Here is a 144,179-nt window from a genome sequence, read left to right on the forward strand (position 1 = left end):
ATACCTTTCCTTGGCTACAAACATTCAATGGCTCACCTTGGCCATACGAAGAGTACCATCTCTCACCTGAGCCTTTTCCCGGTCTCCTTCACTATTGCCACTATCCCTGAGCATGGGCCTGGATGATACAATGCTAGTTTTCTTGTCTCCCTCAAGCTTGGTCAGCTTTTCAGCTACAGTTATGGCCTCTAAAAGTCTTTAGGCATCACCTTGCTCTCCCCCGAGCATCGTCCTTGGTCTGATTCCCTCTGAGAAGGTCTTGAGTGTATCTCATTCACTTATTACTCCCTTATATATGAGCAGCTCGTTTTTAAGCTCATCCACCTCATTTCTCAAAGACATCACCCCGGTTTCATGGGCATTACTCTCTTGAACCATCTCTAACTTGTTGAAAACTCGGTGCGTCTCGTCCTTGAACATGTCCTCCATGGACTCCAATCTATCAAGGTGAGACTCCATAGCACCCTGGGTCTCTTTGGCCTGTTCATCGAATTTTTCAAGTCTCAATACCCTATTTTCCTATGAAGTTGAGATATGCTCTAACTTGATAAGCCTCTATGTGTGGAAAGTAAGACCTTCCATCAAATAAGCCCATCTCTCATCTATTGTTAGTTTCTCTTATTATTCCCTATCAAGACTCTCATCGTCTTCATGAGTGAACGTATTGTATCACTCGAACATGACTTGAGCTTCACCTTTGAGCCTCTCTACCTCGAGATCCAGCTCCGACATCCCATGCTTGGACACCGTTGATGCTCTTAAGCCCGTCGGACTCTCTTCTTATTTTCCACCATGGCTCTCATTGACTTTGCGTGCAGAAACTTCTTTTATCTTATTCCTCATCTCTCACTCTTTGTCATAAACTAGCTCAATCACCCTTGACTAGGTCGAACACAAATTCTTGCCAACTTGACTACAAAGCAAATTAACTGAACAATAAATAATCAAACTTACCCGGTTTCCCACTTTCCACCAAACACGGACAAAATGATCGTTGTCTGCCCACAATGACTCACTCTGATACCACTTATCATGCCCTCAGAACCTTTAAGCCCAAACTGTCTTAATATCAAAATTAAGGTCTGACGAGTCATGCAGCCTTAGACGCTTCTTGACACTTATGGGTCTTCTCTGCGACTAAGTAAGCCTTACCCAAGTCTAGTGAGCATGCAAACTCACAAAGGTTGGAACCAAGCCCTCAAGGCTTCTAGGATGAGGAAGCTCTAACACTAACGTGGCTACTCCAAGCCACCAAGGTTTGACTATGGTGTGGAAGTGCAAACACAAGTGTAGCTACTCCTGGCCACCAAGATAGACAACAACACAAAGAAAATTGGGAACAAGGAACACTTAAACTAGAGTAAATGTCTTAGATCTTTATTACTCTTTCCCAAGAGAATAGAGGAGTGAATGAAAGAATGAATGATTACAAATGAGGGGGAGAGACGCTCTATTTATAGTTGAGCTCCCTTTCAATCTATGGCCTAGATTGATTTACATGAACGACTAAAATCTGTCCAATTAATTACAAATCCCTTAAATCAAGAAAACCCAACCCAATTACATCAATTATCAGGATTCTTTCCTTAGATAGGTGTTCACACTGGATATGGTAAGATTCTACCACGATATCTTCCTAATTTGTTGTCTCTTGCCATATTTACATAGCTCATGTGATCATCTTCGGATTTGATGCCATTTTCCTTTCTGCACGACCAATGTGAGCAGGCTCCACATTCTTCTCCAAGTGATGGACTAAGTCTGGTGGCCTTGGCAAGCCCAATATTATATCTTGAACATCCTTGTTGGACGCTTGCACCAATACCCCGGACCCATATATCATGGCCCAAGACAAGACCAACAACTACATTCTCCCTATCTTCTCACATCAGTAGTTGTTCATGCAACTCAGGGTCCCTTTTCATGCGAGAACCACACACTATTTGTTCGAAATTCAGGCCCCAACAGATAGCCACACGGATGGCTAGAGATCTCCACGGCAGCGGTAAAGCCCTCGTTCCTCATTCCACATCAAGATCCCTCAATGGTGGTCCCTTGCTCACGAAAATAGCCTCCCGAAAGCATCACATGCAACCAGATGGTCCCATTCCTCCTTGTTAGATCCATGCAAGCACCAATAAATAAACAAAAGTTCAAAATCAAATGATTTTTTCATTTTTTTTCACTTTGTAACGTGGGTAATATAAAACCCCCCAAAGTATTTTGTAAAAAGGATTTCTCGATCTCCCCCATTAGAAACAGAGTGAGTAGAATAAAAAAACAATAGAAAGATTTCTATCAAGGTATTCTTTCATTTTTCTTTATCAATAGTCTCTTGCGTCCATTTTTCGATCCAATAAATTGCTAAAATTAGTTAGGGCTAATATTAAAGCCTTCATTTTAGATTTAATTTCATTTTAGTCCTTTAATTTAGTTGAATTTTTTATTTGGTCTTTGCCTTTGTGCCCGATGTTCCATTTTAATTATTTGATTTAGTAAACTGATAAAATTGATTAGATTTTAATATTAGAGCCTTTATCTTAGGTCTAATTTCACCTTAGTTCTTTAATTTAGGAGAATTTTTAATTTGTTCTTCGCCTTCCTGCCTGAGATTCCATTTTAAACCTTAATCTAATAATTTGTTAAAAATCTGATTAGGTTAGCATTAGAACCTGCATTTTAGGTGTAATTCTTCAAATTCTCTAAATTCATAATTTAATACATTAGTTTGAGGGGAGCCTTAATTAATTCACCTAGTGTAAATAGGTTAAATAATCGATTGTTTGATTGCATATTTTGATTTCAAAATAAGACAATATTCATTTATAATGGGTTTAGTAGTGTATCTTTCGTGTATGCCTGGGATGATCACTAGTGATTCCCGATGTAAATACATATCCTTTTACAAAATCCTGCATCATGATTTTAAAATTATTAAGGCAATGTTTATTTATTGGGATTAATAATGAAACTTTCGCTTGTGCTTAGGGTATTCGTTATTGGTTCTAATATATTGATATCCTTATATTTTGTTTATGGACAAGGTGAATTTTCTCTCCACTAACTATAGTTTTTTTCTAAATAAATTTTACATAAATAAATTTTATGTAAAACTTATTTTTATGTTTTATTTTACAATCGACAACTCATTGTTGTCCGTAATATTAACATTATCAATAAAATAAAACTCATAATACTTATTTTAGCTACTCCCTCGCTCCAATTTTTATCGTCAATATAATACAACTTTTCACAAATTTTTATTGCTTATATCTACTGTGTACATCAAAGAAAGGGGGGGGGAAACGTGTCCTATCAGGAACAACAGCTATGTGCGACATGGCTATGCAGAATCTTTATCCAAAACTTCTATGGAGCTTGAGTGATTATGGAGAATTATAATCTAATGCCTATTAGAAGGGAGATACCAATACAAATGAGTTCATTAATTGAATTCATTGGTTAAAGAGAGTGTTGTTCTCTTTAAAGATTTTGGGTTTAAGTATTTATGTCTGTAAGTGTGTATATGTTGTTAATGGCTAAGAAAAATTCTAAACAGATACAATTTTTTAATCTCTCTAAACTATTCAAAGAAAAATGAGATACAAATACTTAAAAATAAAAAGAGTTAGAAGTTACAAGAAACAAGAAAGGGATCAATAAAAAACATCACATTAGCAATTATGTTAAGTTTTTAATAGTGGAGTATCAAGTTTGAAACCTAGACTAAATTTAGGTATGATTTTGAGGGGAAAAAAAATAAAGTTTGGATACCAAATTTGATGATTTACTAATAGTGATGTTGCTTTTAACTCAGTGTGCTATGGCCAACCATGTATAAGGCCTAGTGGCATGGTAGAATAAGCTTGTCATCTTTTCAAGCATTTCAATGTTTTAGGTAGGGAGTGGGGGTATGTCTTACTGTCCCCTGTTCGAGCTTTTCAACGTCTATAGGTAGCATTTCTGTTATTTTGTTTTCGCATATATGTAGGGGGTGGACAACCGGCAAAGTTTGGGCTGATCCACAGGTAAAGGTACGTGTCTTGTGAACATCATCGAAAGCCGCCCCTACGGCCTAATCGATGGTGTGGGTGAGTCTTCTGTAACCCGATGTTTCTTTTGTTAATAAAACATTTTTCTCTCGGAGAAGTCTGGGGGTTGAGGTGTGCATCCGCTATGCCCCACGGGCTCAGATTATTGGTCGAGGGACCATGTTGCTACAAAGATCTAACGTGATGTTTATTCTTGTTTGATCAGATATACGAGATAAAGGCTGACTTGACTTGGGAAGAGTCCCTTTTCAGGTGCCGCACGGATTACAAACCTAGTTGGAAAAAGTAAGTCCGTGACACTATGGTCGTGCATCTATGGTGTTTTATTAGTATTTTTTGTGGGATTATTGATTGGTTACAGTTGAAATGGACTCATATATTAGTCAATTTGTTGTTAGATCAGTTTTTAGGTTAGTGTGCTATGGAAAAGGCTGACTTGACTTTATGATGTCAGCACGAGTTATTCCGATGCCTTTTACAAGTTGTTTGATGCTGTTGGGAGAGAACCTGGGTGTAGTACCGACAACCTTGCTGTCGAAGTTGGAAAGGAAGAATTTTACCACGAGAGAAGTCCTCAACACAACGTCAAAAGGAAAAGGTTCGAGAAGCACTCGTCGATGAGGACATCGACTAAATGGGTGGGGTAGAATGTTGTGGCCGTATATGGCCAGAACTGGATAGGTATGTCAAGGCCAACCATGTATAGGGCCTAGTGACAGGGTAGAATAAGCTTGTCCTCTTTTCAAGCATTTCAATGTTTTAGGTAGGGAGTGGGGGTATGTCTTACTGTCCCCTATTCGAGCTTTTCAACGTCTATAGGTAGCATTTCTGTTATTTTGTTTTCGCATATATGTAGGGGGTGGACAGCAGGCAGAGATTGGGCTGATCCATAGGTAAAGGTACGTGTCTTGTGAACATCATCGAGGGCAGGCCCTATGGCCTAATCGATGGTGTGGGTGAGTCTTCTGTAACCCGATGTTTCTTTTGTTAATAAAACATTTTTCTCTCGGAGAAGTCCGGGGGTTGAGGTGTGCATCCGCTATGCCCCACGGGCTCAGATTATTGGTCGAGGGACCATGTTGCTACAAAGATCTAACGTGATGTTTATTCCTGTTTGATCAGATATACGAGATAAAGGCTGACTTGACTTGGAAAGAGTCCCTTTTCAGGTGCCGCACGGATTACAAACCTAGTTGGAAAAGGTAAGTCCGTGACACTATGGTCGTGCATCTATGGTGTTTTATTAGTATTGTTTGTGGGATTATTGATTGGTTACAGTTGAAATGGACTCATATATTAGTCAATTTGTTGTTAGATCAGTTTTTAGGTTAGTGTGCTATGGTATATCGCGGATATCCCATTTCTATGGGATTACCACTACAATAACCCGAGGAAGGACCAACTTAAGGTGTTCATGATTCAAGGGCAAGCTTGAAGAATGACGAAGGAGGGCTTGTCGAGGAGCGAGTAGAGATGTTCGTAATTCAAGGAAAAGATTGAAGAATTGCGATGAAGGGTCTGTCAAGGTAAATGCCTAGTTTTAGACATTCTAACGTGTACTGCTATCATCGCTGATAAGTTTATCTAGCTCTTTAGGGGGAAATAATATGGTGTTGGGTCTCTACCAACCCCCCTCACCCTGAGCTAGCATGCAGAACCTAGGTGTATGGGCATCAGGACCAAGTGGATGGTATGATGTCTCTTTAGGATTGTACGTAAGGACGGTATATGGGCTTGTGGGTCCTATATTGCACTCTTGGTAGAGGAGTAGGGTCGCAACCTAGTATTCACTAGGCCCCATGGGATCTCTCTTCCAAAAGGACCTATGGTTTTGGGAATTATATTGTGGCCTAAGGACTAATAGGAGGCTCATCTATGTGTAGTTTAATATGGGATTGGCTAATGATTTAAGGGAAATACTCTCAACGAGTGCGGTTTGGTTGTAGATGGGTTAAGCTAAGGAAATATTGAGGAAAAGGTTTACTTGTAAGGGATGAGTTCTATATGAGTGTCACACGGTTTAGTGTCATGGGTCAATACTTTATGTCCGTGACACTTGGTATCAGAGCAGAAATGGTTGGAGACAAATAATTGGAATATTTTATTCATTTGATTGTTCTTATTTCACACCAAATGCTTCCACGTATAGAGTAGGCAGGGTGGACGGATTTCATGCCAAGCGCTCCATTGAGTGGAATAGGCAGGATGACTCGATCTTACGTCAAGCGCTCTAGCATGTGTAGTAGGCAGGGTGAATTAAAGTGGTATGATATAGAGGTGTCAGGTTTCAAGATTGACACACGGAGGTGCTCAATCGTTCTTGAACGCACAGAGGTGCCAGCCCAAGATTGATGTACAGAGGTACTCAATCCTTTCTTGAAGGCACAGAGGTGACAGTTTTAGGTTTGATGCACATAGGTGCTCAATCCTTTCTTAAAGGAACATAGGTGCTAGTTCCTAGATTGTTGCACAGAGGTACTCAATCATTGATTAAAGGCTCAACGCTGCTTATGAGTTTTAACACTGTGGTGCTACCCTGTTCTTTTTGTGTAGGGACATAGACGGAGGTGAATGAATACAATGGTTTGATCATAGTGGTGGATAGTTGAATGAGTTGTGGTGGTTTGAAGCCTACTATACTTGATGATGAGGCTAAAGATCGACGAGTGTTGAAAAACTAGAGGTGGCACTACTGAGCCTAAAAGCTCGTTGGTCTCAGGCGATTGGAGGCAAAAAGTTGAAATGGTTCAATGAGTCTTACCTAAATCAGTAAGGGAAAGAAACATAAGGCTTACTTTTTCGGCTAATGTACCTTGAGTATGGGAAGTGCAAGGTGGTGTTAGTTTTGGTTAATCTTGCAAGTGGTTTCTAATTATGACGGTAGTTAAAGTTCCAAGGACGAGGTGTTTTTGTGAAGACTTGAGAAGAGTAAAAAGAAAGTTGTAAACTCATTTCTCTCTTTGAGAGTGCAAACTATAGGACTTAGAATCAGCTAAAGAACTTGTATCATATGGGGTGCTTCAAGGTATTTATGGTGTGGCCTAGGCGTAAGTCAAAGAAATGGAAAGTGTAAGTATGGCAAAGTGTGACATCTATATCGATCTTTTGTCCAGGATCGTCCTTCTGTGTTTATCTTCGTGGTTCTCATTTGGATATTCATTCGGGGGAGCTTATTCTCTGGTGTGAAGGCAATCGTTTATGATATTCGGGGGTGACAGATTTTTGATCTTCGTGCTAGGGCTTGTTCTCGACAGCACAATTGGTCTCTCTTCTATAATATTATCTTGGTACGTGGACACAGGTTATTAGTGGCACTCTGGGACTTCATTATTTTATCTTCAGTAGGGACTCTTATTTATGTCAGTTTTTTGATGTTTCTATTTTATTTGTCAATGATTCTTGGGTTTTGAGACAACCAAGACCTCAGATTTGGTTTTCGATTAGTCTAATTGGATGGATCCTTATCTCATGTGGAAATGATACTCTGTTTTGGCATTCTATTTCTGTGTGGGAACTACCTTGATCACCTCAATGTTGCAGGTTGACCAGACTAATGTGATCTAAGGTACTCCATTAAATTGTGAACATATCAGTTTTGGTTACTCTAATAAGGTGCATGTTCCTGGAGGATTAGATAAAAGACTCTTGGTACCTTGCGAGAGCAATCTTTTCTCGTTAGAATACCTTTTTGGGGATGTAGAGCTGAATTTGGGACGAAACAAGTACTAGAAAGTTAATGTTTTTAATGAATATTCGTTAACACTTTGCTGGTTGTAGGGAAAATATATATTGAATCGTAATGATGTTCATGATAAGGGCATCACGAAATTAAGTGGGGAGAATGATAAGGAATGAACAAGTGGATGAGGTAGATAACATCGCAAAATTAAAGAAGAATGGTGTTCATGACGAGGACGTCATGAGATTGAGTGGTGGAGAATGTAGAGTTGTCGGATGTAGAGCTATAATACACTGTAATAATGACGAGGCCGTCATGAGTTCGAGTAGGGGAGAATGTGGAGTCGATGAATGATGATCCGTAGATGATTGGTTTCTCCAAGTTGTGTGGAAATGTGTCAATAAGTAAGAACCATGAAGGGTGATAAGGCCTAAAAGTGCTTTGGGTATTTCGGTATGAGGTAATTGGGATTCATATTATATTTATTAGGCTAACAAATTTGTTTGTTAGTGGTGCATTTGTGTATAGTAATGAAATAGGTATATCATTATTATTGTGGAATATGTGAATAAGAATAAAGGCAATTGGGCCTTTATTCCTTATGGTAATGCTATGATGGAGTATCGGTGGCCAAATGGGCCAGGTTTAGACAGTTCACCTATGGATGGTCGAGAGTATCGGAGTTGGGATATGTCTAACATGCTTGAATACCCAATGTTAGAACCAGTATGGTTCTATTGGGAGTGATTACCCGAACCTTGTCATGAGTGATACATCTCTAGACATGCCGCTAAGCGGTAGGTATACGAAGGGTAACACACCAAGTGAGGTGACATATGGTTTAAAATGATGGGATGGTGGTTAGAGTGTTAGACATACCAATGAGAGTTCCTCAAGGTTATATCCTTATAAGTAATCCACTCGATGAAAAACAAGAGGGAATCGAAATGTAAGTAGGCTTACTCTTCCAAGAGCTATGAGTTTGTTGTCTCATGAAATGAATCATGGTCTTAGTTGAGTGTAAGTGATGGTCCTCAGGAGGAGGGTCAATTCTATGCAACAAGATAACTAAAATATGATTTTAGTGTCGATGAGGACATCGACTATAGTGAGTGGGGAAGAATATCGTGGACATCCCATTTTCATGTGATTACCACGATAGTAACCCGAGGTAAGACCGACTTGAGGTGTTCATGATTCAAGGGCAAGCTTGAAGAATAATGATAGAGGGCCTGTCGAGGAGCGAGTAGAGATGTTTGTGATTCAAGGAAAAGCTTGAAGAATGGTGATAAAGGGCATATTAAGGTAAATTCCTAATTTCAGATGTTATAATGTGTATTGTTGTCATAACTGGTAAGTTTATTTAGCTCTTTAGGGGAAAGTGATATGGTGTTGGGTCTCCACCATCCCCTTCAACCTGAGCTAGCATACAGAACTACGAAGTTGTAAGTGACCTTTTCCTAGGTTCATGTGAAACTCAAGTGTGTAGGCATCGGAACCAAGTGGATGGTATGATGTCTCCCTAAGACTGTACCTTGGGACGGTATAGGAGCCTGTGGGTCCCATATCGTGCTCTTGGTAGAGGAGTGGGGTTACAACCTAGCATTCGCTACCCCCCGGGATCTCCCTTCCAAGAGGACCTATGGTTTTAGGAATTATACTGTGGCTTAATGACAAATACGAGGCTCGTCTATGGGCAGGTTAATGTTGTTGGGGAAATCGAGTTATTTTCCTCACGAACGTAGTTTCAAAATTGACCTAAAATGTCAAGATCAAAACCACCAAAGGTTGCACAGCGGATAAACCCTTCAAACTATTGAATATTGAAACACAATGGAAAAACTGAATAAAAAACAAAAAAGGAGAGAACACACCAAATTTACGAGGTTTGACGAGAATATCGTTTACTCCTCGGGCACCACACCGGATGATAACTTCACTATCAAAAATATTAAACAAATGGAATTCTTTAGAATTCCCAAAGTGAGAGAATGAAGAAAACAAGAGGAAGAGAGAACTTGTTTTTGGGATGATTTCTAATAGAAATACTTAGGCCTATTTATAGTTGAATTTTAAGGACTAAACTTATAAATAACCTAATATTTTAGGGACCAAAGATGAAATTACCATGTGCAAAGTTGGCCACCTACCTAAGATGAATTTTCCAATAAGTTGACCACCAACCAAGATGAATTTTCCAACTTGCCAAATTTGACAATTTGCAAGCCAAATATAACAAATCTCTACCTTGGCTTGAAATTACCAAGCCTACTCAACTTCTTCAACTCCCCAAATTTGATGTTGTGCCTCTAATTGCGCTCACAAGCTCCATATACCCAAAGGTGCTCAAACTTTCAGGATGTTAATCAAGTTCAAACAATGATTGAACTTGATTACTATTACTACCTTGGTCATCATATCTGCAAGATTTTCTTCTGTTGCAATTTTCTGAAGTAGAATATTTCCTTCTTCAAAGATCTCCCGCATAAATTGATACCTCACGTTGATATGCATAGTCCTTGAATGGTAGACTTGATTTTTCGCTAAGTGAATAGCGCTCTGATTGTCACAATAGAGACTAATGTGACTTTGAACAACTCTCAAGTCTTCCATCAACCCGTTAAGCCAAATTGTTTCCTTCACAGCTTCTGAAATTGCCATATATTCTGCCTCTATAGTAGACAAAGCCACCGTAGATTGCAAAGTAGACTTCCAACTTACTGGGGTTTTAGAAAGAGTAAACAAATACCCAGTAGTTGATCGACACTTCTCCAAATCACCAGCATAGTCGGAATCAACATATCCAACTATACACTATCTAAGTGTTTCATCCTGTTCAAAAACTAAACCAACATCTACAGTTTGTTGGAGATACCGTAGAATCCATTTCATAGCTTGCCAATGTTCTTCTCTAGGATCATGCATGTACCTGCTCACAACTCCAACTACTTGTGAAATGTCAGGACACGTAAACATCATTGCATTTATCAAGCTTCCAACTGAATTAGCATATGGAACTTTTGCCATATACTCACGTTCTTCGTTAGTTTTAGGAGATGATTGAGAACTAAGTTTCAAATGAGAAGCCAGTATGATACTTACATGTTTGGTATTTTCATTCATGCCAAAACATTCATCTCAAACTCTTGATTCAACTGGGCATTTAATTTGACTATCTCTTTTTGACTCTTCGAAGCGGTCAATATATCGTCAACGTACAAGAGAAGATAAATGAAAGATCCATCTTTGAGCTTTTTCAAATACACACAATGGTCATATTTGCTTCTAGTGTACTTTTGCCTCCTCATAAAGCTATTAAATTGCTTGTACCACTGCCTCAGAGATTGCTTCAATCCATATAACGATTTATTCAGCTTACAAACCCATTTCTCACAACCATCATCTTTGTATCCTTCTGGATGAGTCATATAGATCTCCTATTCTAAATCACTGTGTAAGAAAGCCGTCTTTACATCAAGTTGAGCTAGCTCCAAATTCAACTGTGCTACCAAGTCCAATAATATTCTAATGGAGGAATACTTCACAACAGGGGAAAACACTTCATTGTAGTCGATTCCCTCCTATTGAGCGTAGCCTTTAGCTACCAACCGTGCCTTGTAGCGAACATATTTCTTGCTATGAGATCTATCTTTCTTTGCAAATACCCACTTGCATCCAATTGCTCTTTTACTTTTCGGTAATTGTGCCAGTTTTCAAGTGTTGTTCTTTTGGAGAGATTGCATTTCTTCATCCATGACACTTTTCCACTTATCACTTTCCAAGCTTTGTATTGCTTCTTGGTAAGTGATAGGAATATCATCATCAACAACTGAAAGAGCATAGGCCACCATATCAACAAATCGAACAGGTCTACGAATTTCTCTCCTTGGCCTTGTAACTGCAAGTGATTCTGGTATCTCCAATGGTTCTTAGGTTTGAACCTCTTCATCTTCTGATTCTTCTATTAGATTTGAAGAATCAGCTGCATCAACTACTTGTCTGGACAGCTTCATTTGTTACCTTCTTTACTAGGGCAGATTCATCAAATGTAACATCTCTGCTACAAATTATCTTCTTGGTGTCTAAACACCAAAGGTGGAATCCCTTCACTCCATGGGTGATTCCCATAAATAGAGCATTCTTTGCTCTCGGATCAAGCTTGGATTCCTTCACATGATAATAAGTAGTGGATCCAAATACATGTAAGGAATCATAATCAGTAGCAGGTTTTCCAGACCATACCTACAATGGTTTTTTCCTCCTATCGCTGATGAAGGTAGACGATTGATGAGATGGCCAGGATATGTCACAGCCTCAGCCCAAAATGCCTTGCCTAACCTAGCATTAGATAACATACATCGAAGTTTCTCTAATAGTGTTTGATTCATACGCTCTGCCACCCCATTCTGTTGTGGTGTATTTCTAACAGTGAAGTGACGAACAATATCATACTCATGACAAACGTTAAAGAATGTGTCACTTTTATATTCCCCTCCATTGTCTGTCCTAAGACATTTGATCTTTCTACCAGTCTGGTTCTTGATCATATTTTTCTATTTCAGAAAAATTCAAAGCACTTTATCTTTAGACTTTATCGGATACACCCAAACTCTTCTGGAAAAGTCATCTACAAAAGTTATAAAATAATGGTTTCCTCCCAAATGTGATGTCTTTGAAGGACCCCATACATCCGAGTGAATATAATCTACAATACCTTTTGTATTATATATAGTGGTGTCAAACTTCACTCTCTTCTGCTTTCCCAGAACACATGCATATGAAACAGCTTTTCCTTTCTTCTTCACATTCAGACAATCTTTCTTCCAATGGCCTTTCTCATGACAAAAGGCACATTCATCTTTTCCCAGTCTGGACTTCGACTTTTATCTCCCTCTCCACTTTGGCTTTTGACTTTTCGAGCCACCATGGCCTTCGCTGCTTCGTACTTACTCTCCTTTTTGGTTTTCTTCTTGAGCTCATAACTATACAAAGTAGCAGTTACATCTTTAAAGGGAACATTATCCTTACCATAAAGTAACGTTGTCTCAAGGTGCTCATATTCATTTGGAAGAGATGACAACAACATCAAGGCCAAATCTTCATCTTTGAAGGTTTCATCCATGCCCAATAAGTCTGCCTCTAGCTCATTGAACGTAGTGATATGTTCATTCATACTGGTGCCTGGTTGATAATCAAATCTAAACAATCTTTTATTCATGTGGAGATGATTCTGAGAGCTTTTCTTTAGGAATTTTCCCTCCAATGCTTTCCACATCTTACTTGCAGAAGTCTCGTTCTTGTAACCATACTTCTGCTCCCTGAAAAGACAATATCGAATCGTGTTGCACGTCAAACGATTTATTGTTCCCCATTCTTTCTCCTCCATATATTGGGGTTTTCTTCCTCAATGGCAATATCTAGACCTTGTTGGAATAAAGCGTCTATCACCTCGCCTTGCCACATGCCAAAATGATTGGATCCATCGAACAACTCCACCAAGAAATTTGTATTTACATCACCCTCCTCACCGGTCCAGATGAAGAGCTTGATGTCTCAACTGATCCGTATTTGGCATTGTAATTCTAATGAACATATTCAATATCACGAATTGTATCTTTTCAGCAACGAAATCACCAAGATAACCTCAATCGAAGCTCTGATGCCAATTATTGGGGAAACCGGGTTATTTCCCTCACGAACGTAGTTTCAAAATTGACCTAAAATGTCAAGATCAAAACCACCAAAGGTTGCACAGTGGATAAACTCGTCAAACTATTGAATATTGAAACACAATGGAAAATCGAATAAAAACAATAAAAGAGAGAACACACCAAATTTACGAAGTTCGACGAGAATATCGTCTACTCCTCGGGCACTACACCGGATGATAACTTCACTATCAACAAATATTAAAACAAATGGAATTCTTTAGAATTCCCAAAGTGAGAGAATGAAGAAAACAAGAGGAAGAGAGAACTTGTTTTTGGGATGATTTCTAATGGAAATACTTAGGCCTATTTATAGTTGAGTTTTAAGGACTAAACTTATAAATAACCTAATATTTTAGGGACCAAAGATGAAATTCCCATGTGCAAAGTTGGCCACCTACCAAAGATGAATTTTCTAATAAGTTGGCCACCAACCAAGATGAAATTTCCAATAAGTTGGCCACCAACCAAGATGAATTTTCGAACTTGCCAAATTTGACAATTTGCAAGCCAAATATAACAAATGTGAGGTTGGCTAATGATTCGATGGAAAGACTCTCGACGAGTGTTGTTTGGTTACATGATGTGTTAAGATAAGACAAAGATCATTGAGGAAAAAGTTTTGTATGGGATGAGTTCCATATGAGTGTCGCACGGTTTAGTGTCATGGGTCGAGACGTTATGTCCGTGACTATGGTCATGCATCCATGTTGTTTTATTAGTATTTTGTGTGAGGTCATTGATCGGTTACGATTGAATTTGACTCTTCTGTTAGTTGATTTGTTGTTAAATCATATTTTAGGTTAGTGTGTTGAGGCCGTACGTTTATAGGGTTCAGGGGCGTGGCTGAGGGGGTACAAAGTGCGCGCCGCGCAGGGCCCTCAGCCACTAATAAGTTGTTGCATAAAAATAGGGCCCCAAAATCTCTTTGTATATGTTCAGGAATAGTTTTCAGCCTCATGTTTGATTCCACTACATTGCGTCATGGGGTCCATGCACATGCTAATACTTTTCAGGCAAGTGGGTATTATAATACTTTGGAGGAATTAAGTATGACGCATGTGGGTTTTAAAGTGAACTTGCGTGCTGTGTTGGAAGGCAAATTGCATGAGGTTCAGAGTGCGCCTGTTGATGGGTATTCGATCAAGACCTTTTGATGTTAGCATTGGGTGCTCGGTTTCAGATAAAGATGTTGATCTACGGCCGTTAGTTTTCCCTGATAAGAATTTGCAAGCAACCAAACAGATAACATAGCCATTAGAATAGGGCCTAGAAAAATAAGGGCCCGTTTATAAGAATTTGCACAGGGCCCCTTATAGCCTAGCCACGGCCCTGATAGGGTTTAAGTTGTATCTTTTGTCTTCGTTTTAAGATGTAATTGATGTTTGATTTTGTATTAATGCTTTATTGGAGCGCCAATTAGCAATTTTATTTATATTAATAAAATTATATTTATTGTGCGAAAAAAATACTAAACATGTAATTTTACCCTTAAAATTATTGCTTTTCCTTTTTTTGTAAGATACATGTAATCATTTAATTTCTTTAATGTTTCTCCCTTTTTTAATTCACTATTTTTTTTATTAAGAGAATATGATTATAAAATAATATTTTTTCTAAATATTTTAGAACATTTGATAATGAATACTCAATCATCTTGTTGCAGCTGTTGATGCTCGAACTTGTGACCTCTAAAAATAACAATAATTTTTTTAATCACTGAAATAAGTTAGTAACATTTACGTTATTAACACGCCCACATTATATGCATTAAAAATAACTCATTTAAATAATTATTTATTTATACACATAATACAATTTTATAATTATTTCAGATTAAATAAAAAATAATAGTTCATCCAAAAACTGGTTAGTGGGCAGAATTATCGCAAACTTTTAACTTTTAGTTAGAATTATAGAGATTAGCCAAAGGATGAGTTTCACCTTTAATTATATATATATATGGATGATTCTTCTACGCTCAATAAGTAGCGATGAGTATCGTTAACGACAAGCACTATTAATTTAATTTATAAAAATTTAAATTTTAAATGACTCAACGTATAATTATAAATTAATTAAAAATTAAAAGATAAATTATTTAAAATAAAAGGTAAATTATACCAGTGACTGTCTAATTATTGCCCCTTTTCATTTTGACCAATATTTTTAACATTTTGTCATCAGGTCACTGAACTATTTAAATGCATTCAATTAAGCCACTTGCCGTTAATATTTAACGGAGAAGCTGATGTGGCAGTTAAAATATTTGGCATAATTACACATTTGGTCATTGTTACTTATATATTATATCAATTTGGTCCTAATTTTGATAAATTAAAATAAACTTAACTCTCAAATCAAATGGTGTCATGTATAATGACCCAAAATTCAACTTTTTGTTTTAATTTATTTTAATTTTAAAAGTTACGACATATTCTATATTTATAACAAAACAAAATTTATAAGGAAACCTTTTTCTAAAAAATTGAATAACTCGAGCAATAATTTATGATATTAAATTAAAGCAAACTAAATTTATCGTCCTTTTGATATAGGTCAATCTCTTAGTGCAAAATTTTATGGAATGAGATGAATTTTTTAAATTTTAAAGAAAGACTGTATCAAACGTGAAAGAAATATGTCATCTTTTTCTATTAGAAATTTACTGGATAAAAATTTATTAGTTTTACAGGTTAGACTATATCACTTTTTCTAGTAGAATGTCATTTACAAATAGTAGTATGATAAAAATTTTGTCCATCAAAATTTATATGCATGGGCTAATCAACTATATTTTTCTTAAAACCAAAAGAGTTTATGGTACCATTGACAGGATGCTTCTGAGAACTATAAATGGAATTTCTAGTACAAATTTAGTTTTCTTATAAATATAGAATATGTCGTAACTTTTAAAATTAAATATTTGAGGGTTACGTTTATTTTAATTTATTAAAAGTAGGACCAAATTAATAGAATATATAAGTAAAAATGACCAAATGTATAATTATGCCAAATATTTTAACTGCCACATCAGTTTCTCCGTTAAATATTAACGGCAAGTGGCTTAATTGAATGCATTTAAATAGTTGAGTGACCTGATCGACAAAATTTCAAAAATATTGGTCAAAATGAAAAGGAAAAATAGTTAGGTGGTCGCTGATATAATACCATTTATTTTAAATATATTTGCTTTAGATTTTACCTAATTTATAATTATACGTTGAGTCCTTTAGAATTTAAATAAAATAATAGTGCTTGTCGTTAGTGGTGCTCATCGCTACTCGTCGAGCATTATAGAATTTTCTCATATATATAATGAGAAGATATTTATTGGAAAAGCAAAACAAAGAGTAAATTTCAGTCTTTGATTTATCTCAATTCATTTGTTCTAAAAATGTATAAAACTAAAAGAGTTTTATATAATATAAATGTATCCTAACTTTCTCTCTCTCTCTCTTTTGGATGATTTTTCCATGCTCGACGAGCACCGCTGAACACTATTAATGATGAGTTCTGTTGAGCACCATTAATTTAATTTATAAAAATGTAAAATTCTAAAGGATTTAACTTATAATTATAAATTAGTTAAAATTTAAAGGTAAAATTTTTAAAATGTTAATTACATTATTTTTCATAATCTTTTTTAACAATAAAAAATTATAATTTACCTTTAAAAATTATTTAAAAATTATTAAAAATTATGGGAAATGATGTAATTAATATTTTATTTTAAATAATTTACTTTCAATTTTTTAACTAATTTATAATTATACGTCGAATCCTTTAGAATTTTAAAATTTTATAAATTAAATTAATGATGCTCAACGATCTCATCGTTGGTGATGCTCAACGGTGCTCGTCCAGCGTGTAGAAGTTTCAGATATATATGGATTGCCTTCACTTATTCACCAATAAGTGAATGCCGACGGATGAGTAGTTAACCTACCACAAATTAAGAACAATATAACCTTTATTTTTCCAAGTTAATAATTTCTACTAATTTAATTTCTTTTGCTGTCACAATCCACACAATTGAATCACTTTAAATATTTGGATTCCAATTTTATATCACCCTTCTCATCCTTAAATTATAGTGATCATAAAATTTCACCAAAAGGGAACCTAGCAAAAGATAATGTTCTTAAACCATCAATTAGAATGGAGTAGAAAAGACAGTAATATGAAGAAATAACCCATGAACTTAATTGAATTCTGCTCAGAGTTATATTTTTTATAATAGAGAAGTTAGATGTTTTTATTTGGTAAAAATTAATTTAAAAAAGTATTTTTCAGTGTTTGTTTCATGAAAAATAATTTGATCGAGGAAAAATAACTTACAAGTTGGATATTTACTTTTCTTTTAAAATTGTTAAAACATTATTAATAAGAAATAAATAATTTATTACAAATAAAATATTAAAAAATATTAACAATAAAACTGACGGAATTTATTCAAATTCTCTTGAATTTGATTTCATAAACATGTTAAAACACATGGATTATCTTACTTATAAGTTATTCAAGAAATATTATATTTTTATTATAATTGGTACGTGTTGAAAAATTCTACCATTGTCTAAGAGTGAGTTTCTAACTCTAAACTAACTTTTTTAGCAACTTAAACAATTATTTTTAATTACTAAAAAGTTAACCTAAAATCATATTATAATTGGTACGCATCGTTGAAAAAAAAACAATGGAGTTGGTTTAAATAGTAAGCAGATTGAAATCGCTTAAGTAATGTTTTAAGTTCGAATCCTTGTGTATGTAAAAAATCACTACTAGTAGACTCACCAACCAAAACCCGGGCTCACTACTAAAAATAAGTTAATCTTCACCACCAAAAATTGAAATTACTTTTTGCCATAAAAATCAGAGTCGGCTCACTAGTTTAATACTCAACTAACTATTTAAGTTCGTATTAATATTTAATATGCCAACTAAAAAGCTAAAAAATCCCGTGACAATGTTAAAAAAAAAACTTAGATCACCCATAATAATAAATAAGGGTAAACTATGTATTTAATCATTCACATATTCTTGTGGCTCCATTTTGGTCACCTAATTATATTGTTTTTGAAATTTCATATAACGTTATGTTTTGGTTCTATTTTAATCATATGCCGTTAAAAAATAAGCATAATTATTGATGTGATATTTTTTTTAATAATGACATGATAATAACTTATGATATAATGTTAGCATCACCGTTAATTTTTTAACAAATGACTAAAACGGAATTGCAAAAATAAGCAGGTGACTAGATACGTAGTTTATGCTAATAATAAATCATTCACCCAAAGTTCATACAATTCTTAGCTTTCTAATTGGGACCAAAACTATTACTACATACGTAGTTGATAGTACGCAAATCACTAAGTATAACTGGTACGAGTGAAGAGGAGAAGAGAAGAGAATTGTCAACATGATATGATTTATTTATTCTTTGTGGTAGCGAAACCTAGTTTCTGATGAGACTGCGTAGGTGAAAATCTTTATTGCTCATAGTACTCCCTCTCTCCGGTTTCCATTCAATCCGCCGACACTAATAATTTCCATGGCCACTGCTTCTATATTTATGAGCATCTCCTCAACATTTTTTCTCTTAAGGAAAAAAATGGTAAATACAAAGAAATTCAGAGGTGTCCGGCAGCGTCAGTGGGGCTCTTGGGTGTCCGAGATTCGCCATCCTTTACTGTAAGCCAACACAATCGTATTTATATGTATATATATCTTGATTTTGATTGTGTTTGATTATATCTTGTACAGGAAGAGAAGAGTGTGGCTAGGCACGTTCGAGACGGCGGATGCGGCTGCGAGAGCGTATGACCAGGCGGCCGTTTTGATGAACGGACGGAATGCCAAGACCAATTTCCCCTCTGTTGAAGTGGATGAGTCTCAAATGCCGTCCAATACTCTTTCTGAGATTCTCAATGCTAAGCTTAGGAAGTGTTGCAAACACCAATCTCCATCACTCACTTGCCTTAGACTCGACACTGATAATGCTCATATTGGAGTGTGGCAAAAACGTGCAGGGGCTCGTCCGAGTTCCAGTTGGGTCATGAGGGTTGAGCTCGGGAATAGCAAGATGATTACACCGGGGCCGGCGTTATCGCCGGGATCGTCATCAATGCCTAATGTAGCTGATAATACTGAAGGGGAAAGTCATGTGATGGGAGAAGAAGATAGGATAGCATTGCAGATGATTGAAGAATTACTCAATTGGAATAATTGTCCTATGACTTCAAGTGGAGTTAGAGAAATCATTCCCATGGAATATCATGTACATCCTCGTTTTATCTTGCATGGTGCAATAAGCAGGATTTTGCCTGGTACTTGTGGATTTCGCTATCCGGAAACTAGTATTGTAAGCACCAATGCAAACTGTTTAACCTATTAATCCAACCTTTATTGTCAGTTATATGTTGGATTCTATAAGTATGCAAGTAGGGTTGGACTTAGGGGATTGTTGGGGAAAGTCGCTCTCCCGGCTTGAATTTTTAAAAATTTTCTATATATTTTTTATTATTTTCATCTTCTGAAATTTTATAAATTCGTTTCCCTCTAAAATTAAAATCTTACATCCATCTCTATCTGGAAAAAGATTGAGGTTCAGACCCTGGATTACCCATATGTTTGAGTTGTCTATCGCTTCAATTCAAACAAGTTACATGTCAACTTTCAAGTTCTCCTTGTTACGTACATAATATGTACTAGTCATATGTGCATTAAACAACCTGGTCCCGTCTATGAGTCCAACCCAACTTTCTTTTTTTTCCTCAATTATCATGAACACAGTGCAGGTGAATTGAAATTTGTATTTTTATAATCTTTTGAATTAATCAATGGTATCCGATCTATTGATCGGTTAATCCAGATCAGGTACTACATAGGCGAGAGTGACTCTCTCAACCCAGTTTGCTCCATTCGCAAACGTCAGGATTCGAACCTCTGACCTTGCTTAAGAGACCTAGTGCCTCATCTCATTATACCAACTAGTTATTGGTTATAATTGTCACTTCCTAATTTTTTTTTCTTAAGAATATGATATATCTTAGACCTAACTAGAATCTGTAAAAATTTTGTGATGGGTCAATTATCTAAATTCAAAATTATAGAGACTTGTTAATTTTTTCAATTTTAAAAAATCAAAAGAGAAAAGATCTAAATTAACTTAAGTTTAAACTAACGATATTTAAATATTAGTAAAAGTAAAAAATTTGAAATAAACAGCAGTCCTTCCCACCCTCAACGTACCTCAACCTCATTTCATTAAAACAAAATTAACGGACATAAATTTATCTAATAGTTACCAAATACGTTGCCTCAAATTCACACTCTGCAATAATAGGAAGAACTTTAAGCACATTTGTTATCCCCTTCAATTTTTTTATCCTCATAGGTTTATATTATTTTTTTATTAATCTGAGCAAGTACAAGACAATATCTGTTCATAGATAACTATTAACTATTTGACATTGATCGCTCACCCCCTGACGTTTCTGGTGCTCAAATCCGAGACTTCAAGGAATAACAACAATTCTTTTAATATCAAGGTCGTTTAGTTCATGGAGGTTTATATCATTTTAAATCACTGTAATTTAATATTTTTATTTTTTGAAAAATGAAAAATTAATTAATTCGTATTGTTAGTAAAATTTTTATTAAGTTAGGGTGATTATAAAGTAGTATATGTACTAAATACTCTCAATTATTTGACAATAAATGCTCAATCACCCATGCTGCAATCATTGGCGTTCGAACTCGAGACATCTAGGAATAACAATAATTCATTTAACCACTTAGTTCTTAGTCTATTGCTAGTAAATATATGAACTCGAATGGTTGATTATTGGTAAATCGGTGTACATAACTGTTAAACTAATGAATTTTGTAATTTCTTACATGTAAATAAAAAAATGGGTTGTTATTTAAAAATTATTTTAAAATTTGTGACTTCCACCTATTCGAATCACAAATGACGTAGTGAGTCGAGTCCATTAAATAATTTCAAGTAGAAAAGGGGGAAAGATGTACGTTGTGATGTTTTCTTGATAAGAAATGATGAGAGAGATGGAAAGCATTAGCATCGGTGAATGTTGATCGCTTTCTTTTCTACTGCCTTCAAATTAATTGAACTCAAATGATGGAGGACATTGATTTGTGGATAATTGTTAAATCGGTTGTAGTTATCGGATGGACCCCTTGGCTTAGCCTCCATGCATGCATGCATGACGACAATTTTCACTTTTCTTAACACAATCGCTTATCTTGGATAGGGATCGACATATAAATTAGATATTGAGGATTCAAATCTTAAATATGTTTATAGTTTTGTACTAAAATGAACTTATAAATTTTTAATAAATAATAATAGATTAAAAAGATATTTAAATTATATAATAATTTAAAAATTTTTAATGGGTGATCACCCCATCAATCCTTTAGTTTATCTTTGGATGTATATATACATGAATTAACATGTTTCTAGGATAACAATAATATTTATTTAGAATTTTTTTTGATTATTAACAAATAATAATATATATTTTATAGATATACTTAATATTTATTAAAAAATAATACAATCTTTATAACCGAAATGATCAATAGTCATATGTATTGACTATACACCACTGATATAGTAATAAAAAGGTAGCTTGGTGTGTCCCATTTTCTATATTATAGGTGGCTTTTTCAGTCAACCTCCAATCCATGGCAGTTGAAGTACTTGTAAAGGACTAGGTCCTAGTCCTAAGTATTCTACGTGGAGCAAAATGGCTGACGATTTTATGTTTATTTCCCCCTTAAAGAAATATTTGTTGACCTTAGCAAAGACTTGAGAAAGAAAGATGGCCCTGCCCATGTCTCCTTGGTTCTAAAAGTCAACTATTTTTATGTTATGTTGAACAAATTTTCTGACTTGGAAACTCTTTCAAAGGAAAAGCAGGTAAGATTATGGTTGGAATGCTAGTCATTGATTAGTTTTTGTTGCCTAGTTTCTCCAATGCAAGACTTGAACCATCTAATTTTTAAGTACTTTAGTTTTAAACATGTTGATTTTGATCATTTTCTTAATAAAAAATTTAGTTGATGTCATGTCATTTAGTTTCTTTATTATGTTACATTATATATTAATTTAACAAATTAATACTTTTTAATGAGACATCAGTACATGTCTTTGTTTTATTGATCAATAAAAATATGTCCAATATTGAGGATTCAAATTAGGACAAGGCTTAACAATTAAATCAAGTTAGATAATCGTTATATAATTGTTAAAAATAATATTTAGATTACAATGTGATTTAAATTAACTATATATATTTTACTGAAAACATATTAAGGGTGCCATTTGGTAAAACTTTCTAAGATCACTTTCAGTTAAAATATCCGTTTTGACTGCAAAATCAACGTCAAACGAGTAAAAAATGGGGGAAAAATATGGTGAAAATAGTAGTTTCAAACCAACCGTAAAAACTATGATTTCTAGCTTTTTCATTTTCAACTTTACGTTTTGGAAGCAAATATAATTTTACCTTTACTAATGTATGTGTTTCACTCAATTATGTATTTATATTTTATTTTAATAATTTAATACTAACATCCTTAAAAATTTATTACTTTTAATAATTTATTTTAATTATTTAAAAGTAAATAAAATTTATGATTTATATATTAAAATATTAGTAGTGAGTTATATAAAATATGTTTTTATTATAATTATATTTTGGGGTAAAATGCAGAGTTGGTCACTTTTGTTTCATTCTTTTAAACCTATAGTCACTCGATCCATAAACGTCAATACTTGGTCACTTTTGTTTCGTTTTAATTAAGATGTGGTCACTGAGACGTTAGCTGTCGTGAGTTGGATGATGTGGCACGTTAGTAAAAAGTTTAAATTTTTATTTGAGCCCTTAAACTTGAGATAAATTACTCATTATGGGTCTTTTTGTAAATCTAAAATAATTCAGGGATAAAAAATCAATTAACCCTCTTTCCCTCATATATTTTATTCCCAAATCAGAAATGGAAAATCCCTAAAATCAAATAGTAGTTTCAAATCAACCGCAAAACCTATGATTTCTAGCTTTTTCATTTTCAACTTTACGTTTTGGAAGCAAATATAATTTTACCTTTACTAATGCATGTGTTTCACTCAATTATGTATTTATATTTTATTTTAATAATTTAATACTAACATCCTTAAAAATTTATTACTTTTAATAATTTATTTTAATTATTTAAAAGTAAATAAATTTATGATTTATATTAAAATATTAGTAGTGAGTTATATAAAATATGTTTTTATTATAATTATATTTTGGGGTAAAATGCAGAGTTGGTCACTTTTGTTTCATTCTTTTAAACCTATAGTCACTCGATCCATAAACGTCAATACTTGGTCACTTTTGTTTCGTTTTAATTAAGATGTGGTCACTGAGACGTTAGCTGTCGTGAGTTGGATGATGTGGCACGTTAGTAAAAAGTTTGAATTTTTATTTGAGCCCTTAAACTTGAGATAAATTACTCATTATGGGTCTTTTTGTAAATCTAAAATAATTCAGGGATAAAAAAATCAATTAACCCTCTTTCCCTCATATATTTTATTCCCAAATCAGAAATGGAAAATCCCTAAGATCAAATAGTAGTTTCAAACCAACCGCAAAAACTATGATTTCTAGCTTTTTCATTTTCAACTTTACGTTTTGGAAGCAAATATAATTTTACCTTTACTAATCCATGTGTTTCACTCAATTATGTATTTATATTTTATTTTAATAATTTAATACTAACATCCTTAAAAAATTATTACTTTTAATAATTTATTTTAATTATTTAAAAGTAAATAAAATTTATGATTTATATATTAAAATATTAGTAGTGAGTTATATAAAATATGTTTTTATTACAATTATATTTTGGGGTAAAATGTAGAGTTGGTCACTTTTGTTTCATTCTTTTAAACCTATAGTCACTTGATCCATAAACGTCAATACTTGGTCACTTTTGTTTCGTTTTAATTAAGATGTGGTCATTGAGACGTTAGCTATCATGAGTTGGATGATGTGGCACGTTAGTAAAAAGTTTGAATTTTTATTTGAGCCCTTAAACTTGAGATAAATTACTCATTATGGGTCTTTTTGTAAATCTAAAATAATTCAGGGATAAAAAAATCAATTAACCCTCTTTCCCTCATATGTTTTATTCCCAAATCATAAATGGAAAAATCCCTAAAATCAAACCCCCAAATTTCATTTTAATCTCGTTACCATTTCATCGATCCCCTGCCATCGTTCGGTCGCTAGTGACCATCACCGTCGATGCCATCGTGAGCGCCTCATCACAGTGATTAAAACCCCGCTGCGAGTGTCCCATGAGCCACTACCGTTCGACGTGGAAAGCTTGTCAAAGTTCTGTCGAAGAACTCAAAACTATCACACTGTTATCAATGAATTCTAGCCGATCTAGTCACCATCCATGTGCTCCCCGACGTCGTGCGAACCAAACCCAATCGATGTGAACATCCCCGTCGTCGTCGTGGAAAGGGGTGAAGCGTGGAGGTTTCGAATTTGTTGATAAACATATGGGAAGAATGGGTAAATTGATATTTTATCCCTAAACTATTTTGGGTTTACAATAAGACCCATAATTAGTAATTTATCTCAAGTTTAAGGATTAAAATAAAAATTAAACCTTTTTACTAGTGTGGCACGTCATCCAACTCACGGCAACTAATGTCTCAGTGACCACGTCTTAATTAAATGAAACAAAAGTGACCACGTATTGACATTTCTAGATCGAGTGACCACATGTTTAAAAAATTAAACAAAAGTTCCCAACTCTGTAGTTTACCCCTATATTTTTTATTTGTATTTTTTTATAATTTAAATTGATATAATTCATATATAATTATAATTTTTTTTATTTTGTTATAGTTTAAATTGATATGATTCATATATAAGTGCAAAATTTTTAATTTACAACATAATGTGTATAATCAACATTTTATCTTTTTAAGCTCACTTTTTAACAACAATCCCAAAAAAAATTAAATTTTAAATTACACTTTTATACAATATTTTTAAAAGTCACTTTCCAAAAGTTATGCACAATTGACCCTAATATTAATATAAATTGTAAAATATTATAAAAATATTTTTTTAATATTAACTAAAATGTAAAGTAAAATATATCAATTTTATTAAAATTTTATTAAAATTTTATATTAAATTCTTTATTTAAAACTATTTATAAATACTATATAACATAAAGTATTATACTTATTTATAACACTCTTCGATCTCATGGTTCTTAAGAAAAATTCGATCTCATGGTTCATAGACCTTCTAGGTGGCAATAAGTTTTGACAATTGATTTGACATTACACCTTCAAAGTCTTTCAAAACTCTTTGAATTTTGGTGGTTTAGTTAATGAAATATAAGATTATCTATGAGAATAAGATTATTGGAATGTTGCATTACTTGATACATTACTGAAAATGTTATATTACTTTATTTGGTTTGTTTGATATGAATGTAAGAATACAGTGTTTGATTGAGGGAATATAAAATTACTAGAATGTATATTTTACCGAATTATTTTTATGATATATTTTGTAATAAATGTAATTCTTAATATTAAAATAAAAATCTTTATAAAAATTATAAAAAATATATTCTTTCATTATTTCAAATTTATAAAAAAATTATGAATTTTTAATTCATAAATTTTATATATTTTTTATAAAATTTTAAAAATATATGAGTAGAATAAAAGAGTTACATCATATATTGATTTTTCTAATATATAATGATAAGAAAATATATTTTTTAAATCATAAATATTAATTATGAGATAATAAAAATAAAATAAACAATTCATTACAAAGTTTAAAACAACAAAACAAACGATAAATGTGAAACTATCCATTCACTAGTAGAAAAACCCCCTTTAATGACGCGCATTGCGCGTCATCTATAGGTGCGGATGACACACATTTGCCTATCGTTGAAGCCACCAACATGAATTTAAGATGACACGCATTTATAACACACATTTATGACGCGCATTTATGACACTCATTGCGCGTCATTGAAGCCCCCGTCATAAATGAAGACGACACACATTTGTGTGTCATAAATTTATGACACGCATTTATGACTTACATTGCGTGTCATTGAAGAAAACATCATTAGAAAATATGACACACATTTGTGTGTCGTGATTGTATGTCGTAAATTATATATATATATATATATATATATATATATATATATATATATATTGTAGATTGACAATAATTAAACTAAATCACATTTAATGCCTCATAATACTAAATATATATCATATATTATATATAAGCAATTCATTTGCATACAATATATTAACATTAAGTTATCAAAAATATTGTAATCATATTTCGATACAAAATATCACGGCATAATAAAGTTTTCCACATAAGATACCCATTCTTTGCGAATATCAAACATGTTGACGTTGCGGGAGATGCAACTCCTCTAGCTTCTTCTGCAATTTTGAAGTTGCTTCTTCAGAGTCGAGAACTCTTGAAACAGGCTATGAATAAGCATTGGCTTCAACTGAACTAGTAGGAACATCAGATGCACCAGCTGTTCCCGAACCCTTCCCAAAATTAGAGTTGATCACCTTTGGTTTCCACTCTTTATTTGAACCAACTGCTGATGACATATAGGAATTAATACTTTGCATATATTAATCAAGCATCAACTATCTTCAGGTGAGAACATAAAGTAGTCCAAACATTTGTAAAGAGCAAACATTTTCATTTATGGTTATCAAGTCATCACTCATCACTAAGTAATATGAAAAGAACGAAAAAATCAAGTAAATAAGGTATCTTAAGCTTTAAAATCTTTACTTTTCATTTCTCACAGTTACACTGTTATTTAAGGGGATACTTTAAAAGCTTCAATATGTCTTATTCGTCATAAAATCTCATTTTTCTCCATTTAGCATCCAACAAGAAAGTGAAAGTAACAATTGCATCATCTAGAACTATTGAATCTACAAGACAAAAAACTCGACAATCATTTTTTGACCTTGTATCACCACAAGAGAGTTCTTATTGATCCTCATTATTCCACCTTCAGTATTTTACTTGTACCCTTTTTCATCTAGAGTACTTGAAAAAATCAAATTTCTCTTTTAAGTCTAGTACGTGTCTCACATTATCCACGAGAGGCATTATTCCCCAATATAATTGTTCCTTTAGACATTGATTCAGTTATCGAAAACTAGTCCCGATTGTGACATGCTTAACACGTGTAATTAGAATCAAGAATTCACTCATTACTTACAACAAGATCTATCAATAGAAGCAACTAACAATAAGTTTACCATCAATGTAATCTTACACTACGTTAAATTCACAAGGTGATAACTAGAAGTCTATAATAGCATCCAACTATAAGTTTTTTAGCATAAATAAAAAGAGCTTGACAATTCTTATTAATATGAATAGACAAGATGTTATCATAGCTGAATTTCCAATAATAGCATCCTACTTCAAGTTAGTTGTATGACTAATGTGTATGTATAATATGAAAGATGTGTATCAGAAAAGTTTGCTTACATTCTTATTGACCAGCACTTTAAGTCCGTTCTCGACTATCTCTTTCATGAACTTACAAACATAATATCCACACTCGGTACCTCCCGACTGACGGGGACACTACAAACAGTTTACAATAAACGATTAGTCAAAATGAAAGCTGTAATTTAAATAAGGAATGATCGATCGAAGTCCTCACAAAAACATTGATCCAATTGAGACTAACCCTTTTGTTAGATCCACTTTGAGCAGTGTACAATTTCATTGCCCTATAAAAATTGATGAAATATATCAAAGAATATACTATAATGTTTCGATAACTGTGGGTGATACCGGAATACATAGGCTCCTAGTACTCCTGCTACAAAATAGATGATAGACAATAACCAGATCCTAACACCTAAACAATAATAAGGAAAACACAACATAATCACAATGTTATATTAAGAAGAAAAACAAGACATGGAAGCATATAACTAAATTAACCTTCCGCTTTGATCTATGATGTAGTAACGGCTATGATGTTCCACAGAAGGCATAGAACCAACCCTGTATAGAATCACTATCAATCACTGAATTGTCTCCAGTCCATGGCTTTACACCAAATCCATTTTCAACTAAAGAGTTAACAAAATAAAAGCATGGTACAAAACATTACCCAATGCAATCTAGAAAAGAACTAATAGTATAAAATTAAAGCATGGTACACATAATTAGCCAATGCAATTTAGCATGGTACAAATGAAGGCATGATACCTAGATATATGCATAGAATCCTAAAAATAAAAATATAGGAAAAACTTACATGCCTAAAAAATGTCAAAAATGCAACATACTGCAATCTTTGTAGATGAATTGGAATTTCACTGGCAATATCATGATGAATGATTGGAAAAAATGGTGGCCAATTTTTCTCTTCCACAACAATTCCAGCTGCAAAGCAGAGAAGTGAAATTGTAGTTCATGACAGAAATGAAGTTTTGACCATAAAAAGAAATAAAATAAGGTCAAAAATTTTGCAAAAAAGTATAGAGTAATCTAGACCAAATACTGAAGCTGAGAACAAAATGAAATGTGATCACTGAGACTAGTTAAATAAAGGAAAATGAAAGGTACATCTTGCCACTGCCTCTTCTTTCTGCCTCACTTCCTGCAAGGAGTAAGCTGACCAATGAAATTGTAGGGATGCTATGATCTTTCATGCTATTTATTTGAGAAATAAATGTGCAAGAATGTGAACTTGCAGCCTAAAACCATCCGAATGACTTAGTACACTAAAATAGATCGAGAAATACATGATATTCCACCAACAACCTGATAAAGTATCCTAACAGTATTTTATGATACTAGGATACTGGGATTATTGAGATAAATTTTTGCTTTCATTACATCAAATTCTAAATAGGTCGATGATACATCTTTGGAAGAGAAATGAGAGAGAAAAAGTAAATCTATGATTCAGTAGATCACAAATGAATTCAATGTTGTAAAATCTATTATACAACATGCTTGTTCCCGCCTTTTCAGTTCTGCTTCCTTAGCCTGGACTTTCTTGTTTAAATCCTACATTTAAACAGTAAACCAGGAAAGTGAGATTTAGGGCTTAACCGAATAATGTAAATGAAATTTAGAGACATTTCTTTACCAACTTGATTATGTGATCCTCCTGAAGCTGTATCAAGAGGAATATCAATTGTTGCCCCATGGTCATAACTGAAACCGGCAGGTTCCAGAGGTAGCTGTGAAAGTCTTGAGTTTGAGGCAGGTGGAACACTTGTAGTACTCTGAAAATTATTGACAATACGCATTCAAGAAGCAGGTAATACAAGCAACTATTCCAGTATACAGTTATTGATAAGTGATATTAAAAAGAAATATTAGAGATGACCAAATCAAAAAAAATATAGCAAGGAAACTATTTTTTCAGGACTAAGTCATCCTAAACCTTGGTTAAAATGAAACCTCAATCCTAAACCTCTCTCAAGCCCAAAGTTATAACTTCTAATTTTGCATTCACTAATAGATCTGGCATTTCAGCATACGAGGGATTTAAAAGGGTTGTTAGAACAGTATGACTTCAACAGAAACCACAATCTTTGCCCTTTATTCTAGTAGGTTCCTCGTTATAAAGTGATGCATGTTCTCTAGCACTTTCTCGTTTCTGAACAACAACCTCATCACAAGTTTCACCTTAGAATTAGAATTTAAGGTATTATGAATTGTATTTCAATAAGCTCCCTGTAACAATGAGAACAATATGCCAATGTTAAAATTAACATAGGAAAAATTTTATATATGATAACAAAATTAATTTACTTACCCTTTGGTGTTTGCAGTCGTGGACCAGAAGTCAGAGAGCGTACAACTTCCTGCATATCATTACCATAATGGTTTCCTAGAGAAATTTGCGGTGATGGCCTCACTTTCCCCTTGTCTAAGTTCTTAAATGAAATCTCTCGAGATAAAAAAGATACTCCGTTGGGGCTCAATGATCTTGGTGATCCATCAACAACCTGCCTTTTTGGAGCTAAGCACCCTCTAGATTTTCAATATGTCTCTTACTTAAGATACGTGTACTTGAGATAAGTTTATTTTTCATTTTCCCCTCAGCATCTAAACCTTGAAAATTCAATCGCAAAAGGATGTCAGCACATGATCTTGTTTGGGTGTAATTTTTATTCTCTGTTTGAAAACTAACCTTGCTTTTGGCTTTCAGTTTCCTCAGCCAGCTTTCATTCTTCACATAGCCAATCACCTTCAGAAACTTTCTGAAGCATTTCTCGCATACAGTAACTGATCAATAGCATTAATAACATAAAACTCACCAGTTTTATCCAATGGGTTCTCGCTACTGCCCTCAATATCTTCTTCTAACTTGGGATGGATTTTGGGAGAAATCTCGGATCTCTCTCCAACGGAACTCTTGCTGCTTCCAAAATGTGAAGATGGAATTTGGATCATAGTTGAACTACCACCAGAACCTCCATCCTTTATAGAAGGAACTAACAAGTCTAGCTTCTGGAAAGAGGGCACCTTTCCGGATCCTAAACTACAAACTGACACTGAACTATGAGATGAATTATTACAGTCTAAATCCTTGTTACAATAACTAAAATCTATATTTTCATCACCGGCTCTACCAGCACATGAAATACTATCAACACGGCATTCAACAACTTTAGAAGACGATCTTGCAATTGCTTTACTTTCAATATTTTCAGACAAAATAGAAATCAACAAAACCCCAAATGTTGGAATAGAGAACGAGGAATGCATGTGGAAACCCTTGAATTTTGACTCCCTCGTCTGCGGTGAATGGCCAAACCAGTGGGAGGTTGCAAAGAGAAAAAGGGAAAAAGAGAAAAATGGGGAAGCAAGCGGAGTGAGGGAAGGAGCGGGAAAAGATGAAAATAATAGAGGGGGAAAAATTAAAATACGACTTTTAAAGATGACACAATTAAAACTATACTCCGTGTTTTTACAAAAAAATTTGATTATGACTATTAAATATGACACACATTATTGTAAGTCATAAATCGTTCAGATTTAAAAAAAAAAGACATTTTTTTAATGACACACATTTTTTGTAAGTCATAAATTAGCGTGTGTCATCGTTCGTGTGTCATTAAATGTATATTTTCTTATAGTGATTTATTTTAGGGGTAATTTTGTCCAAAATCATGAGAATTGTTAAATACCTAACATGGAGAGGGGAATATGATTCCCAGAAATGTAAGTAAAAAACGTCACTATTGGTAATACTCCATTACCCTCTAGAAGAATATTTTTAAATTTAATATGAGTATATGATTCCGAAAAAGATTACTATCTTTGGTAATAATATTTTCTTTGATCCAAACACCCCCATTAAATACATTTTTTTTATTTGAACCCATATTTGCAAGTAAGATAAAAAAAAGCTAATTTTTTTAAATACCGGATAGTTTACAACATATTCTTCATACACACGATAGTATCGTTATTAGTACTATACAGGGATGCTCCCTTGAGACATTAAAAAACTTGTCCAAAAAACTGGAATGAAATAGACAAGTATCATAAAACCCAACCTTAAAACAACATCAAAATCATACAAGAACAGTAAAATCAACTCTCTTTCCTCATAACCTAAGTTTAATCATCATCTTTTTAAAACTTCCACATAATATTGCGGTAGTTAAACTACTTTTATTTATCTCACATCCTTAGTGAATTTCATACTACATCTCTTGGTTTCTTTTCGTGACATAAAGGTGAAAATTATCCTTATATCTATTAAGGCTTTCTCTTGTATCATTATGTCTAGATACATTAATCTGATCTTAAATTCTTTACTGAAACTATTCAATTGAGAGTGTTACACATTTAAAAAAGAAATATAACCCATTCTAATTTATTTGACCTCATTATTTTCAATAAACAAGTTTGTCTATGTCCCATTATCGGTTGAGATAATTAAAACAGCAAATGAACTATTTTTACATTCAACCTCACAATAAAACCCTTTACCAAAAAAACCACGCCAAATATGACTTATTTTATCTATTATTTTTTATATAGCCTACATTGGCTCTATTTTAGGGTAAGTCACTATCGAATCATCTTCTTGTAACATCCCGAAGCCCGGGTTAAAAGCTTCAGTTTAAAATTGGGAGTGTTTAGAATAGGTTCTTTAGCCTTGTGGAAGACCTTGATCTAAATTGGAGTGGAATTGGGCTTATGTTGAGCCCAATTGGTGTTAAAAGAGTATTTTTGAATTGTTACCAAAATTGGAGGGACCAAAGAAGTAAATTACCCATTTTTTTGAAATGTTGAATCCTGTTTATTTGGGATGATCTCGCGACTGGAACCCCATCTTTTTTTCACAATTTCCTTTGTCTTCTACCCTCCTCTCTTCATCTCTTCTTCAAGTTGAAGTCTAACAAAAAGATGGTAACTTTAACACATTTCAAACTTAATCCGAAAATACCAAGGTAAGGGTTGTAATCCTCTCATTCCAAGCTTCGTTTCAAGCCCTCAACATCAAGTTATGGCTATGGTGACCATAAGTGGGTTTTAGTGGGGGTTTAGAAATTCTTAGTGAACTAGCTCGTTTTTTGTGGATTTAAGTCTTAGAAAGTGTTCTTAATCCTTTTCTAATATTTGAATCAAGCTAGTAACTCACGTGTTTGATTCTTGTCTAGTGAAAGAAGTTGGAGAAAGCTCAAAGAGCAAGGGAAATGAAAAGTTAACTCTAAGTTTAGCCTTGAGCATTTTCAGAAGCTTAGGACCCAAGGTAACACTTATAACTCATCTCTACCACCCGTAGATCACTAGATGTGTTTTGGTACTTTGCATGAGTGATGAAGCATGTAAGCATGTTCATGGAAAATTTCAGTATATGATATTTTTCTGCATGTTTATTGGCTTATTATACCCCTCTTAACCTACACAAGACTTAAATAATGTTTGAGGATCTTATTGGGACATTTAGGAGAAATGTGGAATCATTTTCGTGTCTAACATGGCATTTCTAGGTTTGGGTATCAGTATTGTTTAAATAGTATCAATATTGTTCTTTGGTAACCTAAAAACAAAGGGTTTTAGGCTAAAAGTATCAATATCCATTCTTTGCATATCGATACTAATCGTTGGGTATCGATACTCAAGGGAGGAGTATCGATACCATGTTAAATTTATAGATTCCAATAGCATATTTTGGTATTGGTACTCATGGGAGTATTGATACTGAGTGTAGGGTATTGATACCCTCGATATTGAATTAAATTTCAAAACATCAAAGAAAATTTTAGTATCGATACTCAGGATGGTATCGATACCCTTGTTCAGAAGTATCGATACTCTGGCTAAGGGTATTGATATTGTTATATCCCCTTAGACTCCAGTAGACATTTTAAGTATCGACACCAAACATTTCTAAATAAAACTACAAGTGAAAACAGAAATAAATAATAGTTACAAATAGAAACAATACTAGTTAAGATAATATAAAACTATCCATTGTGTGATACTCAGGAAACAGCCAAGACACTCGAGTTACTTTAGCAGTATGACGATCATCTTGCATGACATAAAAAAAGATTGAAAGAGAATTTGTCTACAAAAAAGGAAATGTAGCACCTCTTCATGTCTCGGTTGAAGTTAAAAAAAAAACATTGCTCAACAACTTAAGGAATATCATAATAAAAAAAGTTTTGAAGCAAAAAAGGAAAGAATAATTGGAGGAAATAATAAGATTAAAATATCTTGAAAATTATGGTGATAATGATTCTGATGATGAGGAATTAACTATTTCAATACAAGAAAGTATAAGATACAAAATTGAATGGAAAAAAAGACAACGTCGAAGAGAAAGAACTGGTCAAGATTCAGTTAATGAACCTAGGGGAAGTAGTACTTATGAAACTTGAGACTTTAGAAGATTATTCAATACTGTTGATTCTAGAAGAAGTGGGAGAGAACATCAATGAAGTAATTTTGACTCTCTAGGAACTAGATTAGTAAATATATATCTCGTTCTTTAAAAATCAAAGAGTTCAAAGCAACTAAAACTCGTTGCAAGCTTTTTGAAAAATACAAAAGAAAAGACAAGGAAAGCAATTTCAAAGTTAATATTGCATGAAGCTTTACCAACAAGAATTGCATAGTCACAATTTCTATATCATGTACTTGAAGTTGCCGTTGAAGTTGAAAATTTTGCTAGGAGTCCTTCAGCTTATGAGGAGAAAACATTGTATTTGGATAAAGAGTATAAAAAAATACAAGAACTGGTGAATGGCTTTAAGTCTTTTTGGGGAAAAAAGAAGTGTGATCATTATGTGTGATGGATGGAAAAGAACTAGAAATCAACATATAATAAATATCTTTAAGAAATCAATTGATGCTAGCAGTGACATCTCTCATACTGTTGAGTATTATTTTGATATAATGGACAAAATGGTGGATAAAATTGGTGAATAATTTATGGTTTAAGTTGTTATAGACAATGAAGCAATAATCAAAGTCAATGTTAATACAAAAGAGAAGGCACGTCTATTGATCAACATGTTCTACTCATTGCTTGGATCTTATTTTAAAAGAAATTAATAATAAAAAGGTGTGAAAAATGTCTTAGATCAAGCCAAAAAAATATAACTTCTTTAATATGTAACCATACATGGACGATTGATTATATAAAGAGACATACTAAGGTATAGAACTCTTGCGACTTGGGATTACTACTTTTTTTTACTAATTTCATTACTTTAGAGAGCATTATTAGAAGCAAATAAACACTCAAAATGGTAACTACTTCAGAATGAAAAAAAAATCCACTTCTGGAGAAAATCAACTAGATTAGAGATGTTGGAAATCATTAATTCCACTCAATTTTGAAAAAATGTGGGTGATGTCTTAAAGATTCAAGAAATGCTAGTTAAAGTATTAAGAATGTATGATGTTGATGAAAAACCAACTATGAATTTTATTTATAAATTTATAGATAGATAAAAATTGATAATTCAAATAGATTGTCATTATTACTAGAAATATTAAAAAATAACTGATAGATGATGGAGTAATCAACTTCATAATGATTTACATTCTGTTGGTATGTTATAAAACATTTGAATTTAAATTGTGATATCTTCTTTAGATATTTATTATATTATTTTTATATAGGATATTTCTTAAATCCATAATTTCTATACGGAGGCAATTCCACAAATGAAATGATTCATGAAACCATCAATGGGGCTTGAAATGCCATAAAAAGGATAGAACCCAACTTGAATGATCAAATTTTGGTAATGAACCAAGTATTATATACTTACATTATTGAGAAAACATATAAATTATCATGTTTAAACTATAAATTCATTTATTTTGTTGTTGTTGTTGTTATATCGAGATAAAATGGATTCTTTTGGAACACCATTAGCTCAAGCAACAATTTTAAAGACTAACTTTGTAAACAATAAGAATTTATCCTCTATAATTTTAAATATAATGAAGATACATATATAAATATTTTATGAATTATATCTTAATTGTCGCAATGGTCCTTTGGATGGCCCGAGATCACATTTTGGCTGAAAGTGAATTTTATCTTTTTGGAGTTGTCACCAACCATTTTGGATTAGGTAAGGATGAATGCCTAAAATTTACCTTTTACCGGATCTACGTCTATTAGCATATATGTTTTATCATATATGTTTGTTGTCATATACATGGTAGGTGTAACGGATATGCGTGATTGACATGTATGGTTGCGAGGGAATGGGTGCAAAGTTGACATGAGTAATAGTTAAATTTGTTAGGTTGTTTTGAGTGATTGCTTAAACTTGTTAGGTTGTTGAATGAGTTGGCTTGACAGGTGACACCTTTTGGGAAATGACCTTTGAGTTTAAAAGGATGCTCTTGCAGAGTTAATAAAATGAGAACATTTCTTAAAGCTTTGAATGTTTATTTTATTCTAAAACACACAAAAATCTAAAATGATATTAGAGCCAGGTTTCGATCATAGGACCTATGAGAAATGATGAGCACCCTCACAACGCCCTTTTGGTACTAACACGGTTATGAATTGTCTTTAAACAAAGATTCTTATATTATTGCTCTCATTTTTCGGTTATAATGCCTTGAGTGATTCTTTTTTTTCCTTTCCCTAAAAATGTCCTCCTCCCACATTACATAATAAGAGTGCCTACTTGTAGGTTCCCAAAAACCCTAAAAGGAAAAAAACTCTAGCATCTTTTAATTAATGCTAGATACACTAATTAAAAAGAAAAAATACAACCATAATAAAAAAAAAGTCCTAAATGACACTAAATAAATAAAGGAAAGTATAAAGTTGAAATTAATTACTAATAATCAATAAAATAATGGAAAATTTGTAATAAATTAAAATTCCCGATTGGGCCTATATTCAATTTTATGCACGTGTTTTTTTCACTAAAATAAGCATATCTTGAGCTCCCGATGTCCGATTTAGGCATATCAAAATGTGTTGGAAAGCTAGCTGAAAGATGGTTCTATCTCAAGTAGACATCATGCCTTGGAAACGTTTGAATCGAGTCCAAAATTTTGTTCCATGTCAGCTAATGTATCAAGCTTCAAAATCTTCTTTAATAAAAATGCTTGGGTCTTGTTGTTAGGAATATCGAAGCTCGATCAATCAACCGAAAAAGAGCCAAGAGGGGTTGAATTGGATTTTTGAAATTTTAGGGAAATAAGGGAAAAAGATTTGTACAATGATTTATAGTGGTTCAACTTCCTCAATGAAGTTTACATCCACTACCTTAGCTCCTCACTAAGGATTTCTAACAAAATCACTAAATTGTTCTTTCTGTTTCTAGGCTCAAGAGAAACCTTTACAATTTCCCTATATTTTCAATGGCTAAGATAGAACCATAAACATATTTTACAAATGATAAAAGATTGTAAACAAGAAACCTCTCAAAGAAAGGTGTTTTCACAATTAAGCTCACTAAAACACTCTATTTACAAGAGAAAAAGAAAAATAAGATTGAATGAGATTTTCTCTTTATGTTGATTGCTTGGATTGGTGTTGTAACCTTCTTCAAGTGTCCTCTAACTTGTTTTTATATGTTGGAATGTGTTTGTGGACATTTCTAGTCGTTGGAGATTAATTTTCTGCAAAAATAAAAACTGCTCGGACACAGGAGTATCGATACTCGAGTTGGAAGTATCGGTATTGCTCTAATAAAAACTAGTCATTTATGATCATTGGACAGGGAGTATCGATACTGGGGTTTGGGGTATTGATACTGGTATCGATACTTGCATAGTATCAGAACCAAGAATGCATTTTGGAATATGAACACATTTAAAACCAATTAGCAGTATCGGTACTGCCATGGGAGTATCGATACTTTCTTTACTTTGAGTATCGATACTACAAGAACAATATTGATATTGTTCATGTGGTATTGATATTGCAGAGGCAATATTGGTACTTCATGTTTTGAAAATAGTTTTGTGTTGAAATTCAAGTTTTTGGACTTTGAATTATTTTTGAAAACTTTGCATAAATTCAATTTAGTCCAAAAATATTTTTCCCTTAAATTTGTTATATCAAAATAAGTTAAACAATCTCCCCCTTTTTGATATAACAAAACCTTCAAAAAATGGTTTTTGGCAAAACTCCCCCTTAGTAAAACATTTTATGAAAAAAGAGAAATATTTTGGAAAATATTAAAGATCCTCATTTTTCATTCTTGAAATTGAATTTTTCAAACACATACTTCTCCCCCTTTTTGTTATATAAAAATAATTCAAACTTTAAGGTTCAAAAAATAACAATGGAGAGTAATTACAAATTTTAACTTAAACTTCATTTGAAAAATCAAAAGGCTCCCTGTAACCCCCTAGACCCGGCCTATGCGTTTCGACTAAGTCTAGTGGATCACATACATGATTTTTAAAGACATTTTCTGAAACCGATATCCAATCAATGTAAAACCACATTATTCATGACATGAAATTATAATAAATTATAATATTAAAACTCAACTCTTAAATATAAAACCAATCAGTAATAAATTAATTTAAAACATATCTTAAAAATCAAAACCCCGATAAACTGAATAGTTATAGCAAAAGTATCATAATTATAAAATCTAATACTTTAAAATAGATCCATGTCACCAGAATAAAGTCAACTTGCAAGTTTAAAATATTACAATCAGATATACTTCAAGAGATATGTTGATCCTCCAAGTGCTCGAACCGAGGTATCTAACCAACAGTATCTGAAAGGGGAAAAACATTTTCGAAAGGTGAGCTAGGCTCAGTGTGTCCCAACATTGCCATAAAATCATAATAGGTACATTAAACAAATCATAGTCCAGTAAATCTTACAAATTCGTAAAAGAGTTTAACTTTTGAAAATCATAGTTTAAACCCTTTTCTGGTACACTATCAGTAGTTCCTAAAATTATTTTCCATATAGCTTACTTTATGCACATAGCAAAAAAGAAAGCCGACTTAAGGATAGGCTATGAAGCTTGTATCCTTAAGCCCAAGTCAATAAGTCCATATAACTTACCCTAAGCACACAGCAAGGGAAAGCCGACCTAATGAAACATCTTGGGGCCCTCAAGAGTCACATTAGGCCCGTTTATTAGCTTGAGCAGAGCTATACAATTGTAGTTCAATCCATCCCAAAATCAATATCCATATACCAGTCATCAAAGTCCATAAATCATCAACAATAAATCGGTGTACCAACAATAATAAACCATAGATTTCAATGTACCATATTTCAAAACATATAAAACCATTATGTAGTAAACAAGAACACACCTCGATAATGGGTTCAGATAGTAGATCTACTGATTGCTGGTTTCACCACGCTCTGCTACAGTTTTTGAACGGGTGAATACTGGTATACGTGGTTTAACTATTCTAGAAGAGCTGGGTCGAGCTGTCGAACGATCCGGAGAGTCTCTTGTACCTTCAAACAATAATAATTTATCAACCCCAAATCTTACTTAATTATTCAAAGCTAAAATTCTTAAGTATATAAGCATTTTTCGGGTTTGACTATCATTTTGGGGTATTTCGAGTCTGAATTTGGCCAAACGGATTGCGGAATCGGAATCAGGACGTCGAAAAACATAAAGTATGAATTTTAGAAAAATTCATATTCTTGGTCAAAGTCAACCACGTTGACCGTCAATTTGGAGGCTTTCAGGTTCGAATTTTACAAAACGGACTTCGGAAACGTATTCGGGACGTCGAAAACTATCAGAATAGGTATACTCGGAAAAGATTTACAGTCGTTTAAGGGTCGGTCAAAGCCATTTTAAGTTTTGGTCAAAGGAAGTCAACGGTCACGATCAACGGTCAACGGTCAGGTCGGGTCAGTCGTGTCGGGTCAGGTCGGGTCAGACCGGTCAAACCAGTTCGAACCGGTCGAAATCGGTCAAACCGGTCAGAACCGGTTGAAAACCGGTCAAACCGGTTTCCAGCCCTCCACTCTCCCTGCGGCGGCGCGTGTGGCGCGTGAGGCCTCCTCCGGGGGTCTAAAAATTTCGAAAAAATTTCTAAAAATTGTTTTAAGCGATTTCGAGATACTTACAAAGATCGGTTCAAATTTTTAAACGACGGAGAGCTCGATTTCGACTCGGCCGAATCTTTGACTGCTCCACCTCCTCACGCGCTGCCGTCGACGGCGAACAAGGTTAACACCGGCGGACTCGAAACGACACAAGGAACACGATGGTGCAGGAGGTGTCGTAAACGGAGCAACGATCGGCGGTGAATTTAAGATTTTTCCCGACGATAGAGCTAACAAAAACATCGAGACTTTGATTGTAAATTCCCGACGTTTGGCAGCGTTTCGCTTCAATTAAATTGAAGGATTTGTTCCACGCTCGATGATGAACATAACGGTGGTTTTAAAACGACGATCGAAATTTGGACGGCGTCGGAATCGGAGTTGGAAACTGCGTATGGGAAAGGAAAATTGGGAGCATTTTGGTTCTGAAAATCAGAACCAAATGCACGCTTATAATCAAAGCTGCCGACAGTTTTAGGGTAAATTCAAGGCTTGGTCCTTGGATTTCCTTCACTTCTAAAATGGCCTATAAACTCTCATAAATTTTGATTTAGTCACCAACAATTTACCAATTTTCACAATTAACCTCCAATTTCAATTAAATATTATTTTGTAAATATTCGGGTTGTTACAATTCTCTCCCTCTACAAGAAATTTCGTCCTTGAAATTTACCTTATGAGAGCAGTTGAGGAAACTGAGCCTCTATTGACTCCAATGTCTCCCAAGTAGCTTCTGAGAGGCCTCGGTTACTCCATTGAACTTTGACCATTGGAATACGCCTATTCCGAAGAACTCGCTCATCTCTTTCTAAGATTTGAGTGGGCTCTTCCTCATATGATAAATCAGGTTTCAGCTCTACTTCCTCAACCTGAATGATGTGACTTGAATCTGGACGGTATCGCCTTAACATAGACACATGAAAAACATCATGAATACGACTAAGATGGGAAGGCAACTCGAGCTGATAAGCAACAGGTCCAACTTTCTTCAAAATATGATACGGCCCAATAAATCGCGGACTCAGTTTACCCTTAAGTCCAAATCTCAATACTTTCTTCCAGGGTGAAACTTTTAAAAAGACCTGATCTCCAACCTCAAACTGTATATATTTCCTTCTCTAATCTACAAAAGATTTCTGCCTATCAAATGCCTCTTTCAGACGGTCACGGATCAATCTGACTGTGTCCTCTGTCTCCCGCACTAACTCAGGTCCCAAAGTCTTCCTACCACGTAACTCAGTCCAACAAATCGGGGTGGGACACCTACGCCCATAGAGTGCTTCATAGGGTGCCATACGAATGCTGGTCTGGTAACTGTTATTATAAGCGAATTCAGCCAAAGGCAAAAAGTTCTCTTAGCTACCATGAAAATCAATTACACAACCCCGTAATATATCTTCCAGAATCTAAATTACTCTCTCAGATTGACCATCAGTTTGTGGGTGGAAGGAGGTACTATAATCCAATCTCGTACCCAAAGCCGTATGTAGCGCCTTCCAAAATCTCGAAGTAAATCTCGAATCTCGATCTGAAATGATAGATAACGGAACACAATGCAATCTAACAATCTCTAAAATATACAACCTCGCCAACTTGTCCAACGTATAATTTACCCGTACAGGAATGAAGTGAGCTGACTTTGTAAGTCTATCAACAATCACCCAATTTGAGTCCTTTTTTCGAATGAGTCATAGGTAAACCAGTAAAAAAATCCATAGTAATACGCTCCCATTTCCATTCAGGAATCTTGATAGGTTGTAACAAATCTGATGGATGTTGATGTTCCGCCTTAACTTGCTGACAAGTCAAACACCTCGCCACAAAATTCGAGATGTCTTTCTTCATGTCGACCCAATGATACATCTCTCTAAAAATCCGATACATCTTATCTCCACCGGGGTGCATAGCATATGGACTACTATGAGCCTCCGTGAGGATAGTCTGCCTCAACTCAGCATCATCCGGCACACAATACCGACCTTTGAAGCATAAAACTTCATCCTGATCAAGGGCGTAATCTGAGCTTGTCCCTTGCTCTACTAGCTCAAAGATGGAAAGCAAGGAGCTATCAAGGGGCTGCTTAGCTTTGATCTCATCAACCAAGGTCGGCTTAACTTGTAATTCTGCTAACAGAGTGCCATCGTCATATAAATTCATCCTGGCCATTAAAGATCTCAACTTTGTTACCGTCTTTCGACTCAAAGCATCTGCTACAATATTAGCTTTACCAGGGTGATAATCAATCACGCAATGATAATCCTTTGGAAGCTCTAGCCAGCGTCGCTGTCTCAAATTAAGCTCCTTCTGGGTCAGAAGACACTTTAAACTCTTATGATCCGTGAAAATGTAACACTTCTCTCCATAAAGATAGTGTCTCCAAATCTTCAAGGCAAAAATCACTGCTGCTAACTCCAAATCATGAGTAGGATAATTACACTCATGCGGTCGTAGCTAACGGGATGCATAAGCCACCACCTTACATTCCTGCATTAGAACACAGCCGAGTCCTGAGTGTGACGTATCACTATACACTGTAAAATCCTTCCCGGACTCTGGTTGAATCAACACTGGTGCTTGAGTCAATACTGCCTTTAATTTCTCAAAGCTCTCCTATTATGCCTCACCCCAGTCAAACGGCACATTCTTCCTTAACAACTTTGTCAAATGAGAAGCAATGATCGAGAAGCCCTCAACAAAACGTCGATAATAACCATCCAAGCCCAAGAACTGTGGATTTCAGAGATATTCTTGGGTCGTTTCCAATTCACAATAGCCTCGATCTTGCTTGGATCGACCTGAATACCTCGTGCAGAAATAATATGCCCCAGAAACGACACTTCTTGAAGCCAAAATTCACACTTGCTTAGTTTGGCATATAGACGATGCTCTCTCAAAGTCCGCAGAACGATTTTCAAATGCTCGTCATGCTCTACCTCAGTACGAGAAAAGATTAGAATATCATCAATAAAGACCACCACAAATTGATCCAAATATGGTCGAAACACTCGATTCATCAAATCCATGAAAGCTGCAGGAGCATTCATCAAACGAAAAGGCATCACTAAGAATTCATAATGACCATATCTAGTGCGAATGGCCGTCATGGCAACATCAGATCCTTTAACTTTCAATTGATAATAACCCGAACGAAGATCAATCTTAGAGAATACAGTAGCTCCTCGCAACTGATCAAATAAGTCATCTGATTCAACTTCTGATAGTCAATACATAATCTTAGCGACCCATCATTCTTTTTCACGAACAGAACTGGAGCTCCTCATGGTGAAGTACTATGCCGAATAAATCCTCGATCGAATAATTCTTGCAATTGGACCTTCAACTCCTTAAGTTCTTTTGGAGCCATGCGATAAGGTGCCATAGAAATAGGTGCAGATCCCGGATAAGTCTCTATCTCGAACTCTACCTCTCTATCAGGAGGTAAACCAGGCAACTCCTCTGGAAAGACATCAGGAAACTCGCTAACTGTACGGATCTCTTCGATCGTGGACAATGAACCTTTAGTGTTCAAAATACAAGCAATGAAAGTCTCATACCCCTTCCGGATCATATGATCAATTTCCATAGCTGAAACTATATTGGAGAGATAGCCACGCCGTTCACCAATTAACACCACGGTTCGTCCATCTGAAGTCTTTAGAGTAGCTCGCTTGTATTCGCAATCCAGATTTACCTTGTGTTTATTCAACCAATCCATCCCAAGAATTAGATCGAACTCCTCTAAAGGAATATCAGCGACAAAAATTTCTCCCTGAACCTCGAGAGGACAACGCCGAAATACTTTATTCACTAATATCACTTATCCTACTGGACTCGTAACTGTAACAGTATTTTCAGTGTTCTCGATCAGAATCTGAAGGTTTCGAGATACCGAGCTCGATACATAGGAATGAGTGGAGCAATTGTCCAGTAATGCAAAGTATGGGATAGAATAAATAGTAAATGCACCTGCTATAACCTCAGGCTCATCTCTGTCATCCCGACCTCTAGTGGCATAAACCAAAGCTAGTTGTCTAGCCTCAGAAACTGTTGGCCCTCTATTTTGCTGAGGTCGGGCTCTACTGTCAGTCCTGGACGCTGAACCACGAGCCTTTACTTGGCTACAATCTCTAATTGGAGTCTATACTGTAGTCTGAGAACGTACAGGAGTCTGAGTAGCGGTCTGCTCAAACGAAGCTAGCTGAGGACAATCCCTCCGAAAATGACCACTAGATCCACACTGATAGCAAAGACACATCTTCTTACGACACTCTCCTGTGTGTTGTTTACCACAAAACTCACAGATGAACCCATGATAATACGACGAGGAACCACCTCGACTGCCAACTAACGGTGAGGATGTTGCAGGCCTAAAACGTGTATTGCTTCTCTGAGAGACTGAAGTACGAGTCCTTTCCCGGACTGTGCTGATGACTCCATCGAGCCTGGAAATTTCTTAGATCGTTCCTGTTCAACACGCTCTCTACCAGAAGCTAAAACCTCCACCTCTTCAGCATCTTTGGCTCTGCCCACCAGCACATCAAATATCTCATCCTGATGGGTTACAACTTGCCTACGCAGCTTGTATCTGAGTCCAAGGGCAAATTTACGACATCGATCTCTCTCAGTAGGTACCATACTGAATCCATACTTCAACAACTTCAAGAACTCGATCTCATACTCAGAAACAGTCATGTCTCCCTGAAATAGGTCTTAAAACTGCTGACGTCTCTGAGCTAAGTAGCGCTCTCCCAGAAAACGACTCCCAAAGCGATCCTTAAAGAAATTCCAGGTCAAACGATCGGTAGGAACACTACTGGTCACTGACTCCCACCAAGTGTAGGCATTGCCATCTAACATCGCCACAGCACCCTGATATCTCTTAGTTGAGTCTAAACCCAACTGATTCATGCGTCTCTCTGTATCCTGGAGCCAATCCTCAGCTTCAGTAGGAGCTCCACCAATCTGTCCCCCAAAAGTTCTAACTCCATTGGCAATCAAAGTCTGCGAAATAGGAACCTCTGATACAACACCAGTAGCTCTGACTGCTCCTTGTATCAACTGAAGAAATTGTCTACCAAAATTCTCATCCAAAGCAACTCCGGTAGACTCTGACTCAATATCGGTCGCTCCTATGATCGGTGTAGTCATGCCAATACCAGCGGCAGGAGGCAGATTCGTTGGGGTCGTAGGAGCAGGATCACCTATCGGAGGTGGGGGATCTACCTGTATCTCATCAATCGGATCTGCAAATCTAGCCACTCGACCTCGTCCACGGCTAGTTCGACGATCACGTCTAGCACTCATTTTGATGGATCTCAAGTTTACTACAGAAGATAAAACTTAGGGTTAGATAAGCACTTGGAGTCTCGAACACAATTTAAAAATCTTAATAATTTTGTGACATGGCCTTTGTAACTTGTTTTGTAAAATATTTCAAAACCATATTTTCAATATGGACTCATACACGGTCCGAGGGTTAAAAACCAAAAGCTCTGATACCAATAAATGTAACCCCCTAAACCCGGCCTATGCGTTTCGACTAAGTCTAGTGGATCACATACATGATTTTTAAAGACATTTTCTGAAACCGATATCCAATCAATGTAAAACCACATTATTCATGACATAAAATTATAATAAATTATAATATTAAAACTCAACTCTTAAATATAAAACCAATCAGTAATAAATTAATTTAAAACATATCTTAAAAATCAAAACCCCGATAAACTGAATAGTTATAGCAAAAGTATCATAATTATAAAATCCAATACTTTAAAATATATCCATGTCACCAGAATAAAGTCAACTTGCAAGTTTAAAATATTACAATCAGATATACTTCAAGAGATATGTTGATCCTCCAAGTGCTCGAACCGAGGTATCTAACCAACAGTATCTGAAAGAGGAAAAACATTTTCGAAAGGTGAGCTAGGCTTAGTGTGTCCCAACATTACCATAAAATCATAATAGGTACATTAAACAAATCATAGTCCAGTAAATCTTACAAATTCGTAAAAGAGTTTAACTTTTGAAAATCATAGTTTAAACCCTTTTCTGGTACACTATCAGTAGTTCCCAAAATTATTTTCCATATAGCTTACTTTATGCACATAGCAAAAAAAGAAAGCCGACTTAAGGATAGGCTATGAAGCTTGTATCCTTAAGCCCAAGTCAATAAGTCCATATAGCTTACCCTAATAACACAGTAAGGGAAAGCCGACCTAATGAAACATCTTGGGGCCCTCAAGAGTCACATTAGGCCCGTTTATTAACTTGATTAGAGCTATACAATTGTAGTTCAATCCATCCCAAAATCAATATCCATATACCAGTCATCAAAGTCCATAAATCATCAACAATAAATCGGTGTACCAACAATAATAAACCATAGATTTCAATGTACCATATTTCAAAACATATAAAACCATTATGTAGTAAACAGGAACACACCTCGATAATGGGTTCAGATAGTAGATATATTGATTGCTGGTTTCACCACGCTCTGCTACAATTTTCGAACGGGTGAATACTGGTATACATGGTTTAACTGTTCTAGAAGAGCTGGGTCAAGCTGTCGAACGATCCGGAGAGTCTCTTGTACCTTCAAACAATAATAATTTATCAACCCCAAATCTTACTTAATTATTCAAAGCTAAAATTCTTAAGTATATAAGCATTTTTTGGGTTTGACTATCATTTTGGGGTATTTCGAGTCTGAATTTGGCCAAACGGATTGCGGAATCGGAATCAGGACGTCGAAAAACATAAAGTATGAATTTTAGAAAATTCAGATTCTTGGTCAAAGTCAAAGTCAACCACTTTGACCGTCAATTTGGAGGCCTTCGGGTTTGAATTTGACAAAACAAACTTCAGAAACGGATTCGGGACGTCGAAAACTATCAGAATAGATATACTCGGAAAAGATTTACAGTCGTTTAAGGGTAGGTCAAAGCCATTTTAAGTTTTGGTCAAAGGAAGTCAACGGTCAACGATCAACGGTCGGGTCGGGTCAGACCAGTCAAATCGGTAAGGACCGGTCAAACTGGTTCAGATCGGTCAAACCAGTTCGAACCGTTCAGAACCGGTTGAAAACCGGTCAAACCGGTTTCCAGCCCTCCACTCTCCCTGCGGCGGCGCGTGTGGCGCGTGAGGCCTCTTCCGGGGGTCTAAAAATTCCGGAAAAATTTCTAAAAATTATTTTAAGCGATTTTGAGATACTTACATAGATCGGTTCAAATTTTTGAACGGCGGAGAGCTCGATTTCGACTTGGCCGAATCTTTGACTGCTCCACCTCCTCACGCGCCGCCGTCGACGGCGAACAAGGTTGACATCGGCGGACTCAAAACGACACGAGGAACACGATGGTGCAGGAGGTGTCGTAAAAGGAGCAACGATCGGCGGTGAATTTAAGATTTTCCCGGCGATAGAGCTAACAAAAACATCGAGACTTTGACTGTAAATTCCCGACGTTTGGCAGCGTTTCGCTTCAATTAAATTGAAGGATTTGTTCCACGCTCGATGATGAACACAACGGTGGTTTTAAAACGACGATCGGAATTTGGACGGCGCCGAAATCGAAGTTGGAAACTGCGTATGGGAAAGGAAAATTGGGAGCATTTTGGTTCTGAAAATCAGAACCAAATGCACGCTTATAATCAAAGCTGCCGACAGTTTTAGGGTAAATTCAAGGCTTGATCCTTGGATTTCCTTCACTTCTAAAATGGCCTATAAACTCTCATAAGTTTTGATTTAGTCACCAACAATTTACCAATTTTCACAATTAACCTCCAATTTCAATTAAATATTATTTTGTAAATATTCGGGTTGTTACACTCCCCCTCAACGAAAGCATTCCAAAAAAAATGACTTTAAAAATTTTACACTAAAAAACTATTGAATTTCAAATATGAACAATCATTTTAGTAACATATGAAATTCAATAAATTCAAGTCTAAACTACTTTATGCAAGATTAATTGTGATACATTAAAGTTCCTATGCATAAATCTATAAAAAAATGTTATGCATTTGAGAAATTGATATCGATTGTTAAAGAGATATCATTTGCAATAAATTACATGCATAAACATTTAAATTTAAAGTCAAAAAATCAAAGTTTGTAAAAACAAAGCATTAAAAACATATTTGACCAAAATTATTATGATGAGCTAAAATTTATGAAAAAACCATTGAAACTTTAAAAAAATATTCATCATAATACATTTTAACATATATGAGATGAAAAACAACATATAATCATTTATGTTCAAAACTCATGCATGCATAAAACCAAATAGGCAACAAATAATGTAAAATAAAAAACATTTAAGTGTAGAGGTTACCCATTCCTCATCATGTGTGGCTAGAGCATTTGAATTTCTTCATTTTTGTCATCATTGCTCCCACACACCTACAAGAGACATTATTTATATGTTATTCATTAGAATTATAATTGTTATTATCCATTATCCAGGATTATATTTGTTTTTAATAATTTGTTTATTTCTGAAATTAAATTTTTATTTTCAAAATTAAATATTAAAAGGGTATATTAATATTAGAATATTAAAATATAATTGTAAAATGTATAAATATAATATTTTAGAAGTGTTGTGATTTTTGAGGAAGAAATCACATTCGCCATAGCTGCGACACGTTACGTAACGTCCGTAGTATCCAGAACCGCACACCGCAATCACCATTTAATACTATACTCCAAAGTTGAACATGATGCCGAGATCAACCTGTTTCTCTCCGGATATCTCTTCAACCTCATCGTCCGAGCCAAGATAGCCATCGAGCTTGCCTATCCCAATACTCCGACATCCTTATTGTCACTGCACGTGACGATGCTCGGTGAACCCTACTAACGTTTACCTTAGCTGTAAAGATTCACGGTTGTCATCGGCTTCTTCGATAAAAGGGAAGTTGCCTAATCCCAGCATGGGCATGTCACAACTCAACAACCTCTTTGCTTCAAGTGGGTTCATTATTCAAGAAATGGTGGCCTTCAGATGCACATACGATTGGGTTCTCTCATTGCAAAGAGTTGAGCTCAAATATCTGTTACAATCCCAGATTTGCTAAACATTGAAACAAGCTTGTGCAGATTATCCAAAGAACCCAACTCATCTGCTTTTAATGATATCATGACACCAATAAGTTTGATAACTTGTATTGTATTACCAGAATTTACCAAAGGGTTGAGGTTTTTGGATCAGATCATGGATTGTATAATGATCCAAGAACAAGGCCATTTGTGGATTTGTGTAAAAAGGAAAAAAAACAAGTTCTTTCAAGATTTTGCTATTGCTCTATATGCATATTTAGTTCAGAGTTATAGAGTTCAAATCTTTTGATTTTGTTGTTGTTCAATGCTTTAGATCTTCGTGTGTTTGTTTAGCTTGACTAGAAATATCGAGTTTAGTGGAAACATGAAGATAAAGTAACACAATGAAATCAACTAGAAAGAAGCCTAATTTCAAAATTTTCAGTTGGTTTTGCAAACTCCCGACGCTCCAACTCCGCTCAATGAAATAACACATGAAGGCTCAAGAAGCTCAGAAGATTACAGGATGGGATGATGATGAAGCTGGCAAGTTGCTCAAGGACTCGGAAAGTGACAGGACTGGAATCCACCACGAATTAGATGATGACCGAATAAGGGCTACAGCTCTCCAATTCATTGCATAAGTTTAGTGTTATTGCATGAATAGTGTTTATATAGAGGACCAAGAATCTCTAATGCCATTGTGTTTTGTTTTGTTATGATGTTCATCTATTCTTTTATTTATTTTGTTCCTTCTTTCTGAGATCTTTTATTATTATTAAGACGAGAGTATTGTATTTCAGAGAAAAATATTAGTATTCGAATTCAACATAAACATCTTTGACCAATCGATCAATTAATGGATCTCTTCTTTCTTTCTTTTTTCTTTTTTCTTTTTTACAATTGTTTATGGTGATCATTATTAAGCTTTAAGATGACATTTAGAGGGAGAGATTAGGATTAATTCCACAGCTAAGGTTGTTAAATGAACAGGCAGTTCTTTAACTACCTTAACGAGGTTGTATTCCCATACCACTATCTTATCCCGAAGACCGCATGAATTGAGACTTAACCAAACATTCATCGTCTACTCGACATCTCAACTAGCTTCACCCACAGGAACAGTTATTTCTGTCCTTCCCAAAATTTTTAAAAACTCATCCCTCTTAAAATTATAAAATTCATCCTCTTCTTAAGATTTTAAAAATTCATCATCATAACATAAAATTATAAATTACACGTGTGTCTCTATTACTCGTGTTAGGGTTATTGTGTCTATGTTTTAGCCTACTCCAAATGCCCTTTTCATGGAGTTGCAGCCGGCCCCCTCCATTGCTTAGCAAGTGTTAAAAACAACGAGGCTAAGGAACAAAATTGTGGAATATGTCAACAAAGTTGCTTCTCGATTACTCCCAGCATCCACCATGAATCGTGATGCAAGTAAACATCATTTTCGATTGAGAATATATCAGATTCTCAAGCATCCATTTTCATGTTTATCTTCATAATAGGTGCAACTATATATATTGCAAAAGCGAGAAGAAGAGAGCAATAAAAAAGGGGAGGTACCGTCCCCTTCAAACTAAGCACTTCAGATTACCATACTTAAACTAAACCCTTAGTGCCACCTGATCTAGCCATGTGATCTTTCGCTTTCCCACTCTGCTCGGGCCGTTCCCGGTGTTCCAGCAGGCGGATAGCTTAATATCGTTGTGCTGCTCGTCGTTTACGATTCTGAATGAACTTTTCTTGAGTTCCTCTATTCTCGTTGAGTTAACATTAGCCTGTAGCTCTTCCTCCTGTGTCTGCAATGGAATGAAAGTTGACAAGAAATCAGCTCAAGATCAAAGATTGTAGCATACAAATTTACAGACAATAACTCGTACAAACTACCAGTAGATTACCGAAATCTGGTTTAAATCAAAAACCGGTGACATGCTTCGAGCAGCAGCATCCTTATCGCTGTAATGCGTTTCCTTCTGGTTCAAGTCGAAAGCCGGTAAAGAACTTGGCAAAGTAACTTCCTCCTTTTCACTATAAGTCTTTCCCTTCTGGTTCAAATCAAAACCAGTAGCTCGGTGTCGCAAAGAATGCTCCTTTCCGGTTGATTGCTTTCTCTTCATATCCGGCTTACTTCCGATAATAGTATTCAGTGGCTGCGCACAGAATTGTTCTGCCCGTGTGTTTGAAGATTGATTTTGCATCAAGAATTTGCGTCTCCTTTTCAAAAACCTAACAACAAATATGATCAAAATTCCAACCCTTAAACTTTATCTATATTAATAATTACAATGCTGATGTACTGCAAATCCTACAAATTTATGGAGGAACAAAATCATACCGGACTTCGGCCAAAAGGGTCGATTTTCGTTCTTTCAACATCTGCAATCTCTTTCTCATGGCCACTGTTTCCTGTAAAACACAGCAGAAATAAGTTGAGACTATAATCAGGGTTTGAGGCAAGTCTATAAAATACTAGTAATTTCAGAAACAATAAAAAAAGGTTAAATTTGATACAGCATGAAAGCCATGAAACTCGAGGATTTTGATGCAAAAAAAAAATCAATAATTCTATCATCAAACTTTACAGTAAACAATACATACATATACATTATAATCATTTTAGTCAATCAAACCTATGAAAGCTCCCAGGACCAAAACAACAGAGAGAACCATCAACTGAAACAATAAGATCCAACAGATCATTTCCAATTCATATTCTTATACCAAAAGAAAAACACAGAGAACTAAAAACACCGGATCTAATAAAAAAGTAAGAAAAAGCAACTCGAAATCTAAAAAATCAGCAAGAAAGTTAATACCTTGTGCAAGTCTTGAAAGTCTTGCAAAAGGCTCTGGTGTTTGAACCTGGCCGTTTGATCCTCGTACATGGCATGTCGAGAATACTCCACAGAAGCAGCAACCCCTTTCATCTTCTTCATGATCCAAAACACAGGAGGAGATTATGAGAATAACCCCCCACAAGGACCAAAAATAAGCAAATATGAAGAAGATAATGAGACAAGGGGGAGAAAGGAGAAGGGTATTTGATAAGAAAAAATGAGAAGTGGACAAGAAAATGATAAAGAGGAAAGAACAAGTGTGGAGAGAGAGAGAGAGAGAGAGAGAGAGGAAGTTTCTGGCTTTCCTGTTTAATCTGTGAAAAATCTGACCAAGACAAAGAAGCCCACATATTCAACTGGGTGAAAAATAAAAGTTGTATCTTTAGAGGAGTTGAGACAGTGATGAAGATGGCTTTTTTCGATGGGTTGCAGAAGGGTATTTCTGGTAGACATGGCTCTCTTTTTTTTGGAGCACAGTTGAAGACATCCATATCTGTATCTATCCATCTCCTCTCTATCTTTGCTTTCTTTTTCTTTTTCTTTTTCATTTATTTTTCTTCTACTATAGCATAAATTCTGGTCCTGCTGAGCTGAGCTGGGCCATTGAAAGAAAGAGTGTTCGGTGGTGTGTTGTTGTGGACTCTTGGATGGTGCGTGGAGTTTCCATCTTTCTTTCTTTCTTTTTCTGTGTGGCTTTTGGTGTGTGGTTTGCTGAAAATAAAGCAGTGAAAGATAAAATAGGATGATGATGATGGTGTTTTTTGATGTGTTTGTTCTTCTTGTCCTGTTGGTGCTGGCCTTGTTGGGGTGTTTCAGCTGCCCAATGAACCTTATTTTTAGGCTTTCACAGGCCACACAGTCATTATTTTCTTTTCAATGTTTTTGGAGTTACGTTAACATTATTACTATCGTAACTATTATATATCAGCCTCCTTGTCTTGTGAAATCCCAAATCTACCCTTTACTTTCCTTTGTTCTCAAGGATTCCTTCTCTCCTACCACCTTCCAAAAAAACCCCTCATCTATTGAAAAAAGAAGGGAATAAACCTCAAATTTGGCTTCAAGTTAGAAGGTCATAGTCAGTCAACTTAAAGTGAATTTTATAGCATCAAATCCCATTTGCAGGCTTCCTTAATAGTTCCCCGTGTTATTAAATTGGCTAAAGTGTCAGTAATTCATCTGTTATATACCCTTTGAATTCATGGTCTATGAGAGATTGAGGGTGAAAAAGAAAGCTGCTATGGGGGTTCTCTTGAAATCTGTAAACACCAGTCGGTGACCAGATGCTTACTATTGTTTATTCATTTAAAATTATGCAACCCTCTGTCTAAAAGATGCAACAAATCATATGTGTGATGCATTATTTATGTATGACAGTTTCAGATAGAGAACACAGAGAGAACTCTAGCTTGTTCTTTTTCCAATAATTAATGTTATCTGATATGGACATGTGAGTGTGTGAACATAAAGATTAAGCATCAACACCCATCACTCGTCCAAAAGGAAATAAATATGCTTTCAGCTTAAGCAATGGATTCTCCATCATCACCATCAAGTGCTGGTAACTTTGCTTATGAGTTAAGCTAGTGGGTCATTAAATGACAAATAGAAAACAAAGTGATCGCTCTCCCCACCATTGACGACTTGTGGTGCTCACTGTTACTGTTTACATATCAAAATTGTTCCCTTATTTGCCCTTTAAACTGAAAATGATAATGCTGCAAATGAAACTGCCCTGTGTAAAATACTTGAATTCTGAATGTATCATCATTTTGGCGACCACTGTTTGTGGTCCCTGTCCCATGGAAAGCTGACACTGACAGAACACAGAAAAAAAGAAAGAAGAAGAAGAGAGCCAAGGCAAATGACTGACCCTGCAACTGCACTGTTTTAAAAGTCAAAGCTACTTGAAGCAGCAGAAGCTCGATGCCATACGAACTTGGATCTACAATATTACGAAATGTGGAGAGCTGTTGAAGCAGGGTCAGTAAAAGTAGGTTCCAAAGGCCTTTTACAGTTATGGATACTGTTTTCTGTACCTAGAAACATCTTATCACTGTAACATTCGGAAGCGTACCATCACATTGCCACACCATCTTTACAAAACATAGAACAGCATGAAGGAATTTGGAGTTAAAACTATTGATTCTAAAGAAAGGCTCGAGGTTGGTCGAATTTGGAGGTTTAGATGACATTTTTAACACAAGGAGAAGCTAAGTGGATTTTTCTAGTTCAAAACTTAGAATGTGTTTAGATATAACTGTTAGAACCTAGCTTAAAACCTGCCATGCCACGATCCATTCGAACCCCAGACTTGTTGAATGCCGCTTTCTTAGTTCTTACGAGTGGCCGCTGACTGCATATTCCAAGTTAAGCCTCGGGGTTTGCAATGCAAACCAGCTGGTAGTGACTTGTTTTATTTATGCAGATTTAGCCCTGAAGCTCTAGGTGTGCGAGCTATAAATGGAATGCTTTGCTGGTAATTCCAAGTCCCGCTTGAAGCAACGCTGCATACAGACGTGCCATTGCTCGACATAGTTGCTTATGGATGATACAGTTTCGCTGCAGTTTCGAGGATTGTTCGGAGTTACAGTTTCTATGTTTGTGTATGGGGGAGGAGGCCAAGAGGTCTGAACATCATTCAAGCAAGCGCCATGACATTTGATCGCTTCAAAGCGTATAAGTCACGACAAGAAATTCTCAATTCCTCGGATTACTGTACTTTGTTGTGCTCTGCATACAAGCTAGTGTTGAAATTCCTGGATTTCCAACAAAGAGCTTGCTTATACCATGCAAACCACTGATTTGAATTCTTTTTTTTTATATTTATTTCCCTCAAGAACAGAGATGAACTAAGCACTATTCTGTGAGCATCGCTTAAGTTGCAATAAAAGATCAATCTATCTTTAATGATGAGTAGATAAGCCTTATGAACCACAAGCATGCACAGAAACCAATTGTTACCGTTAGCACGAAGAATGCATAAGATTCAATCAACATATACCCGAAGTACAAAATTCCGGCTTTGTGATCTCAAGCTTGGTGAAGAAGTAGTAGGCAGAATAGAGGAATAGGTAAAGGCCCGATGAACCCGAAGTCAAGTATGACCTCCACCACCACAGGTAATCCTCACTGCATAGCTGGAAGTAGCAGATAACAATGGTGATCTCGGCAGAGGTGACAATAAGAATGACAAAGACGATGAAGAGGAAGCCGAATATGTAATAAAATTGATGCAACCATATTGAGGTGAGGATGAAAAAAAGCTCAATGAAAATGACCCCAAATGGAAGTATGCCACCGATTAGGATGAAGAAGACCGAGTTCATGTACCATACACGTTTAGGAATTTGCCTTGGGATCTTATTAGTTTTCACTGTATCCTCAATTGCTGGCTTCTTGAAACAGATATAACCACCTACGAAAACAAGCTGGACCGAAATGCCAAACCATAAAAATACCAGAGCAAACATGGTTCCGAATGGTACCGCCCCAGAGGATTTCTGGCCCCAGATCAGAGCATTCAAGACGGAGAAAATGGCAGAGACTGTTGCGGGGAACATAACAGCCGTTTTGAGTGTAATTTTCTTCCACTCTGTTCCCTTGGACTTCTTATAGAGACACCTGATGAATATCCGGCGAACATGCCCATGAAGACCCAGAGTAGAAGTATGGCTGTCATTATCCCACCTCTGTTTGAGGGGGAGAGGAAGCCTAGGAGAGCAAAGATAAGGGTAACAAGAACCATAAAGAAAAACCGAATCCCGGTTCCGACTGACGCACAAAGTAAGTCGAAATTCGTTGGAGGCCTAAAAACATCCCCATGGACCAGTTTCCACCCTGACTCCACTTGAACTTCTTCTTGGTTTTCAAGTTGGTTGTACTTTGAGATATCCCGATAAAGAGCCCGCAGCATGATCATGGCTACCATCCCCGAGAGGAAAAGAGCAATCATCAAAGAATTAAAAATCGAGAACCAATGAACTTGATCATCAGCAACCAGAAGATAGGAATTCCATCGGAATGCCCACTTTATATCACTTTCCTGCAAGACGACAAGAAGGAGCAAGTTTCACTAATGAGATAACATCAGAACTGGAATCGTTGTTTTATGAAGAGTTTCAAGGAACTACCTGGAAATCCACATCATATGTAAAGATTATCTCCTTGTCGTCAAGCTCCTGAGGTGGTTCGGAACCTGTAACTGCACGTTTTGCATGGGGATCACAGGTAATCAGACGTGTCTTCTCATTCCAATGACCATCATATTCATGTTTAACGCTACATTCATCAAAACGATTCGCTAAGAAATCTACAAAATAAACACCAACACCGTTGATGTCATATCATAAATAATGTAAATTTTAACTTGAATGGATTGACCCCAAATCCAACGATTCTTGTAGAATTTGCCGGTGGATCCATGTGATATTTGACCGTAAATGACAAGCGATTGTAGATAAAATGTTTTTCTTTCTTGCTCTGCACGTAAGAAACCAGAAAAATCAGGAATTGTTAGCCTCAACAACCTTGCAAAAAGATCAAAATTATTCTACAAAAGTGACAATCAATCCAGCATTTACCCCAGCATACTTTCCTCAAAGACCAACATGAAATCCTTGCTGATACACTACAGCATTTTCCTGATCGGCCTTTATCGGAACGACCAATGGAAGGTTATCCAAAATCCTGCCACAAGCAATTCATCATTATTGGTTGCTACTCATACAAGAAACGGAAAACTACAATTAAGAATTTTCCGAACGAGAGCCTCACATGTTAACCCGATACTCATATTCAATCTTATCCCTGAATGCTGTCATCATTTCTTTGTCAAGAATCTTAGGACACACAACATTGCACATTTGTGGTTCTCTCATTTTAAACTGCAAATATACAAGCCTGTCAACCACTGAAAAGCCCGAAATACAGTAAATAAAAATAAAGAAATGATCATGGAATCCAAACCAACCACATAAGGAGAATTTTCAATTCGATCACCAGGGAGAATTTCTCCAAGATTCTCTGCAACGTCAAGTATGTGTTCGGGCTGACAATAGGGCAGAGAATAGTAAGAATAAGGAAGTAGCGTTTTAGTTGAAGTCAGCTTATTCACTTTCACCAACAATGGATCCCCCTGCATAAATGGAGAGAGTACTCGGTAAAATTACACTGAAACCATCCCTTTGACACGGTAAGCTTTAAGGAATGTCTAAAATTCATAAATGTTCTTCGAACTTTGAGCCAAACTGACCATTGAAACGTGTATCGATAATAAACAAATAACTTTTTTTTTTTAATAGTGAGAGGTGAATACAAAAATAGTGTTTGTTCAAATCTTTTCTTAATCATTAACAATATACACCCTCACAGTTGGTCAAACCCGGTGATTACAATTGATCAAATATGTGACATCTATTGAAAATAACATTCACTTTTACCATTACTACTGAGGTCACTCAATGGGTTCAACAAACTGTTTAATGCTACGTAAACTATTTAAACTAGACACTTATCAAACTTAACTTCCATAGAATCATGAAATGCAAATTAATTAAACCAAAATGGCCATTCCAGAGTTCATAAAAAGCAAATCTGAATAAAACCCGACAGCAGAATGGAAAAATCAATTCAACCCAAAGATCCAAATTACATGACAATGGATGATGATGTTGATGCATGCATGCATGTATGCATGTAACGATAACTGACCTTTTGAAAATCTTCAGGGGCAACACCAGGGAGGTAGAAGCAACGGGCACCAAGGAAGAAGAAAGCAAACAATGTCCATGCGACACTAAACCTATGAGTATGACACGTCATGGGTTCTGCCCGGATCTAGATCCTATTACCCGATTCCCACTTTCCCTGTATTGAATACTGAACAAAAACAACAATAAAAAAGAAAATGAAAGAGCCTGCTTTGCAGAATTATGATGTTTGTGAGGAAAGAAATGGAGTGAATGAGAGAGAGAGCAGGAAAAGGGTGGTTAGTTGGAAAGGACAAGATGAACCATTGGATTAAAATTCACTGGTTCTGATGGACGGTCATTACTCTTCAACAGGTGGACTTACAATACGGTAAATTAAACCACCAACTTTTAGAAATCATTGCATAGGAAAAGGAATGTCATTGATAAAAAAATGCTATTTTATTTAAAAGATGATTAAAAATTTTTGAATATAGTATTACAATCAGCGATGAATTGAACAAAAGAGAGAATTTTTGCCCTTTCTCTTTCAATCTATTTGTTATCTTCAAAAACTATACGTTCATCGATAGAACAACAAAATCCAAAGTACGAAAAGAGCTAGAAAATGTTGGTATATTACATGCGTGTGAGTTTAGCTGTTCAAAAATGAGGAATTACTTCACAAAAGGTTGTTCATAAAAGAGAAAGAACAGCAGAGAGAAACTGAAATATGTATGAAGGGAGACAACAGTCGACAATTCTTCCAAGCATTACTGCAGCCAGTGTTACTACAAAGCTAAGTTTTTTTTTTATCTGGAAGCATTAGATCGTCAACAAATTTACCCAAAAAGAACAAGAAAGTGTTAACAGAGCTTCAAGTTTGGAGGAATGAAAGTAAATTTGCCAACCTGTAGGGAAAGTAAAGTTTTTAAGCGTTATATATACGACCATAAAAATCAACTACAACCAAAACTTACTACCACAAGTTCTTTATTACTTACAAAAAGGTCCTTTTGGCCCGTGGTTCCAAAACCAAGGTCATACAATGATATCCATCTCTCTTTCCCTAGTGAAGAAATTCCGGCAAAAAACAAATAAAAAAGGGGGTGGGGAATTCTAATGTTGATTTTTTGTTTCTCTCCACTTTAAACACTCTCCTGGTTCCAAATTACAATTTAGCTCATTCTCAACAAGACAGCAAGAATTACTCGTAAACTACAACAGTAGACAGAAGTCAAAATTGCTCCAATTCGATAAAGGATTTCTTTCATGTCCTGAACGGTCAGTATTCTGAACTAGAATGGTTCAACTCGGCCTTCTTAAAATGTGTTTTCTTGCTGGCAATTTGTTGGAAAAGATTTGGACCACCAAACTTGTGCTTATTTTGCCTAATCTTCTTCCGCTTACCCCTGTCATATTCTTCATCCCTGTAAAAGATTAAACATGCACTAGGAGATTACAACCTTCAAACCAGTCAATGCTATTAGGGAAAAAACATTATTTTCCGGATCTTAACAAAACTAGCAGTTGGAATAAAAATATAAAAAGAAAGCATCTATGTTCACTCACCATTCATCTGGAGTGTAACCGATTCCTTTACTTTCCATAATATTTGCTTCTTCGGTCAGAAGCGGTGATGCTATGCCCATATCATCCCATCTTGCAACTGCAGCAAGTAAAACAAGCAAAAGAATGACATGAATGGAGTGAAAGCATAAAAAATTTAAATGCAGATGCTGCACTTCTGAACGCAAGAAATGAATTTCAAAGGTACGAGACAAAAAAAAAGTAGCTGAAATATAGATATTTCAGATAAATTGCGCACAATAGTCTCCCCCAGACCTTGGGTAAGGTCATGCCTATTTGAAGATGAATCTATTCTTCCCTCTTTCAAAGAATCCACTTCTCTTGAATTATGCCAGTTTGCTTCTAAAACTGAGCCAGAACTCCTTTCTGCTTGTTTATCACTTGCAACAGTGCCATTCTGATAAATCCTCTTCTTAACTTCTCCATTTATATTATTCGTCAAGGAACCGGAGTTGTTAACACTTTTTAGAGCAGTACCACTGGCTGGCTTTTTCCTCCTACGATGATTCTTTCCCAAACTGATTGCGCTGGAATTCTCGGATGTAGATGGCCCCAGATCTAAGGGTAAACAATCTTTATCCAATAAAATTTCTTTACGAACATGAGCATTTATTGTGCGTTTCATGCTCCTTTTAAGTTTCTTCTTGCTCTGTATGTGCAGAGATGCCCTGAAAAATTTTAATCTTACGCCAATATGCATGTTTTTAAGCTGACACTTGAGATGCTTCTTCTTTGGCTTTTTATTGGGATCATATCCAGGTGCTTGAGTTTCCAAAGATCCATTGGGAATGCTACAAGGGGGTTTGGAAAGATTCTTTCGGCTACTATCATCTCCCCTCTTGTTTAGTGTCTTATCAATGGTGCTGTGGCAGGGAACATCTCCAACCTGGAAATGAAATGAGAAAAAACAGAAATCAATATACAAGTACTACTATGTTTACCAGTGTTAGATATTGAATATGATAAGTACTATCACCTGACTACTGTCACAGTTTGGCTTATCTGGTGACCTGGTAGCCTGAACATCCTTCAATTTTTCATTAGCAGTACTCATGGATAGAGCTTCACCAGGAACTTTCTTCACTGCTTTATTTTCCAAATCTTCTAGCGCAGCAGTACTTGAAACCCCAATCTTTGAAGCAAAATTAGATAGAAAAATTAGAGAGAGGTGGAAATGACACCCATGTAGGGAAAAGTGGATAAAACTTGCATATTTACCTTCAACAAGGTCTGTTTACTCACAATCGTTGCAGTGCCTGTGTTCTGGAGACCACCACAATCGGGTAATATGGTCAATGGGATTCCAAGACCCGTTTTAGAGTTTCCCCTCTCATGGCAGTCACTATCTTTGACACCAGTAGTAACGGTTGAATTTTCAGTATTAGTAACATTGCCAACCACAGAATAGGCTGATGATTGCAAGTTTTCACCGTGAACCAGGTTTGAAGCACAAGCTTGTGATGAGCCCTGTAATGGTACATTGGAAGGGGGTAACATAGACTCCTTAAGCACCGAGTCTTCTGACATTGGCTGGGCATTATTTGGCTGAGTTGGCACTACCTTCATGATTGTTTCCCTTGACAAGCTACCATTAGCAGTAACATTTTGAATCATAGCAGCATAAGAGCCTGAAGCACTTAACTTATGACCAACAGGACCAGTCTGCACATGCTCTTTCAGATTTTGATTGAAAACAGACCTTCCGTTAACATTTGCTTTTAAGTTGTCCTTCTGAAGAATATCAATAGCTTTTATTGGAGCAGTATTTCTTCTATCTCTGTCACGAACATAGAACAACATGTAAGCTTTCTGCTCCATAACAGTCTGCTCACTGACTTGGACAACCTGTTGCATTATGTTTGAAACAAATAAGGGTAATTCTCAAGGTCAAAGTTAAAACTTCTAGTGAGAGATCTTTCAAGTAATAGAATAAGAAAGAAGAGCAGTTCATCATCCCTACCCTTATATCTCTGTAAATCCCACTACATGTGATGATAGAAATCTATGGTATATGCCGTATTTGCATAAACTAAAGTAGTCATCAAGTTCCAATAATGGACATCTCTTATAACTTACAAACAATGAGCTTCTACATCTTGCAAAAATGATAATGGTTCATCATCTTGATCCTTTTTCCATTTTTACAGCAAATTGAAGAAAACAAGATTGTTCCACATAAGAGGATAATATCCACTCACTGATGATCCTACGAGCAGTCTCATAAAATGAAAAAAATCTAAAATGAAAAAAATCTAAAAGGAAATTTTGTTTCAAATACCCTGTTGTCATCAAGGGAATACCAAAGGCCAGTTGATGTGCGAACAAAACAGTAGTAGTGGCCAGAATGAGTGCTCCATCCACAATGAACCAGAACACCATAAAGAGTGTATTTCAAATCTCCTTCCTGCCAATTCCAGCAAGCTTAACTTTTCAACCAGTTATATAAAGCATGATATCAAAGTTATTGGAAACACAGATTACATGCATAGTCTCCACACAGAAGAATGCTTGTACATACTGAATGCAAGATTCAAAAATCGAAAAGAATATATATAAAGTGAACAGTAAATTTCTTCCTAGGATCAAGGCCATTAAAAGTCATATGAGAAAGAAACTTGTATGGCATTGCATTATTCTTGTTATACTACTTTTGATGTCACCCAAAGAAGGGTACAAAATATAAATAACCTACAAACACACTTAACAGAGAAACGTAGCGACATCCAACAGAAGCTTACTCACATTGGAACCACTGACAAACGGTTTCATGTCTAAGGTCCGACCAAATTCAACTTTGCGGTCATTCTTTTGCCCGAAATCATATGCCCAGAATCTCTTTAGATGGATGGTAAGTACATGTGGTGCATTGTAAACTGTGAGCTGTTTGGTTGCCTGAACATTTTGCTTGCATCGTTGGCACTGATACTGCCGCTCTCCTCCATCTAAAAGCTCCGCAGCAGTGAAATTTTTAAGTGCTTTATGCAAGGAATCAGCCTTAACTATTTCAAGACTTAAATCTAGGAAGGGATCAAATGTGCTGGAGCCGTAAGAACACTGCAAACATTTAACCTGAAGATATAACAAGAAAATATTATATAATGCATAGAAACACCATTCCATAAGAAGTTTGAACATGAGTTGGAATATATATCAAGTACATGAATTTTCACTGAATAATTGCAACACATCCAAAATTGTGTACAAATCGATGATAGCATTCAGCAAAAAGAATAAAAAGAATATACCTGACTACGAAGACGACCACCAAAGATCTTGTGTACCAAACTCTTCTCATAAGCACTGGGGGATTCACTTGATACTCCTGAAGGTAAGCAGCACTTGTGCATGGATTCTAGCAGGTTTACCATGTATTCGTGTGCATCCTCCTGTTGAGAATTTCGGAAGTTCCGAGATATGCCTAAGCATAAGATAAGAATTACAAGTTCTGGAAACTAGAGAGCAAAATGTCTTACTCAGGAGAGACGATATAGTCAGTAATATTAATGGTAATTCAGGTTTAATTTTGTGTCTTTAACATAAAAATAACTCCCTCAAATGAATTTCAGAAATTTATAATTAACAACATTAACTAATCTCTTTCGGGTAGGGGCTAGAAAGGAAATTTCTCATACACATCAGCTGAACAACAAAAAAGTCAATGGCATAAATATACAAAAAGGATACAGCGCAGGTTTGAGACCAGATCATTTGGTGCTAAAATCCTCCCAGTTGATTGTAGAGCACGCCTGACATGTTTCTGGATAGCACATAAGGCACAAAATCCAGCAATTCGACCTTTCATAAACAAAATGAAACATGAACATCATCAGACAGAAAATATATGAACAGGACATGTAAAACTAGACTTGCACTTAAGGCCAGAACATAACAACCATACGCATAAACACCGAGACACAAAAGCTAAAACACTTGTCCTATATTGTACCACATAACAAGAAGAAAAGAACAATAAAGAGTTAAAGACAAAAAATTATAATTTTGCTCACAAGAATTTTGATGATTGCCGCTTTGTAGATAAGCTACTAAAGGCTCTGTGTATGTCAAACATTGCAATACCGAATTAAGAAAACACGTGTTTCCAAGATTCTCCAAACCAGCACCCTGTCAGTTTTTAAAGCCATGTCAGTGGCTGAATTAAGGATGAGTCTAAAATACAACTGGTTAATATAAGGCTAAAATGACAAAAAAATCGGTTGTAACTGAAATACTTATCAAGAGTGTAACTTTTTAGAGTAATCTGGTGTAACACTCTAAATATGAAAACTAAAGGAAATAGGAAGAATCAAAGATTTAGAGAAGAAAATAACATAAGAACAGTGAGGAGCAGAGGAAGAATAGAAGCAGAAACTGCAAAAGGGGAAAGCCATATTCATTTCATTCATATCATTTTTCATATATTCCTAACCCCAAACATATTATATTTATAACCAATGAAGCCCAAAACCCACTATACATTTATTTATTTGTAAAAAGACTCTTTACAATACTTCCCGATCGGGAAATGTCCTTGTCTGCAAGGATTAAAACATGGAACAAAATTCGGATAGCAATCGAATCTTGTGCTCTTTCCTGAAAATCTTTAAATGGTTGGACCAAGCGTTCTTGAATGCTCTTTTCACAATATCCGATGTCTGATCGTGAACTAGTAATAATCTTGCCATGGTTACATTGGCGAACCAGCGTCCCCCGGGGTCAAAAGCCTCACGATTCAATTCATAATTTCCCTTGTCAAATGTTTTCACTCGAACAACAAATGGATACACGTTTGGGTAATATTTGAAACTGAAAATTTTACATTATTCTTAACAAATAATGTAAATTACATAATTATTCTGATTACAACCTAAAAAGTTACCGCACAGCAGAATTACCCCTAAATTAACAGTAAAAAACTACCTATACTATCACACAGAAATCTCAAAACCGCATATGAAAAACAGACCCCCGCTTGTTTAAGATGTGTATAAAAGCAAGCTCAAATAAGTAACCCGTTTAACCATTCATGAAATCATCCACAACAAAACAAGAAAAAGGATAAAATTTCAATGAAGTCATAAAATAAAGAAATACTAAGCGCCACGGAGATAAGATTGAACATAAAAGAACCCGAAATAAAAGCTTACAATTTTACGAAAAGTATTCTTCAAACTGAGAACTGGATCCAAACCATTCTCCCACATATCCGTCCCATCAACCTTCCTTCCTGTAACACCCGATAGATCAGACCCTACTCCGTTTACTCGCTTCGAATCTAGCCCAGGGTTTAGCGTCTGTATTATAAAATCCCCACCGTCCAATCCCTTAAAGGGCTTCCTCGCTGGATGAAACTCGATCTTTTTCTTAGACAGATCAAAATTGGAAGAAGAAGCTACCGAGCAGTTTCGAAGATCCGAACGCTCCTCCATTTCAGCTTCGACTGTCAATTCCGAGCTACTAATCATCGATGCTTCCATGTTCAATAAGCAGTAAAATTTGTCCCCGTTTTCAATCCAAACGAAAGGAGATTTTTCAGTGGAAGAAAATGCACAAAAATAACGATAATAAAGCAGAGAGCTATTTCGGCTTCTAAGAAAGAGCAGGAGAAAGAGAGAGACGAAGCTCACTATTAAACCCTACAGCAAATACCCCCAACAAAAAAAAGGCTGAATACCAAAATAAGTGCCCAAACTATACCCATTTTTCAAAATAGTTACCTAAACTAATTTTCGTCTCATGTAGGTGACTAACGTTACCTATTTAGATGTTTGAGTTGGTAACGGTGTTAATTTTCCCGTTAAATGACACGTTTTTATAACCTGCTAATTTTAAAAAAATTATTTAAAATTATATATATTTTTAAAAAATAAAAAACAAAAATTTTGAAATAAATTTAAAACTTTAAAAACTTTTATTTTAACCCCTAAACCCATGTCGACTGCCGCCTTTAACGTCGGCGAAGCTCCCCCGAACTCTAGGATTAAAATCATGATTCCACACAATTTTGTCGGCCAATCGACGGAAAATACGACGGTATATGAGTAGGAGGATTGCAAGGACTACGTCGATGGTGTAATCGTGACCGGAAATGACAGAGGCAGCAGATTAAGGTTAGAATTTTAGATTTTGGAGTTATTTAATAACATAAGTTAGTTTTTTATAAATATCATAATATTTTTAATATTTTATTTAAAAAATAAATTTCACAATCATCATATTATGACACGTGTCACTTAACGGTGAAATTAACGTAGTTAACGATTCGGATAAATAATGTTTGTAACGTTAGACACATGAATAAACAAAATTAATTTAAAACTATTTAAGAAAATCAGTATAATTTTATCACTTATTTTTTTATAAAGCCAACAAAAATAATATTTTTCTAATGGGAAGTTGATATGTTAACGTGGGGCGCGACGCAGCTGATTATAATTAGTTGGTGCAACGCGCTTAGGAACAACCAATAAGGAACCGCCACGACAGGAGAAATATAACATATGTTTCATAAGATGCCCCGAGTTCTTGTCATTTTGTGTGGCTGGACTGAAACATACAAAAGAGCTATAAATACAATTTTCCCGAATAATAAAAGGAGTATCTGTTCCTTTTAATTATAAGGCAAATGAGGTATTAGTTTACTTAGTATTAAACTTTTAAAAGTTTTGATCCTTTTTCATCTTTGGTTGATAGACAATAACATTAATTTTAATATTAGTCACTAATTGTTGGTGTTTTCTTTAATTTTCTTTAATTTTTTCTTTATTTCTAATAACTATATTTTTATGCTGTGTTTTTCACTATTTTTTAATTAAGGGTGTTCAAATCCGGGTACCCGAAATTTCGGATCCTCAACTACTTGATTGGTCGGCTCGTGTCCCGACCCAGATGTTACAGGTATCCGGTAATCATGTACTCAGATTTCCGACCCAGGTGTTCAAATTATTAATTAAAAAACATACACAAATTTAAATGTTTGAATTACATACTCCAACATCTAAACATTAAATTTAAAAGTTAGAAATAAAAAATTCAATATTATAATATAAATAAACCATGTTTAAAGTAGTGGAGGATAAATATTAGGTGCTATTCGTCATTTTAAAAGATGGGATGGACTTGTAATATCTCACTTTGTATTTGTAGATGATGTCATTTTTTTATAGGGTTGACAGAAATGTAGAAACAATTTTAAGTGCCTTAGCCCGATTTAGTTACTTTTCGGGTCACAAGATCAATGGTCGGAAAACCCTTAATTAGCTAAATCTGTTGTGATTGGATAATCCATGCATGCAAATGGTGTTCATTTCGGCATCAATTTGTAATGAATTTGAGAAGATTCAATTAGGGGGTGATTTTACTGTACGGCGCCTAAAAACGGCTAAAAATAGTACGATCTGTTAAATAAGTGATCGGTTAAAATTTAGATCGGTTATGTTATATCATTTAACCGGAAATATTATCAAGTACAATAATATATTAGGTAGCGCTTATATAATGTAATATGTAGCGCTTATATTGACATATTTTCTAACTAAATATGTATATTTAAACCAGTAACATTGCAAATTTACCTATTATATTATAATTATCGGTTTTGATGTTTTTGGGATTGATACAATTTTAAATGTATCGATATTTTATGCGTGCACCTCGTTGTGCTTTCATTTTGGGAAAAAAGTATTGACACATATTTAAAAGTGTCGATACATAATGTAAATCTATTTGCTAATTAACCAGTATATTTTTACCGGTTACATTATAAATTTACTTGTTACATAATAATTATCGATTTCGATGTTTTTTGAATCGATACTTTTCATAAATGCATCGATACTTATGCGTGCACCAGTTTGAGTTCTTCAATTATAAGTTTATTCTTTAAGAAACTAAAACTTGCCTAACTTTATCCTATGAAGATAATAAGAGTATATCATAAGTTTGCGTTGAGAGATGTTTGTTTATGGGTTTTTGTTTTTTGAGAAACTGATAACATGGTGGGTTTCCCAATGTTATTCTTTTATTACTGCAAAGTTTTTGTTATTTTCTTAATGGGTTTTGCTTAAAATATCCAACTTTTTGTATTAAAAATAAAAATTTAAAATAAAAATGATCATACAAGCACACTTTTTTACTACCGGTTTTGTCATTTCAAGACCGATTTTGTCATATTTTTACCTGTTATATTGTTATGGATCGATACATTTTTATAAAGTATTAACACTTTATTAGCGATATAACTTATTCTCTTTTAAATTCCAAAAGTATCGATACTTGTAATAAAGTATCGACAATATCAACATATCTGGTAGCGCTTTACCTGTTTTGTCATTTATAGACCGGTTTCGTCATTTTTTTACCTGTTTTATTGTTATGGATCGATACATTTTTATAAAGTATCGACACTATCAACATATTCGGTAGCGCTTTATCTGTTTTGTCCTTTATAGACCGGTTTTGTCATTTTTTTACCTGTTATATTGTTATGGATCGATACATTTTTATAAAGTACCGACACTTTCAATATATCCGGTAGCGCTTTACCTGTTTTGTCATTTATAGACTGGCTTTGTCATTTTTTTAACTGTTATATTGTTATGGATCTATACATTTTTATAAAGTATTGACATTTTCAATATATTCGGTAGCGTTTACCTGTTTTGTCATTTATAGACTGGTTTTGTCATTTTTTACCTGTTATATTGTTATGAGTCGATACATTTTTATAAAGTATCAACACTTTCAATATATCGGTAGCGCTTTACCTGTTTTGTCATTTATAGACCGATTTTGTCATTTTTTACCTGTTATATTGTTATGGATAGATACATTTTTATAAAGTATCGACACTTTCAATATATCTGATAGTGCTTTACCTGTTTTGTCATTTATAGACCGGTTTTGTTATTTTTGTATTTGTTATATTGTTATGGATCAATATATTTTTATAAAGTATCGACACAAACCGACAAGCTAAGTTTGTCGGTTGCCAAATTTTTTAATATTTCTTCATGATTTCCACCTATTACATTATTATTACTCGATATTTTCGGTAGTACTAAACCGAATTTGTCAAATATCTTTTAATGTATCTAGTAACATCGTATATTAACCGTATATTAATCCGCCTTTCCAGATACAATCCCCAGAGACAATCAAATGGGATGAAAGTTGCAAACCAGCAAACCTTGATGAACAAAATGTCTTTTCTCATAAGAGTTGATCATAAACAGGGACACTTTATGGGCTAAAATTCTGAGGGTGGATGATGTAACTGGGTACCCGAAAAAATATTAATTTTGTGATTCGGGCCCGACTTGAGAAATGTCAGGCCGGGTATCCGACTCGAAACTTGAAATTTTTATAAAAATATACCTGGATATTTTGATCGGGTCGACAGGTTAGGTCATTCGGGTCATCCAGATCGAGTATTTTTTAACTCCTCTACTTTCATTATATTCTCAGCATTTTACAGTCATTATTTTCGTTTATTCTTTTATAATTAAATTTTACGTCGTTGTGACTAACCAAGATGACGTTCATTTGTTATAATATTGATATCCCTATTTTAGATTTTTGGATTAGATTTGGATACATGATTTTTTATCATAGATAGTTTTCTCAAAATGGTTAGCTCTAATTTGAGTTTGTTGGTGGTCTTTTAGTAGTTTGATTTCATGTTGTAATTCGTTTTTGGATTTAGTTAGATATGTTCGTATATATATCTTTTGTTTGAGTTTTTTGGATGAATTTTACACATTTTACCTGTATGATCTTAAACTCTAGTTTTTGTGTTAATGATCATAGGAAATGTCTTAATTATGTGTTTTTATGATTATAAACATAAATCTTAATCGTAATTTTAGATATTTCATCTTTTTAATAAAACTAGCTACTTTTGTTTCTGGACAATGACAACTGAATTTCATTAATAAAAATTGAGGAATCAAAATTACAACGCATCTAAAGAGAAAATTGGAGACAATAGTCACCAAAAACTCATACATAAAATTAAAATATTAAGTTCAAAGATACGAAGAGAACGAAACATTTCAAACATCAAAACAATCCAGTAACATTCATAAAACTCATTGTCTCTGTCGAACGAGACGCTTTACGATGCGATAAAGAAGTGGTGAGCGAATCAAATAATTTGAAAAACTGCTTAGCTACATAATTCTGATTATATCGACAAATGACCATTTACAAAAGAGAAGATCTCACAATACGTGACCATCGACAAGCCAATTAGAAAAATAAATGCCATGAAGATCTTTGTAGAAGCACCAACACGACCGCATAAGTATGCGAAAAACTTATCGAAAATCATGATGAACGTACCGCAAGAGCAGAAAAAAAAACTTGTCACAATGACAGATATTCTTATTTAGAAGTGACAAAAACTCAAGAAAAAAACAAAGACATAATATGAAAAAGAACAAGAAAAATAAAAATCACCGACAGTCGACAACCAATGTTAAAATTGGTGTCGTCGCTACTAAACAAAAAAATATAGAAATAAAAGAATATTGAGAGAATTTTTTTTTTTGAAAGATGAGAGAAAATATTAGGTTAAAGAAAAGGAATTTTATACTTAAGTAAATTTAATAAGAGAAAATATTAAATGTACGCCAAGCTACTTTTATTTATGTAAAAGAAATAAGAATATTTAAATGATAAAAAGACTTATACTATAAATAAATATTTAAATTATATTATTTTATCTAAATATTTAAAATATTTTTTTGTCAAAATAAACGTCTAAAGTTAGAGAAAACTACATATTTAATATTTAAACTATTACTTTCATTTTATTTTGATACTTAAATAATATTTTTTAAAATTATACTTAACATTTAATTTAGGATAAATAGTATTTTTTATTAATTACAAAACAAATATATGGTTTAATATAATGATTAAGTATTCGACATCCATAATAGAAGCTTCCCAATAAATTTCCACCTAACGTTATATTTTACTTAACCAATAAGACTATGATAATTTTATCCACAAAAATTGTGGATTAATAATTAAAAAACGAATATGTTTTAATAATCAATGGTACAATTTACCTATTAGATTATTTATTTAGATGTATTGAAAATCGATTAAGGGCCAGTTTTAGGTATGGACATGGGTCGATCGAATTTTTAAACACCCCAACTCTGACCATATTAATATATTATTCTACTCGAAATTTGATTCAACTCAACCTAATGTTCAAGAACCATCCCTAAACCAATCAATTCAACCCAAAAATTATGGTTCATTGACTTCATTCAGAATGAAGAATAAACAATAAAAAAACCAGATTCAACTAGAAATTAGAGTTCACTCAAAATGAGAATAAACAAAACCCCAACATATTCAAGCCATTAGAAATTCATTTTTCAAAACTTATTCCTAAACATTTATCAATTTGGATTTAAATTAAAAAATAACAGAAAATGAGTTTTTTAGGATTAAAAGATAAAATATTAGAGATTGCAAAGGAAGATTACAGTGAGTTCTTTTAATCCCAGAAAAAAGTATCTTATTAAAACTTAAATCTATCAATGGGTTCTTTAGGATTAAAAGATAGCAGATTTTGGTTTTCAACAATAATCTTATTGTTAGAAGAAATAAAAGATTACATATCTTATTGAAACTTAAATCTATCATCGGGTTCTTCAGGATATTAGAAGAAATAAAAGAACAAAGGAAGATGAAAAATAAAAGATAAAAGTAGAGGACGCTCATAGCACAAGAAAGTGAAAGAACCGAGAAAAATACTAGAAATAGCAAAGAAAAGTAAAAGGAGAGAGAATATATTCGGCCATCTTTAGCCCTCATCTCATCTCTACTCTATAGCATCTCTATCTCTACTCTAAAGATGAAATAATAATTCATCTCTAACATTATCCCTACATTACCATCAACTCTACTTTATTCACAATATTTAACTATTATAATATTGATTTTACAAATATAAAATAAAACATATACATTTCTAATAAATATCAAGATAAAAAGCATAAATAAAACATTCATAAATAACATTGCGAAAATATAAATAAATAAGAAAATTACAATTCATAATAATAATGTGAAAAAACATAAGTTACATAATTATATATTTTAATTATCCGAATTAGAATATTCATTCTACAAATACTCAGTTAGTGCATTTCGTAGAGCAAAAAATTAGTTTTTATGTTTAAAAAAATTAGTATGTTTATTTATCTAATTTCAATATATTTTTATCTATATTGCAATTTAATTTACTTGAATTTATTATATTATGTTTAGTTTTTTATTTTATTGTGTAGAAATTACAATAAAAAAGCACAAAATAAATTAAAAAAACAAAAATCAGAAAAAATAACAAAACAAATGTAGCGCAGCTACAATGCAACGCCAGTTGTGGCATGCACTGTAGTCCGATGTCACAATTCAGCATAACAATGGCGATGGGCTAGAGTATAAGATCATCTCCAAAGTGGAGATGAATGCCACTCCAGCGATACACTAGAGATGGCCTTAGGGAGTATTGTTGGAACGGTAGAAGAGTGGAAATGAAAATGGAAAAAAAGAAACCTAATATATATATATATATATATATGGTGGTATTTTTATAAATATATTATGGGTCGAGTTTGGCCGGATATTTTTAATATCTAGTCCAAACCCAATAACCTCTCTCTTAAAATTCAACTTGATCTGACCCGAATTTAAATTTTAAAAGAAAAAACTCAATTCTATCGGATCGAGTCGGATTTAGGTCCTCCATAGTCAATTTGATATAAATTTTGAAAATAATTTTAAAAATACTGTAAAAATAAACTTTTAAAAGTGTTGTACAAAAGTACAATTTAATATGTTTACTTCAGCGGGGCTGAACCGGTCAGTTTAGTTAAGTGCCAAGGGATAGCCGCAGGTTAGCTGACGGACTCGCAAAAATGGCCTGGAAGAACGCCGTTGATATAATGCTGAATTTATAACACCAATGGATAGGGGTGTTCAAATCCGAGTACATGAGTTTTTGCGTAATTAATTCGTCGGCTCGTGTCTCGATTAGGATATGTCGGATACTCGGATTTTGTGGATACATGTAATTCGGCTAATCGGTATCCAATTTTTTTTATGTTTTCAAATTACTAATTAAAAAAAATGATATTATTAAATAAAATATTATATTAATTATTAAAAATACACTGCTGGCTGGGTGATGAGGAAGAAGGGAGAAAGGAGCAGTGAAGAAGGGAAGAACCAGTTTTGGGGTTGATTGCAACAGCTGCATTGGGAGAGATGGAGATTGTTCTTCTTGATCCTGTTGAGAGATTGAGGGTAGCTGAAGGGATTTGGGTTCTTTTGGAATTAGTAGTGAGACAGTGAGTCAATGTTATTAGAGACATTGAAGCCATTGTTCTCTCTGTTTAACTTTCTTTCTTATCCGATTATCTTTTGGAGCTGCACTTTCAATGCTTCAAATGGCTTCGGAAAAATGATATATATTATTATATATAAAAAATAAATGTAATCGAGTATTCGGGTAACCGGATACTCGAAAAAATATATTTTTGTTATCCGGGTCCGCTCCAAAAAATGTCGAGTCGATATCTTACCCAGTTAGATAAATTTTTTTAGATAATTACTTGATTTTTTTTAGTTAGGGTCATCGGATCAACGACTGAATCAAGTAGGTGAAGTATTTTTGAACAACCCTGCCAACGAAGATCCAACAGATGGCTGCTGCAGAAGAGTAATACTGGGTAGTTTTTGCTAAAGGCGTTTGAGCCCTCTTTGTTTTTAAAAAAATTAATTGTTTAAGATTTTTATTAAAAAGTGAGTTTAGAAAAATAAAAAATATATTATAAATATTATTATATATGAATAATATCAATTTACACTATAATAAATTCAAAATATTATTATTACATATGCATTATATAATTTAAACTATAATAAAAATTTAAAATACAAATAAATATATAATTATAATAAAAATATATCTTATATGACTCGCTATTAATATTTTAATATATAAATTATAATTATTTTATAATTATTTTTAAATTATTTTTTAAGAATATCAGTATTAAATTATTAAAATAACATGTAAATACATAATTAAGTGGAGTTCATGCATTAGTAAAAATAAAATTATAATTTATTTTCAAACACAAAGTGTAGACACTAATTTTCCAGCGCCACATGTCTCCTCCCCGAAGACTCCTCCTGCAGCCAATTTTCACAGCAACCAAAGAGCGTTAGAAGTCTATTTTGTATAGGATTCTAAAAATAGTCTGCTTTTTTCATTATAAATACATGTAATCTATATCATTTGTAACACACGAATGGAGATGTGAAATACAAGCAGAAATTACGAGCAATCTTAGAGAGAATCAGAGTTTTTTTTTCCTGTAAGTTTTCGAAGAGAAATACAAGGTAAATATAGTACATTTTTCGAGTTTACGCTTGCATGCTTGTGTCTCGTTACATTTTGTATTCGAAAAACACCAAAGAAAACGATTTTTTTGCCGATGAACAGGGGTTTTTTCGGGATTTATTTTTATAGATCTAGCCCCGAGGCTTCTTTTCTTGAGAAAATACTTTGATTTTCGGAATGGGTGTGAAAAAGGGGTAATCTCACTCTTGGTCCCCTCGTTTATAAAGGATTTAATTTCCACCCTGAAATCCCAATTCATCCTCGAAGTGCTCCAAAATTTGTCATTCGATTTTCTATTTTTACATTCTAGTCCGTTTTCTAGATTTGAATTTCAATTTTCTTCTTATTTTATTTAATATTACATTATAGTATATATTTGATATTACTCCTGTATATTATTATTATTTATTTCCTTTTGTTGTTATGTATATACATGTATCATTATTATTTTATTATTTACTTATTTTATTTATATGTTATATTATATGTATATATATATTTTACGTTATTTCTTAATATTTTTCTTTATATATTTTTTAGTTTACAAGCTAATATGTATGTATTTCCTTTTTACTTTTTTTCCATTCGTTTTGTTTATTTATTTTATTTTTATTTTCTTTATTCATTGATTCATTTTTCCTATTTTATTTATTTATTTATCTTATTCCATTGTCTTTATTTTTTTATATATTCCTTTTATTTTCATAATCTCCATATCAACTGTGTTGTTTACTTTTCGTCCATATTTGTTAGTATTTTTTATCTCTTCTTTATTTCATTTTCTTTATTTTCAATTTATCTTCATCGTTTTTGTTTTTCTAACATTTTTCTTGATTATTTAAGGGTTCGTTTTCCAAACCTTAGAGGTGAGTAATTTGGATCGTCATTTTATCTTTTAATTTAACTTACAATTTTCTTAATCAAAGACAACTGGAAATTACGTAGTACCGAAAGGGCAGTTCAAGGATGCTAACCCTTCCTTGACTTTAACCGACTCCTGAATCCGACACATCTTTGGTAAAACACAGATCAGGTAAGAAATAGGGTGTCCGATCAACCCATTTGCTTTAAAATAAATGATCGGTGGCGACTCCTAATCCATTTTCCTAAGTCGAAGCCCAATTCTGGGGCCCAACCGAAAGACGGTTGCGACAACTTGGCGACTCTACTGGGACAAATAAACGAGTCAGGCTAAGGTAATTCCAGTTGTCTTTTTAATGAGAAGGGTAAGTTTAAATTTTAAGGTAACATTTCGATCCTTATTGCTTACTTTTGGTTATATTTTTCCGAGTAAATAGTTAACTGACCGTTTTCTAATAATTATAGTTTCTAGAACTTTTTTTCATCTAAAGGCTCTATACCCGAGCTCCGAACCCGTTTTAAGTGGGGGTGAAAGCGACGCATTCGTGTGAATTTATTCACTGCATATGCCTAGCAAGTAGCCTTCGGGATTCATATACCTTGTGTCTTCGTGTGAATTTATTCTCCGCATAGACATAAGGGAATGTATCCTCTCGAGTTTAACTTAGTCCACACAAACCTGTGATGGGTTTAGAACTAAGGGTCTGACAAGCCCAAGGGGGCACCAGTAAGGAGAACTCGGGTATCGTTTTTTAGAACATAAACCGGAAGACTATGAAGAATTAGAGCTACCCCGAAACCACATTCCAAAACCTAGGATATTTTTTCATATCTTTTTGTTTTTTTCTTTCATCATTTTTATTTATTTATTTATTTTTATTTTACTAACCTTTTTTACCTTTGTGTTTGTTTTTTTAGCATTTGCATCATAACAAGAGGCTATTAATCCTTAAAAAGTGTTTATTACACACAAAATAATCTGAATTAATGGACAAAGGTGTTGTAATACAAGAGATTAAGAACCCCGAGGTACGACTATGGTCCGAGAAGACTCAGAAGGAAAAGGGAGACAGTCTTCAAGGAAACTATGTGTCAGAGCTGGTTAACTACGCCTCTATCAACCTAAAACAGAACAATGTGCAAGAACTTCGAGATATTTGAGACAGTTGGAAGAATGATCGGAAACAGAAGTTCAGTCAGCGGTATGGTAACATTGCACTTTTGATTCATGTTAAGACCGATGAGCCCTTAATCAGAGTATTGGTTCAATTCTGGAACCCGGGATACAATTGCTTCACCTTTAACCAGGAGGACATGGTGCCCACCATCGAAGAGTATACTACATTACTGCACTGCGAAAGCATTAGACTAGAGAGGGTATATATCAAACACATTAAAAGTCAACCTTTCAAGAGTGCACTAGCCAAGGTTGCTGGGGTTGACGAAAGATGGGTAACAGACCGAGCTCGATGTAAAGGCAGTGGGGAAGGAATTTCCTGGCTTCATATCAAGCAACTGATGAAGGACCATCCCGATGAGTGGAAGGCAATAGACCTGTTTGCACTGGGTCTGTATGGCCTGATTATATTCCCGAAGACTTTGAGGTACATTGATGCAGCCGTGGTGGAACTCTTTGAGCAATTTTTAAAAACGAGTCAACCCAGCATCAACCATCTTAGCCGAGACCTTTCGGTCTCTCAACCATTACCGAAGAGTTGGCGGAGGTAAATTCATTGGGTGTGTTCAGCTCTTTCAAGTCTGGATTCACATCCACTTCAGGAAAACTAATGGGGTTGCCTACCGCCGATTTAGCACTACGTATTCACCTTTGAGAGAGTTCATCACCATGAAATGACATGAAGGCACTTCAAAAAAGAAGTGGATGAAAGTCTTCACTCATCTCCAAGATCATGATATTACCTAGAGAGCCCCCTAGTTGTTCCTCAGTGACGTTCTTTTTTGATGTAGGGACTCCGACACTATGACCTTACTTGGACTTTGGGGTGCAGTTGGGTATGCTCCGTTGTTAGCACTTAGATAGTATGGGGTACGTCAGTTTGTCCCAGCAACATGCGGACTAGCCAGATCAGAGTTTGAGTATCACGGTGATAACTATAAGAAGATGATCAAGGAAGCAGTCGATTCATGGAATAAAGTATTCCGGATGGATGTTGTAGTTGCCAGAAACATGCTTACTCCGGACTATGTGGAATGGCGAAGATTGAGAAAAAATGACAATATCCCAGTGCCAGACTGTGAGGACACCCGAACCCTGGAAGAACATCTCAGGCCTGTCTTTTCTGAACTTGAGATAGCCAAGACAGAGTTTGAAGCTGTGAATAACGAGCTGAAGCAGAGGGTAAAGGAGCATGAAGCTGAGCGCTATCAGTGAAAGCTAGATGTCGACTCTCAGAAAGATCGAGCAGACAAACTTGAAAAAGAACAAAAAAAAGTTTGTTTTGAGCTCGAAGACTTGAGAAATGGGTATCAAGATAAAGTCAATGATAACTCCAAGTTGAAAGTGGCTTCTGAATACTGGAAAGATGAAGCTCATAGCATGAAAAGAAAGTTCGAAGGGCCTGATGAGAGAGCTTGGAAGGAACATATGAAGACTGCCCAGAGGCGCTTAGTAGACAGTCAGCATCAAAACCAATGCTTGAGAATCCAGATGGCTGATCTGGAGACACAACATGAGAGAGATGGTAAAACAATAGCTGAGTTAGAAGCTATTGTAGATGGGTTCAAGAAGAAAGTGAGCGAGCTTCAGATAGTGCTCTTCGACGGAGGTTTACAGTGGCATTTCCGTTAGGAGCAAGTACAACAAAGGGTGAAGGCCAGAGACGCAGTCATCTGAGACTTCCTGGATCAAGTACAAAAGCAGCTCGTCATCTACACGGCCTGGCAAGGGAAGCTGGAATGGTCCGACAAGGTATACAACCAGTGACAGATGAAGACAGAAGACTTGTCAACCTACTAGAAGCTGTTCAGGGTCTAGAGGATTTAGTCCGAATGTACCTTTGATCATTTTTATGTCTCTTACAAGATAAAACATTTTTGTCTAAGTAAAGATTATTTATAATAATGAACACTTTTCTAGATCAATGCCTCGAACATTTCATGCATTTTGCATTTTGCATTTTTGCCTTTTTGCATCTTCATCTACATTTTAAGCATTTTCACAAACATGAAATTAAGTCATGAAGGACTCGATGAAGTGGATTTAACCACATGGAAGCAAGATTGTAACGTTAAAGAGCCTGATCAGCTGATGGTAGGACAAAGCCGGCCAGGATGATCTAAGAAAAGAATCCCCATATCCTAAGGACTACGATGTTGAAGCTGTTAGCTGTTACCACATAAGAAGCCCTAAACATTCCTCTGAGAACTATAAGGCACTGAAGCACAAGATCCAAAACCTGATGGATTCAGGGGCATAAAAGGTCGAAGAAGGGGGCATGACATATACCATTTGCACTTAGAGGATTGTTTTGCTTAAACACTTCTCTAATCTTTCATCGTTTGCTTAATCTTTTAAAGGATTGAATTTATGCTACTTTCTAAGGTGGAGCAATTGAACAAATTCTAATATTTAGTTCTTCGAATATTAAATGAATTAAGAATTCTTTTAATTATTCAAGAATTATAGATTTTTGACATATGGCAAGGTTAGACCTTTCTTATCCTGTCTCAAACCCCAAAATAAAATACCTTGATTCTTTACCCAAAATAACTCATGGTCATTACCAAAAAGATCAAATTTTGACATTACCTCCCTTTGAAATTCTTGAACATTACCTTTATCTTTTTGATACACCCACACCTTTCTTTGAGTCAATAAGATCACACTATTGTCTTTTTAGACTCAAATTGACATTTTTACACCATTAAAGCCCACAACATCGAGTTGTTCATTTGAACATAAGCATTCTTCTAAGACATAACTTGGAGCATCTCATAGGGAGCTTGAACATTAAGACTTCTGGGGGAAAAAGAAGAAGAATTCATCCGAAATAATTATATCATGCATTAATTACACTGTTTTCATGTAAATAGAATTAATCCTGAAAATCTATCCCCCTCGGGATACCTCTTCTGTGAGGACTTCCATGTATGAAATGATGAACGACTTTTTTTCTTTATCCCTTCACAACAGGAGAAAAAATATATCCCTTGTGTCCTCTTTTGAGCCTATAGTATTTTTCTTCTGATTCAACCCTAACCAAGGATCACCCTCCACACTGGGGGGCAAGGTGGAAGAAATCTGCTCACATGAGTGAAGACATCAATCCAAAGGAAATACCAAAAGGTGAGCCAAATACCAAGTGCGAAGATTCAATCAAGAACAAACAAGAAAAGAAGCAAAAAAGAAAAAAACAAGAACAAAAAAGAAAAGAAGCAAAAATCAAAAGGAAAAGGGACAAAAAGCACATGCAAAGATTCCCTAAAGACAAATGACACATCAAGCTTCAAACTATGAGATTGATCAAGCACAATCATTCTTGAATCACTGAATCACTTCACTCGAAGATCATAAAGCATCAAGAGAAAGAGATATTTTGAGCAAGACAAGATCGAGGGCATCAGAATGAATTGATCCTTGGTTCAATACCCTGAAACACTTATTTGGGCCTATTTATCCTTTTTTTCATAACCATGAGCCCTGGCCTACATTACGTGCCTTAAAAGTCCCTTCTAATCATACATGGATTTCTAAACAGAAGATACTATCTTCAGATTTCATCCCGCCCATCAGGATTAATTTGCAAAAAAATAATGTAATTAATGCATGGTAGAGAAAAATGACAAAGGGGGGTTCAAGACGTAAATCCTGAATAACTTCTTGAAACCAAAGGAGGGTTCGAGTTGAAAACCTGAAAAGGCGGCTCGAATATAAAAATTGTGCAACTGAGGCGATCACACAAATTCCTTGATAAGGCATCGCACAATCCGAGTGTGACAACGAAGGTTGGGAGTCAGAGAACACTTCCAGCAGAGAAGCATGCAAGCTACCCCATCAATCCTTTGAGCATAAAATGCCAAACCTTTGACCAAACACGATAATCTGAGACTTTTTTATCCGTTCCTTACTTAACTATTTCCCAAAGATAGCTTTGATCTTGACACTTGTCAAATAGCTATAATTTATTGAAGGATTAACATTGTAATTAATTCTTTGATATCCAATGAACTCTAGTTTTATGATTCGTCTCAATTGTAAAACCGTGAAAGTGATAATATTTTCAAAACTTTTGGTTAAACATTTTTCGAAACTCTTTTAATTGATATTTTCATATGAAAATAAAAGAGAAAGAAAAATATATTTTTTTAAACAAGACAGTCTCTCTAGAGTGGATCTTGGTAAATGACATGTGACTCTTAGACACGAAGCTCGTGCTCAGAAGCAAGAAATGAGGAACATTTGGGGTATCTTTGAAGATTTAACATCAAATATTGGGGCATCTTTGGGGATTCAACATCCTAATGCGAATTATCAGACCTTCTGAAGGCATTTCCTCAACATGAAGGAACAAGAAGGCAAAAATGAGGCTCTATCCAAGAGATAAATGACATTAATTCATGTTGCATGCATCTTAGACATACTTGAGAGCATCACATTTATCATTTTTAGCATATATAATTTTTGCAGCTTTAGAGTCAAGTTTCAACTTCAATGCGAAAGATACCTGATTCAATAGAGTTTGTAAAAATCAATAGTGATTGCTTAACTCAGTAGCAAGGAGGTACGCCTCAACTAAATTGATATATTGAAAGATCGACAGATCTTAGAATCACCTTCAGACGAGTTCGAGAGCTAATTCAGAACCGATCCAGTTCGTATTTTCAAGTTGGATTTCAACTTCACGACGAAGGATATCCAATTCCTGGCTCAACTTCATGGCGAAGGGGCCACCCACGGTTTCAACTTCACGACGAAAGGAATCGTGCTCACCATTGTCTCTCTTGAGACAGTTTCCCTTGGAAAAAAACCTTTGAAATTGTTTCTCTTGAAACACAAAAACCTTTGAAACATAAACATTGAAAATATTTCCCTTGAAATTAATTTTGTCTCTCTTGAGACAGTTTCCCTTGAAACAAAATCTTTGAATATGTTTTCCTTGGAACTAATTTCATCTCTCCGCGGGACAATTTATTTTGGAACTAAGTTTTGTCTCTCTTGAGACAGTTTTTCTTAAAACAAAATTTTGTCTCCCTTGAGACCGTTTCTCATGAAATAACAGATATCTTTGAGATCATTTCCCTTGAAATGAATTCTGTCTCTTTCGAGACAATTTCTCTTGAAGCATCATCTGAACCGTTACACTAAGCTCAGGCACATACTTGGGATGGTCGAAAGCATTTCTTAGATAAAAAAATAAAATGTGCACATCAGATTTGAATATTTGAAGAATTCGAGATCAGGGATCAGAACTTGAAGATTCTAGAACTAAGATTCCAGAAAAGCAACCGAAGATCGAGATTTCTCTCATGAGCCCAAAAATAACATATGTTGCATATGCATTTTAGGCATACCTAAGAGCATTGCATCCATCTCATCACATATATGCATAAATTTTTCAGGTTTTAGCTAGAGTCAATTTCAACTTCGCAGCGAAGGATATTGAGCTCAAAGCTACACAATCAACTCGAGAATAGATTTCAACTTCGCGACGGAGGATATCTAGCTCGAAGCCAAACTTCACAATACTTGGATTTCAACTTCACGACGAAGGATATTCAAGTTAAGGCTCAACTTTACGACGAAGGGGTCGATGGAGGATATCGTTCCCACACATCCACAATTTCAACTCCACAACGGAGGATATCGTGCCACCTGAGACAACACAAGTTCAACTTCACAACGAAGGGACGATTGGTTGTCAACAAACAACTTCCCAATTTCAGAGCCAATTTCAACTTCACAACGAAGGATATTGGACTCAAGACAACACAAGTTCAACTTCACAACGAAGGGACGGCTGGTTGTCAACAAATAATTTCCTAATTTCAGAGCCAATTTCAACTTCACAGCGAAGGGCATTGGACTCGAGACAACACAAGTTCAACTTCACAACGAAGGGACGGTTGGTTGTCAACAAACAATTTCCCAATTTCAGAACCAATTTCAACTTCACAATGAAGGATATTGGACTCGAGACAACACAAGTTTAACTTCAAAACGAAGGGACAGCTGGTTGTCAACAAACAATTTCCCAGTTCCAGAACCAATTTCAACTTCACGGCGGAGGATATTGGACTCGGAACAATACAACCTACTTGGATTTCAACTTCACGACGAAGGGTATCCAATTCCAGACTCAACTTTACGACGAAGGGGTCACCAAAGGGAATCGTGCACACAAGCAACATCCATCTCTAGATTGGATTTCAACTTCACGACGAAGGATATCCAACTCAAAGAAGGAGCGTCTGTCAACACACTTTTTAGTTTTAGAGTCAATTTCAACTTCACAGCGAATGATATTAGCCTCGAAACAACGCAACTTACATTGGATTTCAGCTTCACGACGAATGATATCCAAATCCAAGGCTCAACTTCACGACAAAGGGGCCATATTCGATTCCAACTTCACAAACAGATTGACCCAACTTCACGACGAAGGAGTCATCTGTAACGCAACAACACCGAAGTCTTCAGGACAAGTTTCACCTTCACGACAAAGTATCTTGATCCAGAAGACGATTCAAAGGCCACTCGCCAAAAGCTTTGAGTTCGATTTCAACTTCACGACGAAGGATATCGTGCTCAGAAGCTTACAGTTCAACTCGACCTCACGACGAGGGAGTCATTCCATATTTCAGTTCAATTTGGCAAACCAATCAAATATCGGATTTCAACTCTGCGATAGAGGATATTCGATATGAACGAAAATTTGTGTCTTTTATCTTTGCCCTATTTTTCGTTCCACGAAAAAGGACAAAGAGGGGCAGCTGTAGAAACTAATTTTCCAGCGCCACATGTCTCCTCCCCGAAGAGTCCTCCTGCAGCCAATTTTCATAGCAACCAAAGAGCGTTAGAAGTCTATTTTGTATAGGATTCTAAAAATAGTCTGCTTTTTCCATTATAAATACATGTAATCCATATCATTTGTAACACACGAATGGAGATACGAAATACAAGCAGAAATTACGAGCAATCTTAGAGAGAAATCAGAGTTTTTTTTCCTGCAAGTTTTCGAGGAGAAATACAAGGTAAATATAGTACCTTTTTCGAGTTTACGCTTGCATGCTTGTGTCTCGTTACATTTTGTATTCGAAAAACACTAAAGAAAATGATTTTTTGCCGATGAACAAGGGCATTTTTCGAGATCTATTTTTATTGATCTAGCCCCCAAGGCTTCTTTTCTTGAGAAAATACTTTGATTTTCGGAATGGGTGTGAAAAAGGGGTAATCTCACTCTTGGTCCCCTCGTTTATAAAGGATTTAATTTCCACCCTGAAATCTCAATTCATCCTCAAAGTGCTCCAAAATTTGTCATTCGATTTTCTATTTTTACATTCTAGCCCGTTTTTTAGATTTGAATTTCAATTTTCTTCTTATTTTATTTAATATTACATTATAGTATATATTTGATATTACTCCTGTATATTATTATTATTTATTTCCTTTTGTTGTTATATATATACATGTATCATTATTATTTTATTATTTACTTATTTTATTTATATGTTATATTATATGTATATATATATATATATTACGTTATTTCTTAATATTTTTCTTTATATATTTTTAGTTTACAAGCTAATATGTATGTATTTCCTTTTTACTTTTTTCCCTTCGTTTTATTTATTTATTTTATTTTTATTTTCTTTATTCATTGATTCATTTTTTCTATTTTATTTATTTATTTATCTTATTCCATTGTCTTTATTTTTTTTATATTCCTTTTGTTTTCATAATCTCCATATCAACTGTGTTGTTTACTTTTCGTCCATATTTGTTAGTATTTTTTTATCTCTTCTTTATTTCATTTTCTTTACTTCATTTTCTTTATTTTCAATTTATCTTCATCGTTTTTATTTTTCTAACACTTTTCTTGATTATTTAAGGGTTCGTTTTCCAAACCTTAGAGGTGAGTAATTTGGATCGTCATTTTATCTTTTAATTTAACTTGCAATTTTCTTAATCAAAGACAACTGGAAATTACGTAGTACCGAAAGGGCAGTTCAAGGGTGTTAACCCTTTCTTGACTGTAACCGACTCCCGAATCCGACACATCTTTGGTAAAACGCATATTATGTAAGAAATAGGGTGTCCGATCAACCTATTTGCTTTAAAATAAATTATCAGTGGCAACTTCTAATCTATTTTCCTAAGTCGAAGCCCAATTCGGGACCCAACCGAAAGACGGTTGCGACACAAAGTTAAAAATAAAAAAACTAAAAAATCATCATTTTTTGCTGTTGGTTTAAAAGTACTGTTCATATCATATATTTTTATTATTTTTTACTCGTTTGATATTGGTATTGCGATCAAAAAGACTTTTTAATTAAAAGTGTTTTTAAAAAAAATTTACCATAGCTAAATCTATCAATCAATTATAAAAGTTTAAAATCAATAATTGATTCAACAATTTATAAAACCAAATTAGCCATCGTAATTTACTTAAACAAATCGACTTTTAACCTAAAACTAGTACAAATCAGGTCAAACAAATCTTAGCTTACTTTAAGTTACTAAAAAAAAATCTTAGCTTACTTTAAACAGGACTCCAACATGGTACGCAACAATCATTAAGAATATCAACGGCCTTAAAAACGAGACTATAGTGGGACCACCCAGATGAACGGTCCTATCTATCGAAGTCCAGCAATTGTAGGCACGGTAAAACGCGAGCCAGCGAAGCGATTGCAACGAATCGTTAAAGGTCTCGGCTACAGCAGATCCTTATTCCCACTCCGTCTTTCTCTTACGAATCTTAATTCTTACCCGAAAACAAGCACAAAAAATATTTTGTTCAGTTCACGCCGAGAGAGAAAAAGTAAGAAAACATAGAATTTATTATTTTATTTGTTTGGGGGGAAATCGGGAGAGAAAGTGAAAACAATATGAAGATCACGGCGTTAGTGGTGTTGAAGGTCAATCCGGAAGGATCCGATCCGACTATACTAGCCAACGCAACCGATGTGAGCCGTTTCGGTTACTTCCAAAGGCCTAGCGTTAGGGAGTTTATCGTCTTCGTTTCTCGGACCGTTGCTAAACGTACCCCTCCCGGTCAGCGTCAGTCCGTCCAGCACGAAGGTCTGCCATTTCGCTTTAACCTTTTTTAACTTTCATGATTTTGTCTTTGATGGATAGTATTTGCTTTGTTGATGATTGATATCTGTGGCGATTAGATTCATAGTACCATGTTTAGATCTTCCGTCTTCTATCTTGTATTAGATTGTTAACTTTTTTAACTGTTCCAAAACGAGATTTATTAGCAAATGAAAAGCATAATTCGAACGCCTTTCTAATATTAATTAAGATTTGACCTTTAAAGTGTAGTTGATCTTTTCTATGTTTGTGGATTGTGTTTCTCTTTGAGGTTTGAGAGTACGATTTGGTTGACGCTGATGAGTCTATGAGAAATTATGATTGTACCGTTTTCTTAAGATTCTAATTTTGTTGTTTGGTGATATTAATTTAGAGTATAAGGTTCATGCTTACAACAGAAATGGACTTTGTGCCTTGGGATTTATGGATGATCATTATCCTGTTCGAAGTGCTTTTTCGCTACTCAACCAGGTAAAGAAACTAAGTGCTCCATTTTTGCTGTTTCATTATTTCATTTATGCTTCGGTGTCTTCTAATATTATTGACTGCAACTAAGTCAACAAAATTTTAGCTCTATGTCTTAGTTCTTGTGGTTGATCCTGAATATATGAGGGAAAAGGTTTGTTTGTTTGGTTATATAGAAAGTATCATATCAGTTAAAAATTTTCTTTTAACCATGATTATACTTTGTTTTGGTTTCACTTGTGAACTAGTCATGTTTGTGCTTGATGCATTGCATGTGTTTAATGTTAGTGTTATAGATAGATAGATGGATTGGTTGAGGAAGATAGCGTGCAGCGTGCATATACGATGCCTTACGTGTATAAGATGATTTCAAGTGTCTGTAGGCCACATATTTTCACATTTGATATGCATATGTTTTTTTTACTGTTCTATGCTTTGATCTTGTGAAAATTTTCTGTTAGTTTGTATCTTTCTTTGATAAATTCCAAATGATGTTTGCCAGCTGTTAGATGAGTATCAGAAAAATTTTGGGGAGTCGTGGAGAAATGCGCAAGCGGATAGCACTCAACCTTGGCCCTATTTGAATGATGCTTTGACCAAATTTCAGGTATCTTTTTTTACTTTTTCATGCATGACTGCTGTAGTTTTAATGTGGATTGTGAATTGTACTTTTCAAATCATATCAGAAGCTATTTAAAGGATATTACTCGGAGATTTATAGAATTTTTTTAAAAATCCTTTTCTAACCCTCTTTCAACCTTCAGGACCCTGCAGAGGCGTATAAATTATTGAAAATTCAGAGGGAGTTGGATGAAACTAAAATCATCCTTGTAAGTATTTTTTTGTTGATGCATTATGCATAGATTGATAATTTTGTATGCATTCCCTTAAGCTTTCACATATCATAGCATTGAATCGTCACCATGGAATCATCATTGCATTGAAACTCAAAAGTTCATACTTGTTTAACAGTTGGTTGTCTAAATTGTGAAAGACATGCTTTAGATTGAAATTGTTTTTGCTTTGATGTTGTGGTGAATAATAACATTTGTAGAAAGGTTTGTTTGTACATAGCAAACTAATTAAGGTCATCATGGATGTTGTATGATTGGTATTGTGCCTTCTTGGTTTGCCATTGGCAAAATTGCAAGTTCTTAGTCTGTTATCAGGGAAACCAAACTGGGTTTGTTGATGCTATAGCCTATTTTCAATGAGGGAAAAAATCTGACGGGGAAATATTAATTTTAGGCCATATCAGCTGCTAAATGGCTATTTAGATAAGAAGTGTAAGGTCCATGGTTACTGCCAATTGAAGTATATTTAGGGTCCGTTCTTTGCATGTGTTTGTTTCATATCAGTTCACATTTGCAAATATTGCTAATGATCCGAAGCAATTCCTTCATATTGAACCTTCAGCAGATTGTTCATAGTTTGATAATTTTGGCACATAAGCAATTAATGAGTACCACATGTTCATTTTCTATCTGTTTTCTCAACGTGAGGATTTTAAAGGATAACATTGTCTATCAAATGGCTAAATGGCAGCCTATGCTACATCTTCGCTGTCAATAATTTTGTGTCTACCAATTCTGTTAAACAAGCAACTTGAATTGAAGATTAAATGCTGATTAAATAATGACTATGTTTGTGTTAGCAAATGACTGATATTAGTTCTCACATTCATTGAAACAATTATTTAATTGATGCAGCATAAAACCATTGATAGTGTGCTTGCAAGAGGTGAGAAGCTGGACAGTTTGGTTGAGAAGAGTTCAGACCTGAGTGCTGCATCTCAGGTACATATGCAACGCTTAACATAATCCCATGCATTTATCAATTTATATATCCATCTAACTCTGCTTCTGTAGACCTGTGTTTTCCTATCATATATATCATGTTTATAGTCGGTTTTCTACATGGTAAATGAAAATCGACTACCCTATATCGTCGCTAACACCGAACATAATTCTGGTTATTGAAACAGATGTTCTACAAGCAGGCTAAGAAAACCAATCAATGTTGTACCATACTGTAAACTTCCTAGCTAGAGAAAGCAAAACGATGCTGTGATATGGGATTCACGTATGTTAGCCTCCAAAGCTGATGACTGTTAATTTGATTATATATGGTTTATCAAGATTGTTTGCGTATGAGAATCCTTGATATTTCCCTTTCCGGGCAATGTCTCTTTTGGGATGAAAAGTGAAGGTGGCGGTGTTTGTACGTGACTTGACAAAATAGTTGATCGTATTCCTTGTTTACGTGGATAGTATATAATATAATAATGTGTTGGCTTGTTTGATTAATTCGAATATGTTTGGAAGATTACACTTGCATGATATGGATATTTTTTCTGGTTTGAGAAGGTTGGGCATTGGATTGGGTTCGTCGCACCATGTGAGGACAGTTTTCTATATTTTAGTTAGACTGGCTATGGTCTGCCACTGACAATTTGGTGTTGGATTTGTACTTTAATCCTCTATCAGCCACATTATCATGGGCCATGCATGCCCATACAAACCAAGTGATTATCAATAACAATGCGAAACACGTGAAATCTTATATTTTAAATATATGTAATGTGAAAGTAGCTGTTTTGTGTTGTGTGCGTTCATATTTGGATAGTAATTTTCGGGTATTTTATAATTTATACCCAAACATTGGCTTTTAATTTACACGGTTTTCAAATTGGAATAACATATTAAAAATAGAGTAGTAATAATTAATAATATCTATAATAATAATTAAATTTTTCATTGATATTGATAGCGTGAGTTAATCGATGTTTTCTAAATAAAAAAAAGAATAGTTTTAAAAGATTAAATTAATTTTTAATAGAATGTATACACTATTTTTTTATTTTACTAATTATAATTATTAAAAAAACTCTTATAAAATATGATTTTGAGGTTATCTTTTTCCTTTCACACATCATGCAACCAAATGTAGTTATAGGTTAAGCACTTTTCCCCTAGAAATGAAAATAAAATGAAAAACCAAGCTTAAAAGTCAAAACCGACCGCTAAGAATGAGAGATGGATTTCATAGAATGTTTCAACATTTACAGAAGATATTGTTGGGCCTCCATAATTTAATCTGTGACTGTGAATCTACCTCCGCCTTTCAGATACGCGTGGTTTTGGTTTCTTACACCGACTTATTCAAAACCAAAGATTAAGAAGGCTTAATTATAAAATAATTGTCTAAATTATACTTCTTTTCTTAAATATGTTCCATTTTTTTTAATCATCTAGATACTAACGTTACAAACGTTAACACTTTAAACGTCTGTATCATAACTGTCGTTAAATTCTTCCATTTGAAAGACATGTGTCAAGTTTCGGTAATTTTGAATTTTTTATTTAAAATTTAAAAGCAATTTTTTGAAATAACCCAAAACTTTAAAAACCTTCATTTCAACCCCTAAACTCACGTCGTTCGCTGCCCTCTGCCGTCGACGAAGCTCCACCCGACCTCACCTCTCCTGGCGATCAATAACCCTATGAAATCTCTACTAATCGACGATCAATTGACATTTGTAACTCGTGAACCCTAAGCAACAAATCGTGTCCCCACACGATTTAGTGACAACCATAGTCGCATATGACTAGGAAGATGGTAGGGACTACGTTGCCAGCAGTGGTTGTGGCCAGTAGGGATGACAACAGGTTAGGGTTAGAGATTTAGGATTTTTTAAGGATTTGTTTTTGTAATTTATGAGAAATTAGGGTTTTCTTTATAAATATTATAATATTTTTATTTTTAAAAAAAAAATCAAAATTACCAAAATGTTACACATGTTACTTAACAGAGAAATTTAACGACAGTTACGACTTGAACATCTAAAATAATTACGTTACATGTAACGTTAAATACCAGGATTATTCAAAAAAAAGTTTGGACACCTATTGGTATCATTTGGACACTTATTTTATAATTAAGTCTTAAAAAATAATCTAAAAGTAAGTATTCTAATTATTTTTAATTTTAAATATTTAAAAGTTTTATATATTAAAATAAATATTTAACATTTTATTATGTTATCATTTTAAGATCAAATAGTTAATATCTGTTAAAAATTTCTCATTCTTTAATGTATAAGTTTTAATTTAAATTTTTATTTTTTCATAAAAATAAAATTTTTATTTTTTATTTTTTTAAAATCTTGCTATTTATTAATCATTTCTTTTTCTTCTCTGGGAAAAAAATAAATTCATTCAATTCTCTTCATCATATTATATTACGATGCATCTTTCTGCGATTCAATAGTTCATTATTATTTACTATGTTTTGTTATAGATCGTTCAAACACATTTATTTTATATATTCCGTCATGAAATTAAACATCATCCGCTTCTTCTCTACACTACATGTTGTCTTTCGACCAACACCAATTATACACTTGATGATGATTTTAGTAACAATAAATAATTAGAGAGACAGGTATTTAGAGATTTTGAGAATTTAAAGATTTAGAAGATTTTTCTAAATTAATAATTTTTAAGTAAATTAAATTATGTATCTTATATTTTTTCAATGATATATTTTTTTGTTAAAACTATTTTATAATAATAACAAAATAAAATGTTAAATATTCACTTTAATAGAAAAATTAAACACTTAAAGAATATTAAGTGTTTATTTTTAAAAAAAGTATTTATTTTTTGGGTAAAGTACACAAATGATCCATCAACTATTGGATATTATTTTATTAAATCCCTCAACTATTAAAGTTACAAAATGGTCTTATGACTATAGAATGTTGCTTTATTAAGTCCATTGACTATTAAAAGTTACAAAATGGCCACCCTGACTATTCATTATGTTCCAAACTCTTCATTGTCTGTTAAAAATTGACGGTTGTCTAAGCTGGACGTTAACATGATAACTGAGATATGATGATCGTTTGAGATTTTAGGATCATATTTTATCATATTACAATCAACATGTTAACGTTCAGCTCAAAATACATTCAATATTTAATAGAAAATGACAAGTTTGAAGCATAATAAATAGTCAGATGACCATTTTGTAACTTTTAATAGTCGAGGAACTCAACAAATCAACACTCAATAGTTGAAGGATCATTTTGTAAACTTTAATAGTCGAGGGACTTAATAAAGTGATAAAAATAATTGGGGAACCATTTGTTTACTTTAACCTTTTTTTAATTAAGTCTAAATGAAAAGAAATAAAATGACAGTTGGAGCAAACAGTAAATTCGTATACTCATAGCGATCAAAATTAATCCACAGACAAAAACTCCTCAGTATCGCACAAAACCCAGACTAAACTCAGAGATTGAAGCATGTCACGGCGATCATCAGGGACAATGTTGAGGGCATGTCTAGTAATATTTGCAGTAGTTTCAGCATTGGGAGTATGCGGACCTTCTCTTTATTGGAGATTCAAGAAAACTCTCAGATTCGTTGATCCCAAATCCTCTTGTGCTCCTTGCATCTGTGATTGTCCTCCTCCTCTTTCCCTTCTCAAGATTGCCCCCGGTATTCTTGCTTCTCTCTTTTTATTTTTGTTAATCCATTTTCTTTCCATTTTTTAATTCTGGGTTCCCGTCGTAATTCGATTTGGATCGCTTGTTTGTCTATTTGACTGAAGTTTAGCTATACCCATTTGTTGAATTTGAGGTATTGATTTGCTTTTGTTGCTAATTTTGAGATATTGTAATGCTGTGTTTCTTTGATTTGAGATTTTTTATATACTGTTGCTGCTAATCTTTAAGGCATCAGTTCGCTTGGATACGTGCAATTGTTGTAACAAACTAAAACCAAATTTCAATGAAGATTTGTGCTTGTTTAATCATATATTTAGTGGAGGAATTTACAAGAACTCGTTTTTGTTGTTATTGGGAACCAATTACAGAACCCTTTGGTCCCTCCTACGTCCATTTCCTTTCTGGATTTTGGCTATAAGATTCCAAACATGATTTCTTTTTCCTAGTGCTTTTGGGATTTTTTTCGTTCTACGGAAGTAGGTATTAAAAACTCTTCCTGGGCTTCTCTTCTTCAGGGCAACGACGGTTGAGGTTTCGCACCATTTTATACTTTGTCTAGCTGTGTTGTTGAGCTTTTGCACCATTGATCTGGACTTTTGAAATCAATAAACGTCTGTCGAATGTCCAGAATACGAATAAATCTGTTGTTGATCATGAAAAAGCACTTTCATTTTGGCTGCTTGTACTCTTCATAAACCACGATGATACGAAGTAACAAGCACACTGTGATAAATGTCGAATTTCTATAGGTTACATGAACTTATATTTCCCTTCTTTGTTTCGCACTTGATATTTCGCAGGCGGACGATATTACCTTGTAAATGCGAGCAGCATCTGCTGTTCATTGTGCTGTTGGTTTTCTTATTTTTTGTGGTTCCTGCTAGTTATCAGGGCCATGATTGCAAAGTTTTTGTTATGTGTTCTCATGTGTCTCATTCTCGAAACATTCGGTTATCTATGTGAATTACTCACGGTTTCTGTGCTTTTGTTCTTTTACAGGGTTGGCCAATCTATCTGTCACAGGTTAGAGTTTATTCTTTTAACCCAAAATCAATCAGTGTTTATGACTTACCGCTTTATACTTGTCATTTTTTTAATATCAAATCATCGCCTACTTCCTATCGACAACAATTATGTATGCAATGTTATGATTAATGGTGAGACAGATTGTGGAAGCAACGACCCTGATATGAAGCAAGAGATGGAGAAGCAATTCATGGATCTTCTGAGCGAAGAGTTGAAGTTGCAGGAGGCCGTCGCAGAAGAGCATGCTCGGCATATGAACATCACCTTTGGTGAAGCAAAAAGGGTGGCTTCCCAGTACCAAAGGGAGGCAGAAAAGTGTATTGCTGCCACGGAAACCTGTGAGGGAGCCAGAGAACGGGAGGAGGCGTTGCTGATCAAGGAGAGGAAAATTACGACGGTATGGGAACAAAGAGCTCGACAAATGGGTTGGGAAGGTGAATAACTGTTTACAAAAATCATTTGAATATCCTTGACCCACCTTGATATTTATGGAAGTGAAGTTGCTTGAGCCTCAAGTAGTGTTGTTTTGGGCAAATTGCTTATAAGCATCTTAAGCCATTTTCACCTCAGATTTTGTCATCCTACTGTCTGCAATTTCTTCACTTGAATCAAACTTATAAAACACGATCTCTTCTATTTTTTAAATATACTTTATGTATCTGTGTATTAGGCAGCATTTTTTTATTAGGGTTCCAGCAAATCAAACCTCCATTAAAGCAATTAATTTTAGGGTAAACTACACGGTAGTCCATGAACTTTTAGGATGCTTATATTTTATCACCAAATTTTTAAAACTTACATTGGAGTCATTGACATTTGAATTTATTGTCGTTGAGGCAAGCCCACATGTTATTTTTAAAAAAAAATTAATGCCCTTCCATAAGATTGCTATACGTGTCATGTTATTGGTAGAAAATTGGAAAAAAAGTATGGCTATAGGGAGGATTAATTGAACACTTAACCATTATATCAAGCTAAAAGATTATAGTAATAGTTTTGACAAAAATAATATTTAAGTTAAACTATGATTGAAATTAATTTTATTTATTTTATAATATAAATTATAAAATATTTTAAGAACATATTTTTAACATTGATAATAACATAATGTATAGATACTTTTATTAAATTATAAAGTTTTAATTTAAAAATAAATGCAAAAACTATATTGCTTTTCCTAAAGTGACGTTTAAACTTTTTTTGGTTTCATCTAGGTACAAGTATTACTATTTTAAGTGTCTTGGTCGTAACGGTAGTTAAAAAATTTTGTTAAACGACATGTGTCACATTTATATAATTTTGAAAATTTTATTTTTTAAGAAAAGTTTAAAATATTATATTTTAAAAAATCATAAAATTTCCCAATATTATAACCCAAAAAAACTCAAATACTCAACACTAAACCCTTCCCGCTGTAGATAAGAGGGAGGTGTGCGGCATAAGAAGATGGGGTTGGAGAAAAAACATATAAAAAGGGGCCAATTAGAACTTTGTCCCTAAATTATTTTGAATTTATAAAATGGTTCCTAATTAGTATTTTATAAAAAAAAAATTAGGGGTAAAATAAAAAATTATACCCTTTTACTAACATGTCATGTCATCAAACTAACGAAAGTCAGCGTTTCAATGAACACATCTTAATTAAAACAAAACGAAAGTGACTACGAATTATATTTTTTTGAATCGAGTGACCATACATTTATAAAACTGAAACAAAAGTGTTCAACTTTGTATTTTACCCTAACAATAATAAAAGTGGTAATAACATTTACTTTTTTTTTCTATCTAATAATAAGAGGATCATCCGATATTTAACCAAATTTAACATTGTAACATCCCTAAATGCGGGTCAGTGACTAAAATGAGAGTTTTTAAAATTTTGCGGATCAATTTCAGAAAATTTATAAGTTCAAGAATTTAAATAGGAATATTTCAGTATTGGATTAAATTGTAATTATGGAATGAGTAAAGGGCATATCTAGAACTCTCTTCTTCTTCTTGATTTCCTCTTCTTCACGTGGGCTCTAACAGCAAGGTAAGTCAGATTTTTATTGTTGATTCCTTGAATTTCCAAGTGAGTTTTGACTCTTTGAGTGTTAAATAAGCTTAAGGAAAGCTTATATGGGATTTAAACAATAAGATGAGTAAATTAAGAAAGGATTTGTAAAATGAGTTTTAAGATGAATTTTTGATACGGGGTCGTTTTTAGAGTTTGAATAAGATTTTTGACTTGTCAAGAGTTTAATTAAGAAGCTGGAGGTAATATAAATGAATTTAGAACACATGGAAAAATTGGTGAAATTCTTTGATTCAAGAATTATGATTAGTTATGAGAAATGGTGAAGTGTTATAGTGTTATTAGAAGGTTTAAATATGTATAGATCAGTTCTAAGGCATAAGAAGGGCTTAACAAGCAAAATTTGGGGGCAAAGTGTTAAATTTTCGAGTTGAAAATGGTCATTATGGGCTTAGTGTATCGGTACCCTTAGGAGAGGTATCGATACCTCATGAGTTGAACATGCATATTTGTATGAGTGTGTATCGGTACACTGAGGAGTGTATCGATACCCTCAAAACATTGAATGCCATTTGTGTATCGATACACTGAGGAGTGTATCGATACCCTCAAAACATCGAATGCCATTTGTGTATCGGTACACTGAGGAGTGTATCGATACCCTCAAAACATCGAATGCTATTTGTGTATCGATACACTAGGGAGTGTATCGATACCCTTAAGTATGAAATAAAATATAAGGTTCTTATATATCAAGTTATTATGATTCGATATAATTGAGATGAGATTGATATTAATTCTATATTGTTTGTGTAGTGACTAACACAAGTGAATTTCCAGTTAGCTTGGTAATTCGAATATCGATATTCATTAAATTTGTATTCGTATAGATATCGATCTAAAGCAAAGTTCGGATAGGTCGTCAGAGTAAGATTCACAAGAAAGAACAAGAGATTGATAGTGTTCATTGAGATCGGGTGAGTACATGATATTAAGTGTACGTTATATTATGGAATTAAGACTTGTGATGAGTCTAATCCCGATATTATGTGATATGAGTACTGAAGCATAAACATGCAGTGATAGGGTGCTAGATGTATTGTATATGAGTAATTGTATATGTCTAATTGTTGAATGCATCTTTATATGTGAACTATATAAATGCATGTATGTGTGATAATAGGTTATGTGATCAAAGAGATAAGATATATGATAAAATATATGTGAAAGTGATATGATTCATGTGAGTTTCTATTAGAATGTTACATGATATACTATGTATGTTAAATGAGTGATGTGAACATATATTATGAAATAAGAATCATGACTATGAGCTATGTGAAAAAGAATACAAGTAAAGGTGAAAAGCTATGTGATACGTGAATGTTAATTACATGGAAATATGCAACGTGAAAGTAAACTACATGTCTATGTGAATATGTGAAAGGATATAACAGATAATGCCCATGTCATGTGTTATGAGAGCTATAGGTATAGTTGGCATGCCAAGAGTCGAGGGTTCTACGTGGTCCTACGGAACATATGTGTTCTACGTGGTCTTTCGGGACATAGTGGTCCTACGGGACAAATTTCCTACGCGCCCCTAGTAGGATTTATACGAGCTGTGGTGATAGCATTGTGCACAACCTCTATGTACTCACATACCTTCAGTTCTCAAAAGTATACATGGGCTTTAAAGATAATAAATATGTGTTATGATAATATATGTGTTCTTTGTGAAATGATATTTGTGCTATATGACATGTATAAATGATAAGCTCAAAATCATATGATAATAGCAATGAGGATAATGCTAACAAGTGCATATGTTTATTTGTAATAGGAGATGGTATGTGATTATGTATGATATGACATAAGTATTTATTCATGTATTATTTTATTTTGGAGTTATATTATATGTTTAGGTCAAATATATGCTTATATGATAGAATTGAAGGCAATGAAATAAGTAATGGTAAACAAGTTAATGATTGGTTCAATAGGTATATAAGTATGATGTGTATTACATAAGATATTCATGCATTTGTTAGTTTACTTTATGTATTTATATATCTCACTAAGTCTATGACTTAGTGTGTAAGTGTTTTACACGTAGGTGTGGATAAGTTAGAAGATCAAGCTTCGGATCAGTAGAGCAGCATATCTACACTCAAAGATCAGATCAGAAATATTTTGTAAAGTATGTCTTGTTATATAATTTAGTATGTTCACATGTAACTAAGTCATTAAATATGTACACTCTGATGGAGTCTGTTAAGGTTTTGAATATGTTTATGTAAATGAATAACTTTATAGTATAGAAGTTTTAAATTTTCTATGGTTTTTATAAAAGTACATATTTTGACTAGTCAATGTGACACCTCGGATTCGTATCCGGGTCGGATACTAGTTGGGGGTGTTACATTTAATGATATCAGAGCTAAGGTTTAGTCGATTCTATGCTTAAAATGAAGTTAAAAGTATTTTGAAAAAGTATGCATGCCAATATAAAGTGAAAGTTTCTGATCTGATAGAGTAATGAGTATACTATCTTCTAATAAAGTTATATGGTTGTGTAATATATGTATGATCGTGAGAGTCCTTGTAGTGAAAGGAGAAGTAATAGACCTGAGGGTAGTAGTAATTCACCTGTCCTGGCAAGATATAGTGAAGAGCGAACACCTCCAGTAGAACCAGTAAGAGACCAAGGGTTATTTTTCGGGATGTTAAACGCTATTTTGTCGCGTTTTCAACCCTCTGCGCCCTCAGATCCTCGAATGAATATAGCTAAGGAATTGAAAGGTTTAGGAGCACCTGAGTTTAAGGGTGAAGCTGAGGAAGATTCGATTGCTGCGGATCTTTGGTTGAACGATGTCAAGATTATATTGGATCGGCTCCACTGTTATGATGTGGAGAGATTAGATGGAATAGTTTCGCTATTACGGGGTCAAGCTAGAATATGGTGGACAAATGTCACCATGAGATTAAGAAGTATTCAAGTGACCTGGTTATTTTTCTTGGAAGAATTCAAGCGTATGTACATTGGGGACCAAAATATTAGACAGATGAAACAATAATTTTTGAATTTGAAGCAAGGGAAATATACAGTATATTAATATGAATGTGAGTTTAATAAGTTAAGTCATTTTGTTGCTGAACTTATTCGGACTGAGAATGATGTGTGTGACTGGTTTGTGGAGGGTTTGTGCCCTAGGGTAAGAGAGTTGTTGATAGCCTTGAATTTGTCATCGTTTCAATAAGTGGTTAATCGAGCTAAAGCTCTAAAGAGAGAGAGCTCAGAATGAAAGATTTAAAGAACAGAAAGTTCAGAAGTCCAAGATAATGGGTGCTTCGTCGAGTTCCTCGCCATTAAATAAAAATAGAGAATGGGATTCTCCAACTCAGGATATATTGGAATCAGATGCATTTACTGATAGAAGATCAAATCTCAGTCAAGTCAGGCAATATTTATATTGTGGAAAGAATCATACAGGGGTATGCAGAGTAATTTCAGGAGCCTGTTTTATATGCGGAGATATTAGACATTTTATTTGAGATTGTCCACTTATGATTGAGGAGACGATACAAAGAGAAAGATTTATTATGGTATCTCAAAGAAATAGAGGTAGAGGTCATATAATAAATCGATCAGAGTTATTCACTCAACATGAGATGCAACCAACTGCACAAGTTTATAATTTAAGAATCGATGAAGATGTTGAGGATCCAGAGATTCTTCCAGGTAAATTTCAATATTATGGTAAAGTAGTGGTTTTAATAGATTTGGGAATCAACATAGTATTTGGTAAGTGACAATTAGTAGGACAATTGAAAGATTTGATTTAAAGTAATAAGTAATGAATTGTTAGAGATAAATAGGATATTGTTTCTAAGTGAATAGGTTGTGTTGAGTTTGTATATATATGAGTAAAAGCAATATGTATGGAGTAATGTATATGAGTATAAGGTTAAATAGTAAGGGTAAGCTAAGAATTGTTGAGTATTGTAAAGGATTGCTTCATCTAGTGGTGAAGTGAAAATTCGAGGATAAATTTTCTTTAAAGGATGAGAGATTTGTAACATCCCTAAATGTGGGTCAGTGACTAAAATAAGAATTTTTGAGATTTTGGGGATCAATTTTAGAAAATTTATAAGTTCAATGATTTAAATAGGAATATTTTAGTATTGGATTAAATTGTAATTATGGAATGAGTAAAGGGCATTATGGTAATTTTAGCTTAAAAGATATTTTCCCCTTAAATAAGAAGGAAACACGTGGGGGAGGGGAAGAGTTATCTGGAACTCTCTTCTTCTTCTTGCTTTTCTCTTCTTTACGTGGGCTCTAGCAACAAGGTAAGTTGGATTTTTATTGTTGATTCCTTGAATTTCCAAGTGAGTTTTTATTCTTTGAGTGTTAAATAAACTTAAGGAAATCTTATATGGGATTTAAACAATAAGATGAGTGAATTAAGAAAGGATTTGTAAAATGAGTTTTAAGATGAATTTTTGATATGCAGTGGTTTTAGAGTTTGGATAAGATTTTTGACTTGTCAAGAGTTTAATTAAGAAGTTAGAGGTAATAGAAATGAATTTAGAACACATGGAAAAATTGGTGAAATTCTTTGATTCAAGAATTATGATTAGTTATGAGAAATGGTGAAGTGTTATAGTGTTATTAGAAGGTTTAAATATATATAGATCAGTTCTAAGGCATAAGAATGGCTTAACAATTAAAATTTGGGGGCAAAGTGTTAAATTTTTGGGTTGAAAATGGCCATTCTGGGCCTAGTGTATCGATACCCTTAGGAGAGGTATCGATACGTTATGAGTTGAACATGTGTATTTGTATGAGTGTGTATCGGTACACTGAGGAGTGTATCGATACCCTCAAAACATCGAATGCCATTTGTGTATCGATACACTGAGGAGTGTATCGATACCCTCAAAACATCGAATGCTATTTATGTATCGATACACTAGGGAGTGTATCGATACCCTCAAAACATCAAATGCTATTTGTGTATTGATACACTAGGGAGTGTATCGATACCCTTAAGTATGAAATAAAATATAGGGTTCTTGTATATCAAGATATTATGATTCGATATAATTGAGATGAGATTGATATTAATTCTAGATTGTTTGTGTAGTGACTAACGTAAGTGAATTTCCAGTTAGCTTGGTAATTCGAATATCGACATTCATTAAATTTTGTATTCGTATAGATATCGATCTAAAGCAAAGTTCGGATAGGTCGTCAGAGTAAGATTCACAAGAAAGAACAAGAGATTGATAGTGTTCATTGAGACTAGGGGAGTATATGATATTAAGTGTACGTTATATTATGGAATTAAGACTTACGATGAGTCTAATCCCGATATTATGTGATATGAGTACTGAAGCATAAACATGTAGTGATAGGGTGCTAGATGTATTGTATATGAGTAAATGTATATGTCTAATTGTTGAATGAATCTTTATATGTGAACTATGTAAATGCATGTATGTGTGATAATAGGTTATGTGATCATAACAGATATGATATATGATAAAATATATGTGAAAGTGATATGATTCATGTGCGTTTCTATTAGAATGTTACATGATATGCTATGTATGTTAAATGAGTGATGTGAACATATGTTATGAAATAAGAATCATGACTATGAGCTATGTGAAAAAGAATACAAGTAAAGGTGAAAAGCTATATGATACGTGAATGTGAATTACATGGAAATATGCTATGTGAAAGTAAACTACGTGTCTATGTGAAGATGTGAAATGATATAACAGATAATGCCTATGTCATGTGTTATGAGAGCTATAGGTATAGTTGGCATGCCAAGAGTTGAGGGTTATACGTGGTCCTACGAGACATATGTGTTCTACGTGGTCCTTCGGGACATAGTGGTCATACGGGATAATTTTTTATGCACCCCTAGTGGGATTTATACGAGTTTTGGTGACAACATTGTGCACAACCTCTATATACTCACATACTTTCAGTTCCCAAAAGTATACATGGGCTTTAAAGATAATAAATATGTGTTATGATAATATATGTGTTCTTTGTGAAATGGTATTTGTGCTATATGACATGTATAAATGATAAGCTCAGAGTCATATGATAATAGGAATAAGGATAATGATAACAAGTGTATATGTTTATTTGTAATAGGAGATGATATGTGATTATGTATGATATGACATTAGTATTTATTCATGTATTGTTGTGTTTTGGAGTTATATTATATATTTAGGTCAAATATATGCTTAGGTCAAATATATGCTCATATGATAGAATTGAAGATAAGGAAATAAGTAATGGTAAACAGGTTAATGATTGGTTCAATAGGTATGTAAGTATGATGTATATTACATAAGATGATCATGTATTTGTTAGTTTACTTTATGTATTTATATGTCTCACTAAGTCTATGACTTAGTGTGTAAGTGTTTTACACGTAGGTGTAGATAACTCAGAAGATCAAGCTTCGGATCAGTAGAGCAGCATATCTCCACTCAAAGATCGTATCAAAAATATTTTGTAAAGTATGTATTGTTATGTAATTTAGTATGTTGACATGTAACTAAGTCATTAAATATGTATGCTCTGATGGAGTCTGTTAAGGTTTTGAATATGTTTATATAAACGAATAACTTTATAGTATAGAAGTTTTAAATTTTCTATGGTTTTTTTTTATAAAAGTACATGTTTTGACTAGTCAATGTGACACATCGAATTCGTATCTAGGTCGGATACGGGTTGGGGGTGTTACAAACATGGTCAAATAGAATAACATATTATGTTGTCACATCTTAAAATTATATCTATAGAATTTTACAAGTTTCTCATTGTAGCTCAAGACCACCACCTATAATCATAATTTCGTTTAACACGTGGAATTAGAATTAATAATAATTCTAACAATAAAACGAAAATAAATTCTAGTTTATTTTACCAACAAAATTTAGTTAGAAACTAAATCAATAACAAAATCGTTACTTTCAAACGATTTCTATTATAAATAATAATCAAATAATTAAAATCCAAATTGATTTCAAATATTAAAAATAAAAAATTTAATAAACAAAAAATTAATTCTCGTTTATATTTTATTTTGTTATTGGACAATCAAAGTTCTGAAACAAAATCAGTAACCAAAGTTGATTTCACAACAATTCTGTTAAACCTATTTGTCCTTCTTGAGATTTTAGCTAACCTATTAAGACGATATGATAAATCACAAAACAAATTTATTTGCTATCTTGATTTTTTCAAATTTTTTTAATATCTCAGGTTAAGAAAGGTAAAAGAATAAGATAAAAATCACTCTTAAGGTTGTTAGAAAAATTAATTTAATATGATAATAATATAGAAAAGTAATAATGATAATAATATTAAAATATAATTAACAAATCAAAGAGATAAAAAGAATGATATAAGAGTATATCTTAAGATTATTATGCAAAATAACAATCAGAGATGAAATCGAACTTGAGAAAATAAAACAAAATAAGTTAAACTTCTTAAAGACAAGATAAAAAATATATAAATAAAAATACTCATTTTTATTTGATTGATTAATTGATAGGAAATAATTGAGACCTTTCGCCACACAGTTTCCTTGAGACAGATTTTTCAATCACTCCTTTGGTGCTCGAGTTCGTTTGTCGTTTGTCTCTCAGGCTACAACAACTAGATGATAAGTTACAATAGCAACTGTAGAGATCACAAATTGTCATTGCCTTTGCCAATCACTGGAAAACTAACGGAAAAAAAACTTTTTTGCTTTTGAACTTGTGAGATTTAAACTTTTCTGATTTTTTTAACATATACGTTTAGCCTAATAGATTAACACAATATTTATAGGAAATTTTCAAGAGAGATACACTCAAATAAGATATCTTTTAATATTCAAATCAAAATAGATAATAATATATTTTAATTTAAAATATTCAAAAGATATATATACATTTTACTATTAAAACTTAAAAAAATATTATTTTAATTTAAAATATTAGAAATGATATAATTATATTTAATATTTAAAATTAAATAGATAATAAATACCCTTTAATTTGACACATCAAAGAATAATTATCTTTCTGATATTTAAATTAAAAATATCTTTTAATTTATATAATATTAAAAAAATATAAATTTAATTTATGCAATTCTTTTCCGATATATTCTACATCCTGAATTAATTGCAGGTCAGTAAGTGGTGCGGGCTTTGACATGAACAGGGAATGGTAAATTGACTGCGAGGTTTACTTTTCTACACCCAAACATTTGGACATTAAAACTAAAACATACTACGAATGTTACCTTAAACAGAGAGAAAATGGGTTGTCATATTGCTACTAATGAACTGATGTTCTAACTGTAACGGGATTTCGCCACCGCGGATGGAAGAAATCTACAGCTTCATTTCAGAACAAGGACAGCCGCCTCACCTATTCACTGGAGGGAAGGTTGAGGGTGAGCAAGGAGCCGCTATCCATGTCGATGTGATCTCAGGGACTGCGGTTCAAACCGGAACGGAATCATCACTCAAACTCGATGTTGTGGTCCTTGAAGGTGACTTCAACGAAGAAGCCGATGAAGATTGGACCAAACAACAGTTTGAGAGCTATCAAGCTAAAGCTTCTGAGTGGTGAACTACAAGAGGAGGAGTTGGAACTCTAGGAAATCTGACTTTTACTCACAATTCAAGGCTTGGTTTGCAAGATATTCGCGTTCGTGAAGCTAAAACCGAGGGGTTTTCTGTTAAAGATCATAGGGGAGAACGTTAGTTTCCAACTACAAATAACCTTACACTGCTCTTGAATTTGGCTTGAATCCTTCTGCAGTTGTTTTCATACTTTGGCTTGCATTATTGTTTACTTGCAGTGTACAAGAAACATTATCCACCAGCATTGCATGATCAAGTGTGGAGATCGGGCAGAATTGCATAAGAAGTTGTTTAAAGCTCAAATCGTAACAGTCGAAGATTTTCTTCGACTTCTTGTTCGGGATTCAAAGAAGTTGAGAAATGCAAGCGACTCTGTTTTCCACTCTCGACAGTCTTCGTATAGCCTCATTTTTACCTCTACATTCTTTGATTTCCTGATATACATCCTGGTAAGTGGAATGTCAAATAGAATGTGGGAGAACACTGTGGAGCATGCTAAGACCTGTGTCTTGGGAGGAAAACATTATGTCTACTACACTGATCAAACACACAGCCCTGGTGTTGTTTTCGGTCACATTTACAAACTCAGAGGGCTCATGCTGATGACCTTTGGAATCGCTTCACCACAATCAAAAGGTTAGATTTCTTTCCCTTTGCAATCTCTGCAGAAACGAGAAAACTGAAAAACAAACTGCCCCTGCAAGAATATGACTAGTTGACAAGAAATTTTGCCTACAGCTTTTTGTTGATTCCTTGGTGAAGAGAGCATATGAGAATTCAAGGTCCTCAATAACCTTGCAAGTACAAAAGGGAGCAAACCCGTCGACAGCATTGGTAAATGAGAACAACCACAACTGCTTAGAAGAGTAGGCATCAGCAGCATATTACCGCAGAGCCAAGCCCATGGTGCCAGGATAATAATACCCACCTAGCAGTCCAGTTGATTGAATTTCCCTTTGGAAGCTCTGATCAGAATGCAGTAATGACAATGAATAATCAAGAAAGCATTGTTCCCTAGTGCCGCCATAAATTACATACCAATTGGAGGAAACCTGACAGCAGCGGGGTGGGGTTGGGGGAGGGGGGGGGGTCCGGTTTTGCAGGAGATTAGTCTCAGCTGAGAAACGGGCATGGAATTGAAGATTTCTTTGCCGAGGAAATCCGGCTTAGGAGTACGGAAATGTTAGCAACCGATGACATGCAAAGACTGCTGAAGACTTTTGGTGTAGGTGATGGTATGTGAGCTGGTTTGGTCATTCAAACTAGTCTCCTTTTACATACACCATCCCTTATGATCATCAAATGGACCACCCTTATCCGTATTCTCATGAACGCAGCAAAGGATCGGGTAAAGTGGTTGTTGGGTGGCTTAAGTTGAAAGCTGCTTTAAGGTGGGGAATATTTATAAGAGAGCTGCTGAAAGAAGGGCTCAACTTGTTGAGCTTGATTGACTGACCTGATGCTTAGAAAAAGTTATTTTAACATCATTATCATTTAGCTGGTTCACAAAGGATTGGTGCTTCAGCCTTCATTGGCAACATTGTTGAATGAGAAGTCGGGATTTCTGTATATGATATTTGATTCTCTTTGCTGCAGACATGTAATATTGTCATATGCTTTTTTAACACTTAATAATAGGTTGGTTCGTTTTATTCTTACCATAAGGGAATGTAGCTTTGCTTTTTTAACGACTCTGGTTATCCAAGAAAAATATATATGAATGTTTCTTAAGGAACTTGATGGATCCCCTAAAATAATTATGACGAAAGTTTCTTAAGCCGAGAAAAACTGTAAATTTTCTAGAGCTACCATTTCATCAATGTGTAAAGGACATGAAGAAAGTTGATGCTTACATCAATTTCAAGCAGAAAGTGATAGAACGAAGAATAAACCACATAATGATAAGATTCCTCATACAGAGGATATATATTTATGCCTTTTGCACCGTCTTTTATCCGAGAATCAGCATCGACCATCTCATATGCAAGATCCAAGGGAGTATGCAGCGTCACATCCGAATCCCCCATCCATCAACACGGTCTCATTATTTTGCTCCTGCATCAAAGGATACAGCCATTTTAAAGAATTTACAAAGGAAATTCACATACAGAGGCTAAAACTGTAAACCAGGCTCAATCAGAGAACTATTATAGACGAAACATATTCTTACGGCTAACAAGAATGCCATTCCTAGTTCTTTTTGGAGAAATATAATAATTTTCACAATTCTTGATCATACATAGATTCCACAGTTTAGCACTAACTGCAATATTCAAGTGGTGAAGCAAAATATAAGCACGGAGAAGAAAATACGCCGATGTATCTTTATCTAATTTATGCCTAACTGAATGAGCCATCTATTTTTCAGACTGTGCTAAAAGAATTTCATGTTTCAACACAGACGTGAACAAGGCAAACAAAGCATAAAAAATGTAACCAACAAAGGCAAATGAAGTTCTATTGTCTTACCAGTTTGATCATGGAACACATTATATCCTCCAAGGATTCATAGTTATTTCGACTGAAGCCATCTTGTGGCTTTGACTGCTCGAAGAGGAAGTCTTCATTGGACCTCAATTCTGTGTCAAAAGGTGATTTCTCACTCTTGGGATGCTGAACCACAAATGGAGAACCTCCACTTAATCGGCTGAACAAAGAAACATCAATCATTTTACTGCCAACAACATTGTTTTGGTCCATCATAGACCCGGTTGCAGAAACCGAGTCTACCCAGCACAATGAATTATTTAAATTTCCATCGTGATTGTGTCTCGAATCTCCCCATTGTTTATTTGGAGTGTGATCTATATTTGGGACGACTACATTATTTAGACCAGAATGGCAGAGCATATCTGCCCTAGAGTCCTCCAATCGTGCTGAACTTGCCATGGAAGAAGAAAGATCAATAGGGCTTATACTTGGGTGAGAGATTGTCCAATAGTTATTTTCTTGCAAATTATTTCTCGGTAACTGCTCATTACCGAAACCTTCATTTGATCGTAAGTTGGATGACTGAACAGTGCCCTGCCAGTTCCCACTGCATCTACCATGATCAAGACAATTAGGAAAACCACGAACACTCATGTCAATAGATTCCTGATTCAGTGATGCCACACCAAGCGATGGTTGATTTCCAAATGCATCACTATGTTGCAACTGTTGTGTGCTTGCATGTGACAACAAAGGTTTACCTGAGGTAGTTGACAGAGAATTGTTTGAGCTACCATTTGTCAGTGTAGCATCTGAGAAGCTAGCAGCAACACCGAAAATATTTGGATCGTTGACACGATTGTTTTCTCCAAAGTGATTAGTGGACTCGGTCTGAGACAGTTGGTTGAGCTCTATTGAAGTCGGGATCCATGGAAACAAAGATCCATTTTGATTCTGGTTTGCAGATAACACGACAGGCTGAATCTTTCCAAGACCATTGATGGAACTATTTAAGGTTTGAGAATGTCCTGGTTGAATCAAACCGGAAGAAATCCCATGTAGGCTTAAAGTAGACGAGGAGTTCAGTCTACCAAACATTCCACCAGATTGATATGATGATAAAGAAGCACTCGAAAGCCTTCCAGGTCCAGTCAATGTGCGAAAATCTCCAAAGCCATCCAGTGAACCCATACGCAAGTAAGAGGGATCTTTACTGCCTAATACAGCAACCATGTTTGCTTGCTGTGTGGCAACACTGCTGAGTCTTCTCAGGTAAAGCCTATATTTCTGCAAAACAACATAAAAGGTAACTTAAAGAGGCAATATATAGGAAATCAAAATGCAGAAGTAAAGGATACAAAGGAAAGGAGATTACCTGTAGATGGCTCGCGACATTTTCCCTCGTGATCCCTTCAACATTCATGAGGTCAAGGATTTTCTTTGGAACAGCCTCTGCATGTGAATAAAGAGAAAATTTAAAACCGAAGCCAGAGATGCAGTTGTGCAATGCCAGAACATTATACACTAATCTCAACAACAGAAAACTCACTGTCAAGACCCAAGTGGTTGACAGCAGCAACAAACTTCCTGTGCAAATCTACGGACCAAACAACTCGGGGCTTCTTCTGATTTGAGGGGTCCTCATTTTCATGCCAATTATCTTCACCCTCTTCTTCTTCATCTTCACCTTGGTCCTTTCGCTTCTTATAGCCTTTTTGGTCTGAACAATACGCCGATGTTTGACCAACTTCTCCTGTTCCTCCTCGAGCCTTATCTTGATTTGGGGCCGTGATTTGATCCTTAGAGTCAGGTTTCTTTCTTCTAACCACATGTTGCCATATGTTTTTAAGCTCCTCAATTCGAACGGGCTTCAATAAATAGTCACAAGCACCATGCGTAATCCCTTTCATTACAAGCTTGGTATCGCTATGTGCTGACAACACTGATATTCGTTAAGAGAAAGAAATTATGTCAAAATCATTCCGAAACAACTCGAACCTATTTCTCGAATTTACCAACCCTTTTAAGTTAATTGATAATCACAGACAAAAAAGAAATGAGAAAGTTCATTCATTCCACAGAAAAAAAATCAAAAGAAAAAGAAAAAGGGTTAGAAGACAACAAAAACAAATGAATATCATCGATTCGATGCATTAATTGAGAAAAAAAGGATTAATGCTTACTTATTACAGGCAGGTCCATTTCAAGCCCCACAAGCTCAAGAAGCTTAAAACCATCCATATCTGGCATATTAACATCACTAATAACCAAATCATATCTGTTTTTGTTTTCCCTCAGCATTTTTAGGGCCTTAATCGCCTGATTGGTTGTTGTAACTGCAGAAAAGAAACCCCCATAAAGGAAATGTTAAAAAGTACTTGAATCCAACAATTATAAAGATCCAAAAACAAATAGACACTGTAAATCCTGATAAAACAGTGAAGTGTGGGCATGCCATGGAGATTTATCTAAAGTTTTGAGAAAATGATGAACAAAACTTTGAATTGAAGATTGAGAACTACCTAACAAAAAAATTAAACAGATAACTTATCAGATGAACTTAGGAGCAACTTTCAAGTTTCAAAACAAAGCCTTTCGCAGTAACAAGAAAACTTTCACTAGAAATTCTAAAGAAAACGAACAACTAACCTTCGTATTGGCATCTACGAAGCAGATTTTCCAAAACTTTGAGGCAAATAGGGTCATCATCGACTGCTAAAACACGCATGCCAACAGGAAACCTGTCACCATTGGAACCACCCATGTTCTCCTCCATGGTCATTTATAAGACAAGCAAACCCAGAAGAGAAACCAGGGCAAAAACAGAGATCGCAAAGCCAAAGTTGCAATCTTTTTCAAGTTTAACCCGTTTTTAAGGCTTAAAAAGAAAACCCAAATTGTCAAAACCAGTTTAGAAAAGGAGCACGATAGTACAAAGACAAAGCAAGTCACAGAGAAATAGAAGGTGAGAGCCTGAAACTGTGAGAAGAAGAGGGCTTTGCGAGTAAAAGATGTACGGAGAGGGACAATGATATATACAAAACAGAGTTAACCCCTTCTTTTCTGTGTATTTATTTTAGTGTTTGTCTTCAGTGTGCTTGTCTTGTCAAACCATCTTTCCATTTTATTTTACTAGTTTTCCTTTCTTCCGCAAATACGCCACGTTTTAATATATTATTGTTGCGTATATTTTTTAATTGAAATAAATTCTACACATTTATTTAATATAAATAAATTATTTTTTGTCATATTTGAAATAAACTTTTTCTGTTTTCATATTTAAAATATTTTATAGGATTAGATTTATCAAATGACGGTTATTTATTATTGCTGGCGTGGGATTGTGGCTTGAGGGAGGTTGTCGTTGAGCTGGACAGCAGAGACGCTTGGAGGATGCTTCAGAGAGGAGCAGCCATGGAAAGGACATCATTGTTGGTTCCGCATCTGCTGGAATGTTTGGCGCGCAGCTGGAGTGTGCAGTTGGTTCACGTCGTCCGCGAAGGCAATAAAGCGACGGATTACATGACGAAGCTCGTGTGGGAGTGGCAACTTGGCTTAAAGATTTTCGAGTCTCCGTCGGGTGAGGTCCGGCCTATCATCCAGGAAGAAAACCGGTTTGAGGACTAGATGTGTGTTTAGATCTCTTCATTAAAAAAAAATGACGGTTATTTAATTATATTATTATTTTAAATTATCAAACCAATTATTTTTTTTATAGAAATTCATTAGTTTTATTAAAAATATAAAATATCTAGAATTATAATGAAAATTTACGAACATAACCGTAAACGTAAACTAAATTATAATTAGAATATTTTTCTATAACCATTAATACAAAAACTAGCCACTTATATCACTCAATGGCCTTAAAAGGAAAAGGTTAAAAAAATACAATCAATGCTTTTAAAAAATAAAGATACAAACAAATCTTTGCATCGACAAACGGACCATAAAAGGGGATGAAACTACTGAAAGACCACCTATAAATCGTAAATCATAGTCCATCAATATGAAAAAACTATACACCAGCGCAAAACGCGTATCCAAATCAATCCGAGCTGTTGGTAATGCTCAATCCCACATTGAGTGGGAAATACATTGGGATTGAGTATTTAAGGTTTATATTGTTCGTCTAGCTCAGTTGGTAGAGCACAAGACTCTTAACCTTGTGGTCGTGGGATCGAGTCCCACTGAGGGTAATTCATAACGGAGGTCTTCTACGGAAGCTACTCTCAACATGGCGTTGGGGGCAACCTACTACCCTACTTCCCCCTTACCTCATTACATATGGAAATAGGGTCAGTTAATTTTTTATTTAAGGTTTATATTCTCCACTCCATTGTTGAGTGATAGAGAACAAGGGGAACTTCTTACGCGCCGTCGTCGCTATCCATTCGTCTCGACTCGGCTCCTGGTCGTGGCTCGTAGTAATACATGTCTTCAACACGTCCGCGCGGATTCTATCTTTTTAGAGAAAATTTGTAGGGAATTTTTATCTGAAATATTTGATATTTATAGGCTCAAATGGTCTGTTTGAATTTTAAATTTGCATAGAGAACAACTATTTTATTAGCTGTATTGATTTCTGAAATTAAAATTTAAACAGTCAATTTTTGAAATTCAAGTCTGTAAAACATTGAATGAACCTAGACAATATTCATGTTGTGTTCATGATGTTTTATTGAGCTGTTACATGTTTAATGCAAGAGTTACAAAGCTTTAATGTATGAGTTACAAATTGTTGTATTTATATCCACGAACCTGGAAAGAATTGATGCCAGGTTCATTTATTTGTATAACAGCTTCCGACAATGAATTAATGCAGAAATAAAATCATATTTTATATATGATCTACGTTAGACAAAAATATCCCTATATGTAGCCTATAAATAGAGAGTTCATTTTCACTCTCAACTAACTAATTCACTCTCAAACAATTCTCTCAAAAGCTTTCACAGTACTAGCGATATAGGGAGCAATACCACCGGCAGTCCACTCCGATTTCGGGTGTATGAAATTTGGAGCGACCATGTTAATCATGGGGGACGATCCGCCTATTGGAGCAATTACACACATCGGGGCGAATTTGTTTCTAAGGTAGTGGTTCCACCACGACATGGTTAAGGGTTTTAAAATTTTCCTTTAAATTTATTATTCTCAATCAGTGTTAACGGTGTGATTTTGCAGTCCATATTTCGACCAATTTAGAAACGAACTCCTCTCGATATACTGCAAAATGTCGGCACCACTTAGCAAGTTGATTCCAGATTTATCAAAGCTCGATGCAATTGATGGAAATAATTATCGAAGGTGGTCCCAGAACATTATTATATTTTTTGAGTAGCTTGATCTTGATTACGTGCTACTCAAGCCTCCACTAACCACGTCGATGATCCCGACTGGCGTTGATGTCGCAACTAACGAAGATAACATGTTGCCCGATATAGCCGTCATTATCATTGGAAAATACAAGAAAGACACTAAATCGGTTCGGGGCCATCTCCTAAGTCACATGTCAAACAAACTATTCGACATATTTCTTAAGGAGCGAAGCGCGAAGGTGATTTGGGATATGCTCGAGAAGAAGTATGGGTAGATGATTCAAGCATCAAGAAGTATGTCATCAGAGAGTGGCTCAAATTTCATATGACAGACGCCAAACCAATAAAGATCAAGTCCATAATTATGGGAACCTCATCTCCGATATTCTGGTAGAAGTGATGCATATGTGCGAGGTACTCCAAGCAAATGTTCTAATCGAGAAACTCCCCAAGTTGTGGTCTGACTACCGTAAAACGCTCAAACACAAGAAGAGGGATATTTCGCTTTAGGAATTGGTAGGCATATGAAGATTAAGGAGGCCAACCATTTGAAAGATAAGGTGATGAACAATTTTAGTCAAATGTCTTTTAAGTCTACCTTGGTTGAATCTAGTGGTGCCTTAGGGTGTAAGTTCAAAAAGACTGGAAAAAAGGGGTTCAGAACAAAAAGATGAAACCATAAAAAATACCGACTTTAAGAAGGCAACTAAGACCAAATCTGACAGAATGACCCTGAAGTGTTATGTCTACGGTTAAGGCGGTCACAAGGCGTACCAATGTCAACACCGTTCAGACCGCCAGAACGAGAATAAACTACATATGAACATGGCAGAGGACAATCCTGGAGATGCCATAGCCGTGGTGGTTCTCGAAGTACATCTAGTGGACAACATTTCTGAATGGGTCGTGGACACTGGCACATCCTAACATTTCTACGCAAGAAATAAGTTCTTCACTGAGTTCGAGGATGGGAATGACGGTGAACGTGTGTACATGGGGAACTCTAGCAGCTTTGAAGTGCTAGGCAAAGGCAAGGTTTTACTCAAGTTGACAAATGAATATGGATCAAATTTCTTAAAAAAGGTGTGTGAGAAGCATGCCATAATTCATGAAACTTCCGCTCTTTATTTTCCTCAATAGAACGATATAGCCGAAAGAAAAAATAGAACTTTAAAAGAGATGATGAACTCATTGTTGATAAGTTATGGGTTGTCTGACAATATGTGGAGGAAGCCATTCTATTGACAAATCACATTTTGAACTAACTACCTCATAAGAAATTAGATTCACCCCATATGAAATGTGGAAAGGATATACACTAAATTTGTAATACCTTAAAGTGTGGGGGTGTCTGACTAAAGTAGGATTGCCAGAATTCAAGAAGCCCACCATTGGACTTAAGACCGTTGATGATGTGCTTATGGAGTATGCGACAAACAATGATGCATATAGATTCATGTTCCTATATGACATTCTATTTATGAGTCAAGAGATGTTGCTTTATTCGAAAATTCTTTTCCTTTAAAGAAACCTAAACTGAATGAAAAAACATATATAGAAAACATTCTATCCACTTCTTCTAGTGTACCTGCTAGGTCTACTTAAGAAATTGAATTCGACCTAGAAGAAGCGAAAGAAAAAGAGCTGAAACCTCTTTTGGACCATATTTCATAACTTCCTTTATTTATTAGATAAATACTTTACACACATTATCTGATTCGATAGCTCGAATCTTTCTAGTAGACGATGATTCGAAGACTTACGAGGATGCTATGAGGTCGATCGACACTAGTTTCTAGAAAGATACGATTAAGGATGAACTATATTCAATAACATCTAATCATAATTTAGAATTGGTGGACTTGCCTAGAGGATTCAATCCGATCAGCAACAAGTGAGTCTTCCGGAAGAAACTTAGACCAAATGGTTCGATCCAGCGGTACACAGTAAGAGTAGTCGTAAAAGGGTTCACTCAAAAGTTTGGTTTAGACTTCTTTAATACTTACTCTCTTGTAACAAAAATCTTAAAGATCCGTGCATTGTTTGCACTAGCCTCTATTCACAAATTGCAAGTACATCAAATGGATGTAATGTCTACTTTCTTAAACGGATATATAGACGAGGAGATCTATATGGAGCAACCGCCAGGTTTTGAGACATCTGGTATGGAAGGTAAAGTGTGCAAGCTCAAAAAGTCTTTTTATGGCCTTAAGCAAGCTCCCAAACAATGGTATGAGAAATTTCATAGAACTATCTTTAGTTTTGGTTTGTTGTGAATGGTTCAGACGCATGCGTGTATTCGAGGATGTTTTTTGCTGATTGTGTCATCATAAGTTTGTGTGTTGATGATATGCTGCTTTTCTGTACGAACTTGAGTCTATTAACAAAACAAACAGTTTTTTATCCACTAAGTTTGATATGACTGATCTGGGAGAAGTTGATGTGATCTTGGGAGTCAAAGTCACCAAACTGAAAAGGAATTTTCTTTAAATAAAATGCACTACATTGAGAAAGTATTAAAGAAGTTTGATAGCTTTGATGTCGTCCCTGTTCGAACACCTTATGACTCTAGCGTACATCTCTTCAAGAATAAATGGAGTAGTGTTTCCTAAATCGAATATGATAAGATAATAAGGAGTTTATGTTCTTAATGAACTAAACTCGACCTGATATTGCCTACACTGTAAGAAAACTTAGTAGATATACCCATAATCCGAGTGGTGAGCACATGTTTTCTCTCAAACGCTTACTCAAGTACCTTAAGGGTACGATGGATTGGAGACTTGAGTTTGTTGGTTATCCTGTCGTGTTAGAAGGATATCGTGACGTCAATTGGGTTTTGATAATTTTGAGGTAAGCTCTATGAGTGGGTATATTTTTACTTTGGGAGGAGCAATAATCTCTTGAAAATCTGCAAAGCATACATACATTGCTTACTCTACTATGGAGTCAGAGTTTAATGCTCTTGACTTAGCTGAACAGGAAACTGAGTGGCTCAGAAATTTGTTAGCAAAGATTCCTTTGTGGGGAAGACCGATACCTCTAGGCTCCTTGTTGTGTGATTCACAAGCTGCGATAAGTGTGACCAAGAATCAAGCTTATAATGGTAAGAAAAGACACATTCACATAAGACATGAATCGGTTAAACACTTAATAGGGAATATAGTACTCATTTTAGAGTATATGAAGTCAAAAAGGAACCTAGCAGACCCGTTTACCAAAGGGTTAAGTCGGAAGCTGGTCCTAGATTAATCGAGGGGATGGGTTTAAAGCCATTGGTTAAGGAATTCATGGTGGATACCCAACTTAGTTATCTAAGTTCAATGTGATCAAACAAATCCACGGGAAGACTCATAGTGTACATTAATCAATCCATCCCTATGACGAACAATGCACATGCCCAAGATGAGCTTAATTACTCTTAATAAATTCATAGCCCATACTTTGGGTGGTTTTAGTGAGAAAGACTTGATGAATTTACTGATTTTGGCTTAATATATATTCTTAATAAGTTCATAACCCAGAATTGAGTGGGTATTCCTAATTGAGAAAGACAAGTTGAACTTACAACTAGAAAAAATGAGTTTTATAAAGAAACTCTTAGTGAATTCAAATCCAAAGTTTGGATGGTCCTAGTGAAGGATACATTGAATTCACCGACTAAAGATGTTGAATATTTATTCTTAATGACTACTTTTCCCAGAGTTTGGGTGGTCACTTATAGTGAACTTGAAGAAAGTCACCATACTATTTGTGAGGCTGAGCTATTGTATAAGCTCTTAATTATTTCATAGCCTGATTTTGGGTGGTTTATGCCGAGATAAACTAGATGAAATAACCTATGTAAGTGAGAATGTTAGCCACATTCTCTGAAAAACGATGGGCCATTTTTCTAGTACACTTACTAGAATCCTGAGGTAAGATGGCCAAATATACTTGTGTGTATATATATATATATATATATATATATATATATATATATATCTTACACATCAAGGACTCATGTGGATGAACGAGTTAGTTGTGTGTTATAAGTTTACCCCATCTTAGAAAGTTCAATACTATTTTCACTTATCTAAAAGAAGGATCACTCATTATCACTATGTACTTGTTCAAGATATTTTCACTAGTGATTAAGCAACTAATGTCCCTATTGCTTTTCTAGAAATATATTTGAGTTTTAGAAGAATTCTTTCGCATTAGTTGGGGAATGTTGATAATACTTAATCCCACATTGAGTGAGAAGTAAATTGGGATCGGGTATTTAAGGTATACAATCTACACTCCCTTGTTGAGTGATAGAGAACAAGGGATGCTTCTCGCACGTCGCTGCCACCATTTTTCCGGCTTTGCTCAGCTCGTGTTTGTTTTCGTGGTTGTGGTCGATGTCGTGCTTGTAGCAATACTTTTCATCGACACGTCTGCTCGGATACTATCTTTTTAGAGAAAATTTGTAAGGATTTTTTCTCTGAAAGATCAAATGGAAAAATGTGAAAGAATGCCAGTTTTTGAAATTCAAGTCCGTAAAACGTTGGATGAACCTAGACAATATTTAGGCTTTGTGAGCTGTTACAAGTTTAATGCAAGAGTTACAAAGTTTTATTGCATGAGTTACAAACTGTTGGATTTATATCCACGAACTTGGACAGAATTGAGGTTGGTTTATTCGTTTGTATAACAACTTCAGACAATGAAATAATGTAGAAATAAAATTAGATTTTATATCTGATCTACGTTAGACGAAAAAACCCCCTGCATGCAACTTATAAATAGAGAGTTCATTTTCACTCTCAACTAACCAATTCACTCTTAAACAATTCTCTCAAAAGCTCTCACAACTGCTAAGAGATTTCCGGCGATCTAAGGAGTAATACCACTGGCAACCCACTCTGATTCCGGGTGTACAAAATTTGGAGCGACCGTGTTAACCTCGGTGGATGATCCGCCTATTGGAGCGATTACACACACCAGAGCGAATTTGTTTCTAAGGTAGTGATTTCACCACGACACAATTAAGGGTTTCAAAATTTTCCTTTAAATTTATTATTCCATGTCAGTGTTAACGTGTAATTGTGCAGTCCATATTTCAAACACGAGCGTCCAAAGCAGGAAAGATCAATATGATAACAAATAAGTGACATCTTGATCAGTCGTGGTAATGTCAAATCCAACCTTGAGAAAAAATATAAACAAAAATAACGACCAAAAGACTGAAAACTATCAAAAGACAGAGAAAAGCTTGCCACAAATGCAAAGATAAACATGTCATAAAGGAAGAGATAAACATGTCACAAAGACATAATTATTCTTATTAAAAAACTAAAAAAACAAAAAGAAAAGATAACCAGCGGTCGACAACCAGTATAAAAAAACTGTCGCTGTCGGCTAAATAAAATCAAAGAAGGAAAAATTGATTTGATCTATAGAAATTGACACAAGCTGTAAAGAAAAAAAAAGAGGAGAAGAGAGGGGAAGGAAAATAGTTGTTTTTGGTAAATCTAGGCGAATACAAGGTAGTATCTGGTCAAATATGATTAGTCATTTGATATTGAACACTCATATCTTTAACATTTACGGTGCTCAAATTTGAAACTTCAAAAAAATAATATGTCTCTTGGCAACTGAAATCACTTCATTCGTTGTCTGATATAAATGACTGTCCCTTTTTCCCATATATATGGGGTAAGGGGGAGGTAAGATAGTAGGCTACCCCCAACACCAGGTCTGATATAAGTTACACTATTAAGCATGCGTTAATATCTTGGTTTATCATGTTCAGTTATTTACGTAATTCATTCTTTAAAAAACATTTCATAAGTTACAATTTTAATTGCTGAAATCTAAAACCATTTAATTTGTATAAATCTTATTTTTTTATTTAAAGATTTCAAGTCACGTGTGTGTTTTACTGTTAATTGTTCTTCATTTCATTATTGGCTAATCATGACCGCATTCATCAGTTTAATTAGCCCTTAATCAATAATAAAGGATGAAATGAATTTTATTATTTTATTTACATAACCACGACTACTGGAGTATTTAACTTTTAATTATACATAAAATAAGAGTACGATACATGCCATTATAAATAGAGGCATGATTTTATTTTAGGTGAATGCATTCATAAAGTGAGGACAAATTTATAAATTTTTTTAATATAAAAGCAAATTATCATAAAAAATATAAAAATATTTAAATTATATAAGAATTTAAAATTTTTAAAGACAACCATCTTCTAAACTTCTCGGTCCATCCCTATTTATGGTGTCTCAAAACATTGAAAATAAATCTCTTTTATAAGTTGGCTTTCCAAGTTTGCTTCTTATTTGTTCAGTTTTTATCATGTTTAATTTTTCTTCAAAATTTCAATATTAAACAATTAACCAAATAGTAAAGAACTTGTCAAACAACATGACTGAAAGGCCAATTTTCTTTGCAAGTGTGGCCAAATAATATAAGAGAAAAACCCAGATCTCATATGATGTGAGGGCTGGGCAACATTTAAAAGTACAATTTCAACACGTGCTTTCATGTTTATTTTATTTCCCACATTTTTATGTTTATTTTATTTCCCACATTTTTATGTTTATTTTTTAAAAAAGAAATTGAAATCCTTTTCCATGACATGTTTAAAACTAGTTGACTTTGAGGTTTTATTTTAATACATAATGTCTAAATTAATTAAAATTTTAAATTAGAGGATTAATTTATATATTTAATTAGTTTAATCAAATGTTCAATCACTCTTGCAGACGTCATGCTTAAATTCGAAACCTCTAAAACTAACAATTATTATATTAACCACTGATATCTCTTACTTCGCATATAAATTTATATGTTTACATATGATTAAAATTTCGTACATAAGTTAAAAGTTAAATAAAATAACAAACACAAATTTCAAGATTAACCCCGGATTTTATAGTGACAAATTTATTCAATTAAAATTCATGGTGACCAAGTTCCAAATCTCTGCGATAAAGGATACAGACGAAGAGAGCAAATGGGGAATAAATATAACGATTGCTTAGAGAAATCAAATACAAATTTTCTTTTATTTTTTATTGTGTTGTTAATTTAGCAACTATATTCCGCTTCAAAAAAAAAAGATTGTTATTGTTGGGATCTGGAAATATTTATTGATTTCTTTTATGAAATGTAAAAGAATTGTCTTTTTTATTTTCTTATGAATCTACACAAAAAAGCATGAAAGAACTTAAAATTCCACCCCTTTACCCGACACCAAATTCTCCATGCCTTGTAAACTGCCTTCATTATTTTAGGCTGGTCCTTGCGATTGTGGCATGATTTGTTCAAACATCTTCGTCCCCAACTGCTTTACTTGAAACTTGTTTGTACCTCTAAAAAATATTTCTTAGAAGCTGTGGATTATTTTACTAAACTAATTGGCTCTGTTGATCCTGGGGTTGGTGCTTGTGGTACTAACATGCTAAAAGACCTGCTCGGGTTTTCCTTGCTTGCTGGAGAGGGGAACTTGATGGGTTAGAGAGGTGAATGCTAAGGAAATGAGTGATACTATTTTCTTCCAGGGGATGACAAGGCCCCTGGCCCTAATGGATTTACCTCTCTTTTCTTCAAAGCGTAGTGGTATGTTATTGGGACTTGGGAGAGATTTTACTGAATCTGTGAAGTATTTTTTTTTCACTTCCTCTACACTCCTGCCTGCGTTTAACGTCGATGCTCTGGTGTTGGTGCCCAAAACGCTTAATGCTAGTATGATGATGAAGGACTTCCGTGAAATTTGTTGTTGCTCTACAAGGGGTCCCTTGACTCGGTTATTGGTGTACATTGTGTTTTAGAAGACTTATATTTGCTCTCTGCCCGGAGAATGAATGCCTCCAAGAGCGAAGTCTTTGTTTTTGGGCTTGTAGTTGATCAGTTGGACGGTATTAGTTGTTTATCGGGATTTAAAATTGGTACTCTACCTGTTCGTTACCTTGGGGTACCTCTGGTTACAAGGAAACTGAAAAAGACTGCTCTCCCCTTACTGACGAAATTAAGAACAAGCTCGGTTGCTTGGCTAATAAACACATTAGTTATGCGGGCAGATTTAGTTGATTCAGTCTGTGTTGTTCAGTATTTCCAACTATTGGTGTAGGCAACTTATTTTCCCACAAGCTGTCATAAAGAGGATTGACCAACTTTGCACTCATTATTTTTGGAAAGGGGAGGACACGGCTGTCGTTGGGGCTATCATCAGCTGAAAGCAAGTTTGCTCTCAAGTTTAAGGGTGGTCTTGGTTTAAAAGACACCAAATGTTGACATGTATACTCCTGCTCATTCGAAAAATACTGGCAGGGGAGGGGTTCCTTTGGATTGCATGGATTAATGCTTATATCATAAAAGAAATGGCCTTTTGGAGTGTTGAAAAGAAGGCCAATCTTAGTTGGAGTTTACGAAAATTGATGGATCTAAGGGGTGAAGCTCATGGCCTCCATGTTGCCGCTCCTGGTCTCCAAGGTGTTATGCACACTGGATTTGGTACTCTATTTGACCTAGGGGGACAAGAGTTGGTTGGCATAAGACCTTGTGGTTCTCCTTGCACATCCTTAAGCACTCCATCATTGGGTGGATTGTCATCTTTGGAAGACTTCCCACCAAAGATGGGCTCTTGCAAATGGGGATTACTGTGGATCGGAAATGTATTTTCTGTGACAAGCTAGAAGCCAGAAATCATCTTTTTTTTAATGCTGCTTTGTTAGAAGAATCTGAGAAACTATTCTGATTATGTGTAATCTTCTCAGAAATGCGATGAGCTGGGAAGATGAGTTGGAATGGGCTACATTATATCTTAAGGGTAAATCTCTAATCTTCTTTATCCTTAGGATAGCCAGAAATGTATCTGTTTACTGTGTTTGGGAGGAAAAAATGGTAGGCAATTTAAGAATCTTATTAGGAATTGACAATGATTCTTGATAATGTTTATGGAATTGTGAGAACTGAACTTGTTCATAGGAGAATTGATACGAGGACAATGTAAATAAGAACCTCTTTTCTAGTAGGGTATTCTGGGTTTTTGTTTTGAATGCCCTGTTGATAGTATCAGGTTTCTCTGCTTTCTTGGATAATACACAACTTATCAAAAAAAAAAAAAACTCTCAGAAACGTTGCTTAAAATTTATGCATGTTTATACGCTGGATAGAAGGTGTGTGTAGGCTTTTATTTGAAGAAGGTTAGATTATTGAGTCTTATTTGGATTTTTTTTTGAAAAGATAAATCTAGAAAATATCATATTTTATTTGAATATTAGCCTAGTTGAATAATAAAATTTATAATGCAAGTTGCTTCAGTGGTAAAAAGATTGTTATTATTTCTAAAAATATTGGGTTCGAGCACATCCTATGTCATTGGTGTTTGAACCTTTATTGTTGAATGAGTTGGGGGTCTTTTAAACATATATTACCTTATAATCACTTTTAGATTAATCAAAATAAAATTAATAAAATAATAATTTCAATTTCATTATAAATATTTTTACTTACACATTTAAATAAAAATATTATATGTTTAAATATATTTATCATATTGAATTATATTTAAATAATAAAACTAAATTTTAATTTAACTTTTCTACATCAATTTTAAAAGAAAATATCATATATATATATATATACGCTAAAAAATAAATATTTTCATATATTAAAAGTAAAAAGGCGAATATGTAAAATTCATCATGATCTCAATAATATAAATAATATTATTCTCTCTATAAGTTTTGGTTCAATCAGTTGTATCTATAAAATTTTTATAAGCGTAAACTATGCAAATTGTCACTAATGTTTGAGTAAGATTTCATTTTCACCATTGAAGTTTCAAAAGTCACAAATCGACCATTAATGCAATTGTTTGTTATAAACTAGTCACTCCACATTAACAATCGTTAATAGACGTAATGGAAATCACAGCTAGACCGTTATATGCTAAATTGGATTGTCAGGGTGGACAGTGAAATGGCTCCAACTTTTACCTCTCCCATTTTAAATAAAAAACCAATCCCTAACCCTAATTTATCCATTTACATTCATATTTTCCTTTGTTTAAAATTTCTCAGAAAATTCCTAAAAGAAATTTAGCTAAGGTGAAGATGGAAGACTCCATTAATGTTCCGCTTTGCAATTGTGTATAACAAGCTAAGGTGGTCACAATTTGGACAAACGAAAGTTGTGGGAGGAGGTTTTTTAGTTGTCGAAATTATGGGAGGAAATGACTAAAAATGTCATTTTTTGTTTGTTTGGATGGATCCTCCAATGGTACCTTAGGAAAAAATTGTGTTCTTAGGGTTGCTAAAGAAATTGTGAAAAGTGGAAAGAAATGAAAAATGAGAGGATTTTTATAAAATTTTTGTCTTGATTTAATGCTTTTATAAGCTTTGGGTTAGCAAATGAAGAATGCTTTGATTTTCTCTCTATGAGTGGAATGATGTTTTGTATGGATTGAAGGTTTTTTTTGAATAATGATTTTATTTGAACGATGTATGAAAGTTTTTATAATGACAGTTTTCGTAATGGCAGTTTGTAATGGTGGGTGAAAGCTTTTTATAATGACAGTTTGTAATGATGGATGAACGCTTTGATTTCCAGATGAATTTTTAGGATGTTATGTTGTAATGGTGGTATTATGTTGTAATGGTAGAATTATGTAATGAAAATTTTTCTTTTGCATTGATAAATTATCACGTGAGAAGTTTCCTTTTACATTGAACTGCAAGAATAACCAAAATAACTTCACATTAAATTTAAATCAATTATAAAACTGAAACAAGTTATATACAAGTTAAAATAACAAATTTTCAAACATTCTCTAATTCAATAACACATTAAGCCAAAGCTTAATCCAAGTCAAAATAAGGACAAAATAATAGTTATACATCAAAGTCATTGTAACACCCTGAACCCAATGTCAACATTAGCCTTAGAGAAAATAACTTCAGTGACCGAAAATGCCTTATAATATACGATTTTAACCAATTTTTTTGGATTTGCGAAAATGACCAACAAATTCGCAACGTGAACTCCAATTTCGCAACTCAGTTTCCAAATTCGCAACGCAAATATGTAAATCGCGTTGCAATTTTCCAAATTCGAATTGCGATTTCCAAATTCGCAACATGATTTCCAAATTCGCAACACTGAATTTCAAATTCGCAACTCAATTCTGAATTCGTAACGCGAATTTTATTTTCACAACTCGATTTTCGAATTCACAACACGAATTTTAATTTCGCAATAGGTTTTAGTTTCACAACACAAATGTTTTGGGTATATAACTACGCAGCAGCAACAACTCATAACCTAAATCCCTAAATCGCAACTCATTTCATCTCCATCTATCACTCTTTCCGGCAACATCCGTTCCAATATCCAACGACATCCTTCCCCATCTCTAATTGTTGTTTTTACATAATTTTATTTCTATATAATTTTCCAATGATTTCTCTCCCAAATTATCAACTATCAACTTAATAAAGGTATGTTTTTCTCTAAGTTAGTGATGATATATAGTTTATAGCTCGTTTGTTTAGTAAATTAATTTATAATTTGTAGAATGAAATCATCTAATGTTGATCATGTTTGGATAGATTTGTGTTTTGGAGGGTCATGGGAGAATGTTCATGGTGTTTTACAATATATGCCTTTACCCATGATTCTTCAACTAAAACTGTCATTAAAAAAAGTTAACTTATGAAACTCTAATGTTACGTGTTGCAAAGAAATTAAATTTAGAGTCTCTAAATGGATTTAGGCTATCTTATCAGAGAAAAGGTAAAGTTTATTTGTTAACCGACAATGAAGATGTTGAACGATTCATTGCTTACATTAGTGTTTCACAAGAAGATGATGTTACATTGTATGTTGTTGAATCTAGAAGTAGTGAAGTTGGGTCAGTAGCAGGTAGTAATCAACTAAGTTCTTCAACCCTAGTTTATGGTGCTCACAATGTACAACGTTGTTATCAACCTTAAAATTTAATGGTTCCACCACAATTTCATCACCAAGAAAATTTTGTTTCACCACATTTCCAATACCAAACACAATATCAAACACAATCTCAAAACCCACAACCTTTTCCTAATCTAAATCCCAATCAACTTTCAGCATCAAATTCTGGTTTTCGTATTGACCAGTTAGACGATTATGAGCCAACAGAAAAAATTGTGAGTACTAGTCAGTATTCGAAATTTGATCTTGGTCAATACCCGGACTTTGATCTTGGTCAATACTCGTAATTTGATGATGTTTCAGAAGAAGAAACAGACCCTGCGTGTAATGATTTTGATATTGGTAAATACCTGAATTTTGATGATGAAACATCTGCTGCCGAGGAAGATGTTGTTGATAATAATGAGGAGGAAGTTACGACTATGAATGAACATGTTGAACATCCATTCTGTAATTCATATAACCCTGAAGAAGAAAAAGAAGAAAAAGAAGTCCTCGACGAAAAGAAAAAGAATAAAATGCCACGGGAGTATAACTAGAATATGCTAGAATTACTTCAGATACCGGAAGAAGAGTTGGTAAAGATAGTAGTTGATTGTTACACAAAAGTTATTCGTATCAAGAAAGATGATTGTTTTGATACAAAGGAAGACTTGAAGATAGCTTTGTATACGAAATGTGTGGAAGATGGCTATCCACTAAAAGTTAACAAATCAAGCAAAGATCATTTCCAAACAAAGTGTATGATTGACAAAAACTGTATGGGCGTATGATTGCAAAGAGGATAAAAGATTGCAAAATGTTTCAAATTAGGACTTTTATTGATAAACATACATGTTCAAAAACCCAAGTTTTTCCTCACCATAGACAGGCAAACAAAAGGTGTTGGGTGGTTTTCTGGCTGAGTTAATGTTTTTGAATGGCAGGGTATATCGGGGACATGAAATTATAACTGACATGTATGCTCGGTTCAAGATTAGTATCTCATATTCTCAAGCTTGGAGAGCCAAATGTTATGTCTTCGAATTGTTAAGGGGGTCTCCAAAAACATCGTTTGCCCAACTACCGGCTTATTGTCACAATTTAAAGCTGAAAAATCTTGGGTCGGTAACTCATATCAAAACAGATAGAGATGGACACTTTGAGTTGTTGTTTATCGCCATTGGTGTTGCGGTTAGTAAATCAATATAATTTTGTTGACTCATTTTTGTTAGTTACATGCATTTCACATTTAAATGATTATGTTTGTGTATATTATTTTGTAGATTCGTTCGTTATTACTTGCATGCGCCCAGTTATTATAGTTGACAAAGCACATTTGAAAGGTCGATACCTTGGAGTAAACTTATTAGCAGTAGCCATGGATGCTAACAATGGGATACTGCCAATAGATTACGGGGTTGGCAAATTTGAAACCTCTGATTCATGGACATGGTTTATGGGACATCTTAGGGATTGTATAAGTCCTATTAGCAATCTGACAATCATATCCGATAGGGCAAACTCAATTGACAACGCTGTTAGAAGGTGTTTCCCAGATGCTTTTCATGGACTTTGTGGTGTTCATTTGTAGAAAAATCTAAAATCAAGGTCTGCTGGTATAAAAAATCACAAATGGACATACTGGAAGGCTGTAAAAGCTTATCAGGAAGTGGATTTTAATAAGCATATAAATTGCTTAAGACGTGTTTTGTCTCAATGTGCTCTAACACTAGAAGACGTCGGGTTTGAAAGACGGTCAAGAGTACATCAACTTGGAGCAAGATATGGTTTCATAACGTCTAATAGTGCAGAATCAATCAACGCTCTAAGTCGTCATTCCCAAAAAGTACCCATTACTATGTTAATGGAGTTTTTTCGAGCCTCTATTCAACAATGGTACTACAAGAAAAGAAACCATGCATGTATTATTTCTTTAAATTCATAACTTATCATATATTTTACTAAGTATTATTTATTTAAATTTACAGGAACATTGGAACTTCGTGTTACACCATGAACTGAAAAAAAAGATAACGAAACGTGTTGTGAAGTCAACGTCATGGAGAGTTGAACCATGTTCAAACACTTTGTTTGAAATATTGGATAATAACTTAAATGAGCTTGTCGATCTAAATGCAAAGACATGTAGTTGTATGAAATGGAAAACATCTGGTTATCCGTGTGGTCATGTTATAAAAGTTGCTCTTCATCTAAACCAAGATGATTCAAGCGCATACGCTATGGATTGCTACACTACAGAAGTATATCGACAGACTTATGTCGAGATTGTCTACCCTATTCCACATCCTTCTGAGTGGGACATACCAGATGACTTACAAACAGTTTTGCCACCAGTCATGGACAGCAGGCTATCTGGCCGACTAAAAAATCACGATCGTATACCGTCTAAGGGTGAAGAGAAGAGGATATCGACATGTAGTCGGTGCAAAGAAAGTGGTCATACAAGGTTGACCTGTGGATCACCAGTGCCATCACAATCATCTTTTCCTCTACCAAAATATGGATCCTTATCAAAATCCAAAGCTCATATGGTTTCAAGCAAAGGAAATCAAAATCGTAATCAAAATCAAAATCCCAATCACAATCGGCTTCACCTTTTGGGACTTATTAACTTAGGTGATTTTTAAATGCAAACGTTGTATTATGTGTATTTATGTGTGAATGCATACATTTCAGTTAGACATTCATTAGTAACTTGAGTTTGAACATTGCTATGATTTGTTCAGTTGTTATCACTTATTAGATTTTTTGTTGCGATTGTTGCGAAAGTCAAATTCGCATTGCGATTGTCAAATTCGAAACACGAAATCGCAATGCGAATTTGACTTTCGCGTTGCGAATTTGATTTTCGTTGTGAAAGTGTACCTTCAACAGGTCTTTTTTGCCTTCAACATAATGCAGATTGAAATTTAAAACAACAATTCAACTTTTACAAATCAATTAAACAAGCAAAAAATATTATTTACACATCAATTAAACAAATCAACTTTTACAAATCAATTAAACAAGCAAAAAATAATTCTTATTTCCTCATCAATTAAACAAATCAACTTTTACAATTACATCAATTTCACGCAGACAGTTGTTTATGCGCAAATACATCAATTTCATGCAGCTCACTTCAGGATTAACCTGTAGAAGCCAAACATTTTCTCAAACAACACTTTCTACACATCTAAAACCAACAAACAACAAATTATTGAATTTTAGGTACTTAACCAAACATTTTCAAAGCAACAAAGAGTATATATGTTAAAAACACTTGCTCAAACTTACCAATTGTTTATGCACACTTTCATCACGCGGATGTAGGTAGGTAGCGTCTCGCATATATTACTCTAGCTATAAAATGCCGAAACCACAAGCCTACTGCACCTCTATTTCTATATGTGGGAGGTAGAAACTGTTTACTTCCTATCGTCAAATGTTCCAAGCACATGCATACGAGAGGACCACAATCCCCTCTAGTTCCCTGCGTTTGTTGTGGCGCGGTCTCGTCTCTGATCATTGTAACTTTGAACTTCTTTGACTTCTTGTTTCCAGAATTAGTCCAATAATCAATCGCATCCAAGTATTTAACCAAATGAGCGCTCCATCCCTTACAAATAATATCTCTCAAATCAGACAATGGTATGTAATTCAACATGTTGTCATATACCATTGTCTTCAGGGATGGGAGCTGAAGCTCGACGAGAAGCCAATGATGACGTTCCAAAATAGGGATAAACACCTGCAATCATAAATAATAATTCAATTGCGCACATCAAATTTTTATTTATGAACACCTTTAAAATATTCAAAATAATATTAACCTTATCGACCTCCCACCACGCAGGATAAAGTTAGCTTTTCAATTACCCAACACATATGAAGTATCTCTCTGATCCTTCAAGTGAGCTACGTGAAAAGACGTCGGCATAATAGTCCATCGCATATTTTTTATTTTCTTCAATTTCCTTATTATCAAAAGACGTGACATCCATGCATCAATATGCTGTTTTATAAAAAAAATACATATATTAGTGAATTTCATAAATTTTAAAAAAATTAATCAAAATGCAATATAAGAAGAATATAAGACTTACCCACCATTCGAAATAGCCATTGTCTTCAACCCCAAATAACACAAAATAACACACCCCACCAAGACCGATCAAGAAACAAATGCATAACATCGTCGAGTTTGCATATGTCAGCGTAACACTCATGGCTCCGCTCATGTAGATAAAAATCAACTGCGGTCTTAGCCCAAAGGGTATTATCCAGAATTGTATCCGGTAGTGTTCTCCTCTCTGCTTCAGATACCGGAATGATACTGACCGGTAACTCATACGAAAGCCAACTCTCATCCATCATGTCGGGCACGTGAGGGGTTTATCAATATGTCGACATATTATGCCATGTGAATCGGGCTCTTGAACGGTGGGAGGGACCTCTTGAACGATGACAGGGCCTCTTGAACGGTGGGAGAGGCCTCTTGAAGGATGATAGGGGCCTATTGAACGATAGGAGAGGCCTTTCGAACGATGACAGATGAATCGGGCTTCTTCTTACGGAGTCTTGGCCCTATTGGGGTGAACGAAGACGTAATGGAACGTGCACGACGTCTGATGCGTGAAACCCGTCGTGCAAGAAAAACCCGACGTAAAACATCTACCTTATCGGGCCGCTAAAAATAAATTAATACATAAATCAGTCAATAAACAAATAAATAATGCTAAAAAAAGGTTATTTGTATTTTTAGTATAGTATTAAACAAACTTACCTCATTGCTTAGAGTATGAACCTCATTCTGCAAAGATGCAACAATCTCACGTAGAGTGGCTACCTCATCACGTAAAGTAGATACCTCACCACGTAAAGCACAATTGTCATCGTGTAAAACCTCTACCTCACCACGTAAAGATCGTACCTCATCACGCCATGCACCATTGTCTTCACGTAAAATACCGATCTTCTCACGTAAAGCATTGACCTCATCACGTAACTCCCCTAACTCATCCTGTGGAGGTGGAGAACAGGGAGATATATGTCGTGGCATATTTGTCGGTCGCCTATCATGAGGTGATAGTGGAGAAGAGGCTTGATGATGTGACGAAATAGGTGATGACTCTCGTTGTGGAGGTGTATAATCGGCTCGATCAGGTAATGGCTCTGGTGAGGTGATGGCTCTCGAAGTGGTGGCTACTAATCATCCGTGCCATCAAAAAAACGCTTACTAGCTTGCCACCAATCAGTGGCAAGCTCAGCCTCTGTAATGGATAGTTGGCCTCCTAACAATATAAAAGCTCAAACAAAGTTAAATGTCTACTAGCAATAATTTGTTTATATATGGTAATATTTGTGTTAACTTACATCATTCATCGTCGTATATGGTAGTAACTCTTCCCAATCTAATAGCCGGATCCTCCTCCAGGAAATAGCCATAGGAATATCATTTGAATTTTTGATTGCATATATCTTTGCATGCTGGGAAAAGCCTCAAATATACAAATCTACACACAATATAATACACAAACATTATTAATTGTTAAATAATTAATTATAATTTTGGAAACATTATATATAAATTCTTACCTTAAAGGCCCAAATAAAGCATGCCAAAGTGTATTTGGAACCATGGCCACGCAAACTTTTCGATCCTCAAAGGCAGACGACAACTTTTTCCAAGTAGCTTTCTATAGATATGAACCCCACGGAAACAAGTTCCATGCATTTAGGTCCTCTACCAATAATATTAGGTCATCAGAAATAGGTTTTCTGACCTCTTTGCCTAAAAATCCGGCATGCAAAAGTAATAAATGGCATACTCGGACAACATCGAGGTCATCCATCCGAGTAAAACCATCTTTAACAAATAATCTTTTCAAGTCATCGACGTGTAAACTTGGCTTCACCTTTGCCAGCTCAGGAAAAACTCGAGATAACCTTGATGGACGGGCGATATGACTAGTGTAACAACCTACATCATCGTGTCTGAAGCGTAGATTAGTGATTAAGAAAAACTTCTCCCGCCCAAAACAAGTATACGCCGGAGGAAAATGAAACCGTATCTCTTCATCACCACGTTGTATCCTCTCGGGTAGATCGTTAGTCATGGTCTGAATAAACAAATGGGTCAACATAGCATCTCCACCCGGATGTTGTACTTTCAGCCATGGCCCGAAGTAAGTATCCTCAAACAATTTTCTTTGTACAAGTGTAAGCGTCGACGCAATTGTAGTGGCTAGGCTTAATTTATTCTTTAAGGTCAATGAAGCCGAAAAAAAATTATACAAAAACAATAAACATACCAAGTTAGATATACCAAAAACTACAAATTATACACTATAAACATACATGATATTAAACAGTGAAAACAAAGCCTAATATGTTTCAAACTTGTACGGTATTCACCCAATTCATTATTCTATCATAGTTCACAAAATGCATCAGATAACATTCCAGAAGTAAGCACTTATATAAACATTTAAAAGGACAACATATAGGTTTACTGCACGTTCAAGGACAACATAAAGAGTAGTAGTTTATTCTTGAAACTTAAATTCGCAACACTGTGAAGTTAGTATTTGTCTTTGTTTTTTGGTTGAAGTAATGCAATTCATTCAAGTTTCAATTTGCAGAAGAAGAATAGTTTCTGAAACTAAAAATCGCAACGCGAAACTAAAATCGTGTTGCGATTTTCATTTTCATGTTGCGATTTTCATTTTCATGTTGTGAATTTAAATTTCAAATAGTCTTCTGTAAATTGAAACTTGAATGAATTGCATTACTTCAACCAAAAGACAAAACAAAGACAAATACTAACTTCACAGGTTTAAAGACTAAACAGTTTAGCAGTATTGGCAGCAATCGAATGAATTTACTAAGCAATCTAAGTGAAATTGTTAATCTATTATTGAAATTACCAGTATATTTATCATCAATTTAAATATGAAAAATCTAATAATACAAAAATTTCAAAATAAAAATAAATAAACAAACTAACACTCGATGGTTGATTTTCCATTTCTGACCGTGAATGGTTGTGAGGGTGGCTCTGAGAGATGGAGATAGACGGATTTCGTCGGAGATGGGGACGGATGTCGCCGTAGAGAGTGAGAGATGGAGATGATTTAGGGTTTTAGGTTATGATTTGCGATTATACTGTTTACATTTGTGTTGCGAAATTAATATTGTATTTTGAATTCGAAAATAAAATTCGCGTTGCGAAAATAAACGCGCTTTGCGAATTTGACTTATGTGTTACGAATTACAGATTCGCGTTGTGATTTACAGATTCGCGTTGCGATTTACATATTCGTGTTACGAATTTAAAAATCACGTTGCGAATTTGGAAAATCGCAACGCGAATTTGGAAAATCGCAATGCGATTTATATATTCGCGTTGCGAATTTGGAATCTGAGTTTTGAAATTGGAGTTCGCGTTGCGAATTTGTTGGTCATTTTCGCAAATCTATAAAACGTTGGTTAAAATCGTATATTATCAAGCACTTTTGGTCACTGAAGTTATTTTCTCGAAGACTTAAAGTGTCACATTTGGGCTTGCGATTGACCCAAAATCCATCATATAAAAATTTCGTTAATTTAAAACTTCCAAAAAAATCTTTCATACTTAAATACAAAATATCTTACAGCTTAGATAGTTGATATTCAAATTATGGAGCTCCAACTCTTTCTTGATCCATAAATATAAAATAATTCAAAATAAGACCCGACTTACGATTGAATATATATATATACAAAAAAAGTACACATGAGATGCGCATACCCAGAATAGTATGATTTTATATCCTTGCGTAACAAGTGAGTCATAGCTCTTTTCATTCACCTAGCTTTGATCCATGTCCCATATATATTTTATCTCATAACATACATCATAACACATATTTACACCAGCGAAACTTAACATGGATTTACATCAATTAAATCAACACTTAATTCCAACAGTGATATATAGTATAGACTTACGCCGGTGAAACTTAGATTTACATAAGTTAAATAATCACTTAATTCTAGTAATGGTATATATCATAGACTTACACCGTTAAATCATCACTTAATTTCAGCAGTGTTATATTGTAATATACTTAACCCATATACGTACCCATATAAGATATCACATCAGTTGTATAAACTTTTACTATTCAAAAACTCGTTAAATTTTGTTTCTTTAAAATTTTCAAATAACCTTTTTTTTTTAAATCGAGTAATAGTGTAAAATCATGATGTAATATTTTAATATCAAAATCAAATCGATTCTAGGCAGTAACTAGTCAATTTTGTATTGTTCAATATCATAAATGATTCTGGCTAATTTAAAAATCAACCAAATAATATTTAAAACATGATTTATTAAAATACTATTTAATTCTACTTTAAATTTTATATATTTAAAATATTTGCAACCAAAAGAAATTTCGTATCTAAGTAATTATAAAATTCTATAATATACATACCACTATATAATTAAAAAATAACATTGTATGATGTCTAATGCTGTTACCGATTCTTGAGGCATATTCGATTCCTCAAAAATGATACCGACACGCTCCCTACTCTACTCGCTTACTCTCACCTACGTGTGAAACAATCACACGCTAAGTTTTCACATATTGAGACATTCAATATAACTGATAAAACATTTCCATAATAATATATAAACATACATCTTAGTATACAAATATCATAAAAAATTGTATAAAAATCATTTATAAAATAAAACTTTACAAATAAACCTTTTCTGTAAAACATAAAAATCAAACTTGTACTATTCCTTATTCATGTACTATCTATTTCTCTATATTTATAGCCCAATGTATACTCATGAGAATGTATGGTACGTGATTCAAAAAAACGAGTGTTCTATGATGTGTGTAATATAAACTGCCTCTAACTGTGATGCCACATTTAGTGCCCTCTAACTATGATGGAACATTTAGTGCTCTGTAATTGTAATTGCACCATAGGTGCACTATGAATGTACATGTAATGTAGAACACAACAACACTATACCTATGAATCCTGAATACATAAATGTATATGATAACTATGTTGTACACGAATGTACCTCTGTATGATCAATCAATAACACTCTACCTCATTGCATGCCAATTGTACCACTAACTCTCAAGTCACATACATTGGGATTTTATTTAAATCTTATATCATTTCGGATAAAATAACATCTATATGAAAATATCAAATCTCATAAAATATACTCATTGAGCAGTTCATACCCAAAAACATTCATGCATCATGTCGTAAAACAACAATAATAAAATATATATTCAAATATCATGTAATAAAATTCACATAAAATGTATTAGGTAATTCATACCCAAAATCATTTAAAAACTAATTAGTAAATCAATATAAAAATATTTCATAAAATAATTCAAATTGTTTTGGTTTGAAATCATTTGAGGTTGGCTCATCGCAAGTCGTCCTCATATTGTATATAAAATAAATATGATGCACTCACCTGATGCCTCACTAGTGTGCTTTATTTATACTATTGCTTCCACTCTTGAACTTTGTCATTTCCTTTCTGCTCGTTTTGGTCTCGATATCGGTCATGATCTACCCATAAATTAATTATCCAACGTATACAATTTCGAACATATGTTAGTATCTTTATTAACAAAATAAGCATGTATTCGTATAAAATTCTCAAAATACAAATAATACATATTCGATACTAATTTTCTTTCTTTTAATTAAAGCTAACTTTTAACTTTTCTAAATTAACCTTTGAAGTCCTTCTAGTAATAATTTATTTATAAAAATTCACTTAACTTTTCAAACTTCCACATTTAACCACCAATAATAATTTCTTTACAATTCTCTCCCAATATTTCAAAATATTCCAAAACATTCCAAAACGGTCCTTTACTATTCATTTTACTTCCATATCAATCACTACATTTCAACCATTCTCACAATATTTTTAAATTAGTACTTCAACATTATATTTTTTCCATTTCATCACTAACTTTTCCCAAGACCTTTGAAATGGTCCCCAAACTTGTACATCTTTCCAAATTGATCCAATTCAATCTTCAAACATTAAATTTCAGCATAGTACAACAACTTTCAACCTCTTGCATCTTAATCCTATAATTTCTCAAATTATGCGAAATGGTCCATATAACTCAACCAAGTTCTAAATTGGTTCCAACAACTTTCCAAAGCACATAAAATCATTCCTATATTCATTCTAAGCCCTAAAATATTTGTATATTTTTTCCACTAATTCTTTACTATGGACGAATATTAAAGAAATTGTTTCCAATGATCTCCAATTTGTTTCAAGCATGAATTCATCATCTATATGTCATTTTCATTCATTCTAAAGCATTTCCATATTAAAAATTTAATCAAACTTAACATTTTTTCATGAATTTCAACCATGCCGAATTTTTATCTAACTATTCTAATGCTTTTCAATCAATTTTCATGCTTGGAAATGATTCTACAACACTCCCAACATCATAATCTAACCTTATTTCAATGAATTCCAACTTCCCTTCATCCACCACAATCACCCATTCAACACTTTAAGCAAGGAAACAATAAAATACTTATACCAAATGAAAGAAAATTTAGTGTAGGTTAATTTCTTATTTCACAACTTAGTCCAAAATCCTAATAAATAGCTTAAAATGAAAAATAAAGCTTGCTCGTCTTTGGATATGGAACCCACTGTTAGAATGAAGAAGATGAAGAGAATTATTGACTTTTCTAAACAAAAATCTCCTTATAATAATCTTTAAAACCTATTAAAATGAATTTAAAATTTATTTTAGTCCAAAAGTCATTTGTACCCTTAATGAATCAAGATATTTACCTTTATGTCATCCTTTCATCATCATTTTCATAACATTAAATAAATATAAAAAATCATATTAATTGATTTCCATATTTTCCATTTTAATTTTCCAAAATTTCAATTTAGTCACTTAAATTCCACTATTCCCTTTAACATGGAAAATCCACTGAATTCCACTGTTCCATGTTAAATTCCAATGATTAAAAATATCAGAATAATTTTACTAAACTCATACTATCATCCTTCAAATTTTTGTGAACTTTCGATTCGATCGAGTTATCAGAATGCTTACCAAACTTTATCACTTAATAGTTCTTTACATAAATTCCGGATCAAAATATGAATTCCATAGAGAATCCATTCTTAAGGATGAACTATTTATGGAATAATGTTTTTGGGAAAATTACCACTCTGGTCCTTAAACTTTTCGCAAATGTTTTACTTTAGCCATTAAGCTTTCAAAATTTACATTTTAGTCACTTGTCAAAATTTGGGGTATTACATATGTAACATAGACTTGCACCAGTTAAATCATCACTTAATTCCAGTAGTGGTATATAACATATACTTACACCGGTGAAATTTAATATAGACTTTCACCAGTTAAATCATCACTTAATTCCAATAGTGGTGTATAACATAGACTTACACATGTGAAACTTAACATAGACTTACTCCAGTTAAATCATCACTTAATTCTAGTAGTGGTTTATAACATAGACTTAACACTGGTGTAACTTAACATAGAGTTACACTAGTTAGTTAAATTTAACACTTAATTCCAGCAGTGGTATATAACATAGACTTACACCAGTAAAATCATCACTTAATTCTAGCAGTGGTATATAACATAGACTTACACCAATGGACTAACACTTAATATGCACATAATGGTCGTACTCAATCTATGTATCATCAAAATAAGGCTCTTAAGAACCATTACAATTCTTCAAAAGAGCCAATTATACCGAGTATATGGAATTCACCATATACATGCCACTGCTAATGGCCACTAGAGTCATCCATACGTATACAGTCCTCGTTTATAACATCAAAAATAGGTATCAATATACAAAACCAAATCCATGACATTATTTAGATAAAACATACTTCCAACTCACAAATCTAATTATTATGGTTCACATGGGTACTCTAAGAATAGAAATACATTACTTTAACTTTGGTCACTAAAAGAAAACTCCTTGCTCTTTTCTTCAAGCTTTCTCATTCCCTTTAACTTGAGAAGGTTCTTATTCTTCCCTTACTAAAATGGAATTATCAAATAACACATATATAGAAACCCAAAGAAGGATAAACAAGGAAGATACACTTTCACCCTTTTAAAGCTCCTCCACTCTTTCCCTTCTCATCCAAACACATCGAATCTTAGAAATTTGTTTCTAAATAGGATACTACCTCCATAATATGGAGATCCACTACTTAAAATAAAGTTTAAGTCATAAGGAGAACGATTCTTACCTTAGAAATTTGTTTCTATAGCTATGTGGTTCTAAATAGGATAAATACATGTTGATGGAAAATGAAAGAGAAAAGAAAATTGGAGAATGTAGAAATGATGATGTTTCTTCTTTCTATTATTTCTTTAAAACCCATGGTTGCCCCACATTTCTAGAACTAATCTCTAGATTTTCTTTACCAATGGGTTAATTACAATATAAGTCATCTCTTTTTTTATTATAGTTTCACTTTCATCATTCGGTCCTATCATTTAGGCCCTAAATCCAATTATACTATATCTAATTCCACTACGTTTCACCTATTAATTTAATTCACACACACATTAGCTTGGGTCTACTTAGGGTATCCATTTAAGGGTTTTCAGACCATTATACTCATTATAATCAAAATAATTGATATTCAATAAGTAGCAGGTATATGAAAAAATAACAAAAGAATGGCTATACATCAAGTTCATTTGACAGGGCAAATGAAATTAAAAATATTGTTGATATATGTAGGTGTTGGGCTACACATACTTCAGGAGTAATATGTCAAGTTGAATGTGGGCCAGGATACCAACATATGGTGGACATAGGCTCTCTTTCTTGTTCTTGTAGGAAATGAGAATTAATATGTATACATAGTATCCATGCAATAGCAGTCATGCAACTGCACAATAATCGACCTAAAACTTATATTCATTAATGTTCACTAGCATATCACAAAACACAATTATGGTAGAAACAAAATTATAATTTCACCAGTATATCATAAATCCACAATTATAATGTTCACCAACAAATATGCAAACATTTGAACATAAATATGGCAGAAACAGAATTATAATGTTCATCAACATATCACAAAACCATAATTACAACATATTTCAACAGGGACGGATGTAGGATTTTAATTTAGAGGGGGGAGCTTTAACTTAAAAAATTTCAGGAGGGCCGAACTTGAACTTATAAATTTTAGGGGGCAAAAACAAATTTTCAATAGAAAATACATAGAAAAAATCTAAAATATATGGTAATTTTAGATTTTTAAAGGGCGACTGCCCCTACCCGCTCCCCTAGGTCCACCCCTGTATCTAGGGATGGGCATGAGACCTGAACCCAACGGGTTCTGACCCGACCCGATTGGGTTAGGTTTTTTTTTAAAATTCAGGTTCAAGTTGGGTTTTTTAAATGTGATGTTCGGGTCGGGCCGAGTTCGGGTTTAGGGTGAAATATACCTGACCCGACTCGAAAAAAATAATTTTACCTTATATATTTAGGAATAATTATAATAATACCCCTCTATATACTATTTGTTTCAATTAAGTCACTGTTTTTATTGAATAAAAATAATATTTTTATTATTTATTGTCGGGTTGAGTTTTTAAGTTATATATAGGGTCGGGTGAAATATTGTTTCATGCGGGTCAGGTTGGATCTCGGGTGGAGGAGTCATTGTTCTCGGGTCGGGTGGACCAAAAATCCGACCCAACCCGATCCATGCCCATCCCTACCTGTATCTCAGCATACCATAGACATAACAACATGCAAACATTAAACAAAACATGAAACACAATTTTACCTAGTTGCTTGTTCAATTATAATGTTTACCCTTTTTCTGGATATTTGGACATAATGGTCCATTAGCCTTTTCGGCTACTTCATATCTACAAATAATTCTTCTCATAATTTTGATTCTAATCAACTCCATGATAGTAAGGATGGGCTTGTCCCTTACTTCCAAAATGATCTGGACAATATAAAATTTGTTAGCAATTATGAAAAAGTAATATATAGATAAAAAAATACTTTTATAATAAGATTACATTGTTAAAACATTCACAAAGGTTATTTAAGAGCATATGAGACTTAATAGTGGTGGAAAAGTGTGCTTTGGACCACTGTTGAGGGTTAAAATCCTTCATCCACTCAAAAGCATAGCGTTGTCTCCCATTTTTCGTAACCTCCATGTAAGTACCATTTTCGCTTTAAACCGTACATTTTTCTCTTAAAACCCAAGTATTCTTCGTTTCTCTTAATCATTCAGACCATAAAATTTCATGTGTTATCTCTTTTGTCCCACGATTTCTCTTTTTCTCTCGAACCCTAATTTTTTTCTCAAACCCTCTTTGAATCTGATTTGTTCTAAGAGGAATGAAAGAAGAAAAGGCTTAGAGTTCAGTTTTTTCATAATAAATAGGGTTGAAACTGAACATTTTATTAAACCCTTCATTTTCCCTCTTTAATTAATTTATTAATTAAATATTTATTATTTCTAAGATTTTATTATAATATTTGTTAAAGCGTCGGTCAAAGGTATTTCAACAGTTCTCCACTATGGCGATCAACGATCTAAGTAAGCAGATAATGGTTCACCTGTGATTTTCGTTACGCCTGTTGACGACTGTAAACGTCGAGTGACTAATTTGTAATAAATGATAACGTTAGTGACCGATTTGTGACTTTTGAAACATCAACGGTGAAAATGAAAACCTACTCAAACATTAGTGACAATTTGCGTAGCTTACCCTTTTTAAAAAAAATATGTGATTCTTTTTCTAAAGAGACGGCATTTATAAAATTAAGAATCTATTAAAACTAACCCTAATTGTAAGTAAGTTCCTTTGAGTAATTTATTTCTATTTCAAGCAAATTCCCTTTCTAAACATATTTATTCTTTAAAAAAATTAAATCTCAAACTTACGGTAAATGAATGAGTTTCAAGAAAATAATATTTTCTTACTTATTTTAGTAGTAGAATATTCGAAAATCTTTTGTGAAGATATGGGCGGTGATTCCCACGCAATAAAAGGACGAGCAAAACAGAGGGCGGGGTCCTTGGACCACAACTGAGGGCTCTCCCTCATTTGTAGGGGAAGGGCAGCCCCAACTTTTTGAGCCAGAATCTTACACGTCTAATCTTTCCATTGGCTGGACGGTTTACGAGTGGGTCCCACTTTAAATTCCAGCCCGGAACTGAATTGCAGCCTTTTTTTTCCTAATTATTTTTTAATCATTTCATATTATTTTTTGAATAATTACACGTCGGCTCGGAGGAATCAAGCACTTGTGGGCTCCACATAGTTTCCATTTGAAAACTGATCACAATGTGCCGCACCCCACTCGATTGTCTCACCTCCCTTTGCCTGATTTATTATTTTCGTTTGAAATTTAGATCACTTCAGCCTTAAACTGATAATCAAAGATTAATGATCGTTAACATCGTAATTAATTAACAATCAGTCACAAATCCTTGACAAATTTGATTGCCATCCAGCTAAATACACCAAGCAATTCTCTGATTTAAAAGTTTAACAACTCAATTGTTAAATTTATTAATATCATTTGTTTATTTCATATATGAATTTCTGAATTAATATGATGTTTTCACGATAGTCGTAAATTTTTTTATCTTCATTAGTATATATTTAACGATTGAATTTTTTTTACATAAAATAAATAGTTATATATTATTAATTTACTCAGCATGCATTATCTATATGACTAGAACATAAAATTTTACTGTTTAATTGTTAAAAATATTAATAGTATAAAAACTAGAAAAAATATATAAAATTTACTTAAATCTTCATTGGTGTAAATGAATATCTCTCATATATATCCATAGTGATTCAACTTGAATTGATTAAGTTACACGAATTTAAAATATTATATTTAAGGGTTAATTATATGATTGATTATTTATGTTTATATTTTTCTTTTATTTTTTCTCATTGATTTAAAAATAATAATATATTTTCACTTTTATTTTTATCTAATTAAGATATGGTCACCACAAGTTAATTGTCGTTAAGTATTTTGGTATAATCACATATTTGGTCTTTGTTATTTACATATTATCTAAATTTAGTAACATTTAATAAATTAAAATAAATTTAATATATTTATTTTCCACTAATAAAAGGTGGCATGTTAAAAGAAAACAAAGCAAAGAATATTAAGGTCAAATGGATTTGGACCAAGGTCACTTGAAAACCCAAATATGTACCCAACCATTGAGCCAAGACTAATGCTTAGTCTAAAATGGATAACATGATTTATATATTTTGTATCTTAGTGTATAAATACTTAATTTAAATTCATAATATTTTATATATATTAAATTTAAAAAAAAATTTATATTAAATATATTTTATTATTAACTTAATTTAAAAATATTTTTTTATTTTTTATTTATAATTAAAAAAAATATTTTTTTTATTTTTTATTTATAATTTAAAAAATATTTTATGTTAAAATATTTTAAAGTTAAGATAAGAATAAAATATATTTAATAATTTAAAGTAATAATATAATATATTTAGTTAATTAAGATAAAATAGATACTTTGGAAAATTAAAATAATAATGAAATATATTTTAAAAGTTTAGATAAGAATAAAATATATATTTTTAAATAAAAAAATATTTTTAAATTAAGTTAATAATTAAATATATTTATAAATTAATATAAAAATATTTTTTAAAGTTAATATATAAAATATTATGAATTTAAGTTAAATATTTATATACTAAGATAAAAAAATATATACATTATGTTGTCTATTTTAGACCAAGCATTGATCTTGGCTCAATGGTTGGGTACGTCTTGGTGGAAAATAAATTAAAATAAACCTAAACACTCTAACCACATGACATTATTTGATTGAAGGATTAAATTTATTTAATTTATTAAAATATAACTAAATTAAGAGAATATGTAAATAACATGGACCAAATGTGTGATTATACCAAAATATCATGTTACCTAATCTGTTAACCGTTAACGACAATTAATCCGTAGTGATCACATCTTAATTAAATAAAAACGAAAGTGATCATATTTTAATTAAATAAAAATGAAAGTGACCATATTATGTTTTTTGAAACCAGTGAGGAAAAATGGACAAAACACAAACATAAGTGATCAATAATATATTTAACCCTATATTTAAAACCATTTTAAATTGAAATTATATCAATCAACAATCGGTTAGTTTGTTAGGATGAGACACTAGATCCTTTAAATAAAATTAATAAATTAAGTTGAGAGAATTATTCGATCTACATTAATCGAGTTATACATGTTATCAATGTGAATGTAGTTCGAAACTGTCATTAATAAATCAAAAATTGAGTGCTAGGAAAAACAACGATTCCTTTAACCACTGAGGTAAGTGGGTTCATACTTATTTTTATTTATTTTTAAGTAACTTTTGAGAGTTAATATTTTATAGAAGGATTTAAATACTACTATCCGGTCTAATTTTAATACTTATTTTTCAATTTTTGATTACATTACGTGTCATCATTTTAACATTACGAATCTAAAATTTTCACTCACAATATATCTCCATTAAACTAAGCTCAAAACAGTCCACTTTTGTGATCACTGTTCCCAAATAAAGTTAATTATCCTAATAGCAACGTTGCCTTGTAGCATGTTAAGTGGAATTTGAAAAGAGGGGTGGGGGTGGGGGTGGGAATAGACTAAAACAAAGTGGATTTATACGTTATCAAATTCATCAAACACTTTGTTTTAGAAAGAAAAGTATGATCCATGGGAGAAATGAAGTCCATGTGCGGCTTTGAAATCTTTGAGAAGTTGCATTCTCATCGTCTCCAACATAGTGAATGATAGTGAGAGCCTTAATTAAAGTTTAAGTAGTTAAGTGTCACATATAAGTAAGGCACAATCGATATTTAATTCACTATCAACTAATTTCAAGGGAATACATACAAAAACTTATCATAAGGATGACATTTTTAATTTAATCTTTTTTTAGACATGAGAATATGAACCATTAATATTGTTTAAAGGTCGAACTGACTTATCTCACTAAATCAACTAGTAGTCGGTGGTAGTTGAACAAAATGAAAAAGAATACCAGTTAAGAACTGGGGAATTTTTTTTTAAATTTAAAAGGCTAAAGTATATTGGAGATCACTTAACTACGTTCAAATATTTTTTTTGCTATTACACTTTCAAAAAGTTATAAATTGATCATTAAATTTATCAAATTGTTACAAATTGGCTATGAAATTTAGGGTAAATTACATGTTTAGTACCTAACTATCAATTTTGGTTCGTTTTAGTACCTAAACTTAACTACGTTCAATTTTTTCTTCAAAAAACATACCTAACGATTAGTTTTTGTTTCATTTTAGTAGCTTGTAGTTAAGAATTTAACTGAACTGCATTTTTTATGGGTAAACTACATCATTCATTACTCAACTATATTCTTACTCCTATTTTGGTACTAAAGTTTAAAAAATTTCAATTTAACTACTCAACTTTCAAATTGCTCCTATTTTAACCAGTCTAGTTTATTTTATTAGTAATTTGTGACATACCATTTATTATTATGATTTTTATTAATATATAATTAAAAATAAAAAAAACAAATTTAAAAGTTAGAGTGATTAAATTATGGGTAATTTGAAAGTTAAGTAATTAAATTAAAAAATTAAACTTTAGTGACTAAAATAGGAGTGAGAAGATAGTTGAGTGATAAATGATGCAATTTACCCATAAATATGTATCACGAGTAAATCACCTGTTAAGTTTTTAAGGCAGGGTACTAAAATGAAAAAAAAAACTAAATATTAGGTATGATTTTGAAAAAATTGGAAGTTTAGGTACTAAAACGGACCAAAGCTGATAGTTTAGGTACAAAATGCATAATTTACCCTTAAATTTATTAAAAAATTATTATTATAACATTATGATTATTATTAGAGAAAATAACCTCAGTGATCAAAAATGCCTTATAATATACGATTTTAACCAACTTTTTTTGGATTTGCCAAAATGACCAACTAAATCGCAATGCGATCGATAATTCGCAACGCGATCTCCGGTATCGCAAATCAGTTTCCATATTCGCAACGCTAACTTCGACTATCGCATTGCGATTTACATATTCGCATTGCGATAGTCCAAGTTCGCGTTGCGATTTATTCCAAGTTCGTTGCGATAGTCGAAGTTCGCGTTGCGATTTATTCCAAGTTCGCGTTGCGATTTATTCCAAATTCGTTGCGATAGTCGAAGTTCGCGTTGCGATTTATTCCAAGTTCGTTGTGATAGTCCAAAATCGCAACGACGGTATTGCATTTGTTTCTTAAGAATTTTCTCTAAAAAGATAGTATTCGTGCGGACGTATCGAAGACACGTATTACCACGACCATGACCCGACCCGACCCGATCCGAGACGAGACAGACGGCGGCGGCGGCGGCGCGCGAGAGTCCCCCTTGTTCTCTATCACTCAACAAGGAAGTGGGAAAGCCAAGCCTTAAATACCATTCCCAATAGTGTTTCCAATACTATGTGGGATTGAGCATTACCAACACTTGTTCCCAATACTATGTGGGATTGAGCCTTAAATAGTGATATTATTTTTGAATGTTTTGCTTAAAATTGCAATAATCGCGATTGATTGTAGATTGACATTTAATTATGACATATTTAATCGTATAATACTAATGCAATTGGTTGCTGATTCAGTTGTTTTAAGGTGCATGATTGTTAATTGTTTCCTGAATAATCACATTGTATTGGAAACAAGTGTTGGTAATGCTCAATCCCACATAGTATTGGAAACACTATTGGGAATGGTATTTAAGGCTTGGCTTTCCCACTTCCTTGTTGAGTGATAGAGAACAAGGGGGACTCTCGCTCGTCGTCGCCGCCGCCGTCCGTCTCGGGTCGGGTCGGGTCGTGGTCATGGTCGTGGTCGTGGTAATACGTGTCTTCGACACGTCCGCGCGAATACTATCTTTTTAGAGAAAATTCTTAAGAAACAAATGAAATACCACCAGTCGTTGCGATTTTGGACTATCGCAATGCGAACTTGGACTCTCGCAATGCGAATATGTAAATCGCAATGCGATAGTCCAAGTTCGCATTGCGATTGTCGACTATCGCAATGCGATAGTCCAAGTTCGCATTGCGATAGTCGACTATCGCAATGCGATAGTCCAAGTTCGCATTGCGATAGTCGACTATCGCATTGCGATTTACATATTCGCATTGCGATAGTCCAAGTTCGCATTGCGATAGTCAAAGTTCGCGTTGCGAATCTGGAAACTGATTTGCGATACCGGAGATCGCGTTGCGAATTATCGATCGCATTGCGATTTAGTAGGTCATTTTGGCAAATCCAAAAAAAGTTGGTTAAAATCGTATATTATAAGGCATTTTTGGTCACTGAGGTTATTTTCTCTTATTATTATTGTTTTTGGTTGCCTTCCCGGTTCCAAGATTTTCCCTTGACTAATCCAGACCGACCCGTGTCGCAATCCTAGCTTTGGTGATTATGGTTATTATTTTATAACATATCAATAAATATAATGATTATTTTATAACTTTTTAAAAGTTTAATGCTAAAAAACTATTTAAATATAATTTAATAATCTTATACTTATCCTATTTAAAATTGTTGAAACATCAGTTGTCATGTGTACATGTGAGAACTTATATATAGCAAATCTAGATAGCTAGATGTCATTTGTTGTTCTGTTAATAAGAACTAAAACAAATTGTTTTTGTTTCAATGACTATAGTGGCAAACCTTTCGATTAACAAGGACTCTTTCTCTAATTTTAATATGTAGTTTTTTAAATGAGATTTACACAAAATCTGATTGTGGTCTATCAATCACTATTCAATTTGCTCACTTACAATTATATTTTAGGGTAAACTACTCAGTTGACCATTTTACTATTTAGCCCTTTTATTTTTTTCATCGATCTTTCAATTTTGTCAATCATACCACATAACTATTTAATTGTTTCAATCAAATCACTAGTTGTTAACGTTGACAAAAATGATGATGTGGCGGTTAAAAGTCACTACTCAGTTGACCACTTAACTATTTGATTATTTCAATCAAGCCACATAACTATAATTATGCCAATTCCTTTTAACTGGCATGTCATCATTTCCGTCAACTGTTAAAGGCTTAATTGAAAAAATTAAATAGTTATAAGGTATGATTGACAAAATTGAAAGATCGATGATAAAAGTAAAAGGGCTAAATAGTTAAGTGATCAATTGAGTAGTTTACCCTATATTTTATTTAAAATCACACTTCAATTTTCCCACGGCCACGGATGTGTACTTCTTAACTTTAAATTTTATATTTTTACACTAGAATTAAAATTAGGTTGTATTTTTATTAATTATGAAACTTAAAACTAATGTAATTATTTAAAAAAAATTATGTATGAGTTTTAAATTTGTCCCAAAGTTTTTTCCCTCTCCCATATTAATTAAAACGTACTATATAAAATTATTATTTAAAATAAATTTATTATGAACCCTCAAAAGATTTCGATGATGGAATATAATATTATTCTATTTTGGTATTTTGGGTTCAAGCAACAATGTATGTAAGATATATAAGTGTTGTCAATAGTTTTAAATTTTTTGAACAAATACTACATTATAATCAAACAGATTAAAAAATGTTGATTAATAAACTAAATTTACTTAAATCTCAAGGATTTATTGCTTTTAAAGTCTGTAAAACTGGGGCTGTAAGTAAGTTGTTTATCTGGTTGTGTAATCGAAATCTTCTCCATATTATTGATGAATTTGCGTAGATTCTCAATGTACTCGGGGAAAGTTTCCAGGT

General features: G+C 34.0%; 7 protein-coding genes, 1 long non-coding RNA gene and 2 pseudogenes across 11 annotated transcripts in view; 4 read left to right on the top strand and 6 right to left on the bottom strand.

The window, feature by feature from the left end:
- Positions 1-19,059: 19,059 nt before the first annotated feature.
- LOC120163777 (ethylene-responsive transcription factor SHINE 2-like) lies at positions 19,060-19,842 on the top strand. Its single transcript, XM_039173615.1, has 2 exons — positions 19,060-19,139; positions 19,212-19,842. The coding sequence occupies exons 1-2, from the start codon at positions 19,060-19,062 to the stop codon at positions 19,840-19,842; spliced, it is 711 nt and encodes a 236-aa protein (XP_039029546.1).
- Positions 19,843-50,528: 30,686 nt separating this feature from the next.
- On the bottom strand, positions 50,529-52,922 carry LOC120163766. Its single transcript, XM_039173606.1, has 5 exons — positions 52,222-52,922; positions 51,972-52,191; positions 51,491-51,561; positions 51,054-51,381; positions 50,529-50,954 (listed from the first exon to the last, which is right to left on the bottom strand). Exons 2-5 carry the CDS (start codon positions 52,089-52,091, stop codon positions 50,760-50,762), a joined length of 714 nt encoding a protein of 237 aa, XP_039029537.1. The 5' UTR covers positions 52,092-52,191; positions 52,222-52,922; the 3' UTR covers positions 50,529-50,759.
- Positions 52,923-54,982: 2,060 nt separating this feature from the next.
- LOC120163778 lies at positions 54,983-57,815 on the bottom strand (annotated as a pseudogene).
- An 846-nt stretch (positions 57,816-58,661) lies between these two features.
- Positions 58,662-64,886, bottom strand: LOC120163797 (ubiquitin carboxyl-terminal hydrolase 23-like). 2 transcript variants are annotated; one of them, XM_039173627.1, is made up of 11 exons: positions 64,417-64,886; positions 63,280-63,394; positions 62,957-63,067; positions 62,518-62,690; positions 62,015-62,341; positions 61,551-61,676; positions 60,489-61,117; positions 60,249-60,420; positions 59,528-60,158; positions 59,255-59,351; positions 58,662-59,112 (listed from the first exon to the last, which is right to left on the bottom strand). In XM_039173627.1, the coding sequence occupies exons 1-11, from the start codon at positions 64,744-64,746 to the stop codon at positions 58,968-58,970; spliced, it is 2,856 nt and encodes a 951-aa protein (XP_039029558.1). In that variant the 5' UTR covers positions 64,747-64,886; the 3' UTR covers positions 58,662-58,967. The 2 variants fall into 2 exon arrangements, with proteins under 2 accessions (XP_039029558.1, XP_039029557.1); XM_039173626.1 differs by having other exon boundaries at positions 59,255-59,359; positions 59,518-60,158; positions 60,249-60,404; positions 60,491-61,117; positions 64,417-64,885.
- Positions 64,887-74,579: 9,693 nt separating this feature from the next.
- LOC120163802 lies at positions 74,580-92,072 on the bottom strand. Its single transcript, XR_005519684.1, has 4 exons — positions 91,947-92,072; positions 89,146-89,147; positions 75,672-75,683; positions 74,580-74,592 (listed from the first exon to the last, which is right to left on the bottom strand). It is a non-coding gene; the product is annotated as an uncharacterized LOC120163802 (long non-coding RNA).
- On the top strand, positions 75,430-87,458 carry LOC120163799 (VAMP-like protein YKT61). Of its 2 annotated transcripts, XM_039173629.1 has the most exons (7): positions 75,430-75,449; positions 84,588-84,825; positions 85,214-85,311; positions 85,808-85,912; positions 86,070-86,135; positions 87,015-87,101; positions 87,290-87,458. In XM_039173629.1, the coding sequence occupies exons 2-7, from the start codon at positions 84,633-84,635 to the stop codon at positions 87,338-87,340; spliced, it is 600 nt and encodes a 199-aa protein (XP_039029560.1). In that variant the 5' UTR covers positions 75,430-75,449; positions 84,588-84,632; the 3' UTR covers positions 87,341-87,458. The 2 variants fall into 2 exon arrangements, with proteins under 2 accessions (XP_039029560.1, XP_039029559.1); XM_039173628.1 differs by lacking the exon at positions 75,430-75,449 and having other exon boundaries at positions 84,535-84,825.
- LOC120163801 lies at positions 90,555-92,355 on the top strand. The gene is made up of 3 exons (XM_039173630.1): positions 90,555-90,809; positions 91,817-91,840; positions 91,984-92,355. The coding sequence occupies exons 1-3, from the start codon at positions 90,614-90,616 to the stop codon at positions 92,283-92,285; spliced, it is 522 nt and encodes a 173-aa protein (XP_039029561.1). The 5' UTR covers positions 90,555-90,613; the 3' UTR covers positions 92,286-92,355.
- Positions 92,356-102,253: 9,898 nt separating this feature from the next.
- Positions 102,254-103,989, top strand: LOC120163779 (annotated as a pseudogene).
- Positions 103,990-104,451: 462 nt separating this feature from the next.
- Positions 104,452-107,961, bottom strand: LOC120163764 (two-component response regulator ORR24-like). Of its 2 annotated transcripts, none has more exons than XM_039173602.1 (6): positions 107,618-107,955; positions 107,152-107,304; positions 106,518-106,910; positions 106,344-106,420; positions 105,008-106,255; positions 104,452-104,593 (listed from the first exon to the last, which is right to left on the bottom strand). In XM_039173602.1, exons 1-6 carry the CDS (start codon positions 107,748-107,750, stop codon positions 104,516-104,518), a joined length of 2,082 nt encoding a protein of 693 aa, XP_039029533.1. In that variant the 5' UTR covers positions 107,751-107,955; the 3' UTR covers positions 104,452-104,515. The 2 variants fall into 2 exon arrangements, with proteins under 2 accessions (XP_039029533.1, XP_039029535.1); XM_039173604.1 differs by lacking the exon at positions 104,452-104,593 and adding an exon at positions 104,738-104,779 and having other exon boundaries at positions 105,002-106,255; positions 107,618-107,961.
- Positions 107,962-144,030: 36,069 nt separating this feature from the next.
- LOC120163780 (alpha/beta hydrolase domain-containing protein 17B-like) overlaps positions 144,031-144,179 on the bottom strand; it is a 1,410-nt gene continuing 1,261 nt past the window's right edge. Inside the window, exon 5 of the mRNA XM_039173616.1 lies at positions 144,031-144,179. This exon is cut by the window's right edge and continues 103 nt beyond it. Coding sequence (XP_039029547.1) covers positions 144,031-144,179 — 149 coding nt within the window.

Source organism: Hibiscus syriacus, unplaced genomic scaffold, assembly GCF_006381635.1.
Source record: "Hibiscus syriacus cultivar Baekdansim isolate YM2019G1 unplaced genomic scaffold, ASM638163v2 tig00111495_pilon, whole genome shotgun sequence".
NCBI classification, from domain to species: domain Eukaryota; kingdom Viridiplantae; phylum Streptophyta; class Magnoliopsida; order Malvales; family Malvaceae; genus Hibiscus; species Hibiscus syriacus.

What these genes read in the sequence shown, in the direction of transcription:
- LOC120163797 (XM_039173627.1), bottom strand. Translation starts at nt 64,746, where the DNA reads ATGGAAGCATCGATGATTAGTAGCTCGGAATTGACAGTCGAAGCTGAA. An exon ending in AGAATACTTTTCGTAAAATT is followed by an intron (nt 63,395 to 64,416) that starts GTAAGCTTTTAT and finishes AAAAACTGACAG; the next exon opens with GGTGCTGGTTTGGAGAATCT. An exon ending in TAGGCATGACCTTACCCAAG is followed by an intron (nt 59,352 to 59,527) that starts GTCTGGGGGAGA and finishes TACTTGCTGCAG; the next exon opens with TTGCAAGATGGGATGATATG.
- LOC120163801 (XM_039173630.1), top strand. Translation starts at nt 90,614, where the DNA reads ATGTCACGGCGATCATCAGGGACAATGTTGAGGGCATGTCTAGTAATA. An exon ending in CCTTCTCAAGATTGCCCCCG is followed by an intron (nt 90,810 to 91,816) that starts GTATTCTTGCTT and finishes GTTCTTTTACAG; the next exon opens with GGTTGGCCAATCTATCTGTC. An exon ending in GGCCAATCTATCTGTCACAG is followed by an intron (nt 91,841 to 91,983) that starts GTTAGAGTTTAT and finishes ATGGTGAGACAG; the next exon opens with ATTGTGGAAGCAACGACCCT.
- LOC120163766 (XM_039173606.1), bottom strand. Translation starts at nt 52,091, where the DNA reads ATGAAGAAGATGAAAGGGGTTGCTGCTTCTGTGGAGTATTCTCGACAT. An exon ending in ACTTTCAAGACTTGCACAAG is followed by an intron (nt 51,562 to 51,971) that starts GTATTAACTTTC and finishes TGTGTTTTACAG; the next exon opens with GAAACAGTGGCCATGAGAAA. An exon ending in TTGATTTAAACCAGATTTCG is followed by an intron (nt 50,955 to 51,053) that starts GTAATCTACTGG and finishes ATTCCATTGCAG; the next exon opens with ACACAGGAGGAAGAGCTACA.
- LOC120163799 (XM_039173629.1), top strand. Translation starts at nt 84,633, where the DNA reads ATGAAGATCACGGCGTTAGTGGTGTTGAAGGTCAATCCGGAAGGATCC. An exon ending in TCAGTCCGTCCAGCACGAAG is followed by an intron (nt 84,826 to 85,213) that starts GTCTGCCATTTC and finishes ATATTAATTTAG; the next exon opens with AGTATAAGGTTCATGCTTAC. An exon ending in CTTTTTCGCTACTCAACCAG is followed by an intron (nt 85,312 to 85,807) that starts GTAAAGAAACTA and finishes GATGTTTGCCAG; the next exon opens with CTGTTAGATGAGTATCAGAA.
- LOC120163764 (XM_039173602.1), bottom strand. Translation starts at nt 107,750, where the DNA reads ATGACCATGGAGGAGAACATGGGTGGTTCCAATGGTGACAGGTTTCCT. An exon ending in AATGGACCTGCCTGTAATAA is followed by an intron (nt 106,911 to 107,151) that starts GTAAGCATTAAT and finishes AACGAATATCAG; the next exon opens with TGTTGTCAGCACATAGCGAT. An exon ending in TGTGTTCCATGATCAAACTG is followed by an intron (nt 104,594 to 105,007) that starts GTAAGACAATAG and finishes CCTTTGATGCAG; the next exon opens with GAGCAAAATAATGAGACCGT.
- LOC120163777 (XM_039173615.1), top strand. Translation starts at nt 19,060, where the DNA reads ATGGTAAATACAAAGAAATTCAGAGGTGTCCGGCAGCGTCAGTGGGGC. An exon ending in GAGATTCGCCATCCTTTACT is followed by an intron (nt 19,140 to 19,211) that starts GTAAGCCAACAC and finishes TATCTTGTACAG; the next exon opens with GAAGAGAAGAGTGTGGCTAG.